This window comes from Gracilinanus agilis, chromosome 2 (assembly GCF_016433145.1).
Source record: "Gracilinanus agilis isolate LMUSP501 chromosome 2, AgileGrace, whole genome shotgun sequence".
Taxonomy (NCBI): domain Eukaryota; kingdom Metazoa; phylum Chordata; class Mammalia; order Didelphimorphia; family Didelphidae; genus Gracilinanus; species Gracilinanus agilis.
This window is the reverse complement of record NC_058131.1, coordinates 239,290,125-239,410,637: the sequence shown is the minus strand read 5'-3', so window position 1 is coordinate 239,410,637 and position 120,513 is coordinate 239,290,125. Positions and strand designations below refer to the sequence as shown.

Genomic DNA, 120,513 nt, shown 5'->3' with positions numbered 1-120,513 from the left:
CCCCCCCCCCGCCCCCAAACAACCCACCGATTATGGCAGTCTGAGGCCCAATGGAGGGGGATGGATGACTGAGGATGGTGTAGCGATGGGATACGTGCTGGCCAAAAGGCGGGATTGTGGGAGGATTGGGCTCAAGTCGGTCCTGTCTCTGACAGACAGGAAACTCGGGAAGAGGGAGGGATCCAGGTATAGGTGGGGGTGGAGACAGAGGCGGGGTTGGTGGCATTCTGGGTCAGTTTCCCCAAGGAGGGGTGAGTTGAGGGCAGGGGAGCCCAACTCCACTCCCCATCTCTGGGCCCCCCTGTGCTTCACCGCCATTGCGGGAGTAAAGTTCGGAGGAAAACAAAAGTTAACTTTAGTAGAAGTAGCAGCCTTCCTCCATCCCTAGGGCTGGGAGAAGCGAGTCCAAGTCAGTCTCCCGGATGCCCCTCTTTTCCCTGCCCCCCACCCCCCAGCCATGCACCCCAGGCACAAAGCAGGCGCCAAGCTCTTCCACTTTCGCCAACCTCCCCCCCCACCCCCCACCTCTTCCAAGGACCATTTAGAACCACTTGGAACTCCTAGCACCTACCGATTCGGCTACCGCGCTGGCGGCCAGGAGCAGGAAAGCGAAAATACCAATTGAGGGCATGGTGCCTGCCAGCCAAGCTGGCGTGCGCGAAGCTTAGGATAAGGACCTGGAGAAGTAACGAGCCTGCCGCGCGGGCTCCTCTTATAGGTGGCGTGCGCTGCTAGCCGCCCCGCCCCTCCCCGCCCCGCCCCTCCCCGCTAGGGCTTGGGAGCCACCGCCCCCGCCCGGAATTCCCCAGCAAGACTGCTCCCAGGAGCTCGGATGGCCGGGCCCCAGGCTGCCGAGGCTCACTCCCCCAAGAGGAAGGAACCGCGAACCCACGCGGGATTCCAGGAACCCCTACTCAATTCGAGAAGTCTCCTCTTCCCGTCCCGGGACACCGGCGCCTTAGTGCCCCCTCCTGCCCCAAGTTAAGCCACATCAGCTTTCCTCGCCGCCGCATCCACATTCCCTGCAGGCTCCCTCCCTCTGGTCTTCTAAGAGATGAGCCCTAAGATACTGGAATGCTGAGCGAGCTTCCCCCCACCCCGATCCCATCTTGTCGCCAATAACTATCTTTCATCTGATCACAGATCTCGATTTGGAAGGAATCTTGGGCGTCAATTAGTCCAGCTTCTCAGGTGGGGAGACGAAGGGTCACCGTAGGACTGTTGCGAAACGAGTTCGAATCCAGAGGGTTTTTTTGTTGTTTTTTTTTTTTTGTTCTATTAATGTTTGCTTAGACCTGTGATATCACTAATGTGGGGAACTCCCAGGGAGGAAACTCACCCTCCTAATGCAGATCTGGCATGTTTTGCAATTTATAAGGTCACAGACTAAGGCAACTGCCTGGGGGGGGGGGGGCTGAGAGGTTAAGTAATTTGCCCAGGTCACCACCAGAAACCCGAGTGGAGTCCGAAGTAGAATTTGAATACAGGCCCTTGGGACCAAATCTGAGACCAGCTGTCTCTCCACTAAGCCAGTCTGCCTCTCACCTACGTCATCGTTATCGTCATTATGTAGCACATGTAAACTTTAGAGCTCCATCTCCCAACTCCTACTCATGCAGGCGAGTCTGGAGCAAGACTACTGCATCTTCTTGTTGCTCATTTGTTACTGTCATGCCCAACTCTTCCTGACCCTATTTAGGGTTTTCTCTCTCTCCTCCTCCTCCTCCTCCTTCTCTTTCTTCTCTCCTTTTCTCTCCTCTCTCTCTCTCTCTCTCTCTCTCTCTCTCTCTCTCTCTCTCTCTCTCTCTCTCTCTCTCTCTTTCTCTCTCTCTTTCTCTCTTTCTCTTTCACTCTCTCTCTCTCTCTCTCTTTCACTCTCTTTCACTCTCTTTTTCTCTTTCTCTCTCTCTTTCTCTCTCTTTCTCTCTCCTCTCTCTCTGTCCCCCTCTCCCCTCTCCCTCTCTCTCTCTTCTCTCTGCCTCTCTTTCTGTCTGTCTGTCCCTCCTCTCCTTCTCTCTCCTCTGCTTCTCTCTTGTCCCCTCACCCCCTTCAAGGCCAGATTCAAACCAGGACCTCCCATCCTCCAGGTCTGGCTCTCTATCTACTGAGCCACTTAGCCAAGATACTGGAGTAGTTTGCCACTTCCTTCTCTAGCTCATGATACAAATGAGGAATTAAGGCAGAGTGAAGTGACATGCCCAGGGTCATCCACCTAGTAAGTGCCAGAGGTCATATTGAACTCAGGAAGATGAATCTTCCAGAATCCAAGCCCAGTGCTCTCTATACACTGCACAATCTAGCTGCCCAAACTGCTACATCTTGAGGAGGAGTTGGGATGATTTTATCACCAAGGGTTTCTTTTCTTTTTTTTTTTTTAAGCCGTTACTTTCTTTCTTAGAATCAGTATTAAGTATCCATTGTATTAAGGGGCTATACAATAAGGGTTAAGTGACTTGCCCAGGATCACACAGCTAGGAAGAATCTAAGGTCAAATTTGAACACAGGACCTCCTGTCTCTAGGCCTGACTCTCAATCCACTGAGCCACCTAGCTGCCTCCCGAAAAAAGGATTTCTTAACCTGGAATGTTTGTTTTAAATAGTTTATAATTGTATTTCAGTATAACTAGCCTCCTTTGCAATCTTGTGCATTTTATTTTATGCCCCTAATAATAGTAATTTTGCAAAACACTTTACATGTTATCTCATTTGATCCTCACAATAACCCTTGGAGGTGGTGCTATTATCATCCTCATTTTGCAGATGAGGAAATTGAGTCTGAGAAAGGTTAAAATGACTGTTCACACAACTATTAGGGGTGTCATGCAAGAATCAAACTCAGTTCTTTAAAGTTCAGAGTTTAAAAAACACTTCTGAAAGGGGTTCACCAAACTCTCCCAAGGATTTATGATGCAAAGAAAGGTAAAGAATCCAGGTTGTGCTTTCTCTCACGGTTATCAGTTGATATCAATTAGTCAGCCAGACAATTTGCTTTTGGAGATGAATATTTACTACAAGGGCAAAGTGAGGACAAAAAATAGATGCCATCCTCACCACCACCCCCAAAAAAAAAATCTGTGACACCTTCCCACAAGTGCAAAGAGAGGCAAGGGAAAAGTAGACTAACTTATGCTAGATGTGGCAAAGGGTAACACAGTTCTTGGAAGTCTTTTAGCTGGAATCTTCCAGATGTTCCCCTTAGGTACTGTAAAGCTTTCCTGCTGGCCTCCTTCGTAGAGATTTGGCTGTGCTTTTCCCAGTCAATACTAGACTTTTGATGCTGACCATACTGCTAGCCACCGATGCATTTCCAGGGATTCTGCTAAGACATGGAATTTTCTAGGTTCTGAAATGGTCTGATTTTTATAAAAAACCCACAGGACACAATCAAGTCTCTCAAAAGCTGTGGCACAGTGACTAGAACTCTAGACGTGCAGACACAAGACTCTAGTTCAAGTATGGCCTCAGATGCATTGGTTGTGTGACTTTGGACTAGTCACTCATCCTCACTTTCCTCAACTGTAGAATGAGGATAATAATAGCACCTACCTTTCAGGGTATACATAACAGTGTCTAGCACATAGTAAGTACTTTATAAATACTTATTCTCTCCCCTTTCTCAACCAATCTGAAAATACTTCTTGCCAAGCCTAATTGAAATATTAGAGATGCCCAAGACTTTTCGTGTCTCTGATTATTTCAATTGCTATACAGTAAAAGGGCAGGTTAGGTGGCTCATTTGATATAGTGCCAGGCCTGGAGACCAGAGGTCCTAGGTTCAAATCTTACTTCAGACACTTACTTCCTACCTGGGCAAGTCACTAAACCCCAAATGCCTAGCCATTACCACTCATGCCTTCAAATCATTACTTAGTATTGTTAACTTGGAAAAAATCACAGAATTATTTAATATTCAGAAAAACCAAGTCTTTAATCAGGATCAGGATAGGTCCAATGTTCAGCCGTGTCCAGAGCCCAATGCAAAAAAAATGTTTACAGGGTCTACACCCTGGGACTCCGGGGACGTATCCCTGGGAGGATCAACATTCAAGATGCCAGCTTAGGGAGCAGCTGGGTAGCTCAGTGGATTGAGAGCCAGGTCTAGAGACAGGAGGTCCTAGGTTCAAATCCGGCCTCAGACACTTCCCAGCTGTGTGACCCTGGGCAAGTCACTTGACCCCCATTGCCTACCCTTGCCAATCTTCCACCTATAAGTCAATACACAGAAGTTAAGGGTTTAAAATAAAATAATAATAATAAAAAAAAAAGATGCCAGCTCAGAAGAAGGACAGAACTTGGGGATCTTTCATATCCTCTGGAGAATAGGAGAACAGAAAGCATGCAAAGGCAAACTGTAAGCAGGCTGCAAAGAGGTCTGAAGCCAGTCTCAGGGCTATCAGGGAGCGGTCAACTATAACAATTACAAAGGAAAGAGTCAAACTAAGAGCTGGGCTTCTTGAGGGGGATCTTTAATACAGTGGGAAAAGCTTCTAAAATAAATAAAGGCACTCAACATTTTGATTATATTTACTAATCTCACCCAAACTAGGGCCCCCAAATGGTCCAAGGTCTATAGTTCAGCCCCAAACAGGTATGCCTGGTCCTGGGGTTTCTCAAAGGGTAGGGGTAAAATTGAGGTGTCCAGATTTCACATTGCCAGTATCAGTTCTAAGACAGGAGGTAAGAGTTGTTATATATTGACATACAGTATGTTCCCACCTGATAAAGGTTTCAGGGCCAAGTAAAGTAGGATGACTTGGACCCCTGCAATAATATTTATATAATTTTTTTTTAAACCCTTGTACTTCGGTGTATTGTCTCATAGGTGGAAGAGTGGTAAGGGTGGGCAATGGGGGTCAAGTGACTTGCCCAGGGTCACACAGCTGGGAAGTGTCTGAGGCCGGCTTTGAACCTAGGACCTCCTGTCTCTAGGCCTGGCTCTCACTCCACTTAGCTACCCAGCTGCCCCTATTTATATAATTTATAAGAGGGTGAAGCATATTGGGAAGAGGCCAAATCCTAGCCCTGCTTTTATGTGACCCTGACTTCTTGACCTCAGCTGTCTCATCTGTAAAATGGGGGAGGTTAAATGAAATTATTTCTAGGAATCCTCACAGCTCTAGCAGTATATGAATCCATGAAATTTACATGTTTAGAGCATTTTACAGTTCACAAAATACTTCCCTCAGAATAAATCTGTGAGGCTGTAGTGAAAATATTACCTTTCCCCATTTTAAAGATGGAGAAACTAGGAGGTACCTGGGTAGCTCAGTGGATTGAGATCCAGGCCTAGAGACCAGAGGTCCTAGGTTCAAATCTGGCCTCAGATACTTCCTAGCTGTGTGACCTTGGGCAAGTCACTTGACCCCCATTGCCTAGCCCTTACTACTCTTCTGCCTTGGAACCAATATACAGTATTGATTCTGAGTCAGAAGGTAAGGGTTAAAAAAAAAAGATGGAGAAACTGAGGCTCAAAGATGGGAAATTATTTGTCCAAGGTCATAGAGCTAGTGATAGTCTTATCTCTCCTGACTCCTATCTACTATTTCTTCTACAGTACCTAATGCAAAATAGTATGACTCCAAGACCGCAACCATATTTGAGGTGTCCCCTATCTTACTGTGAAATCAATGCAATACCTTACCTAATCCCTAATCAATATTAGACAATTTAAGTGACTCCACAGGGGAAGTGATTCATTCCTTTTATGTTAACAGATATTAATATACATTTACTCTGTTAAGGGTAATCAACTCATCCCAATATATAATATAATTACAAGTAATTAAGGTAGGTTAAATAGATTCTCTCTTACATTAGACTTTAAAATTTATAGAACCTTTTGCCTGCCCTTCTGTGAATTCCAAGGCATTGTGGAACCACCAATGAGATTTTGCATTTTGTGCAGCTCTACCTAATTGTCTGCGACTTAAGAGATAGAAAACTTGTACTGTGAAAAATGAAGGGATCTCAGATGGTGAATAAGGTCTGGGATTCTATTCTTTGAAGGAGACCAGGTCCCTTTAATAAAAAACCATTGGCTTAGAGCTCAGCCTCAGTGGTTTTTATCACAGATTGGGCAATTTTGGGCATGAAAACTTTTTTGACAGTCTACACATCCAACTACACATGTGTATTACCACACCTCCAAGATAATAATTTAAATTTGGAGGGTATCGGAGGGAGAGAGGACAGGATCACATTATGTCATTTGCCCTAGCCCTATCTCTACAGGACTCTAACTTAACTTGTGTGTTTTCTTGAAGAAGGGATGAGTCTTGCTAGGAGCAGTGATGGTGAACCTTTTTGAACCTTTTAGACACTATGCCCTCCCCAGACCAAGCCCCACCTCCACCTTACCATAGACAGGGGAGGGAGTAAGCACTTCCATTGGGCTGCTGGGCAGAGGGGCAGGGGAGCAGAGGGGAGAGGGGGAGGGAAGCAGCACTGTAGGGGCATGCCCACAGAAAGGTCTCTACATCACATCTTTGGCATATGTGCCATAGATTTGTCATCATGGCATTAGAGTATAGATAGTATGATCCCTAAGGAAAGGTCTACCTTTGACCTCTTATTGGGTAACACCTATATCAGACCCCCCCCCCTTTGAGTTGGCTAGAAAATAAAAATAGCTCATTTTTATATAGCCCATTAAGGTCTGTACTTTTCCTCAGAACAATGCAGTAAAGCAGGTGCTTTAACTATTATTATCCCCACTTTACAGTTGAGGAAACTGAAAGTCATGTGATTTGGCCATCCTCAAAAAACTAATAAATATTTAAGATAGGATTCAAACCCAGTTGTCCCAATTCTCATTTCAGCAATTTAGCTACCACAATACCACACCAAAAAGGAAACTGAATAGGTGCTCTTTTTTTAATAATAGTATTTTATTTTTCCCTATTGCATGTAAAAACAATTTTTAACATTCTTTATTCTTTTAAACCCTTTACCTTCCTTCTTAGAATCAATACTATATATTGGTTCTAAGGCAGAAGAGCAGTAAAGGCTAGGCAATGGGGGTTAAGTGATTTTCCCAGGGTCATTTAGCTAGGAAGTATAAGAGGCCAGATTTGAACCTAGGCTCTCCTGTCTCTAGGCCTGGCTCTCAACACACTGAGCCACCTTGCTGCCCTCTTTTTTTAAATGTTGAGTTCCAAATTTTCTCTTTCTTTCTCTCCCCTCACCCCATCCTGAGGCAGTAAGTAATTTGATACAGGTTATGCATGTGCAATCATGCAAAGTATATTTCCATATTAGTCATATTGTGAAAGAAAACACAAAAAGAAAAAAAGAAAGTGAAAAACAGTATGCTTTGATCTGCATTTAGACTCCATCAATTCTTCCTCTGGAGGGGGATAGCATTTTTCATCATAAGTCTTTTGGAATTGTCTTGGGTTACTGAGAATAGTTCAGTCATTCACAATTGATCATTGGAAGGTATTGCTGTTACTATGTACAGTGTTGTCCTGGTTCTTCTCGCTTCACTTTGTATCAGTTTTTGTTGGTCTTTTCAGGTTTTTCTGAAATCATCCTGCTTGTCATTTCTTAGGGCAATAGTATTCCATTACAACTATATACCACAACCTATTCATCCATTTCCCAATTGATGGACATCCCCTCATTTTCCAATTCTTTGCTATCACAAAAAGAGCTGCTATACATAATTTTGTACAAATAGACACTTTGACCTATTTCTGATCTCTTTGGGACACACACCCAAGTTTTGTTGGGTCAAAGAGTATGCACAGGTTTATAGTCATTTAGGCATAGGAACAGGTGTTCTTACTAGATTCAACTCTTCTACTGATCCCCAGGATGCCCAACTATGGGTGTTAATGTCACCTCTTCCTCCCCTAAACTACCTCCTTTACTTCTCTGCAGGGCTGAGTCTGGGAGAGAATTAAGGACCCCTAAATGCAATCGACACAGCATAATGGAGAGGAAACCAAGATGAAAATCATATCCCCTGATTTCCTGTCCAAGGTTTTCTCCATGGGCAAGTCATTTCCCTTTGCTGACCCTCTATAAAACTAGGGGTTTCCAGCTCTAACTCTGACACATGGTCTGCATCACTTACAAGGTTTTTAGTCACTAAATACTCTCTATTCTCTCTATGTTAATCTTGTCTTTCCAGCTTGATTCTCAACTTTCCAAGGATAGGAGCAGGGGCTTCAAACTTTGTATCCCTCTTGGTATTTAGCACAAGTTTAAACACACAATACTCAATAAATTCTTGCTAAATTGAATGTTCATTATTGTACTTAAAAGCCTTTACAATCTGTTCTAACAGCTTCCCATTTGTAGCTTTTTCCTACCCACCACTTCTTATCCCCCATATTCCCAATAACTCTCCTTTCTCCTTTACTAGATCTGATTTGGGACATAGGACAGAAGAGTGTTGAACCTTAGAAGATCAGAACCAGAAAAGATCTGTTTCTTTAGGTTTAGAGTTCACCTAGTTCAACACTTTCATTTCATAGATTAGGAAACTGAGCCCCAGAGAAAGGAAGTGACTTACCTAAGGTCACACAATTAAGTGGCACAGCAGAAACTACAACTGGAATGTCCCTGTGATCTTTTCACAGTGCCAACCACTATATTGAGGAGGCAGCAGTAAAAATCTGAGGAAGTCAAAAGAGCTCCTGTGAATTGTCCTGAGGGTTTCTAAAACACTGGTCCAACAACAATTAAATAAAAGTGGAATAGGTTGTTTCTAGAGTGAACTTCTCATCACTGAAAGTGTTAGATCCGAGGTTGAATGTTTACCTGTAGGGGATGTTAAATGTAGTTATCAGAAGAGACTACCTTTATCCCATTGACCTCATGGTTGGAGCATGGTTCTGATGTCTCCGGCAATTTACCACTCCTGGAGCCTTTGATTTGATCAGATTTTAATTACTTTAATCCCCTCACTCCTCCAAATTACTACTTAATTATATCTAGAGCCTTTGATCTAACCAAATGTTAGTCATTGTTTCTCCTTGCTGGCTCTGATCATTCTTCCCCATTGAAGTTTATTTAAACCAATTCCTTCCATTCTAGTTGGATGGGTGCTCTGACACTGTCCCATCTTGAGTGGTGACTCTGACCTGCAATTTCTCCACACTGATTAATGACCTCTGTTACTACTTTGGTATTTTATTTTCAGGTTTTTTATTTTCAGGTTGATATATCTGGTGTCAGAAGTGGGATTCAAAGAACCCTTGTCCCATTTTCAACCTTGGGGACCTGGTACCAGCAGAGCACCCCTTGCATCCAGTCCATATTCTATTCCATGGCCCAACTTAAATAAATGAGTCTCAAATTCTTGAATTATCATTTCTTTTTCCTGTTGAATTCCTGGTTCTTTAGTAGAAAGTTTTTAAAACTAATAACAATTTTAGGTCCCCTTAAAGAGATGACTGCCCAGTACATGTTTTCAGATTTTGGACTTTATACTTATAAATACTTGGATAATTGGCAGAATTTAACCAAATCTTTTTTAACCAAGCCCTAGCACTGCTGGTCATCATGGAGCAATTTCGATCCACAACAAATTATTATTATTATTATTTTGTGATTGACTCCATTCAGTTAGCTTGAGAGTTCTGAATGGGACACCTTTTTACAATGGATCCTTGAAAAAAATCAAAAGGGAATTAGAATCTCAACTTTCCTTCCTTCCAGGGAATATTCAACAATTGAGATCAGGAAAAAGGAAGGGTAAGAATGAGATCTGTGACCTTCAGGAGGAAGTTTCTAAATTAAAGGAGGGAGAAAAAAATTTAAAAATCAGATGAAAGCTTTACACAGATATATAGTGGATCTTATCCCTGAAACAGATCTCATCTTCCTCCTCTGCCTTTAGAGTTTTCCTTTCTGGGCAAGCCCCAAGACCATGGAGTGATAAGGCATGCTACTGTTGGAAGAAAAGTTGCCACAAACTGCAGCTCAAGCCCTCAGGCTCTCTTCTCTACCTCCTCTGACAAGAGGCCTCCCTTAAAAAAGGCCAATTAGTCTGGCTCATATTAATGGGACTCTGAGGATATGGAGGGAAGGGGTCTTACATTTGTGTATACTAAATTACTTTTTTTTTTTTAAACCCTTAACTTCTGTGCATTGACTTATAGCTGGAAGATTGGTAAGGGTAGGCAATGGGGGTCAAGTGACTTGCCCAGGGTCACACAGCTGGGAAGTGTCTGAGGCCGGATTTGAACCTAGGACCTCCTGTCTCTAGGCCTGGTTCTCAATCCACTGAGCTATATACTAAATTACTTTAAGAAGCTTCACCACTACTGTTTGCTATTTTTTGTCTATCTTTATGGAGTGTAATTTGTATTAAATGTGTCATGTGTTTTAAGTGTGCATTTGTGAATGCACTCAGGAGACAGAATGGCCTCTGGAGACAAACCTTAATAGTAAGGATCAAACTGAAAATAGCAACATGCTTGTGTAAAAAGCTGGTGACTGAAAAGCTTTATTAGTAATCTGAGATTTTAAATGTTGCCATTAGAGCACCCAGATTTGTGTTCAAATTAAATGTGCTTTTAAGTGAGATGATTGAGGTAAATTAAAACCTAATATCATACTGCCACTTTAAAAAGTTTTTGGATGTGGATTCATTGGAATTTCCCAATAATTTCCTATTATTCTGGTTTTTTTTCTAGTTATTTTATCTCTATATTTTATATATGCATATGTTTATATTTATTTTCCTGTTATTCTAGAATTTCTAGTTAATATCCAACTATCAGTCAGTCCCATAACATGAAATGCTTTGGATAAATGGGCCTTGTAAAAAAATTACAAATTGGAGTTCTATATGATACTAAGTGAAAAGCACATCTAGGTGTGGTTGGATTTATTCAAGCCTTATTTTTTTTTTTTTAACCCTTCCCTTCTGCCAATACACAGTATTGATTCCAAGGCAGAAGAGTGGTAAGGGCTAGGCAATGGGGGTCAAGTGACTTGCCCGGGGTCACACAGCTGGGAAGTGTCTGAGGCCAGATTTGAACCTAGGACCTCCCATCTCAAGGCCTGGCTCTCAATCCACTGAGCTACCCAGCTGCCCCTTCAAGTCTTATTTTGAGTGGAATGTGTCTCTCCTGGTGAGGTGCTCTTTTGAGTCAGAATTTGTTGTGCTTATTTTGGACAAAGTTAAAGAAAGGTTTAACAATCTGGAGATTTGTTGGCTGTTTCATTTTACTAATCTATAATGATATTTGATCATTTTTGATGAGTATTCTTTTGAGTTGTGGCCTGGATTGTCATATATATATATCAATTATTAAGAGAATGATATTAAAATGCTTAAAACTGGGGCAGCCAGGTGGACCAGTGGATACAGAGTCAGTTGTAGAGACTGGAGGACCTGGGTTAAAATCTGAGGTCAGATATTTCTTGGATGGGTGACCATAGTTAACCCCAGTTGCCTAGCTCTTACCTCTCTTCTTCCTTGGTCTGGTATTTAGTATTGATTCAAAGACAGAAGGTAAGGGTTTAAAAACATTTGAAATCGCTCATTTAGAAATGCAATAGATATTTGTAGTGATTTAATGTGAATTTGAAATAGCAAGAATTATAAGATGTTTCTATCTGTGAAAAGCAAAGTCCTAAGATTTTATCAATCTGATGACCCTTTAGATATATGGTGGTTTGATCTTAGTTAAAGACTAAAAAGTTACAGAGAGATTCTTTTAAAATTTTTAATTTAATTTTCCATATTTTTTTCATTTTTATGAGTAGTCTAATAAAATTAAAACTGCAAAACATAAACCCAAGCAAACAATTGAGAAAGGGAATGCTTTCATCTATATTTCAACAGTTCTTTCACTGGAGGTGGAGAGCATTTTTTGTCATAAATCCCTCAGAATTGTCCTGGATCCTTGTATTGCCAATAATAGCTAAGTCTGTCACATTTGATCGTTCTATAATATTGTTGTTACTGTGTACAATGTTCTCCTAGTTCTGCTTATTTCACTCTGCATCAGTTCATGTAGGTCTATCCAGTTCTTTCTGAAATCATCCTATTCATCATTCCTTACAGCATGATAGTATTCCGTCACCATCATATATCACAGTTTGTTCAGCCATTCCCCAATTGATGGACATCCTTTTAATTTCCAATTCACAAAGAGAGATTCTAATCATATCACACTGCCCTAAGATATTTTTTTTTTTGGTTGTTGTTGTCTTTTTATGCCTTAATGCCTTAGCCCCATGATGGCGAACCTATGGTACAATAGATGGCATGCAGAGACCTCTCTGTGGATGTGAGCAGGCCTCTTGCTTGGCTGGCTGAGAGCCTGGCCTCACCCCTGAACACAGTGGGTGGGGCATTCTAGCCTCTAGCCACCATTCCAAGGGTTGAGTGTGGAAGGCAAGGTAGCTGTTCCCCTCCAGCCTGAAACAGGAAGGCTGGCCCAGAGGGGTTTGGTGGACTCAGGATGGCCCTGGCTCCCAAATGCAAGGGGAAGGTATAGAGCACTGGAGACTCCCCAGGGAGCTTGACCTGCCCTATGGCCCCACCCCCCCACATGCAGGGGTGGGTGGAGCACTACAGGCTGTGGGGGGAGGCACTCAGTTGGGGGCAGGACAGGGCCCAAAATGGGGTACGGGTATACAACCTGGGAGGGGTGAGGGAGGTGTGGCACAGGTCCCTAAAAAGTTCTAAAAGGTTCACCATTGCTGGCTTAGCCTATTACAAATGAACTTAGATGAATCTCTGGTGGCACCCACCTTAATATTGAGTTTTGCCCACCTCATATATTACTCTTTTTAGCTTTTTTAGTGCTATTGGAAACAGATACAAGTTTGCATTAGCTCTGTGGTTGCTATGGTATAAGGCCTCTTGATGCCCATACAAATTAACTTAAAAATCAAGAAAGTAAGTTCCACCTACATTTATTTGGCTTTACTAAAGTTTCTCTGAATTCACCCTAGTTTATTTACATTCTTGAATGGTTCTGAAGAGGAGTTAATCTTGTTAACTATTTGTCTTTTATATGATAATTTAAAGTCTGGGTCCACAGTAAAACTAAGTGGAATGGCTTCAGAATAGAATCAAAACTTTAAGAATCTCCAGAGATATACCCCTTGGCTTAATGGCTGTGGGACCTTGGACATGTCACTTGGCCTCTTAGTGTAAATAGCAAGAAAAAAAATCTGGAAACTTGAGTTTTCCTTAATAGGCCCTAGAAACTCTTATTCTACTCAGCCTTGGTGTTGCGGTTGACTTTTTTTTTTTTTTTTAAATAGTAGCTGTTAAGTAGTTTCTAAAAGTCAACTTATCAAAATTTGTGAGGGTGAAATTTGGATTAGAGCAATAAGGAATTTTGGTGTGAGTCTATGTGACAGAGCTTTAGTTCTCCTGGCCTTTGATACTCTTGAAACATGGGTTACATATTTTACTCTTTTATGGTACATATTTGTTCTTTTCATTATAGCGGTTGTGGCTACTGTTGCTCCTTGGAACATCACTGATTCTATCAAAGTGCAGTCCCTGGGTAATAAGGAAAAATACGCAGTTGTACCAAAGCCTAGAAATTTGTGGTTGGAGTTGTTCTGATGGGGCTGTGGGAGGGCTAGGGAATACTGGGTCTGCTTAGGATTGGAAACATTTATTTTCAAGCATACTTTGAATCTCATTGAAATGAAACAAGTGACTTTGTAGCCAAATTAGTGAATAATAAATATTCTTTTAATGGTGCAGTAGCTAAAAATAAAATTTACTGTTGTCTCTTTTTTTTTGTAAGACACACCCACCAACCCACCAACCCATGTCCTTCAGACTCCAGGTCTGGCTCTCTAGCCACTGTGCCATGTAGCTGGCCCTGAAAATTCAAATATTAAAATAGCTTTGTATATTTATTTGATACTTTTTCACTGATGTTTGAGCAAGCATTTTGGTAAAATGTAATATCTTTTATTAAAAGGAAACTTCGAAAGTAATAGGTACAGAAAAGTATTACAAATCATATAGCTTGGATTCTTGAAAAGGAAGAAAAATGCATTGTAGGAAGATTGTTTTGTTTCATATGTTCAACTAGAACTCCTTTTATTACTCCTTGGTGTTTTTGTTTGAAGGCATGTTTATACTATTTTAGTCTTTTTTCTCTTATTAATAGTCTTATGTTACATTATGTTATATTATTTTGTTCCATTGCCAGGTTTATGAACTTTGGTAACCTGTGTTATGCTTTTTACTTTTGTATATTTTTTACAGCTTAGTGTCCATCTAATTCATAAATGTTGTCTTAACCATGCCACTCTTTTGCTTTTTTTAGGCAAACTACACTTTCCTACTAAGTGTGACTTATGTCAGTTCTAACCTTAATAAGTACCTTCTATCTTTATAAATTTTTTCTCTTTTTCTCTCTGCAAGGTAACTCTAAGTCTCTCACAATAGTAAAATACTTAAAAGAGGCCCCGGTAATAAATATATGCACTTAAAGAAAAAAAATTTAAATTTATTTTAAAGTATTTTTCCAAGGTTACAGGATTCATGTTTTTTCCCTCCCCTCTCCCAGAGCCGACAAGCAATTCCACTGGGTTATACATGTATTATCACTCAATACCTATTAACAAATTTTTCATTTTTGTAATATTTTAAAAACTAAAACCTCACATCCTATATCCAAATAAACAAGGAATAAATCATGTGTTTTTCTTCTGCATTTCTACTCCCACAGTTCTTTCTCTCAACGTGGATAGCTTTCTTTCTCATAAGTCCCTCAGAGTTGTCCGGAATCATTGTATTGCTATTAGTAGCAAAGTGAATTACATTTGCTCATTCCACAATGTTTCACTTTCAGTGTATGATGTTCTCCTGGTTCTGCTCATTTCGCTCTGCATCAATTTATAGAGGTCTTTCCACTTCATATAGAAATCCTCTAGTTCATCATTCCTTACAGCTCAACAGTATCTCATCACCATCATTTACCACAATTTGTTCAGCCATTCCCCAATCGAGGGACATCTGAAATTTCTGATGATTGTTGTAACATATTAATTTCTAGTAGAGAAAAGATTCTGCAATTAATTCAATCATGATGGCTAATCAGATTGACTTTTACCACATTTCTAGGCACCATACGTATAGGATTCCCCATCTTTGAGGAAAATGCTTCTTCCTTCCTAGACCTGCTTAAATGCAAATTTCCCTCCAGGTGTAATTCTTCCTGAGTTGGAGATGAAGTGGGCCAGCAAGTGTCCAGCCACAGCCTTTCCCAGAATTAGGTACTTTGTCTCTGTCTTCCTGTTACCCTAGAGACACTGTATAGATCATTTGGAAATCTATCCCCACATCACAGGTTTAAATTGCTCCCAAGCAGATGTTCTCCATCAAAAACAATATAATTCTGAAGTGTCATTGAGCACTAAGATTTTAAACTTACTACATAATCTCCTTTATTCCCTCACCAAGGCACTTTTGAATATCTTTTCCTCAAGGCAAATGGAGGATATTGTTACAGAAAGTGGGAAAGGGAGATAAGACATCCTTTGGGAGTTGTTTTTATATGTCTTATTATCTTCCCCTCCAGAGTATATCCTCCTTGAGGGTACCAACCAGGCCATTTTTCATCTTATCTCCTCTTTACAGCAGAGTAGGAATTTGATAAGCATTTATTGAATTGAACAAAATCAAATCAGTTCTCCCCTAGAGAAAGTGACTAATTATCTGAGCTATTTCCTCTTACAGTGTTCAGGATAGAATAAATAGAAAAATCTTCCACCAAGCATAGGGTCACCAGGTTTCCAATTGAGAAAAGACTTTAAGATCATCTAGTCAAATCCTGACATTTTGTAGAACAGGATACTGAGACCTAGAAAAGTGAAATGGCTTGTCTGAATGCACATAGGTAGTAGATAGTAGATCTGGCAGTCAATCTCTGGGCCTCTGATTTCAAATTGAGTGTTCTTTCCACTACATTACAATTGTTATCCCCAGAAGCACAGACCACCAAGCAGAGTATTTGTTTAAATGGAACTGGAAATGGGAATGGGGTAAAGGTTCTAGCTATTCTCTCCCTAAAAAGATCATCAGGACAAATTCCAACTGGTCTCACGCTTTCCAAAGAGCTGCCTAAGAATGGAAAAATGTTTCTGAAGGTATAACTTCTAAGACAGCTATGGCTTACTGGCTAAGAGCACTGGATGTTAGTCCAGTGGGTCAGGAAGATCCTAGGTGCAAAACAACCTCAGACACTTTCTAGCTAGCTGTGTGACAGACACCCTGGGCAACTTCTCAGCTTCTGATTGCCTGACAAAAGGATCCACTGGAGAAAGAAATGGCAAATCATTCCAGTATCCTTGCCAAGAAAAGCCCAAGGATAGCTATGGTCCATGGGGTCATGAAGAATCAGACATGACTGAACAGTAACAAAAAGCTACCTGAGCAGCAGGAACTAGGAGAAAATAGTCTGCCCCATCTCTGGAAGAATGTGGTTTTGAGTTCCTCTTTCACACTATGATGAAATCTCTGGCTGGTGCCCAGTACAGCCAGATACTTAACTCCCTAATGGATTTTCCAAATTCATGAGTACACAGTTGCATAACCTGCCCCAATAACATGCTTCCCCCAGGGAAGGTGTTTTTCCACAATGTTCCCTACACCAGGAACATGTGAAGAAGGCTGTGGGCCAACTGGAATAAGGGTAGGGATGGTAGGGGTCCTTCTATGAATGTCCATCTTTTTCCATCTGCACAGTAGAAACTATCCCTTTTCTGGGATGCTAGAAAAAAGACTCATAAAGTGCTCAACGTGGGTAGGGAACAAATGGGGTATTTTAGCACTACTTTGGTATTAGAACTGAAAATGGCATTTTAGGAGACTGTCTCCCCTCTCCCTAGGGTGGTTTGCTTTGGTTTGAGACTTCTGACACCATTCAGTTCCTGATCAAAGACAGATTTAAAGTGACTTTTGCCATAATGGTCAAGTTATCCTCTTTCTGTGAGGTTTATGGGTTCCATCCTTAGATTAGGGGTGCCCTTTGAGGACCCCAGTAGAGTCAATGCCTATTCCAGCTAGATTCCTATTATATGCTCCTAAACCAAGAGACTTAGAGAGCGTTCAGGCTAGAAGAGAACATTTAGTCAAAACTCTACATTTTAGATAGGGAAACTGAGGCCTAATCTGATAAGCAGTTGCTCAAGGTCACAGGAGGAGGAGTTAGTGACTAAATTGGGAAGGTAACCCTGATTCCCAGGGTAGTAAGTACCCTTTCCACCATAGCATGCTTTTGCCCCTGGCATTTTCCTAGATGACCCCAAAACACATGCTCTCCTCCTTCTTCTCTGGTTCCCTTTTTTTTTTTTCTGGTTCCCTTTTGATTTCCTTGGATCCCAGCTGAATATTCTAAATACCCCTCAGAGTGCTTGAAACTTCTCTCTCAGGGGCAGCTGGGTGGCTCAGTGGATACAGTCAGACCTAGAGATGGAAGGTCCTGGGTTCAAATTTGTCTTCAGACATGTCCTAGCTGTGTGACCCTGGGCAAGTCACTTGACCCCCATTGCCTAGCTCTTGCCACTCTTCTGCCTTAGAGCCAATACAAAGTATTGATTCTAAGAAGAAAGGTGAGGGTTAAAAAAAAAAAACAAGAAGAAACTTCTCTCTCTAGGTCTGGGCCAAAAGGGGCTCAAAAGACCAGCTCCGCCCCCCCCCCCCACCATGGCTATCTCTTTGCCCAGATTAACAAACTTGTCTATGTGGTTGTGTGGTACAGCAGAGAGAGCAATGAATTTGGTTATGGATTAGCTGTGTGGCTCCAAGCAAGTAACTTAAGTTCTCTAGACCTAAGTATCCTCCTCTGTAAAATGAAAATATTACATTAAAGAGCATTTAATCACCTATTAAGAAAAAGGCATTGTACTATGCACTAGAGATACAAAGACAACCCCTCCCCCCAAACAAGGAAGCAGTTCCTTCCCTTAAGGCACCCCCCCTTTTTTTTTTCCAAATAGGATACAGTGTAAAAACATGGACTGTTGTTGGAGAAAGAGAAACTGGGGATTCAGATTCTGATTTGGCTGTATAATTTGGGGGATTGCTCCACCCAAGTCCTGTTCAACTAATAACCAAAATAATAACCACTACCAAACTTCTCAAGGAAATGGCTTTGTATATTTTTTTAATCCACCTGCTTATGCTGCTGCCCACTAATAGAAAGTGAGCTCTTTGAGGGTAAGGAAGGTTTCTTTTGCTCAGTTAGTTGTATCCTTAGGCTTAGCACAATGCCTGATTCTAGATAAAAACACAATAAATAGCTTGGTGAATGGATAGATGAAGTTACTTAACTTTTCTTGGTTTCACCAGTTTCTTTTCTTTCCTTTCCTTTTCCTTTCTTCTAAACCCTAGCCTTCTGTCTTAGAATCAATACTGTGTATGGGTTCCAAGGCAGAAGAGTGGTAAGGACTAGGCAATGGGGGTTAAGTGACTTGCCCAGGGTCACACAGCTAGGGAGTGTCTGAGGCCAGATTTGAACCTATGGTCTCCCTTTTCTAGACCTGGCTCTCAATTCACCGAGCCACCCAGCTGCCCCCTTCCCATTTTCTTTACATGTAAAAAGAAGGGATTGAACTGGGTGATTTCTAAGGCATTGTTTCTCAAAGTGTGATCAAAGGATCTTTTTAGACTCTTGTAGGGTATCCATGATGTTAAAATTATTTTCGCAGTTATACCAAGTTGTTTTCCTTTCTAATATTGTAAACATCAATTAACAATCAAACAAAAAGCTCTTGGGTGAGGGGGTGGGGAGAGGGGGCCTCCATGTTATTTAAAAGTATGTGGGATGAAGATTGATTACAAGTGCCTCACTCAAAACTAAGCACAAGTGGGGCAGCTGATAGAAATAGAGAGCCAGACCTAGAGCTGGGGAAGGTCCTGGGTTCAAATTTGACCTCAGACACTTCCTAGCTGTGAGACCCTGGGCAAGTCACTTGACCCCCATTGCCTAGCCCTGACCACTCTTCTGCCTTGGTACCAAAACATAGTATCCATTCTAAGGCAGAAGGCAAGGGTTAAAAAAAAAAATGAGGACAAGTACCCCATACCAATCTGTGTGAGACACAAGTGTCCCATTCAAAATGAGCACTAGTGCCTCACTCACTCAAATAAACAAAATCAGAATCGGAAGGTAGGAGTAAAAAGAAACAGTTGTTTATTCCCCTTCTAGGGATGTGGGTACACAATGAATAAAGAGAAAAGGGGGGGAATTGAATGGGATAAAATCAGTGTCTTTCTCATAAGAAGTGCTAAGTACCTAGAGAGACTTTCCCTTCCTTTTATTTTTTTTTTATTATTATTTTTTAAACCCTTACCTTCTGACTTTTAGTCAATACTGTGTATTGGCTCCAAGGCAGAAGAGTGGTAAGGGCTAGGCAATGGGGGTCAAATGACTTGCCCCAGGTCACACAGCTAGGAAGTGTCTGAGGCCAGATTTGAACCTAGGACCTCCCATCTCTAGGCCTAGTTCTCTATACACTGAGCTACCCAGCTGCCCCCTCCCTTCCTTTTAGAACACCTCCCCCCACTCCATCTAAAACCAAAAACCTAGGTCTTTCACATTTCAAAGGCCTAGAGGGGTGGGGTAACCCACAATCCAACAAATCTTGTAATTGGGGAACATTTTCTTAAAAATTTTAAAGTGTGTCAAGGCTTGGAGACTAAAAGGTTTGAGAAGCTCCAACTCTAAAGTATCTTACAGTTCTCAGTCTCCGACTCAATATAAATTAGTGACTGATTGAGCCTAGAGAGAGATCAGAGCTCTAGGAATCCAGGGGAGGGGGAGAGTCCTAATAGCTGGAGAAGGATGTACAGGAGATGGGGCCGGGACGTGGGGGTGTGAGAGGGGGAAATGGGAATTAAATGGTTCTCTAACTTTCCTTCCATCTCTCAATCATATTATCCTACAGGGATCGTAAAGGAAGCAAGTCTCCCCAAGGTGCCAAATGGGAGAGGCAGGCGAAATCAGCTCCCAAAAGTGGAAATGGGAGAAGTGGGGCTGGTTTCCAGAGAAGGGAAACTGCAAATGAAAAGGAAAAGAGCGTTTTGTCCTGGGGTGGGGGATATGGGGAGCTGCAGGAAAGAAGGGTGCTTTCCCAGAGGTGGCAAGAGCTCACACAACTCTGGGGATTACATCAGAAACCGGCTATTCAGCTCAGGCAAGAGGCCAACCCAGCCCAGCCCAGCCCAGCTCAGCCCGCCTCTAGCCACCTCAGGAGTTCCATTTCGGGAAAAGGGGGCAGGGCCAGGACACGCCCAGTGAGGAAAAGAGGGGGATGGGCCCCAGCCCTACATCACAGAGCTGGAATGGGAATGGGGGTGGAGGACACTCCAGGAAACTGAAACCTGAATTCCAGCCCCATCCAGGGAAGATCCGGTGAAATCCTCTAATAAAAATAACCTCTCCTATTTCCATATCCAGTCATGTTTACAAAGTGAGTACATTATAATAACACCAGGAGATATGGAGGGCTTTGTTATTTCCATTTCACAGATGAGGAAAAAGGCTCTGGCCATTCCGTAGAGAACTTGCTTTTCCACCAAGTTCAATCTCTGGTACCCACTTTTTGGCTAGGATTCAGTGATTCCTAAAGTGGGTGATACCGCCCCCTGGTGGGTGCTGCAGTGATCCAGGGGAAGCAGTGATGGCCACAGGTGCATTTATCTTTCCTATTAATTGCTATTAAAATTTAAAATAAAATTAATTTCTGGGGGGCTAAGTAATATTTTTTCTGGAAAGGGGGTGGTAGGCCAAAAACGTTTGGGAACCACTGGGCTAGAAGTAACTTCACAGTTCCAGCAGCTACAGGGTCACTTTCAAATGGGGAATATTTCCATATTCCCCTTTTTTTTATTCCTACAGGAAGTTGGCTTCTTTGCTGCATTCATTCCTCTAGACTAGCAACTGATACCTCACCTCCAGGCTGATCAGCTTTTTTTTTTTTTTTTTTTAAATCAGAAACCTAGGAGGTGGAGGAAATGGCTGATTACTGGGCAAGGAGAATTATTCATAGACTCACTGGATAACTGGGCTGGAAAGTTCTCTGGAAGGTAATATGTTAAAGCTGGGAATAAATTTAGAACAGAAACTCCAAGGGAAAGGACCTTTGAAGGTCGACTAGTCTAAACCTTTTCTCTTTACGGAAGGGGAAATAACTTCCAGAGGGAGGCAGTGTCTGGCTCAAGGTGAAATAATGTTCACCAGAAAACCTGGAACTAGTACCTAGTATTCTAGATCTAGGACCTAGACCAACGCTCTTTACTAGTCTCCTTCAATCCCACTGTTCAAAGGAAAAAATTGAAGATCAGTGAGGCAGACCTGGACATTAGTCTGCTCTGGCCAGGAGGCAAAGGAAGTAATCTATTCAATCTTGTTGATTTCCTTCACCTTTAAATATCAATTCCAGAGCTATCTTCTATTACATGCTATGAGCTCTGTTCAGATCCATGCTAGAAGGAAACTTCTAAGTTTAAAAAGTATTTTGTACAACTTATCTCATTTCATGCTTCTGAGGGAAAGGGAATCTTATCTCTCTTTAGACTAACTGCTCTCACCCCCAACACACTTAGATATTTGGATAAAACTGTTATCTTGCCCACATGGCTTCTCCCTCTGAGGGGATGGTAAGATTACATCCCATTCCTGCCAACTCATCTACTACCACTCTTGGCAATGTACTCAGGCTACTGTGGGCCTTCCTCTAGATTTTTTAACTTTGCATATCAATGAAGGTTTGGGGCTATCCTTAAGTTATCTCTAACTCTGGCTCCTTGGAAAGCTACTCTTTTTTTCCCTTTTCTTTTCCAGTTACCCATTTCTCTGTCTCTGTCTCTGTCTCTGTCTCTGTCTCTGTCTCTGTCTCTGTCTCTGTCTCTGTCTCTGTCTCTGTCTCTGTCTCTCTCTCTCTGACTTTCTCTCTTTTTCAACTCACTTTTTATCTTAGAAGCAAAACTAAGTATGGTTCCAAAGGGTAAAGGCTAGGTAATTGGGATTAAGTGACTTGCCCAAGGTCACATGGCTGGGAAGTGTTTGAAGCCAGTATTTGAACCCAGGTCCACCAGAATTCCAGGTCTGGTGCTCTATCCACTGTGCCCCCAGTTATTCATCTCTCTCTCTCACCTTCCATCTTGGAATCAATACTGTGTATTGGTTCCAAGGCAGAAGAGTGGTAAGGGCTAGGCAATGGGGGTCAAGTGACTTGCCCAGGGTCACATAGCTAGGAAGTGTCTGAGGCTAGATTTGAACCTAGGATCTCCCATCTCTAGGCCTGGCTCTCTATCCACTGAGCCACCCAGCTAAACCCCAGTTACCTGTCTCTTGAATGAATGTTTTTCTCTTTTTGTTTGCTCAGTTGTGTTCAATTCTTCTGTGATCTCATTTTCTTAGCAAAGATACTGGAATCATTTGCCATTTCCTTTTTCCAGCTCATTTACAGTTGAGGAAACTAAGGTAAATGGGGGTAAGTGATCTGACCAGGGACACACGTCTAGTGTCTGAGGTCAGATTTGAACTCAGGTCATTCTGACTCAGTGTTTGGTATGCTTTCCATTTTGCCACCTAGCCATCCTACTTCTTCTCTGACACAATTTTTATTTTAGTGATAGGTTTCAATCTTTTTATGCTAGTCATGTGTCAGATATGTCTTACTTGGGTGTGTTCTTTTGGTTAGGTTTGTGCTGTCTCTTCAAGGAAGACAATTGAGTCAAATGGGAAAATGCTTTGTACCAGGAGCCAGGCTTTGTCACCAACTTGAAGTATAACCTTGGTGAACATTGTGTCACCTTGGGTAAGACATTACTTCCCTTTGGCAAGATGCTTTCCCTTTGGGCAGATGCTGCCAAAAGGCAGATTTAGGAAAAACTTCCTAACAATCAGACTTAGCCCTGAGCCAAATGAACTGTCTCTTAGGCTTCAAGTAAATTCTGACTAACCCTTTGTTAGGTACAGTAGACAGAGAATTCTTGTTCTGGTACAATTTGAATTGAGCAACTTTTTGAGGTCCCTTCTAATTTGGAGATTCCAGTGTTTCTGGGGCTCTGAAAAAGTTCATTCCATCCCTGAGCCTCAAATTTCTTCCTATGTAAATCCTTACACATCACACATAGTATTTTGATGTTCATAATTGTGATGGCAGCTAGGTATTATAGTGGATGGAATGCCAGACCTAGAGTCAGGAAGACTCATCTTCCTGAACTCTAATCTGGTCTCAGACAGTTACTAGCTGGGTGACCCTGGGAAAGTCACTTAATGTAAAAACCAGGAAGTAAAAGCAAGATAATATGTGGAGGAGGAGACTATTAACAACTAGAGAGAGGAAGGGGAATGAGAATGGGAAAGATTTCTTATGGCACCTGAGTTGATCCTAGAACTGTGATAGGCAACCTTTTGAACTTGATGTGTCAAAATTTGCCAGAAAACTGAGCATAACTCAGCTGGTGTGTCACTTCGAGAAAAAAACCATAATTTCATGATATTTATAGTTTAAATGACAAAAATGTATAATTGTCATATCTAACTGTATTTAATAAACCGAAAACTAATTATTTAACTTACCTGCTTAGTGACTTCTTTGTTGTTTTTGCCTACAGACCTCCGGCACAGAGTGTCTACACTACACTACACAAATATTTCATCCTCGGCATATGGCCCCATACTTCTCTGTATGGCAACCACATGTGGCTGCGTGTCATCGAAAATGGTTAAGTGCATCAGTGCTGACATGTGTGTCATAAGTTCACCATCAGGGTCCTAGGAGGAAGCTAAGGATTCTAAGAAGTGTTGCTGAGGAGGAATAAACTTCAGCCATGTGGAACAGCCTTTGTGAAGGCAAATGGAATGATGAATTTGGGGGATATCTTGTATGCTAGTTTAGCTAAAACATAGAGCACATGTTGGAAAATAACATGAAGCATGCCATATTCAAAGAAATATAAAAGTAGGCTGGGGGCAGGTAGGGGGAAGTGGATAAAGAGCTAGGCTGGGAGACGGAGATCCTGGGTTCAAAGAAAGAAGACTAGATCCAGATTGTGGAGGGAACTTCATGCCATGAGGAGTGTATAGCTTATCTCAGTAGCAATAGGGGACATCTGATGAAGAAGGGAGCAATGTGGTCAGCCTGGACATTTGACAAGATTAATTTAGCAAATGTGTGGAGAAGAGAATGTAGTGGTGAGGGGAGAAATAGCCAAGCAAAAAGGACAATTAGGAAGTTATTATGATAGTATATAGGTAGGCAGGTAGGTGATACAGTGGATACAGTGCCAGGCCTGAAGTAAGGAAGGCTCATCTTCATAAGTTAAAATCTGGCCTTAGATACTTCCTGGTTATGTGACCCTAGACAAGTCACTTGACCCCAATTGTGTAGCTCTTACTGTTTGGGTAAGGGTTTAAAAAAAAAAAAGATTCAAGATGACTTTGAGGTTGTGAACCTGAGAGTCTTAGAAGATGGGGATGCTCTCAAAAGAAACAAGAAAGTCTTTTAAGAGCTGTTTTAGTAAAAAAGTTAGTAGGTTCTTTTTTACATACTGAGCTTGAGATACTCACAGGATATCAAAGAAGGAGATGTCCACCCGGCAACTGATGATGTAGCCCTCAAGACCTGAATTGAGATCAAGGATGGACATAGAAATCTGGGAGTTATCTGTTTGGAGACTAGTGTTGAATTAATGGAAGAAAATGACAGACCATAAAGAGACAAGCAAAGGCAACCCAGGGCAGAGTTCTTGGGACATACATTCTAAAAGACTAGAGAAGATAATCCAGCAAAGGAAACTGAGGACAAATCAAAAAGGTAAGATTTTTAGAATAGAGTCATGAAAACCAAAGAAGTATATGTTATCAGCAGATACTTCTGGCCAATGTGGCTGCCTGAACAGAAGCTCTCCTATAGCAACTTCAGGAAAACTCTCAAAATCATGTCAGACTGAATAATGATTAAGAGATCAAGTGAGAAACAATGGTACTTTCTATTGCCCTAGAACTGTTCAAAAAGTCAACAAGAAACCCAAAGGCAGTAGGAAAGTAAGTCCACTAGGAAAGCCGGTGTCACTGAAATATAAGGTGGTAGCCTCCCAGCAAGATGGAAGACCAGTCAAAAACACTTATAGTCCCCAAGGTTGGAGAGAGCAAATGTAGGACTTCTAAAGGCTGGAGGCAACAAGAATGTAGGGCTCTCCTCAAAAAGCCTCAAGATGACTGAAAACCATGGTATCAGTCTTGGAAGCTACCAGGAATGGCTTGTGATCATTCTGGGATACTCCAAGCCAAGAGACTGCAAGGCCCATAGTACGGAGTCCTAAGATGATATAATAGGCCCTGTCCATACAATGCTTGAACCTCCACTATCCAAGGGGCTAGAATGTGCTAGTTTGAAGAGATAAAGATTAGCATAGGAATCCAAGTGACAAGTCAAGACTGAGAAGAGCCTATCACCCCACCAAAAACACAACAGGAGTTAGGGCCAGGAAGGCTCTGGCACAAAGCCCCAATTCAGGAATTAAGGTTGTGGAGATAAGTAAATACAAGAAAATACAGATCACTATAAAAAATTATAATAGAACAAATGAGATCCAAAAGACCAACCTCAAAGAAGGGAGTAACTTTGCAAGACATTCAATCAGAAAAGGAAAAAAATGGGTTTTCCACAAGGACTACATGAATGTCAAAGATGCAAAGCAAGATATTAAAAAAAAAAAAGCCCAGAAAGAAAGAATTAGAAGGAAAATATATAGCACTGAAATGGGTAAATCTTATCAAAGTACTAAAATACTAAAAAATTAAAATAGGCCAAGGAGAAAGTGATGCTTCTATGAAAAAGTAAGAACTATTAGGGGTAAAAAAATCAAGAAATTGAAAAAAAAAGAAGAAAATATAAGATATCTGCTATCCAAAATACTTGACCTCAAATAAAGATCAAGAAGAAATAATTTAATAATCATCAGACTCCTGGAAAATTATGAGAGGAAAAAAAAAGGTTAGACATTATAGTTAAGAAATCATGAATGATGGGGTAGCTCAGTGGATTGAGAGTCAGGCCTAGAGACTGGAAGTCCTAGGTTCAAATCCAGCCTCAGACACTTCCCAGCTGTGTGACCCTGGGCAAGTCACTTGACCCCCATTGCCCACCCTTACCACTCTTCCACCTATGAACCAATACACAGAAGTTATGGGTTTAAAAAAATTAAATTAAAAAAAGAAATCATGAATGAAACTGCCTAGATCTATACTCACCAAAGAGCAAAGTGAAATTGGAAAGAATTTGCCATCACCTCCTAAAAGGAACCCATCAAGTTCTTGGGAATATCATAGTCAACTTCTAGATCAAAGAAAAAACACTACAAGCAACCAGAAATGGTTCAAGAGCCAAGGAACTACAATCAAAATTAGATAAGACCTGGGAGCTTATTATTATTATTATTAAGAGGGAATTTTAAATACATACTGATCTTGAGATACTCACAGGATATCAAAGAAGAGATGTCCACCCAGCAACTAATGATGTAGCCAAAGATAGGTTACAACCAAAGCTGCAAAGCAGAATATAATCCTAGAGCTGCGGAAATGGAAGCATTTGTTATGAAAAGACTAGAACCCAGTAATAACTTAGAAATGCAAATGAGAAACTCTGGAGAAACCTAGAAAGGTTAATTTATTTGGATAATTGGAGAGGGTTGTATGAGGATGAAGGGTTTATATTATAAATGGGGAAAAAGAAATGTGTCCTTCAGAACCTTATTATCTCCAAAGGGCATCAGAGGGAGTTAATTTTCTGAGAGTATTAAGAAGAGAGGGAAAAATAGGAGGTAAAAGAAAGAATATATTCTAGTGTAGAAAAGAGAAAGAGAAAGGTAGAATTGAATATTTCTCATAATTGGGGTGAATGCAAAGAAGATAACACAAAAAAATGAAGGAAGCAAAGAGATAGGTATCAGATGAACTTTGCTGTTATTTGAATTAGACTAGGGAAGGTTGAATACACACAGTTTGATATAGAAATCTATCAAAAACTCAATAGGAATAGAAGGGAGAGGGAGTAAATAAGAAGGAGGCTAATACTAAAGAGGGAAAGTCTTAAGCAAAACAAACTTGGGGTGGGGTGGGGAGAGAAGAATTAAAACAAAAAGAAAAGAACTGTAAACTAAGAGGGGTAGTCATGAATTCAGGAATAAATGAAGAATTAGTGGTATAGGAATGTAGTGGAATATTATTATTTTATATAATAATATATAGTACATAATATATTATGTTATGAAGAAAGAGACAATTTAAGGGAATCCTGAGAAGTTGGAACTGATGTGGAGTGCAGTGAGTATAGTCAAGAGACCAACTTACACATTGACAATAAAGTTATAAAGAAAAACAACTTTGAAAATCTTCAGAACTCTGATTAAAGCAACAAGCATGTCTCCAGAGGATCTATGATGAAGTACTTTACTCACCTCCTGACAAAGGGACAATGGAGGTACAGAAGGATATAGCTTTGGACAAGATTATTGTGGGGAATAGTGAAATTTGGGAAGGGGGGGGTGTCTTAGAGTGGGTGGGGAGTTCTGTTTTAGAGCCAGGCATAGGGGAGGGGAGAAGTGTTCTGGGTTCAAATGTGGCCTCAGATACTTCCTAGCTATGTGACCCTGAGCAAGTCAGTTGCTTAGCCCTTATCACCCTTCTGCCTTGGAACCAATACTTAGTATTGATTCTAATACAGAAGGTAATGGTTTTTTTTTAAAAGAGGTGTATTAGATATCCGGTTTGATATTTTGATTTTTTTTACCAGTTATATGTAATAACACATCTCCACACAACTTTTCCTAAGTTATATGATCAAATTTATCTCCCTCCCTTCCTTCCCTTCCTCTCCCCAGTGCTGGCAGGGGATTCAATCTGGGTCATCTATGTGTTATCATGCAAAACAGATAGACATCCAGTTTGAAATGTCCAAAAGGCATTTGAAAGTTCCCTCTTAGAGGTCAATGGAGAGGTTAAAGCTGAAGAGGTAGATTTGAAAATCATCAGCATATCAATGATAGTCCATGTGAAATGATGAGATAATTTCTGTTTCAAGTTATTTTTTAATTAAAAAAACTGATGGGGTATTGAGGGAAAGGGGATACTGAGCATGCTGTCAAAAAAAGACGGATGACATTGAAACGTTTAAAAAAGTGAAATGAGCACTACAGAAGGAAATTTATTTATTTTATTTTATTATTATTATTTTTTATAAACTTACCTTCTGTATTGGTTCCAAGGCAGAAGAGTGATAAGGGCTAGGCAATGGGGGTTAAGTGACTTGCCCAGGGTCACACAGCTGGGAAGTGTCTGAGGCCACATTTGAACCTAGAACCCCCCTTTTCTAGGCCTGGCTCTCAATCCACTGAGCTACCCAGTTGCCCCCCACAAGGAAATTTAAAAGGAAGCACAGACAAGCTGGACAGTTGAAAGTTAGGAATTGGATTTATTATTATACTTTTAAAAAAGCAAACAGTATAGACTAGAGATTCATGATTTCATATACAATTCTCTTTTTGTTTTCTACTTTATGAAATATTCATTCTTTTTGTATTTGTTAAATTCAGAATAAACAATGTAAAAAAATCAAGACAAATGAGGATGGATTGATAAACAGTCTTAAATTTATCAAGAAATCAAGCAAGAATGACACCTGAGAAAGTTATTCCATTTAACATTTAAGAGGTTGTTGGTCCATTGAAGAATGCAATTTTAGTTGAGTGGTAGGATTGAAAATCAGATATGTGACAATAAGTAGCTTGAGGGAAGGGCAGGGTTAAGTATTTTAAGGATTGTAGAGATATGAGCTCATTTGTAGACTGTGGGGGAGAATTTAGTAGATAAGGACTGTTTGAAGATGGTTAAGAGGAGGCTAGATTGAAAGGGAAAGCTGTCTGAGGAGGTTGGAATAGAATTAGGAGCTGAAAGGGAGGGTGGTTGGGCTGATTTCCTTCATTTCACTGCTCCCAAGATTGTCATGATCATTCTGGAATCATCCTGGAATTTACTTATCCAGCCTTAACCTCTTTGATGACCTCCAGATTTGTATCTCCAACTGCCTTTCAAGACATCTCAAACTAGAAGTCTGGTGGACATTTTAAATTCAGGACATACAAAATGCAATACATTATATTTTCCCCTTCCAAGTTTCCTCCATTACTGTCTAAGGAACCACCATCTTTTTGGTTCTGCAGGTTCCCAACCTCGATGTTGCCACCTATCCTTAATTCTCTCTCATCTCCCCTATCCAATATTTGCCATAGCTTGTAGATTTCATCTTTGCAGCATTTTCCCAATAAAGCCCTTTCTATCCTCTGATATTGTCATCACTCTGGTGTAAGCATTCATCATTGCTTTACAACTGAACTATTGCAATAGCTTGCTGCTGACTGCCTGCCACAAGGCTCTCCTCTATAGTCTGTACTCCCTGATATTCAAGTCTTAGCATGCCAAATCCTACACACAGGCAGTACACTTAGCTCTAGTGGCTCCCTATTACCTACCTCTAGGATTAAAAAAAAAAAAAAGATCCTTTGTTTGGAGTCCAAAAATTTATTATCTTTATGACCTATTTCCTTCCCCTTTATCAGTCTTCTCTTTTTTTAAACCCTTACCTTCTGACTCAGAATCAATACTGTGTATTGAACCAATGTTCCAAGGCAGAAGAGTGGTAAGGGCTAGGCAATGGGGGTCAAGTGACTTGCCCAGGGTCACACAGCTGGGAAGTGTCTGAGGCCAGATTTGAATCCATCTCATTTGAACCACCTCCATCTCTGAGCCTGGCTTTCAGTCCACTGAGCCACCCAGCTGCCCCCTACCAGTCTTCTTCTACCAGACGCCCCTCCCTGGTCCATGTATTCTTTTTTTTTTCCCCATGGTTACATGATTCATGTTCTTGCTCCCGCCCAACCCCATAGCCGAAGTGCATTTCCACTGGTTTCTTCCTGTATCATAGATCAAGGCCTATTTCCATATTACTGATAATTCTAGGGTGGTCATTAAGAGTCTACATCCTAATCATGTCCATATCAACCCATGTGTCCAAGCAGTTGTTTTTCTTCTGTGTTTCCACTCCTGTAGTTCTTCCTCTGAATGTGTACTGATTCAGTGACACGGGTCTCTTTGCTTTTCCCCAACAACATATGCCATTTGCTGTCTGTCCCCCATATGCATTTGCTGTCTGTCCCCCATGCAAAGAATGTTCTCTCTTTTCATCTCTGTCTCCTGGCTTGCTTCTGTGGCTTCTTTCAAGACCCAGCTAAAACCCCACCTTTTCGATAAGAAGCCTTTCCTAATATCTCTTAATTCTAGTGCCTTCCCTCTGATTAGTTCCAATTTATCCAGTATATAGCTCGTTTTACATGCTATATACAGCTCATTCATACTCTGTGTTCTCTTTCCCCTATTAGTTTGGGGAGCTCCTTGAGAGCAAGGACTGTCTTTTGCCTTTTTGTATCCTCAGTGTTTAGCACAGCATCTATCTCATGGTAACCTCTTAATGCTTGTGTATTGTCATTTTTAAATTTTTTAACAAATGTCTTTTGGCTAACTGATTGAGCTTGGCAAGGAGAACCATCTCCTTCTCAAAGACTAGAGCTAAGGTAAAGAAAACAGGAATAAAGAAATGTGAAACAGAGGAGAAAAGGGGCCTTAGAGTATATAATGTTGATTATTTTAGTGAAATAAAAGATGAGATCTTCTGCTGCAATGTGGGTAAGGGTTGGCATAATTGTCTTAAGAAGGGAGGGGAAAGATTTGGAGCTCTCCCCGGGAATGGTATGACAAAGTCAGTTTGAGAAGAACACAGATATTTTTGAGGGGCAATGAGGACTCAGTAGGGGTGTGCAAAAAGGCTTTTAATCAACAGTGAAGACCTAGCTGAGATTAGATAACATAAATATGCAACAGACCCAGTCTGCAGGGTTTTGTGACTTCTTTCAATGGCATTCAGTAGCACCGGAATAGGAGCCAGCTGAGAGAGAGGATGGTAAGGTTAACTAGGGGTTAGAATTTATCTGGTAGTAGGACAAAGGGATAAGAGATTCCAAAGAAGAGGCTAGTTTTTAGTTGAACTGGTCATCATGTGATCCAGATTATGATGGGATGAAAATGAGGTCACAGGAAGATTGATGTACTAGATGTTACAAGAAGCGCAGGCTTAGGAAATAGGAAGCAAAGGGAGAAATGGAAGGATGGAAAGTAGAGATCAGCTGGGAATTTTATAAATTAGGATCAAATGAGATCATCTAAAGCACTTTGAAATATTAAAGTACACTATAATTGCAAGCTGCCATTATTACCATTATGTTGGCAGTGTTCTGTAATGGATAGAGATCTAACCTGGTAGCCATTCAGGTAGACCTGGGTTTAAGTCTCGCCTTTGATATACTGTGGGTATGTGACCCTGGGCAGATTAGTTTCTGATTTATATTGGTAGAGGGAATTTCCCATACCAATGAGATCACAAAACTAGTCCATATTTCTTTTACTATTGTCATTATTTTTTTTAAACACTTACCTTCTGTCTAGTATTGGTTCCAAGGCAAAAGAGTGGTAAGGACTAGGAAATGGGGGTTAAGTGACTTGCCCTGAGTCATACAGGTAGGAAGTGTCTGAGGCCAGATTTGAAACCAAGATCTCCATGCTTTAGGCCTGGCTCTCAATCCACTGAGCCACCCAGCTGCCCCCTTATTGTCATTATTTTTGAGGAGGCAATTATTAGGGAAAGTGAATTCTGAGATGTCATCCCCCCGTGCCTGGTTGAGATAGGATGAAAATTTAGGTTATGAAAGGTGATGAACTAGGAGATCAGATGACCCAAGTGTGAGGTATGGGTAGGGACTGACAGGAACATTGTGAACTAATCATGGGTAATAATAATAGTGAATATGTATATAATACATATCTTATATATACTACATATGGCATATGTAGAATATATATAGCTTTAAGGTTTTCAAAGTACTTTATAAATACTATCTCATTTTTTTCCTCAAGTGTTATTATTATCCTCATTTTAAAGATGAGGAAAATGAGATTAGGAAAGGTTAAGTGATTTTCCCAGAGTCGCACAGTTAAGTATTTGACTTGAAATTTGAACTAAGTCTTCCTGATTCTAGATCTATCTCTCTATCCACCGTATCACCTTCAGAAAATATAGAGAATGTCTTGGATGTCAGTAATGACAGCAGTGAGGATTTTTGAGTGACAGAAGCCAATGGAATGAACCTCAAAGGAGGTGAGGTTGCTAAGTGAAAGAAGCAAAAGAAGGATCCAAAGAAATGGCAGTGATGAAAAAGAGGTGCCTATTTTCCTCCCAGTTTACTGTATTGGGAGCATGAGGGAAATGAGCAACCAACTAAATTAGAAAAGGTAACAGTTCACTCAGAAGGGAGCCTGAGCCAGATTTCTTGGAGTGAAAACAAATAGAAAGAATATGAGACCTAAGATGTGAGTAGATGAGAGTGTCTATGATGAGAGGGAACTTGCTAAGAATGAGGTGTGGTTTCCAGAAGGAACAGTGAAAGGGGAGGTTTGAAGGAAGATAAAAACCGTGGAAGAATAGGATTTAGGTAGAAGAGTATGAGTTGAGAAGTGGTAGCAGGGGGAAAGTATTTTTCACCAATTCTGAATATCAGAGATAAGGGGTAATAGTGGTGGAGGTGGGAATTCATTAGTCTAATTTACTTATTTGATTTATTAGTCTAATAAATTAGGAAATTATTATGGGTGAAGTGACAGAAACACTGGGTCTGAAGTCAAGAAAACCTGAGTGCAAATTTAACCTCTAATACTTATTAGCTATGTCACCCTGGGCAAATCACTTAACCATTGTCCACCTGAGTTTCCTCAAATGTAAAATGAGGATAATAATATCTATCTTACTTGATCTTTGTAAAATCTCATTCTCTCTCTCTCTCTCTCTCTCTCCTTCCCCCTTCCCTCCCTCTCTCTCTCACACACATACATATGTAAAGTACATAGACATATGCATATTATATATGTATATATTCTCAAATAAGATAATCTTTGTAAAGAGTTTAGCATAATAGGGATAGCTAAATGGCACAGTGGATGGAGCACCAGGCCTGTAGTCAGGAGGACCTGGGTTCAAATCTAGCCTCAGATACTTCCTAGCCGTGTAACCCCAGACAAATCACTTAACCCTATTTGCCTAACCCTTGCCCTTCTGTCTTAGAGTTGTCACTAAGACAGAAATTATGGGTTTAAAAAAATAAGTGTATTTAGCACAATGCCTGATACATAGTAGGTGCCTAATAAATTTTTTTTTCTTCTCTTCATAGAACACAGGAACTACCTGTTGATTATGGATCCCATCTCTATTATGCTATGACAGATCATGATAAACTGGATTGCCTACCCCCCAAAGCTGGATCAGACTTCTGGGTCAGGAATTACATGGTCCTTAGGAACAACATTGAATTCATACAGTGGCAGTTCCTTTGCTTTACCTCAAGATAAAGGGAGATGATGAACATCTATAAGAAGCTACACATACAAATATGTCCTGTTTTTGATGTTATGTTTGAGGCCTTAGTCTGGTGATGCCCTAGCATGGACTATGCCTAGATACTTTCTCAAATGGTTTAATGATCCAGGGCAGAGTAGGTACAACTTCTTGTAAGGCTATAAGGCAATAGGTTCTGGGAGAGTAGTTTCTAAGACCAGGTGGCTTGCAAAGTAATTCTTTTAAAAAAAATTTTTTTTAAAACCCTTACCTTCTGTTTTGGAGTCATTATTGTATATTGGCTCCAAGGCAGAAGAGTGGTAAGAACTAGGCAGTTGGGGTTAAGTGATTTGCCCAGGGTCACACAGCTGGGAAGTATCTGAGGCTAGATTTGAACCTAGGACCTCCTGTCTCTAGGCCTAGCTCTCAATCCATTGAACTACCCAGCTGCCCCCTTGCAAAGTAATTCTTGAAAGGGGCTGAGACTTGGTAAAGCACTCTCACCAGAGGAACCACTGCAAATCTCAGAGCTTCTGACTCTAGGAATTTACTTTGTTCATTGTTGGTAATCTTCACAGCCAAAGGCTTTTCAATGTACAAAGTTGGTGCTTATTGTATTTCTTAAAAATATTGTATTTTGGGGGGCAGCTGGATAGCTCAGTGGATTTAGAGACAGGAGGTCCTGGGTTCAAATGTGGCCTCAGACACTTCCTAGCTATGTGACCCTGGACAAGTCACTTAACCCCTATTGCCTAGCCCTTACCACTCTTCTGCTTAGATAGCATTGATTCTAAAATGGAAGGTAAAGGTTTTTAAAAAATTATAATTTGAAGACTGTCCTTTATAAATCCTAAATAAAAGGGAATTAGTATTACTACTTTATTGTGAATGGAGGACAAGGTCAGTGTTATTGCCCTGTCTGAACTCATCAAAGGCCACCTTGTATACAACAGGTGCTTAAAGTTTGTGTGTATGTGTGTGAAACATCTGGGAATATTTATTTTGAATATTTTTCCATGGTTACATGATTCATGATTTTTCCCATTCCTCTTTCCTCCCCGCTCCCTGAGCTGACAAGCAGTTCTACTGGGTTATACAGTATCATTGTTCAGAACCCATTTCTATGTTATTCATATTTGCAAATATTTTAACATCAAAACCCTAATTATGTCCCCATAGAAGCATGTGGTTCTTCTGTGTTTCTGCTCCCACAGTTCTTTCTCTGGATGTGGATAGAGTTCTTTCTCACAAGTCCCTCTGGATTGTCTTGGATCATTTTGCATTGCTATTAGTAGCAAAGTCTATTACATTTGATTGTGCCACAGTGTTTCAGATTCTGTGTACAATGTTCTCTTGGTTCTGCTCCTTTGGCTCTGCTCCTTTTGTTCTGCATCAGTTCACTGAGGTTCTCCCAGTTCATATAGAATTCTTCCAGTTCATCATACCTTTCAGCACAATAGTATTCTATCACCATCATATACCACAATTTGTTCAGCCATTCCCCAATCCAGAGACATCCCCTCCTTTTCCAATTTTTCACCACCACAAAAAGTATACAAGTCTTTTTCCTTATTGCCTCTTTGGAGTACAAACCTAGCAGTGGTATGGCTGGATCAAAGGGCAGACAGTCTTTTAAAGCCTTTTGAAGGGTTTAAAATTTAAAAATTTTAATTGTTCTAGATACACAAGCAATATAGTCAGCTCTGTGTCCAAAGACAGGCTAAAAAGAAAGCAGATCCACACCAAGAACACTCTAGCCCCAGAATTTCCCAGTTTGACTTTTCCATTTTACTCACTACTCCTCCCTCCTTCCCACTTACAGCTCTTCTTCATTTTCCAACGCATTCAAATGCCCGCCAGAGGGCACGCGCGATCCACTGAGCAAAAGCCCCATTTCCGTTTTTTTCTTCCATTTACTTAATGCGCATGTGCAATAACTCCTTCCTCAGCCGTTCTCGCGTCGCTCTTCCGCCCCGCCCCATTTCCCCCGTCATTCCCAATGCGCCTGCGCAATGTTGAATGTCTCAGCTTTTTTTTTTTTTTCCTCCTCCTCCCCGCTCCCTACTGTGTCCCCGGAAGCTCTAGATCCCTTCCCCTACTGGGACTGTGACCCGGAGGAGTCGCGGCGCTCTAGGCGCCACCATCACCACCATGGTTCCAGCTGTCCATGCCGCTCGAAAGGCTACTTGGTGAGACCGGACCGAGTTACCGGCCTCACAGTCCGTAGCCGGGTGAGTGAACCTCAGACTGGTGCGGAGGTTCAAGGCCCTGTCTGACTTTATATAATGGGACAGTCTGACCTCTCAGGGTCCCCCTCCCCCCGCCGGGAATGGGCTCGTCCGTTCTACTCCTTTTCTCCCTCTCCGCCCCCATGGAGGGAGGGTGTGGTTACCATGGAAACGGGATTGTCCACACCCTCCACCTGCTCCCCGGTATTCAGGCTGTTGGAAGATGGAACGAGGGAGGGGGGGGGGTTGCCATAGAGACTGAGTATCGCCTTAGCCCTGCAGTCGGCTTGTTGCGGCCGCATTCACCCCAACTCCCCTGCTCTCCACCCTTCCCCACCAAAAATGCGTTCTCCCCCTCCCCGGGCTGGCCAAGTGTTGAGAGGAGGGTGGAGGATGGGTCCGGGATCTGGGTTGCCTCGGTTATCGAAGTTTTCCCTGCCTGCTGACTGCACCTTGGACCCCGATCCCGCAGGCCCCGCCCCAGACCTCCCCATTTCCCCTTCCCATGGCTTGGACACACGTGGAGACCGCTCGGGGAAGGAGGCAACGGCGGTGCTGAAATTGGAGGCCAGAGGTCCTGAGCCCAGGCCATGGCTGGCCAGTTCCGTAGCTATGTGTGGGATCCCATCCTGATCATCTCCCAGATCGTCCTCATGCAGAATATCTACTATGGCTCCCTTGGTCTGTGGTTGGCCTTGGTGGACAGCCTGGTGCAGAGCAGCCCCTCTCTGGACCAGATATTCAGCCCGGAGGTAAGGGCCCTTGGGGACCAGATGTTCAACTCTGAGGTGAGGGAGGGTTTCCATTCAGCATTTCCCCAACATGTTCATTCAGTCACTCCTTCACTAACAATCACTTTCATTCATTCAGTGGCTATGCTTTTGCCTAGTTATTCAGTCACCCACTCACCCACCCAGCCAGTAGAGCCACCTGGTCAGCCAGTCAGTTACAGCTAGTAATCCACTTAGTCACCCTAATTATGGGCAGTCATTCAGTCACTCATTCAGTTTCCTCATTCAGACAGCTCACCCAGTGTGCCTCCTGGGTCACTAGTCACCCACTGACTTGTTAACCATTAAGTACTTACTGTGCAGAGATTTGTGCTTATATAAAGCTACAAAGTGGAGATAAGACAAGTTCCTTGCCCTTGTGGAATTTATAATATAATATTGTAGAGCAATTTGACACATAGATGCTAATCATTATGTAACTTGTTACATGATAAATAATTAGCAAGAGTGAAACAAAGTAGTGTTTTGTTTTCTAAAGGGGAAGAGTGTTATTTAATTGGGGGAATCAGGGTAGACTTCCTGGAAATAGCCTTTGACTTGGATTTTAAAGGATGGTTAGGAATTTGACAGGTGGAAGGAGGGAAGAATGGAAGACAGAAGCTATTCTAGGCAAAGCAAAGATTGAGGCAGGAGAATTAAGGGCTCAGGCCAAGACAGTGTGGTGGTAATGGCAAGAATACTGGACTGGAGGTCAAGATACCTAAGTTGAAGCCTTAGCTCTCTGCCACTTTACTAGATGTATAATTTTGAAAAGATGAAAAATTTTGAAACCAACTTTCAAAGGTAGTTTCTTCCCTATATAAGGAAGATAATTATACTTACTTAACTCTCTGGAGAGAGTGCTGAAAGGAAACCACTTTGTAAACTATTGGTCAGTCACTGTAATAGAAATGGGAATTGTGATTCACTCAGATAAATTAAGGCCCAGTCTCTGCCTTAAAAGAGCTTTCCATTGGGGTGGGATAAGCTAAGACAAACCGATAAGCTTAATTAATATATATAAAGGGAAGAGTGTAATGAACATATAAGAAAAGTACAGTGCATGCTGTCTTCAAAGAAAGGAAGATCCAGAAAGGTGACATTTGATCTGAGCTTTCAAAAGATTCAGGTAGAGTTTGAGGGGCACATTTTCAGAGATAGGAAGATAGAGCATGTGTGGAGAGAGTGAGCACTTCATTGAGTGAATAGAGTGCTTGAGTGTGACGAGGTTGGCAGAATCCCTCACTACTTATCTCTTCTACGTCCTGCTGAGACTCTAGTGACATAGGTCAGAGGGAGAAAGACCTTTCTTGGTGGTAAAGCCTGGGCCAGGATCTACCATTAGGTTATAGATTGGCTCATGTACCTAACTAGGACTTAGTAGCCTCAGGATTTAATTTCTTACCTATATTTGAATGAAAAAGTACATGTATCCCAGCAACATCTACCCACCCAGCTTTTAACTTGGCAATGCATTCTGATTTTTTCTTTGGTAGCTGTGACTTAATAATCTTTTTGAGCCTCAGTTTCCTCACTTGAAAGATGAGTATACATGTAGTAACACTTCATTTGTTCCTCAAATAAAGTTGTGTGGGTGTGGGTATATGTATAAATAAATTAAAAATACTATATAAATCTGAGTTCTTATTAGCATAATTATCATCATCTTGCTAGGGCCTCTGAGCCAGACCTTTACAGAAAAATCATCTTCACAATCAGTATCACTCCAGTCATTTGTGATTTCTTCCTTCTCTGTTCTTTCTCAGATCCTGGGCTTCTCTACTCCTCCTGGCCGTCTTTCCATGATGGCCTTCATTCTCAATGCTCTTACCTGGTGAGTATCCCTAGCCTCACAGTCTACCTGGAGTTCCCAAGACAAAGTTTACTTTTGGCCAAATATGAGGCTATAACCCCTCATATTCTGACTTGATATGAGTACTCCTTTCTGGAGCAGCTAGATGGTATAGTGGATAGAGTTCTGGGACTGTGGTCAGGAAGAGCTGAGTTAAAAATCTAGCTGTATGACCCTGGACAAGTGACTTAACCCTATTTGCCTCAGTTTCCTCATGTATAAAATGAGCTGGAGAAGGAAATGGCAAATCACTTCAATATCTTTGCCAAGAAAACCCTAAGTGGGTTCACAACGAGTCAGGTACAACTGAAAAATGAAGGAACAACTTCTTTCAAGGAAGTGGTGAAAGAAAGTGGGCTTATTTAGGCACCTACTCCATTTCTAGTATCCATAGAAAAGCAACTGATATAACTGCAGTGTTTACATCTATATATTTTTGCCAGATATAAAACCATTGAGCTAAGACCCAAGACACATAGGTTTTTAGGTATTTACTCTGTTATAACTTCCTGCTATGACTCTGGGCAAGTCACTTCTCTCTGGTTCTCTGGGACTTCATACCTAAAATGACAAAGTTAGGTTACTTAGTATCCAAAGTTACTTCTTCCTCTGACATTCTCTGTTCTGGTGTCCTTATAGCTTCTTCAATTTTCCATGAATGTGTGACCTAACCTTTTTCTCTGGGTGGCATCCTTGATTTTATAGTCACAAAATTTTAAGTTTTTTGAATTGCTTGCCTATTTCCTGTCCTTACACCTGTTGTACTTCATTCAGGCAAATGAATGAGTGATCTTTCAGATGAATTCCCTTCAAATTACCATATGCTATGCTCAAAGTAAGGCCAACCCAATGATCTCTCCTCATTTTGTCCTCCATTACAGTGCCCTTGGTTTGTTATACTTCATCCGTCGAGGGAAACAGTGTTTGGACTTCACCGTCACAGTCCATTTCTTCCACCTCCTGGGATGCTGGATCTACAGTTCTCATTTCCCCTCATCAATGACCTGGTGGCTGGTGCATGCTGTGTGTATTGCCTTGATGGCTGTGATTGGGGAATACCTCTGTATGAGGACGGAGCTTAAGGAGATACCCCTGAACTCTACACCCAAATCTAATGTCTAGGAGATTGGCTTCTGGGGCCATACATACCCCCCAGGTCTTTTTGCTGGAACTGAGGAGCTTGGCCAATGTGAATTTTTGACATTTGTGTGAAAGAAGCAGGCTCCACCAGTCAGCTGGGAGCAGATGACTAGCATAAGCTGAGGCAGGGAAGAAATGCATCAGGAAGAGAATCTTTCCCATGGCCAAGGGCAGAATGAAAGGAGGAAGCAAAAATTGGAGACATCTCACTTTTTCCACTTTTTTTTAAAGAAAAAAAAATCAAGAAACTCTGATTGGAGCAAATCACTTGCCTGGTTATCCACCCTGCCTACTTGGGATAGCTATAACTTCTCTAATTTTGCTGGACCAAAGAAGTTTAGTTTGGGGAAATACCTGTTTCTGTGGATGGGGAGGTCATAAATGGGGTAATCAAGGTTGATGGAGGCACTGAATGCTAGTGATACCCAAAGCCTACTATCCTGAAACACATATTTTCCTTCTCTCCCCTTTGTCTATCCTATCCTTGACCCCTGGTTCCTCTGAGAGGTGGCCCTAGGGATCATAAACTGGCAGTTATTTCCTCCTTCTTACAAAGTTTCTCAGTTGTGGGACAAGCCTAGTGTTCTAGCCATCCAGGATTTATTCTTTACCAGCTAGGGGTAAGTGACTGGGAGAAGGAGGGAGATGTAGGGCTTCAATGATGAGGTGCTCTTTTGGGGAGGGATTTCCTGTTGGAGTGGCTGATAGCTCCTTGACTTCCTTTGTACATATATACATTATTTTCCAATTCTGCCTGTGCTTATTTTCTGTGTTACTCTGATAAGCTCTTGGGAAATGTCACAAAGGTACAGGTTTCTTGTTTTCCTTCTTGGGTTCTGGTGCAACCTTTCTATCATACTAGCAGAGCAGGATGGTAGAGTAGAAACGGACTGAGAACCATAGTCAGGAAAAGGTTCTGTCCTGGTTTGGACACTCACTAGCCATGTGACCATTGGCCTTTCTCTTGCCCTCTTGTAAGTCAGTGTTTCCTTATTTGTAAAACAGGGATAATACTGGCTCAACCTGACTCCCTGAGATGTTGTGATGACTGGATTTTGTAAAACCTTAAAGTGCTATGAGAGTTATTAATAAATGTGTAGAGAACCAATGCGCTTTGGTGTAGAGAGTGCTGAACTAGGCATCAGGAAACTGTGCTTCTAATCCTAGCTTTGTCAGCAGCTAACTGCGTGATTTTGAGGCAGTAACTTCCCCTTTCTGAACCTTGGTTCCTTCATCTGTAAAATGAGGTTGGTCTCAATGTCTTGAAGTTACTGTCCTGCTCTTAACATTTCAAGATTCGGATATTCCTTTCCCCTGCTATTTTTTTTTAAACCCTTCTGTCTTAGAATTGGTACTGAGTATTGTTTCCAAGGCAGAGGAGTGGTTAGGACTAGACAGTGGGAGTCAAGTGACTTGCCCAGGTCACAGCCTGGAAGTGTCTGAGACTAAATTTGAATCTAGGACCTCCTGTCTCTAGACCTGGCTCTGTCCACAGAGCCACCTAGCTGTCCCCCTTTCCTACTATTACCATAAAAGTCCATCATATTCTCTTATCCCATTCCCAATTCTCCAGGCTCTAATGGAACTACCTTAGAACCCAAGTTCAGAGATGTCCCCACCATCTGATCATCTCCTAGCCCAGTTAACAATGGTGGTAAGGTCTTTGTTCTGTTCCACATTTGCCTGGCACCTACTTTTGGTGGTGAGTTATAACAATTCTTTGTGGAGAGGAGGTGTGAACCAGGAATCTGTCCCAAAGACCAGGGCTGGTAAGGGAAAGTTGATTTGACTTTAAGAAGTCACTGGATTTCCCATGCTGCTCTGGATTTTAGCCTAGTAAAGGAAGGTTTTTTAAAGACTGACTGTTAAGAAGGCAAATTATTGGGTGGAAAGACATTGGGAAAGGGTAAAGGTTGGACTATGAGAGAAAGTCTAAATCGGAATATTTTGCCATACAAGGAGATGTAAAAGTGATTTCATTAAGGTTAAAATCTTTAAGGGAAAGAGGCATTGAGCCAGACAAAGATTTTCTGTGTCTTGGAAGGGGCCCAGCTCCCTACTTAATGCATGAATTCTCTCCACAGTTATCCTAGGGGACAAAATCCCGAAGTTTCTTGCCCTGGGTTAAGTCTCTGCATTTTATAAAAGGATCCAGTGACCCTTAGGCTAGTATGAGAAAGGAGAGCTCAGAAGGGCACCCTCTTTCCCCTTTGCTTCAGCTGATTTGAGGAATGATTCCTAGTATAGTAAAACAATAAGTAATTAACTTAGTCACAGAGGCCCCTGTAATTCCTTTCTCACAGGCCTGTCATGAGACTCACATGAAAAAAAAGTTCTTCAAAGCCTAAAGTCCTATTTACACAACTTATTTGTCATACCAGTGCTGGCTTTTAATATTGTGGATTTGAGGAGTTGGAAAGAGCACTAGTTACAGGTCCTGGGTTCTGCTGCTTACTGCACTATGTGACTTGGGCAAATTGCCCTCCTAGGGCCCATTTCTTCATCTGTAAAATGGGGGACAATACTTACACTTAGTTCAAATGACATCAGTAAGGAAAGTGACATTATTTTAAACCCTTTTGTCTTTTTTTAAACCTATAATCTCTTTCTTAGAGTTGATACTAAGTATGTAAGGCAGAAGAGTGGTTAAGAACTAGGCAATTGGGGTTATTAAATGATTTGCCCAAGGTCACACAGCTAGGAAGTGTCTAAGGCCAAATTTGAACCAGAACCTGTCAGCCAGGACTGGCTTTCTATCAGCTTGGGCAACTACTTCCTCCTACAAAAGAGCTATTTAAAAGTAAGCTAATATTATTTGGCCCTCATATAGCAGGAGTATCTTAATGAACAAACTGAGAATTCACAGAATTTCTAAAACATCAATTGATAGGTCTGCTTTCCTTTTCCTTCCAAACTGAATTTCCAAAGAAGGCTTACTGATACATAGCAAATTTCATAAAATGCAAGACTCCCACATGGTTGAAGAGACAGGAAGGTTTTTAATTGCAAAGGATATATTGAGGTTCTTTTCTCAGGATTTATTGTGGGAAGGTGGGGTGCTACCTAGGTTGGAAACCTGTGGGTGTTAGCACACTTTTGCTTGTTAGGATTAGTCATTAGATCAAGTGACCTAGGACAAGGCAATAAAGGGTCTCCTCTCCTTTGGACAGGAGGTTTGGCCCAGGGTGGCAGGTTCCATGCACTGGCCTAGGCTTGCTTAGAGCCAAACCAGGAGTAGAGCAGTGCCCAGAAGGTGCCAAGGTAGTAGGTACAAAGGGCCTGGTCCAACAGAACTTTTGGGGCTGCATAGCTCAAATAAGCTCCCAGGGAAGTGGAGATCCTTTAATTCCTTTTTTAATGTCTCCCAGATTAAGGTAGCTTCCTCTTCACAGTCCTGGAGAGTAGTCAGGGCACAGGTATGAAACTCTTCCCAGTACCTACAGTCCAAACAATAAAAAGAGGTAGTCTTTCAGGGCCTTGTATACTTTAAATCAAAAAAAAGCCTATGACAAGCATCTTCAATGTAAGAATGCTGTGCTAAGTGCTGAAAACAAAGACAAAACCAAAATCCCTGTTCTCAGTGAGCTTAAATTCTACCAGGGATAGTGCTGTTAGTGGAATCTGATATACACAAATGTGGTACAAGGTCAATTGAAGAGATTGACAATTATAGAACAAGGAATCGCCCCAGAATTTCAGCCTCTAAAGAGGCTGACTGATTTTACCAATACCCTAAAAAGAATTTCTTTGATAACATTTGCCAGCAAACTTTTTGCTTAAAAGTCTCCAGTATGAGGGAATACCCCTCCCCAACTCTGGATCCATTTTATTTTATTTTATTTTTTTAATTTTAAAACCCTTTCCTTCCCTCTTAGAATCAATACTCTGTATTGGTTCCAAAGCAGAATAGTGGTAAGGACTAGGCAATGGGAGTCAAGTAACTTGGGGAATCACAGCTAGGAAGTGTCAAGTCAGATTTGAATCCATGATCTCCCATCTGTCATCCACTGAGGCACCTAGTTTACTCACCCTCCCTCACTGCACTTTTAGAAACCTCTAATTAAGTTTCCCCTTATGGAAAAGCCTAAATTTGCCTCTTGGCAACTTCTACCCTTTGCAACTTATTCTGCCCTTGGGGCCAAAAAGAACAAGTCTAATCTCTCTTCAACATGACAGCCTTTTAAATACTTAAAGCCTTTTAAATACTTAAAATCATGTTCTGACTGAGTTTCTTCCCCAGGCTAACCATTCTCAGTTCCTTCATCATCATGGTTGCTCCCTTGTCAATTTCCAATTGATTGGTGAGGGAAGGCTTCCTTTAGGAATTGGAGCTTAGCCTTTTTAGAAGAGGTTTCTGGGTGGCAGAGATGGAGGAATGTAGGCCAGACATGGGAGATGTGCCAGTTTAGCACTAGAGATAGAATGCTGGGTACAGGGAACAGTTAGTTGTCCAGTTTGGCAAGAAAAAAAATTGGGGGGGGGTCTTGGTGGGAGCTGAGTTAGGAAGACTTTAAATGCCAGGCTAGAACAAATGGGATATCACTGAATATTCTTTAAGGAGGGGAGTGATATGGCTAGACCTGTGTTTTAGGAAGATTATTTTAGCAGTTGTTCAGAAATAATTAAAAAGGGGGGGCAGCTGGGTAGCTCAATGGGTAGCTCAGCTCAGACACTTCCTAGCTGTGTGATCCTGGGTAAGTCACTTGACCCCCATTGCCTACCCTTACCACTCTTTTGCCTTGGAGCCAATATACAGTATTGACTCCAAGAGGGAAGGTAAGGGTTTTTTAAAACAAGAAATGCCTAAAAAGGGGGAAAGACCAAAAATCAAAACTAAGTAGGAGCCTATTAAGTAGCCCAGGAGAGGTGCTAAAAGGCCTGAACTGTGGTATTAGTCCATGAGTGGAGCAAAGGGGTTGGTGGGTAGTGGATAGAGCACTAAAAGATGAGTCAGGAACACTTAAGTTCAAATCCAGCATCAGGCATAAGGTGTGTGATCTTGAGCAGGTTACTTAACCTCTGTAAAATGAAGATAATAGTATCTACCTTAGGATTCTTGTTATGATCAAATGAGATAATATTTGTAAAGTTCAGAGCACACAGTGCTATATAAAAATGTTAGCTGCTATTATTGTGATGTCTACAAGACTTGGTAAATTGGCTTTGGGGAAATAGGGTAGATGAAGGTTCAAGACTGATTCACAAGTTATAAATCTAGTTGATTGGGAAGATGACAGTATTCTCAAGAGAAATAAGGAAATTTGAAAGAGGTATAAATTAATGGTGAGAATTAGTTCTGTTTTTGGTGATGTTGTACTAGAGTACCAGGTGCTTGTAGAACATCTAAAAAGAGGCAGCTGATGGCCAGTTGGTGTTACAAAACTTAGAGGGTCAGGGACAGCCAAATCAATAGATTTGGGAATCATCTGTGTAGAGATGATAACTGAACTAGTGGGAACAGATGACAACACCAAGAAAGAGAGCCAGTGTTGAGAGAGACAAGGACATGGAACAGAGCCCTAAGTAAGGAGCCCAGAGGGGCAGAAGCTGGATGATCTAAGCAAAGGAAACTGAACAAATTGGTCAGAAGAACCAAGTGAGAGCAATGGGATAGAAATTTGTCAGTTAGGAGGGGATAATTAATATGAGCGCTATCTGCAGAAAGGTCAAGTAGAATGCTGACTGAGAAGCCACCTGATTTAGGAGTCAAGAAATTGTTAGTAATCTTGGAAAGAGCAGCCTCATTCCAGTGGTGGGGCTGGAATCTAGATTGCAAATGGCTTAAATGGGTTGTGTGGAAATGAAAGAAGCAAATGATTCTTTTTAGGAATTTGGCTATAGTTTGAGAGGATAGCAGAATCAAGTGAACGTTTTTAAAGGATGAGGCAGATGAAAATCTGTTTAACTGGGGAAAGAGCCAGTTTAGAGAAATTTTGTTAGAAAGAAATGAGAGCAGGGGCACAAGTAGAAAAGTTGTCTTAGCAAGGAGAAAGGCCACCTGTAAAGAGGTTAGGGCAAAGGAAGAGACTAGTGAACAATCTTAGAAGGGTTCTTCTGTGTTTGTGGAGTAGGGGCAAGGAAAGAGTAAAACAATCAGTAAAACAGGCGATAAGAGCATCCTGCTATAAGAGAAGAGGTCTTGAAGAGAGGGGATGATCTGGAGAACTCATTGAGAAGGAATAGGATGGTCACTTAAAGAAGAATAAGATGATTACTGGGCAGCAGTAAGGGCCTAGCTGAAATTTTTTAAAAATATGAATTCATAGTGGAAACAGTGAGATACTGGGTGGCTTCTAGTTTTAATCAGCTACAGAAGAGTGAGGATGGGAAAAAACAACAGGGAACTGAGGAAATCCAGGGATGAAAGAGAATGAATGACAAGGGGACAAGGGAGTTAAGGAGGACAGGGGAAGATGATGTATGTAGCTGCATTAGTTAATTCTAGGATTATAAAGGGAAGAAAGGGCGGCCCAAATCAAGGTGAATCATTTGGATGTCATAAAGAGAACATGGTGACTTGGTGTTCCAAGGCAGAGTTCCTTATGGTGGAAGATAAGAGTGACAGCCAGGGGACTGAAGGAGAAATCGGAATTAAAGAAGTGGTATAATATCCAAAGTAGGATTTGGTGACTTCTGGCCTTCCCTGTTTATCTGTGGCTTAACAGGAAGAGAACACCAATTGGGCTCAGGAGACAGGAGATCCCAAGCCCTTTCTCTAATACTTTTTTTGTTTTTACTGTGTGACCTTGATCTACCTCTGTTCTTCAGTCTTTTCAGTTAAGTTATAGAATTATAGAGCAGAAAGGGATGAGATCACCTAGTTCAACCACTTGATTTTTTTCAGAGTAAACTCAGGTTCCAAAGTGTTTTAAAAGTTACCCAGAGAATTAATGAGGGGTCAGGATTGGAACCCTCATTCAACAAAAATTAAGAGACAAGAGGCTAAAAGGTACCAGTTTGGATCAGAGCTGGCCACTGGCTAGTGCTTCTTGTTTACAAGACCAGGAGCTTCAAAGAAACTTAAAACCACTGGTTTTCTGAAGGTTAGCAAAGTAATTCCTTTAATGTAATGGCAGATTTCATCAGAAATATTCTTTACCCCCATCAGGAAGTCAGGCTTGCATGGGCACTGTGGGGAGCAGGTCAAGCATCTTGGCATTTCAGCAGATGATTCCGGTGGTTTCATGAAGGAACAAAATAAACTCCCCTTTCAAATACCGAGGGTAATTAATTCCCAGAGGGTGGGTGGTTGAGCAGCTGCTCATTAGTGGGAAGAAATGAGGTCATGAGTACCCTTAGGGCATCCTAGTGAAGGAGGTGAAAAGAGGGAGTGAATGGAGGTGCCACCTCTTTCCTTTTGATCTTTGTCTCCATCATTCTTCCAACCCTTCTTCCAGGCAGGACCAATGAGGGACACCAAGGCCGGGGAGGGGGACATGTGAAACAAGGGGCCCCCAGAGGGAGAAGTATGAATACTACTCACCTGCAGACTGCTCGCAGGCCCTGTGCCTCAGTCATGCTGTTTCCCAGCTGCAGTATGCAGGCAGAGAATCCGCGGTAGACTTGAATGCATTTTACTTGGGCATCTCGAGCCCTAACTGAAGTCCCTGGAGTAGAAGGTAGGGAAAGAAAAGGATGGGATGGGAGGTGATGAGCTAGCCTGGCTCCATATGGAGGCCAAGCCGCCAGCCCAACCCCACCTCCCCTAACCTCCACATAGTACATGTCTCATTCCCATATGCAAACCCTGGTTCTCCCGTTGCTCTTCCTGTACCCCAGAAAAAGCTCGCTCTTAAGCCATCACGGTTCGCGCCCATCTTTCAGCTTCTCCCTCGGCCCCCTCCTCCCATGGCCCTTCGTCCCACCTTTTCCCCTCTACCTTACCCCAGCGTGAAAGTTTACGCTTATTTTGGCCCAAGCAGTGAGAGAATACGCAAATTGGGGCTGAGCTGGGAAGAAGGGAGCCAAGAGGCTCGAGGACGGAGGGGAGGTTTCGAGGATGGAGAGCAGGAAACCTGGGGGAGTAGGAGGCAGGCAGGAGCGAGCAAGCGAGAGAGGAGGCCAAAGGCTCTTCTTAAATAAGAGGAAACGCGGTGGGTGCGGAGCCAGCCTGGGCGAAGAGGCCGGTTGAGAGCGCACACGCTCTAGAAGCGGTTGGGCAGTTTGCGCTGGGTAAGCAGAGCGCGCAGCTCAGGGACTTTCTTAACAGGCAGAGAAGGCGCCACGGCCGCAGTCCCGCTGGGAGGTCAGAGTTTGCCAAGGGAGGGAAGAGAGCGCACCTTGGGGGCTGGAGGCGGGAGGACGGACGTGGAGGACCCGGCGGAGAGCGTGTAGCAGAGGGTTGCGGTGCGTGCTTCAGCATATCTTGGGTGCCTTACCAAAGCAGGGCAGCAGCAGCAGCGCCGAGAGCAGGAGACTCAGCGCCATTGCCCCTCTCAGGGCAGTCTGCAGGGTCCCATGTGGAAAACGGGAGCAGCAGAACCCAGACTTCAGACCGCTCCCGCTAAGCTTTATCTGCGCCAACCCGTTAGCTCTCACCGCCTAGCTCCCTCCCTCCCTCCCTCCCTCTACAGCTCAGCGGGTGCAGCCTCACCGCCCCGGGCCCACACCTGTCCAGGCTCACTGGCCAAGAGCAGCTGCCACCGGGTCCCCACCCCGAGGCCTGAGACAAGCATAGAAGGAGGAACCGTTGAACCAGAGTCCTGTGAGGGAAAAAGCACAGACTTTACTACCCGTGTGATCTTGGGCAAGTCACCCACTCCCTGAATTGCTGGAAAATGAGGGGGTAGGACCAGTGGCTTCTTAGATTCTTTCCCTTTCAAAATCTGTGATCCAACGACCACCCTATATCCATAGACCCAATATTCCTGTGGAAACTGAGGCCCATAGTTAGTCAGGAATTTCTGGCTAAACTTAGAATCCAGGTCTCCTCTGGCTAAACTTAGAATCCAGGTCTCCTGGTTCTTTGCATTTTTAATCTAATATGCTCTATCTCTAACTTTTTAATGTATTACTAAAAATATCCCTTTGAGTCAAGGATAAGAACTCTGGTTTCCAAAATGGAGAATACGAGTTCGAATTCTGACTTAGACGCTTGCCAGCAGAGTGATCCTGGACAGTCCACGTCTCCATTTTGGACCTCAGTTTTCCTGTCTGTAAAATGAGGGGTGATCTCAAAGGACCCTATCTAACTCTAAATCTAGCCTCCCCAACTTGTAGGAGCTGCCAGGGGCTTGGCGTAGCCCGGGACCTTGATTTTTCCCCCGCAATGGAACATCGGCGGAGATGTAAATGTATGAATGTATCCCCTACCATACAAGGGTATGAGCGCTCCCTCCAGGTTAGCACTCTGGGAGCTGCTGGGTTCCCTCTTTCTTTGAGGTGGAGGATGGAAGGGGGAGGGTTCTGAAGCCAGAGCGAAGCAATTATGACGTCCAGATCACGATGAGCCCTACTCGCTGGCGCGACCTGGGTTAGCCCAGGATAAATTCCACTCTCCAGGAAGTCCCAGCATTCTTGGCTTCCCGTTCCAGGGCTGCCCACTTCTTCCCCCTTCCAGTCTTTTCCTCTTCCCTAAGGACAGACGGATCTTGGGCAGATGGCTCTAGCCCCGTGCTGTGTTATATGGGACATTTATTTACACAGTCGTGACTTCTCTCGCACTTCCTGCAGGAGAAGGCTGACCTCTCGCACTCACTGAGTCCGCGCCACCAGCCAGCTCAAAGACCCTGTTAAGTGGATGCACTGTCGCTAGGGGGCGCTGCTTAAGGGTAGGCTCTATAGGGAATGTGTTAGGCCACCTGTCTGGAAGGGTACCGGGATACTGTTTACTCCCTAGGGTGGGTTATTGTGGAGGGGAGAAGCTAAGCTGTGGACTGGGGTGGGATGAGGGCTGGGCTTTTCGCAGTCAGGGTTGAAGAGGCTCCGATTCAGAATTAGAGCCCTTGGTGGGGAGTCACTTAGGGACTTGCTTACAGCAAGAAGGAAAACCCTAGTAGCCTATAAAAATGTAATATGGCTGGCCTTGGAGTCAGAAGACCTGGGTTCAAGTCTCACACATACTATTTGGGTGACCCCAAATCACTTAATCTCTGTCCTCTCTTTTCTCAAGTGAGGATAATAATACTTGCACTTCCTCTCCAGAGTTGTTTGAGGAAAGCACTTTGTAATAATAACTACTTACATTTCTATAGCTCACAAAGCCCTTTCCTCATAAGCCTTGTGACCTAGGTAGTACTTTATGTATTATTCTCCCCATTTGACAGATAAGAACTAAGGCTCAAAGAGTTTAACTGACTTATTTGCCCGTGACCAGGGCCCACCAGTAAGTTCCAAAAGTAGGAATTGAAACCTGAGCCCCAAGGCTCAAGATCTTTCGGTTTCACCAGCAGTAATATTATCACTGTATTTGTATAGTTAGGAAGCCTGGGTTCCAGGCCCTCCTACTCTGCTGCCAGTTAGTTGTGAGACTGGTCAAGTCATTTCCACTCCGTCATGGGCCTTGGGTCCCAACAAGGTGAGATGATCTCTACCAAAACCTTTCAAGCTCTTTGATTTTGAACTTTGCCTCCCAACCCACTCCCACCCTTCCCCCAGCCCCCAGCCCCCAGCCAATAAACACACAGAGAGCCAGAGGCTAAGACATTTGACTAAGGCAACAGCCTGAATCATGCTTTGTAAAGGTAAGCCCTTGGCAGCTCCAAGGATGCAGAACAGAACCGGGTACAGCAGCGCTTTACCCAGCGAAGTGAAGAAGGCCGGCAGAGTGATCTGGGGGCTGGTATGTGGATGCGTTTGGGCAGGCCTTCAAACCATTTCCAAGGTTTTGTTAAGTTCTGGGAGGTTCCTTTGAGGGGGGGTTTGGGAAAGGTCTTCAAGATGATGAAGTGAGACGGCTTGGTGCCTTTGACCTTGGAGGAGCAGCAGGAAGAGGCGGAGAAGGAGCAATGACTCTTAGTTCTTGTTGCCTTCTTGGCCACTCTCTTGTTCTTCCCCATCTTTGCCTTCACCTTCTCTACCTCTTCATTCATTGTTACCAGCTCTCCAATCTCTATGGGGTCGTCTTTGTCCATTTCCATTAGTTGGGAGGAAGTACCTCTACTGGTCCTACAAGAGCAGTGGAAAGGGTGGAGATCTGGTCAGTACAGCCTAAGCCTCAGAATGGGCCAGATCCAGTTAGCCCTAGAGCTGAACTCTTCCACTCCTTTCTCCCTCCTCCTCCCCCCAATCTTAATCTAGCCTGCCTCTGGGATAGAGAGGGGGATCACAACCTCAGGCCAGACCCAAAATAGAGAATAATGTTATCTGTCTACAGAATACTCCTGTCATCAGAAGCAGACATATGCTGAGCAGAAAGAGATGGGAGAGGGGTGAAAAGGGTACTGGTGGAGAGAAGAGCATTGCACAGAGATTTAGAAGGCCTGGGGTCCAGTGCTGCCTCTAAATACTAATTTAATGTTTTTTGCTTGTTTGTAACTCCTTACCTTCTATCTTAATTTCAGTTCTAAGACAGGAGAGCAGGAAGGGCTAGACAATCAGAATGAAGTGATTTGCCTAGAGTCACACAGCAAGGCAGTGTCTGAGGCCAGATATGAACCCAGGTCCTCCCAACTCCAGGCCTGCCACTTTATCCACTGTGCTACCCAGTTGCTCCTATTAATTTAATGTTAAACCTTGGGCAGTAAAATGCAGGACCAAGTGGTTATTAATGTCTCTTCTGGTCACAATATGTCAAGTTCTAAGATTCTTTTTAGCTCCAACATTCTATGTTGAAAGCTCCCTCCTACCTCTGAATTTGTTTCCTGCTACCCAAGGGAAGAAGAGAAATGGGGACGTGAGTGGAGAGAGACATTTCTTGAAGGAAATCACTGAAACTTTTCAATCTCAGGACAATTTCTGCCAAAAAGGTGACTGAAATGGACTGCAACTAGACTCAGGTGGGGAGCAGCAGCATTTTAGCTGGCTAGTTGGGGGTTTGTCCTCTAGGAGCTGGGGAAATAAATATTTGTTCAATGAATGAATGAAAAGTGAAGAGGTACATCTGATAAGATGTGTGTAGGGGAAATGGGAAGGGTCATAGGTTCTGGAGTGAGAAAATTAGGGGTGGTTAAGTAGCAGGGTGGATAGAGTGCCAGACCTAGAGTTGGGAGGACCCGGGTTCAAATCTGGCCTCAGAGACTTACTAGCTGTGTGATCCTAGACACGTCACTTAACCTCAATTTGCCTAGTGCTTTCTGTTATTCTGTTTTAAGATTGATTCTAAGACAGAAGATAAGATAAAAAAAATACCTTAGACACTTAGAATATCCACAAGAGAGGATGTGACTTGTCCAAGGTCATAGAATCATACATTTAAAGCTGGAAAAACCTTAAAATTTAACTAGTCCAACCCCACCCCCATCCTTCCCATTTTACAGATGAAGGAGCTAAGCCCAGAGAGATTGAGTGATTTGCCCAAGATAAGTTGCAAGAGTCAGGATTCAAGGAGGAAGGATATATCAATTCGGAATTCTGAATAAAGTAGGCTATCTTCCACTTCTTTCCACACCACCCTCCTACCCTGGGACTGTCCAGGGTACTAGAGCTGCCCAGAACTGGGAATATTGGCAGTGTAGCCCTCCACAGGCAGGCAGACTTGCTCCACAGACTAAGTTCCCAGGGCACAGTGAGAATCTTGATCACCTAGAGGAAACACGAAGTATCTGGGGCACTTGAAATAGCAGTTTCCAGCAGGATTTCGCCAAACTGTGGAGACCTATTGTACGGGGATTTGACTTCTTCAACAGCTTCAGGAGTGACAGGTTCTTCATTACCTATACAGGAGGCCACAAAAGGTTAGGAGAGACAGCCATGAGCTGTCTCTGGACCTTTCCTACTTCCTGTCTTTCTCCTTTCCATCCATCCCTGATCCTTGGCCAGCTCAGCCTGGGGTTTAAAACAGTGTGAGAAGACAGCAACATCATGGTAGTGTAAACGATTCTGGATTTGGAATCAAGAGACCTGGATCCAAGTTATGTCTCTGACACTTTAAATAAGGCATTTGCCTTCTTTGGGACTCAGTTTCTCCCTCTACAAATCAAGTGAGTTGAACTAGATACCGCTAAGGTTCTTTCCAAGTTCTAGGACCTACAATATGAGATGTTCTAGAAGAGCCTGCTGGCTTGAAGCTTGGGTAAAGAAAGATGGGGTGTGTGTCTCTTACCGTCCTCAGCTGGTTCAGCTCAGCTTCCCTGCCATATCGGAACCTCTTTTTCCATTGCTCCGTATTTTGGACCTAGGAAAAGACATTTTGGGGAGATATTATAGGAAGAGGAGTTTCTATGTGTTTGGCTCTTGCTGACTTTTGGTGAGATGGGGTGATGGTTCAGAGCCCAGTTTTGGTTCAGTGGTAGGTTACATAGCAGTTCTCTACTATGTTTTCTAGGATTTAGGGCTAAAGGAAAATGAGGAGCCAGTTCCTCACTTTTCAGATTAGGGAACATTCAGCTAGAGCCATTCTTTCATTTTTCAGGTTAGAGAACAGATGGCCTTAGAGAGTTGAAATGACTTTCAGAAAATTACAAAGCTTGGAAGTTGCTCAACCAATATTCAAACCAAGGCCTCCTAACTCCAAATTGAGCACTTTCCCCACTACTTTTATGGGCACCCTTCATGGCCTTCCTCTGGCCCCTGCTGAGCTCTGATTCTTTTAGGACTGGTCGCCCCTTTGTGCCCTGCATGGTACCCAACCTTGGGAACAGGCCTGGTTTTCATTCTCCGTTTCACCGAGGGGCTACTTCTTGGTGGAGAGCAAGTAGTGTCTGATGGGGTAGGTTTGACGCCAAGATTGGCCTGCTCCCCTCTCTGTAGAGGAGGTCAATGACTTGCTGGGGTTAGTGGGTTGTGACATAGATAAGAGTGCTATGACCTCATAGAACTTTGTGATTGCCTGTGGTAGCGTCATACTTGGCAGGTGGGAAGCCCTGCCATTGGAGGCTGACAAGTTAAGCCTGGGAAGTGAAATCCAGTCTATTTCTTCTAATGAGAAAATATTATTTTGATACTTTAAAACATCTGGGCTTTCCATAGAGTGGGCGCTTCCTTTGACAGTGACTCAGATTAAGCCCATTCCAAGCCTTAGCAGATGGTTTCATGAGTTGCTGTGGCCAAAAAAAAAAAAAAAAACCACAACAAAAACCCTACTTTATCCCCTAGGGGTCCATTAATAGTAGCTCACATTTTATGGGAAAATGTTTTCTATAGTAATTATATTTTCTATAATAACGTCATAGATCAAATTTCTTTAGCTACTTAAGGTTTACAAAGTACTTCTTTACAATAATCCTATGAGGGAAGTAGTGCAAGGATTAGTATCCTTATTTTCCAGAGGAGGAACTTGAAGCTTATAGCTGGGGAATGATTCGCGTAGGGTCAGATAGCTACTAAGAACAGGGGATGAAAATTTATATTGGGATCTTAAAGTACCTCAATATCCATTATCTCGTTTGATCCTTACAAAGAAAGCTTAGAAAAAAAGCAGTGGATTTCAGTTAAAGGCCTGGGTTTCAGGTCTTGGTTCTATTCGTTACTACTTCTATGGTTTTAGGTAAGTCTTTTGACCTTTCTGAGCCTCAGTTTCTTCATCTATAAAATGAAAGAATTTGACTCTCAGATCTGACAGATTCCTTCTAGCTCTAAACCCATTGATCCTTTAAGATTCCTGTGAGGTTTGTAGTGCAAATATTCTTATCCCCGTTTTATAGATGGAGAAACTGAGGCTTGGGAAGGTAAGGTCATAAAGCTAGTAAGTGGCATGAGTGCATGTTTTTTTCCATGACACTGTGGCATCCCTAACTATACCCTACTTGCTTCACAGAATAAGAGAATTATGGAAAGTCAAAGCTAGAAGGAGGTTTAGTATAGAACATAAAATGTTAGTGTAAGGTGAGTATGGTAGGCTACATTTTTGTCCTGTGTAGATTATGTCTACAAGGTCTGCCTAATGTGGTTCTGAGAGGCCAGAACAGACATCTCTAAGGTCTCCTTCTCTCACCCTTCTCCAAAGGATACTGATTTCTGCCAGGAAGGGAAGCGCGGTGGGTTGGGGACAGAGGCTAGCCACTCTGCTCTTCTCAGAGAAAGGGGTTATATACCAGGCCAGAGTTAGAGATATCTGCTTCATTAAATATTATTAGTCTAGGAAAAGTAATTTTTAGGTTGAAACTAAACTCCTAATCTCTGTTCCTTTAATGGGGAAAGAATGCTCCAAGCTTTATATCTGAAGCTTAACCCCTTTCCCATCAGATGTCAGTTCCACAGTGAACACAGAGCAAATAGCAAAGAAGCCTATTTATCCAAGCTGAAAGCAAAACAGAAATCAGAGAAAATCAACTTAAGCATATATGCCAGACAGTACAAGTTGAATGAGCTCTCCTTTTGGGAGTGAGATAAAGCAGCTCAGGCAAGAGTTTTAGATCTCATTCTAGTAGAAATTCCCCAAAGTCTTTAAGGTAGCAAGTTGGGGATAGGCACCTGAAAGAGATTTGTCCACTTCTCTACCAGTTAGCTTTTTTCCTTAGTCTTTCTTTTTTCATGAACCTAAAGAGACGTCAGAGTCATTCATCTGCTCTGTAGAAGCCAGAAGTGCCTGGTTACCTCCTTTCTCCCAATTTCACCTCCCTCCTTTCAGGCATTAAGTGATGGATTTCTATAAGTGAGGATAGAGAGTCTCATATATAACTGCCCCTTGGAGCCAACAGTTAGATCAGAAGGGCCCTCAGAAATAATTGTGTTAGGGGCAGGGAGGCAGAGGAATGGATAAAGAGCCAAGCCTGGAGTTAGGATAACCTGGGTTCAAATCTGACCTCAGACACCTAGTAGCTGTGCGATCTTGGGCAAGTCACTTAAACTTGTTTGCCTCAGTTTCCTCATCTGTCAAATGAGCTAGAGACGGAAATGGGGAACCATTCTAGGTTCTTTGCTAAGAAAATCCCCAAATGGGGTCACAAGGAGTCAGACATGATTGAACAATAACAACAAAATGGAAAATTATAGACTTCCTCTTTCTGAGCCTAAGTTTTCTCCATCTGTAAAATGAGGATCTGATGGGTTCAAGGGTTCTTTTAGTTTTGACTCATTTTAAAGGTCGTTTAAGGTGTAATGTATATGTCTAAGTGTTTCTCCCTACTTGCTCTATGAGAACGTAAGCTCCCTGAGTACAGGGCTTGTTTATTCCTTCTATCCCTGTGAGTATGTAGCATAGATTTTTACACATAGTAGGTACTTAATATTGTTTGCTTGCTACCCTTACTATAATTATCTCCTTTCCCCACCCTGTTATTTCTCTATCCTGTTAGTCTTAAGTTACCAGCTGTATTTCTTTCTCTTGTTTCTTTCCCCTCCTGGAACTGATAGTTCAGTTATTTTTCTCATTAACAACCTTACTGGCCAAGATCTATTTCAAAATGGGAGCAGCTAGGTGGCTCAGGCCTGGAGTCAGGAAGTCCTGGGTTCAAATCTGACCTCAGACACTTTGTATCTATGTGACCATGGGCAAGTCACTTAACCCCCATTGCCTTAGCCCTTCCTGCTCTTTTGTTTAAAAACCAATACTTAGTATAAATTTTAAGATAGAAGGTAAGGGTTAAAAAAAGAAGATATATTTCAAAATGATTCTTCAGTTCAGGCCAATCTTTTAGGGAAAGAGAGTGGATCCACAATCTTTTACAACCTTCCAGATCTCAAGGAAATAGTTATTATCCTAGGCCAGTGATGGAGACAGAATGCCAGCCCCCCACTTCCCAGACTGAGTGCCCTGCCTGCCCTCCGCAGACCAAATGCTGTGCCCCTTACCCCCTTGTGTGCTCCCATTGGGCTCCTGGGCAGAGGATGGGTAATGTGAAAAAATGTTGTCAGGCACGATGGAGAGGGGGAGGGGAGCAGCTCTGTCTGAGTCCCTCTTCCTTTCTAGTAACGAACTCTTGGGGATGGGGGTTGAGGGGGGAGGGTGGAAGGGGAATGGTGGCTGAGTGCCCACAGAGAGCACTCTGCATGCCATCTTTGGCACTTGTGCCATAGGTTTGCCATCACTTCCCTAAGCACATCAGAAGGGAAATCTTTGAGGTTTTGTATAAGCAATGTATCTTCTTTCACATGATGAACATGGAAATTTTTATTGCATAATGGCACTTTATTTTTTTTCAATTTCATGTAGAAACAATTTTTGACAATTGTTTTCTGATATTTTTCAATTCAGATTCTCTCCTTCCTCCAGTCCCTGAGGCAGTAGTCTGATACTAGTGTTTTCATGCAGTACATATTTTCATATTCTCCATGTCATGACTTAAGATACATTATCACATATACAATAAAAAAAACTCATGAAGGGAATAAAGTGAAAGATAGCATGCTGTGATCTGCAATCAGTTACCGACAGTTCCTTTTAGCATTTTTTATCACGAGACCCCTTGGGGTTATCTTGGAACCTTGCTTTGCTGACGTAGTTGTTTTTTTTTTTTTTTTTGTTTTGTTTTGTTTTTTTATCCTGGGACTCCATTCTAGGAGCTTAGTCCTTCATAATTGATCACTTCAAAATATTTCTATTAATGTATGCAATGTTCTCCTGGTTCTGCTCTCTTTGCATCAGTTCATACAAGCCTTTCCAGGTTTTGCTAAACTCATCCTGTTCACCATTTCTTAAGGCACAATAGTATTCCATTATAATCACATACCACATATTGTTCAACCATTTCCCAATTGATGGATACTCCCTCAGTTTCTAATTCTTTGCCTCTCAAAAAATAGCAGCTGGGTGGCTTAGTGTATTGAGAGCCAGGCCTGGAGAGAGGGGAGGTCCTGGTTTCAAATCTGGCTTGACACTTCCTAGCTGTGTGACCCCTTTTGCCTAGCCCTTGCTGCTCTTCTGCCTTAGAACCAATACACAGTAGTGATTCTAAGACAGAAGGTAAGACTTTTTTTTAAAAATAGCTGCTAAAATTACGATAGCACTTCATAATCTATATCATACTACCTGCCTTCTTGGGAAGGGGGAAAGGGAGAGACTGTGGATCACAAAATGTTAGAAAATGATTATTAAAAATTGTGTCTACATGTAATTGGGAAAAATATAATAAAAAATTTTGAAGAGGTAGAAGCCAATGCAGATTGCAACTTATATATGAAATTTAGGTGTTAAATTCTCAGGAGCTGTTTGAGACACAGAGAGAATAAGTGGTTTGATCATGATCACAAAGCTAGTAAGTGTTACAGGTAAGTTCTGAAGCCAGGTTTTCTTGATTTCTACTGTAGCGTTCTATCTACTGTGCCAGGTTGCTTCATCATTAATAGTTGTCTTTTTTTTTGGTCTGGATTTGTGGTTTTGTAGGTGTTAGAAACTCTTCATATTTTGAGCTCTGAGAAAATGTGGGTCTTCTTGATTCCAAGACTGGGCCTTCATCCACCATGTCTACCAGTTTGTCTTATGCATATATTTGATACACATATCTTATATTTACATACATATAAATATGTATGTATAGCGCATGTTCTAGGCTTACTATCCAATCCCCCTTTTATACTAGTGGGTCAGACCTACAGAGTGCAAGTTGGCTAAGGAGCTAGGGTAATAAAGGGTAATGAGTTCTGAGGCATTTTGTAGAATTATAATTCACTAGCCTCTGCTTGTGTGCTCTCTATTATATATCACTTGATATCAATTAGCCAGCTAGATTTTATGAACATTACAAACAGATATTTCTTAAGGGGATATAGTTAGAACAGTTGATGCAGACATTCTCTTCCACTTGCTCCTAATTCAGGGCATGTTCTCCTATCTCTCAAAAGAATAAACATACAGAATCCAGGAGAAAGTGGGCTCTACCTTAAAGAACACTTATAGAAAAGGGGAAACTCATAGCTCTTGGTTTCAGGCAGTCCTTTTCTTCCTTTTTCGAGGTCCTCATGAAGTTCTCAGGGCTATACTTCTTGTAAAATCCTGAAATTGTTTCCTCATTGTGTATATTTTGTCTTCCTCTTCCAGTGGAGATACTGCTGTTAGCCATAGCTCTTTTGGAGATGCTGCTATGATATTTACAGAAGTCCAAAAATCTCATCTTTTGAAATGTACGAGATCATCCTCTGGACAAAAGGGAAGAAGAGAGAGAGAGAGAGAGAGGAAGAGGAAGAGGAAGAGAAGAGAAGAGAAGAGAAGAGAAGAGAAGAGAAAAGAAGAGAAGAGAAGAGGCAGAGAAGAGGCAGAGAGAGGCTCTCTTCTTCCACTCCCCTTCTCAAATCTCTTTCTGAGGCTTAGCTGAAACCACTTCCACCCCTAGGCTGACCTGCCATTAGAATGTCAGGTTCTGAAAGAGCTTGCTACTTTGTTCCAAACCCTATAGAGCAGTCATTCCCAAAGTGGGCGCCACTGCCCTCTAGTGGGTGCTGCAGCGATCCAGGGAGGCGGTGATGGCCACAGGTGTATTTGGGAGTGGTGAATAATTGTAAGGGGGCAGTGATAGTATGTGACGGGGTGCTAAGTAATATTTTTTCTGGAAAGGGGGCAGTAGGCCAAAAAAGTTTGGGAACCACTGCTATAGAGTAATGATGGCAAACCTATAGCATGGGTGCCAAAGATGGCACACAGAGCACTCTCTGTGGACATGCTTGCCACCCTCCCTCCCTAGTTTGTTACTAGAAAGGCAGAGGGATTCAGGCAGAACTGCTCCCCTCCCCCTCTCCACCGTGCCTGATGACATTTTTTCATTTCACCTGCCCCTCTTCCAGTAGCCCAAAGGGAGTACACATCGGGAAGATGAGTGGTTCACAGGAGGCAGAGCTGGAGGGGAGGAGAGCATTCAGGCCACTCCACTTTCCCTCTCTACACTTGCTGAGGACATTCTTCACTTTACCCACCCCTCTGCCCAGGAGTTCAATGGGAGCACTTCCTCCCTCCTCTGTGTGGGGTAAGGGGCCTGCAGGGTACCCTTAGCAGGAGATGGACTCCTTTGGCATGTATATATTATATATATCTATACATATACTCCGTGGGGGTGGGTGGGAATGGCATTTGGTCTGGGGTGGTGGGTTGGGGACCAAGCCCAGCACTCCTTCTCTAAAAGGTTTGCCATCACTTTTGTAGGGTATGACTCAGTCTCTTCAAACATTATCAATATACTTCATGTGTAGTATTTAATTTCTTCCAATTTCTCTTTCCAAATTGAATTTTTTTCTGTGTCTATTTTAATGCCTTTGCTTGATGAAAGGTATCAGAGTATAGAGCATTAGTTATTTTAGTTACTTTAAGGGTGGTGGGGTCATTGATTGATTCAACTGGGCCAACATTTACATATATACTACATTATACAAAATATGAAAGACTATATGCAGTGTGGTATTGTGGATAGAGAGTTGACATGGGAGCCAGAAAAATCTGAATTCAAGTTCTGTTCTTGACATATGTAGGCTTTGAGACTTTGGACAAGTCTCTTAACCTCTGAGTGCTCTAGAGAGAATGCTCTGAGATAAAGTTGAAGAGAAAGTACTAATAATGTATATTGGTAGAGGAAAATTCCTCATTGGAAGTTCCTTATAGCAATGAAATCACAGATCTAGTTCCTACTTCTATGTAGGCATCACACACACACACACACACACACACACACACACACACACACACACACTTTTAAGCTTNCACACACACACACACACACACACACACACACACACACACACACACACACACAATTTTAAGCTTCTAGATAACAGAGATAGTCCTTTTGCCTCTGTACTCCCAGCATAATGCCTGGCACACAGTAGGCACTCAATAAATGCATATTGACTGATAATATGTATGTTCTTGAATACAGAACATATACAAACATATATACATACATATACATATTATGTAAGTATATATAGTGTGTTGCTCTGGAAGTCTGGAAACCCAAGTTTCAGATCTGGCTCTATTACTCACTTTCAATTTCCTCAATTTCCACTATAGGTGCTATAGTGACCCAAGCACAAGATTAAGTCAAATGTCCAGATTTGTAAAAAGAGAGGCTTGGGCCAGAGGTGTCCTTTCTAGCTCTAATTTAGCTCCGCAAGGTAGTTAGTTCTATGACTACATTATCTCTGAAGTCTCAGATCTGTTATTTAGTGCAGAGTTTCTTAATTTTGTGTGTGTGTGTGTGTGTGTGTGTGTGTGTGTGTGTGTGTGTGAGAGAGAGAGAGAGAGAGAGAGAGATGGACTCCTTTGGCATGTATATATTATATATACATATATGCATATATTATATATATATGCCCATAGAGGGATCAGAATAATGTTTTCAAATAACTGGAGGGAATTATTTTTTCAGTTAGAGATTAATGAAGATAAAGATGTAATTTGTTTGCCCATCAAAGTTCACAGAGCTTCTGCAGGTCTTCTGAAGGAAGGCGAAAAGCCCTGTTAAGTCAGCAAGACTAGGTTCTTCTGCTTCTGCTGCTTCTGTGCTCTGTCACCTTGGGCAAGTGACCTTCCCTCACATAGCTTTAATTTCCTTCCATTTAAAGTGAGGGGACTGGACTAAGGGACCTTTAAAGCCCTTTCCAGCCTCAAAAGTCTTTAATTATCTGATTAGACAATCGCTAAGGTCCCAGCTGTGATCCTGGAATACTCTAAGTTTCCCATCTGCCGGCTCTAGGCCTTGCTTCCTTGGCTCTTCCATAGTGCCCTCTCTCGGTCCCTGGGTTGCAGAGCGCTCTGAGGTCAGCTGTGGGAGCTGGCTCTGGAGCGGCTCAGACACCGCCTCTCTCCCTTCCCAGGGAGCTCCGCCCTGGCTCTGGCTTCCTCCTTGCCCAGCGCACCGGCAGTGTTGGTCGGAGAGCAAAGAGCTGGAGGCTGTCAGGTGAGTCTTAGGGAGAGGGAGGCGTGACCCAGCTCCCGTGCAGAAGTGCACCTGCTCTAAATACGGTAATGTAGTAGGGGAAGGCCGGGGACAAGACTCGAAGCATGTCTTAGATATGTTTCCACCGAAGCCCCTGGGACATACAGTGAACTTCTTCCGTTCCTTCCCCTTCCCCACCCCCCACCCCTTTCTGGTGCTTTGTGCCTTCTAGGGGAACGTCAGAGTGCAAAAAGACCATGTGTAAATGCTTGTGTCTGTGTGTACAAAGAAAACCAGTGTGTGTGTCTTTGTATAAAAGACATTTGGGGTGATTGTGCATCAATGCGTCTGACGTTCTACATGGGAAATCGGGTGTTATTTCAGGACTGGATGCGTGTGGTTTTCAGTTGTTCAGTCATGTCCAACTCTCGGTGACTCTCTGAACAACAGCTATCCATTGGGTTTTCTTGGCATACTTTTTCTTGGCAATACTGTTTGCCTGTGGACACGGTCGCTATGGGTATGTGCATTCGTGTATGCTTGTTTCACTGAGTTGCCATGCGGAAAAGGCTTTGCAAACATTTTAAACAACATAGAGAAATGTAAGTTGTGATGTGAAATGTGTCTGAGTGTGCAGGAAGACCATGCGTGTATCCTTAGCTAATGTGTGTATCCTTAGCTAAAGGATGTAAGGAAGACTTGGACAACTATGCTTGTGTAACCGAAGTACTTAAGGAAGACTGTTAGGTGTGCCAGTTGCACAAATTGTGTTTGAAGGCTAGAAAAGATTACTGGGAGTCTAACATAGTGCCTATTTACCTCCTCAACTGGCATACTTCTAGTGAGTTGGATCCATTCGGGAAGCTACCGGAGGGTTCCGTTGTGAGTGTGGAGATCCCAGACACCCAGCCCAAAGGGACACTCCATCTCCCTCTAACCCCACTTCCGCTGCCCTCCTCTTCCTAGTTCACTCTCCCAGGGCTGTTCGCAGGGAGCGCTAGCCAACACCGCCGCGACGGGTGGAGCATGGGTCTCTCTGTCTTGGCCAGGGCCACACCCCGCCTGGCGGGGCGTCTTACTCTCACGCCCACGCGGCCGCCGCCCCGTCGGAACTGCTCCTACCGGGCTGGCGGGCGCACACGCGCAGTGTTCCTTCAGAGCCAGCGGGGCCCCTAGAGCGTCTCCTTCGTCTCCTCCGTCTCCTCCGTACTCAGCGTACTGAGCGGGCAGCCGAAGCAGCTTAGGGACCGGGACACGGGCTGCCAGGCAAGGTAGGAGGGAGCCCGGTTAAAGACACAGGTGCGTCCAGGCTGAGGAGAGGAGTGGACCGGGAAGACCAACTGGGTAGCTGAGGGTCAAGCAGGAAAATACCTCCCTGATCTCTCAGCTCCCCCTCCCCCTATCTCTCCGGGCTTTTTCCTTTTTTAGGGAAATTCTTTAGCTCTCGCTCATTCAAGAGCCTTTTGGGAGCCGCTATGGGTGGGGGAGGGAGGGAGAAAGAGACCTCGGGATTTCTGGATCGAGACCTCCGGATCTCATCCCCTGCCCTGTTGCTGGTGGAGCGTGTCTGGATCTCCTTTTCCTCCTGTCATGCGCTCCTCCCCCAAGACCAGTAAACAAGGCTTTCTACCTATCCCCTTCCTCCCTTCTTTTTCTTTCCCTCCTGCCCCCCCCCCCCCCAATCACTGTATCCTCATTGCTCCTGATCTGGGGTCTCCAGGGCCGGGTGAAGGGGAGGGGAGGATGGAAAATGACTTCTTAGGGAGGGGATTCCTGGGCCCGGGTTAGTCCCCTTCCCCCTCTTATTCCACCCCTAACTAGCGCCCCTGCGGGGCTCAGAGGTATTTTTAGCTCAGTGACCTGGGCGGCTGCTCTAAGAGCTTTTCCCAAGGATCCTAGTCACAGCCATTCTCCCTGTCCCCAGCCTTTCCCTGCTGCCAAATCTCCCTCTCCACCTTGACTTCCTCTACGCCCTAGCCAGCCCCATATTCTGGGGTCCCACCCTCCTTGACTGGCCTGCACCTAGATTCCTGAGACCCCCAGGTCCTGTCAATCTTATTTAGATGGGCTGGCGTCCTGTTTCTATTGATAAGTAGGTAACCTAGAAGGACATACTGCTGGGAAAGGGTGTGTCTCCATCCTAGGAATAGGAAAAATCCAAGAATAGAGCGCCAAAAGACCTCTGTTCTTATTGGGAGCCCCATGAATTCCCCTTTATTCTAGTGTTCCTCTTCAAAGATGGAAGGTACCTTCCAGCTCTGCCGTTTAATAATCTAGTCTCTTAGATATGAGAAATTGCCAAGAGAACTCTGCAGAATTGAAAAAAGCATTCATTTCCCAGACTCCTCTTCATCCTCATGCTCAGATAACCTACTCTTCCAATAGCTTCATGACACTAGGTACAACTGTATCTCAGTATCCCCCCTCTGTAAGCTCCCTTTCAGTGCTGATATGTTATGCTTATGTCTCTTCTGGCTCTAACATGCTAGATTCAGTTGTTCTGGGTGCTAATATTGGGTTCTAAGGGCTATTTTATAATTTTAACATCTTATAACAGTTCACATTTATGTAGCTCTTTATAGTATATATATGCATGTATATATATGTAAATAATGATATCTCAGATTTTCTTCATGATGGTACTTCATGTTTTCATTTAAAAAAGAAAAACAAAGCTCAGCAAACATTAAAACTGATATATTCTATAAACCTCAGCCAGCCTGTTTGCTTCCTGAGTTCTAAGTTGCAGTTTTAAAAGCTCAGACCAAATTATTCCTTCAGAGGAAACATGACCCATGTCCAGGTTCTTCATTCCTTCTTCATGTCCTGGCCTGAGCAAGGTTCTTTTTTCCCTCTGGTCCTGTTCATCCAGGCTGGCCCAATCCTTAGACTTCACTGTTCTCTAGCATTTGGCAGGGTTCCCCTGATAAGGAGCAGCCTCTTTTGTGGAACCAGCTTCCCCCCAGCAGTGCCTGGGACGGGCATCCCTTTTGTGAGAGCACAAGTCAGCTTCAGTAAGGAGGGATAGAGAGTATGTGTCTGAAGAGAGAAAGAGATAGAAGTGGATTAGGGAGAGAAGTTGAGTGAGGATAGATAGGGGATATGGGTTGAAACCAGGGATGAGACTATAGCACTATAGCTGCTATAGTAACCTAAACACAAGGCTAAGTCAAATGTCCAGTCTTTCTGTAACCCTCTCTCCACTATTTAAAATCATGGAAATTAGAATGTCAGAGCCAGAAGGAATCTTAGAGATCACCTTGTTCAGTGCCCTCATTTGATGAATAACTGATGAATAGCTGAAACTCGGGGAGTTGCCTAAAGTCATACAGGAAATGAACAGCAGAACCAGGACCAAGAACTTGGGTTACTTGGCTCCCAGTCCAGTGCTCTTTTCACTACTACGTGCTGCCTCCTTCCTTTGGAGGGTTTAACCTCCTCTCCATCCCTACAGGAGCCAGCATGGATCCCAATTCCCGTGGAGCCCTGGACCGACAGCAGCTTCGCCTTCGAGATCGACAGAAATTCTTTGAGGAAGTTTTCCAGCCAGACTCAGAATTCTTCTTCCCTCTATCTCATCTTCACCTTGAGTCCCGGAGACGTGAGCATATTTAGAGTTGGTGGATAATGGGGTGTTATTCTAGTAGAAGTTGGGGGAAACAACTACAACAATCAGAACATAGCTAAGCCCACCTTTTGCCAGTCAGCAAACATTTATTAAGCATTCATTTTGTGCCAGGCACTGTGTTGTGTACTGGTTATTCAAAGAAAGGCAAAAATATGGACCCTGCCCTCAAGAAGATGACATTCTAATGGGGGAAACAGCATGAAAACAATTATGTACAGATGAGATATGTTTATGAACAGAATAAATAGGAGGTGAGAATCTTAGAGGGAAGGAACTATGGGAAAGGGGAGAGGACCAGGGCTTTCCTCTGCAGAAGGTTAGATTTGAGTTCAGTCTCTTTCCTCCCACCCCAAACCCTTACCTTCTGTCTTAGGATCAATTAAGATCAGTCCTAAGGCAGAAGAATGGTAAGGGCTAGGCAACTGGGGTTAAGTGACTTCTCCAGGCCAACAGACTGTCATGGCTGAGCAACCTAACTTGCCTTTGAGTTCAATCTTGAAGGAAGTTAGGGAAGTCTGAAAGTGGAGGTGAGGAGAGAGGTCATTCCCAGCATGTGCATATCTATGAAAAGGGGTAGCTAGGCAGCTCATCGGATAAAGTCAAGTCTGGAGTTGGGAGATTCTGAGTTCCAATTTGGCTTCAGACACTTTGTGACCTTGGACAAGTCACTTAACTCCAATTGCCTTGCCCTTGCCACTCTTCTGTCTTAGAACTGATACTAAGGCAGAAGGTAAGGATTAAAAAAAAGGAGAAAAAAAAGGTTTGAGAAATGAGCTGTTACATTTATGTGCCATAGTATATGTAGAAGGAAATGAAATGTAAGAAGAATAGAAATGTTGAAGGGATCAGGTTTTTAAGAACTTTAAAAACCAAATGGAAGATTTTATATTTAGTCTTAGAGATAAGATTGAGCCCCCCTCTCCCTTCCCCCCCCCAATGTACTGAATAGGGGTGAATTGATTAGATCTACACTTAGGAAGATCACTTTAGTAGCTGAGTGAAATGAATTGGTTGTGGAAAGAGACTGGAGGCAGGGCCTTGGTCAACATTGAACTTGTACTGCTCATTTGGCTTCTGAAGAATCTGCTTTAGGACCTTTCTTAGCTTCTTAACCTTGGTGGCTGACTGTCTGTTAAACCTTCCCAACTAATTATAAAGGATCAGTTCATCAGCTTGGTATGGCTCTACATAGTCTGACTCCAAGATCCTAGTTCAACCTTACTTCATCATCTCTGACTTTGTGCCTTCTTTTTTTTTAAACCCTTAATATCTGTCTGTATATTATATTTAGTAAAAGTACTGTATGTTGGTTCCAAGGCAGAAGAGTGGTAAGTGCTAGGCAGTGGGGAATTAAGTGATTTGCCCAGGTCACCCAGCTAGGAAGTGTCTGAGGCCAGATTTGAAGCCAGGACCTCCCATCTTTAGGCCTGACTATCAATCCAGTGTGCTACCTTGATGGCCCCCTTTGTGCCTCTTCTAACCAAAATGAACATCTCCCTCCTTGAATTCATGCTCATGGATCCCTATGCCTACACTAAAATCTATCCAAAGCTCTGCCTGTTCAAGTTTTGTTTCTTTCTTTTTTAAAACCCTCACCTTCTGTCTTAGAATCAATACTGTGTGTTGGTTCCAAGGCAGAAGGATGGTAAGGGCTAGGCAATGGGGGTGTTAAGTGATTTACCCAGGGTTATGCTGCTAGAAAGTATCTGAGATCAGATTTGAACCCAGGTCCTCCTATCTTTAGGCATTGCTCTCAATCTACTGAGCAGCCTAGCTGCCCCCTCAAATCTTCTTTCAAGACCCAACCCACATGCCATCTCTTCTTAAAGTCTTCCCAGATTCCTCTAGCTAAAACTTATCCTTTCCTCCTCATATCTTTCAGGTTACTTACACACACACACACACACACACACACACACACACACACACACACAAACTCCTGTGTACTTAATAATTTTGTGGGAGAAGCTAGTATAGTTACTTGTGTACTTAGATCTTATAGAGTATAAGCTCCTTGAAGGCAGGGATTTTGACTTACTTCATCATTATATTCTCAGCACAGAGCAAAAGTCCTGCATCAAGCAGATACTTAACAAACCTTTGTTGAATTTGGATGGGATTGAATTGCTATCCCTAATTCTCCAGGGTCCTGGAAGGTGGATCAGTTCCAGATCCCCTCTGAGGTACTTCACTTCAACAAACATTTGTTAACATGGAGATGTTGAATGAACAGGCTAGTTATCCTTGGCATCTTTCCTGTATTCTCCTTGTCTCTCGGATCCACTCCTTGCCTGCATTTTGTTCCCTTCTGGAGCAATTCCAAAGTCCCCTTGGGATTACAAAGACAAAGGAAGGCTCCTTTCACCAGTCCTTAGGCAGCTGTCAAGGACTTACAGTGAGTGTTGCACTGTCCGAGGTGCTGGGAGAGATTCAGAGTTTACCTTAAACTCTGCCCCTACCCTCACAAAGCTTACAGTGAAGTGTGGGACAAGGTCAAACAAATACCACTAAATGCACAATCTAACGAGACTTGACCCTTGCTAGCTCAGAGGGCTTGGGCAGGCCGCTTCCCTTCAGTTTCCATATCCCCTTTTAAAAGAGAGACAGGAATATTTCCATTACCTTCCTCATGAGGTTGTGGCGAGGGCAGCAGTTGCTGAACACTATAGAAATGTGAGTTATTATTGTTATCAATACAACTCCTAATTCTTACATTTCATGATAAACACATAAAAGCTCCTATGTCTTCCAACTTTCTTTAGTGTATGAGGTTGTAATCTTTAATCAGGGAAAAATGGCTAATAGTCATTACTGATGTTTATATAGCACTTTATTGTTTGCAGAACAGTTTAAATTACCATGAATTATCTCAATTTATCTTTATAGCAACCCTGTGAGGTAGCTTGTGTTAATGCCCCTATTTTAGAGTTAGAGAGGCCCAGAGAGATGAAGTCACACAGTGAGTCAGTGGAAGAACCCAAACTAGAACCCAGGTCTTTTATATCCAAGTATGGTACATGGCACTGCAGAGCTCTCTCTGGCAAGGGACGGCTTGGTACAAGAACCTGGGGCATGAAATTGGCTCTTTTCTCCTGGGCACAGTGGAATTGGTAGGTCGTTTGGTCAATGCTGACTTGTTTGTTTCACTTTCCAGCTCCCATTGGCAGCATCTCTTCCATGGAAGTGAATGTGGATACCCTAGAGCAGGCTGAACTGATTGACTTTGGGGACCCGGATGCTTCCGATGTGTTCCTGCCCAGTGAGGAGCTCCCACCAACTCCACAGCCACCTACCATATCTGGTATGCCTTCTGCTCTCTGGGCCTGTGGCTTCCACAGTCCTCCTGTTGAGGAATCTGCAGTGTCAGGACTTGGGATGTTTAGTTTGGAAAAGCTAAGGCTTAGAGGGGTGGAGCACACATGATAGCTGGCTTCCAGGATCTTAGGGAAGATGCAACATATTGTTCTGTGTGGTCTCAGTGGGAGAAGTGGTACTAAAGGAAATGGGAATGTGGTTTATGTGGAAGCTGAGGACCTGAGTTTGAATCCTGGTTCTACTATTTCTTATCTATGGGACCTATCACTTAACTTTGCTGTTCCTCAGTTACCCACCCTCTTTAAAAGGAGAGGTTTGAACCAGTAATATGGAAATAGGTCTTAATCAATGAGACACATGTAAAACCCAGTGGAATTGTGCGTTGGCTATGGGAGGGGAAGAATATGAATCATGGAACCATGGAAAATTTTTCTTAATTAATCAATAAAATAAAAAGGAGAGATTTGAGATTTGATCTCAAAGGTCCTTTCCAGCTCTGAATCCCATGATGCTAAAAGAGCTTCCCAATTAGATGGGCTAGTAAGTTCTCTAGAGGCAATGAGGTGGTTAGAGAGCTGGACCTGAAGTCAAGAAAACTTGAGTTCAAAGTGAGACTCACTCACTCCCTAACTGTGACCCTAGGTAAGTCACTTGACTTCTGTCTCCCCCCCCCCGCCTTTTTTTTTTTTTTTAACATTTTTAAACCCTTAACTTCTGTGTATTGGCTCCTAGGTGGAAGAGTGGTAAGGGTGGGCAATGGGAGTCAAGTGACTTGCCCAGGGTCACACAGCTGGGAAGTGTCTGAGGTCAAATTTGAACCTAGGACCTCCCATCTCTAGGCCTGACTCTCAGTCCACTGAGCTACCCAGGTGCCCCACTTTCCTCTTTTTTTTTTTATCTAGGAATAATAATATCACCTCCCTCCTACAATCATTGTGAAGATAAAGTCATTCCAAGTGTTAATCATTATTATTAGCTATTATTCCCTATCACTGGAAAGGTTCAGGCAAGCAGGAACCTTCCTAACCCTGGAGAACTTCAGGTGGGGGCTGGATGGTCATTTGTTGGGAGTCAGGGGGAAGGTTTCCTGTTTGAGGACCATTTGAACTCACTGCACTCTGAGATTCCTCCCAGCTTTGAGTGTGTGCTACTCTAAGCCCAGTTATCCTGGTGCCCAGGTAGTGACTTCTCTATCTCCCCAACTAGGCTGTATACTAAGCTGGGGGAAGGAGTAGGCCTGGAGACAACTGGAGTCAGGGAGGTGGTGGCAGCATTGCTAAAATTTTGGTTTTTCCTTTGCCAAATTTTCAGGAAAAGGCCCCTTTGCCCTTTGTTAATTGTAAAATAAACAGATGGCCAGCCCTCCTTCCACCCTTCCTCCAGCCCAGCTAATTACAGAGCCAGATTGGGCATTATAGAGAAAAGGAAGCAGCTGGCAGGGACTGTGCATGTGTCTTCTTGGCTGCAGCTCTGTTTGCTGTCCACTGTCCTTTGTACCTTTTCATGGACAATAAGGCTACGTTGTGGAAGGAACCCCTAACAACCTGAGTAATGGTTTTCCTACAGATCTAAAGGACTGAACTAAAGTGTGTTAGAGCCGAGAAGGGCCTTAGAGATCAACTCCCTCATTTTATTTGGAGAGAAAGAAATGACTTTTTCAAGGTCATACAGAGAGTAAGTGGCTGTCTGGCCTAGGACTCCAGAGGTCCTGACTCCACCTCAGCCTCCTCAGGATGACCTCAGGGAGAGGAACCCAAGAACGATGTTCTAATCTGAGTTTCGAGGGGCCTGGCACCTGAGTGGGGGAGGTTTTTTTTGGCAACCATCTTTTCCTGGCAGTGGCAGGATGGTTATGGAACCACCCCTACCCCCTGTGAGTCTCCACCTACTGTAGAAAGCAGGCAGCTGGCTCTGTGACTCAGACCTGGTGGTGGAGGAGGAGGAGGAGGAGGACGGAGGAGAGAGGAGGAAGCAGGATACAATTAGCAAATACAATTAGTAACATGGCTAAGATTCCCAGTCTTCTCCTCCCATTGTCACCCTGGCAACAATCTCCTCTTCTCCTTTTTGCTCTTGGAGTTCTGTTTAACCTACTTTCCTGGAATTCCAAAATATCAGGGCTAGAAGGAAAAGACTTCATGAAGAATATGAAACAGAGTGTGAGACTTAAAAAGATAGGCTCTAGTTCAACCTCCTTATTTTACAGTCACCCTACTGAGATGGGGAGAGATTCCACAAAGGTCACAGAGGTAGGTAGCTCATGGTGGAGCTCAGATTCAGGGCTACCAACACCTCCTTCGTGACTTTTCTCTCTAAACCAATAGGTAAACTTGTGGGGGGGTGAACCTTTGAATAACGGGTACAATCCTGTTCTAAGGGCAGGAGTTCTTTTTTTTCTTATTTAAAGATATTTTATTTCCCCAATTACATGTAATAATAAATTTCAACATATTCTTCTGAAATTATAAGATCCAGATTGTTTCCTTCCTTTCCTCCCCTCTCTGGGAGTTGGTCAGCAATTTGATCTGGGTTATATGTGTATTATCATTTAAAACATACTTCCATGTTGGTCACTGTTGTAAGAGAATACTCGGGGCAGCTGGGTGGCTCAGTGGATTGAGAGCCAGGCCTAGAGATGGGAGGTCCTGTGTTCAAATTTGGCCTCAGATACTTCCTAGCTGTGTGACCCTGGGCAAACCACTTAAACCCCATTGCCTAGGTCTTACCACTCTTCTGCCTTAGAACCAATATATACAGTATTGTTTCTAAGATGGAAGGTAAGGGTTTAAAAAAAAGAGAATACTCATATAAAATCAAAACCAAGGACAGAAATTCATAACCTGAGGTTCTTGATATTTTGGTAACTGGATTTTAGGATAATTGGTTTCTCATGTACCTGATTTCATGCATTTAAAAACATCATTCTGCAAAGGGATCCATAGACTTTACCAGACTGCCAAAGGGGTCCACAATGCAAAAAAGGTCAAGAATCTTTGTTCTAGGGGGCGACGGTCATGGATTGTGTGATTTATGCTGGTCCCCATGGGAAGGGAGGACTGCCCTTTAAACCGCACCATGAGGAGACCAAATACCCCTTAGGTCAGGCTCATTCTGCCTGGCTACTGACCAGCACTTCTCTTTGACCAGGTATAAGTGACCCCCCAGAAGAGCTGAACCTGCAGATGCCCCCATCAGACAGGACCATGTCAAGGACCTCCTCTTCTTCTTCTTCCACTGAACTTAATAGCCCAGACCTGCTTGGAGATGGAGTGGACACACCTTTGGCACAGTCTGATGAGGAAGATGGTGGTGCAGAGCCTGCAGCCTGCAGCTAGCAGTGGGTGCTTCCTTTTGGACTGAACTACGTGGGGCCTGGTCACTTCCTAATTTAGGACTCCAGCCCCTGCTTGGAGCCTTTGGAGAGAAGGCCAGTCCCTTCCCGAGCAGTTGGCACTAGAGGGAGAAGACAAGGATGACAAACCCTTCCAGAAATTAACTCTCTCCTGCTTTTCTGCTAATGCTTGCCAGCCTCCACTGCATATATCCAACTCCTGACGTATGTAGGCAGCACTTGAATTAGGGGGATGTGGGAAAAGGTGGAAGGTAAGGTGGGGCACCTCCATACCATATTTCAGAGGGGTCATCAAAACCACCCTGATCTCTTTTTAGTGGACTTGGCCAAGAGGACTTGAGGATGTAAATATGCCACCCCACTTCCTTCCTTCTCTCAGTGAAATGCTCCAAACCATCTCTCTCCTTTATTCTCCTACTGAAATGATAAATCAACCATCCTGCTTTCTGATTTCTCTGACTTATGCTTCACTAAGCTTCCCACCATATTGAAAAGCCATCCTAAACCATCCCTGCTTGACTTTTTGTGTCTCTTTAAGCACAGCCGGTGGGGTCCAGGATGGTCACTTCCTAGTCTTAGCTACAGACCTGCTCTTACCCTGAAGAGACAGAACCTTTCCAGCTCAGTGTGAGGTCAATAGCCGCCATATGGCCAACAGCCGCTCACCGTCTATGGAAGGGTGGCGTGTTTGGACAAAGCTTAGCAGCCCCTCTTGGCTCCGGGAAGGTTGGGACCTGGATCCTTTGTCCCCAGCCGGCAAACCTTGGTGCTGAGACCATCTACTGTGCAGCCAGTGGGGCAGTGGCCGTCCCCTCTATCAGCAGGGTCCGCACTTATGTTTCTCTTGGGCCTAGATCTCCCTTCAGGGGGCGCTTTTAAAGGCAGTCTCTCCTCTCAAACTGACCACTCATTGTTTCATCACCCACTCATAGCAGGGCCAGCGCCTGTGGTCTGACTAGGACCATATAATTAATTATAGGATCTAGAACTAAAAGGCACTTTAGGTCACATAGTCCAACTCCTTTATTTTACAGATAGAGAAACTGAAGCCCAGAGCCATTAAAGTGACTTGTTCAAGGCTACTCGGGTAGTAAGTAGTAGGGGTGTACCTCTTCCCAGGCAGGTGTCAGCGAGCTCGGTGCCCAGTGCCTCGCAGCTTCTGCTCCACAGCTCAGCTTTGGTGCCTCCCTCTGCTGCCATTTGCCATGGGGTTCTCCTTGTGGATTGCTGGAGACCAGCATGTGTGGGCTGCTGCCACGGCAGACATGAGGTTAATAAATCTTTTGATTCTGGCAGGCACGTGCTATCATTAACTCTGAGGGAGGGAGGGAGGGAATGAGTGTGTGTCTGGGTAGAGGCATCTTGGTCCCTCCCTAGTGGTAGGGGAATGTTGATGGGTTTATGGGGTCTTTTTCAGTGCTTGAGTTCAAGTCTAGCTTCTAGTACAAAGGGAGGTAACCTTCCTGCTGTCCTCTGCCTTGATCAGAACCCACTTGGAATATTGTGTCCAATTTAGGAGGTCCCATTTTGGAAGGATGTTAACAAGGAAGCATGGCACAAAGGATAGAAGACCACTTTGGCTTTAAGAGATTTGGGTTCCATAGGGCAGCCAGGCAGCACAGTGGATAGAGCACCGGGTCTGGAGGCAGGAGGACCTGGCCTTAGATACTTCCTAGCTGTGTGACTTTGGGCAAGTCACTTAACCCAGATTGCCTAGCCCATTCCATCCTTCTGCCTTGGAACTGATTTTTATCGTCTGTCCTGAGTCAGAAAGTAAGGGTTTAAATAAAGAAAAAAGACTGAAATCAAATCCAACCTTCAGAGAACTTTCTTCTAACACAGAAAGCAAAGCTTTAAAAAAAAAAGTTACGAGTTCCAGTTCTGCTTCTGGGAGATATTCTCACATGCAAGTTAATTAACTTCTCCAGGTAAATCTCTAAGAACTTAAATTACAGACAAGTTACTGGTTTGCATTAATGGAAGGAATATCTATATTAATTAGTAAGCAGTTAGGTGGCACAAATAGTGTACGGGGTGCTGGGCCTGGAGTCAGGAAGACCTGAGTTCAGATGTGATCTCAGACGCTTCCTAACTCTTCGACCTTGTAAGTAATTTTAACTTCTGTCAGTTTGCTTAACTATAAAATGGGGATAATAATGGCACCTATCTCCTAGGGCAGTTGTGAGGATCAAATGAGATGATACTTGTAAAAAAGTGCTTAATGTAGCTTGGCACATAGTAGATGCTGTTGTAAATGTTAGTGAGGATGATGATGATGATGATGATGATGATGTCGATGAAGAAATCACAGATCTAGATTAAAAAAAAAAAAGCTAAAGCATGCCCAGAAGCTTTTAACCTGGTGAAAGATTGGATATAGGGAGGAAATAGTTGATTACTGCTTTGTAATTAGTAATTGGTTCCAAATTTTAGAAGTTAGGTAGATTTTTGCTTCTAAATCAGAAAAAAATTTAATAATTGGAGCTGTCAGAGAAGTTCAAGAAGCTAGGAGAGAGTGAGTTCCCCGTTGTCGGAGGAGTTTCAATGTTTTGGGAAGGGATTGGCTTAAATCAGAGACTTATAATGTTAGAGCTAGAAAGGACCTTAGAAATTTCCTAGTTCAATTAAAAAATGATTCAGTTCAATCTAGTTGGAAACTAGAAACTGGGGCCTTAGAGCAAGTTGACTTGTCCAGTATCAAACAACTAGTAAGTCTAAGAACTGGAACATAAACCTAGATTTTCTGGCTTCAAATTCCATGTTTGTTTTTTTTCCCCCCACTTCTACCGCATTTTGCCTTCTAGATTCATACTTCCAGGTTTCCTTCTAGCTTTAAGTTCCTATGAGGAATTAAATTCCTATGAGAAGCTCTTTGGTGGTGCCAAAGGGCATCTCTAATGCTGAGCTGATCGTGTAGCCCCTGGTAACCAGAGAGATTCTGGGCTTAACTGGGACCAGACCACAGGGTAGCTGAAACTGTCACCCACTTCCTGGCCAGGGACAATGGGCTAATCCTGTGCCAAACCACAAGGGATTGGCATGCCATCAAGAGCCTGTGCCCAGACTGGCCTGGGTTTCTGGACCACATAATGCTCTCCCAGGGACAGGATGGTTTGGAATGATTTCATGGGACACAGAGCTGCTCAGGCCCTACCCAGCTCCTGTCACCTCAATGGCTGCTCTATTGTATTTTTTCACAGTTTTGTAAGGGTTGGATGACAACTCTTCCCAAGTTCCTGGCACCCAATGAGGGGCAGGAGCTTGCTGATCCTCACAGTGTTTCTTGGGTCTGGAGGAAGGAGGATGAGTCACCACTTGGAGGAAAATCTCTTAAGAGAGAAGGCTTATATCTGACAGGGTAAAGAAATGAATATGACAGGAGAAAAGCAGCTACCTCGGATTTTTACCCTCATACTGATCTCTCAGGGTCAGGGCAATAGAGGCAGTTCATGTTCCTTTGGGTTGGGATTCAGTGTTTTATAAGACAACCCATGCGTTAGTGAGTGAGGGGTTATACTCAGTTTCCAGTGTTCTGCTTTTCATCATTTAAGCAATTTATAGGATCATAGCATTAAGAGCTACCTGGAAGGGACTCCCACTTAGGGATTCTTAACTTGGAGTCCATATACCTACCTCCAAGGGGTTCATGGAGAGTTTCAGGAAATCTATGAACTTGGATAAGTAAAAAAATTACATCTTTATTTTCACTAACTGCTAACTGAAATGTAGCATGTCCTTAAATTATTTTGAGACATTATTCTGAGAAGGGGACTGTCAGGGATCACCAGAGTACCCAAGGTGGGGTCGGTCTGGGACATGAAAAAAGTTAAGAATTGTTGCATATTTTCTCTTTTATAAACAATTCATGGATATATTTTGTTTTGACTAAATAGAATTCCCCCCCCCAAACTCAAAGAAACTATCTTACAAATTAAATTCCCTGAAATATTTTATCAATTGTTAATTGAAAGGATCCTAACTTTGACAGTAGGATCTACTGTTGATCATTTAAAATGTATTTCACCAAAGTTCTGCTCACTTCATTTGGTTTAGCCATTGTGTATATAACTTTTTTGACCCTTCTTTCTTCACTTTGTATTACTTATAAAAGTCTTCCTATGTTTCTCCAAATTCTTCAAATTTGTCATTTCTTTTTTAAAATTTTTTTATTTTTTCAAAAGATAATTTATTTTCCCAACTACATATAATAACAATTTCCCACATACGTTTTCCAAAGTTCTAAGATCCAAATTGTCTCTCTTCCTCCTTTCTGTCTTCCCTCCCGGAGATATGGCAAGCAATTTGAAAATTTATCACTTCTTATGGTACGGTCTTCAGAAATCATCATTTATTCAGTCATTTCCAAATTATTGGGCACTTATTTGCTTTCCAGTTTTTTGTTATCACAAATAATGTTGCTCCAAACATTTTTGTACTTGTGAATATATTCTTTCTGTCAATTATACATTTGGAATATATAGCCCCAGAAATAGACTCTCTGGGTCAGAAGATATGAATGACTTCTTTTTTCTTGCAGAAGCCCAAATTGTTTTCCAGATGAGTTGAACCACTTTATAAGTCCACCATCGATGAATTCATATGGCTATCTTTCTGTGGCGCTTCCAAGGAGTTTCCCCATTTTTACCTCTTTACTGGCTCTATGGGTATGAGGAGACGATTCAAAATTGTCTTTAATTTTTCCAATTGTTTTTGATTGTTAATCCTTTTGAACTTCTCAATTTCTCAATAGATGATTATTAATCATTTGTATCTCTTTTTGAAAACCATTCTTTTGACTGCTTTCTCATCGGGGAATGGCTCTAACCCTCTCACTTTAAGCTCTTGATTATTACCCTCCATTCCTAATAGATTGTAAGCTCCTAAGGAGCAGGGATCCTTCTTCAATACTTCCCCACACTTCATCAGAAGGTGTATTCTTTCTTCTTGTATAGATTGCAACTCCTCTCTGTTTTTTCGTCCTTTGTGATCCCTGACTTTGGCTTTCTTTAAAATCTCCATAGCAGGGGGCAGCTGGGTAGCTCAGTGGATTGAGAGCCAGGCCTTGAGATGGGAGGTCCTAGGTTCAAATCTGGCCTCAGACACTTCCTAGCTGTGTGACCCTGGGCAAGTCACTTGACACCCATTGCCTACCCTTACCACTCTTCTACCTTGGGGCCAATACACAGTATTGACTCTAAGACAGAAGGTAAGGGTTTTAGAAAAAAATATTTAAAAAAAAATTTCCATAGCAGATCTGGTTTCTGGTTCCTTTAATATTTCCTGAGTCCCAATGCAGAATTTAGACTGGCCATCCCTTCACTCTCATCCTTGCAACATGACTGACCTGCCTGACTTTTTAGTTATACGTGTACATATACAAATTTAGCCATATCCCATTTGAACTTAGAACTTGAAGGTTTACTAGAGAGCTTTCCTCACCACCACCTTAAGAGATAGCTTCTGCAATTTTTTTCTTTTATCCCCATTCCACAGATGATGGACCTAAGAGTGATTTGCTCAAGTTGACACAGCTAGGACATATAAGAGTTAGAATTCCAGTCTCTTTCAACCTCATCCACTAGATTGCAGCTAGGTGGCGCAGTGGAGAGAGTTATAGGAAATGGGCATTTCTACTAGAGGCAACTAGATGAGGAAGACCTGAGTCTAAATCTATTCCCAAACTCTTAATAGTGGGTGACCCAGGATAAGTCACCTAACTTTTGTCTGCCTCAGTTTCCTTACCTGTTAAATGGGGATAATAATAGCACCTACCTCGAAGGATTTTTGTGACGATTGAATGAGTACAATGCTTAGTATAGTGCCTGGCACATAGTAGGCTAGGCACTTAGTGCTTTTTTTCCTTCCTATATCATGCAGTTCCTCATATGCACTATTTTGTGTGTAGGCGGGTCCTTTTTGGTAACATTGCAACATATTTACATCTACTATGTATCTTTTTTTTTTTTAACTTTCTGTTTTAGAATTGATACAAATTATCAGTTCCAAGGCAGAAGAGTGATAAGGCTTGGGCAACTGGGATGGAGTGACTTGCCCAGGGTCACACAGCTTGGAAGTCCACCATGTATCTTTCCTTCATCCTTTGAGCTCTCTATATAATTTTGAATTTTTCATATATAACAATTTCCCATGACATACAACTACAGAACATCACCAGAAGAATAATTGTCCTGAAAAAGATAAATTTTGCCCATTTTTAGTCTTCTGAGAGGGCAGGGATTATGTCTTACTTTATCTTGTATCCTCAGGTCTAAGCATAGGAATCTGGGCAGAGATTGTGGTAATTGGGTTTTCTGCTTGTATCCTCTCTAGCACTGAGTACAGAGCTTTTAAGTGAATTTTGATCTTAGTGTATTTTGGTTTTTGTGTTCTCATGATTGATCTTTGGGGTCAATTAATCAATAGTAAGCACCTACTATGTGCCAGGCCCTGGAGATAGAAGAAGACATGGGAGATAGTCCCTGCCCTCCAGGAGCCCACAGTCTAGTGGGGGAAACGACGTGCAAACAAATACACACAAGCAATATGCAGGATAGATGGGAAATAAGAGAAAGCACCAGAATTAAGAGGGGTTGGAAAAGGATTGTTATAAAAGATCGGGTTTTGGCTGGGACTTGAAGGAAGCCCGGGAAGTCAATAGGTGAAACTGAGGAAAGAGTGTTGCACACACAGGGGACAGCCAGAGAAAATGCCTGAAGCTGAGAGATTGGAGTTTATATATGGAAGATCAAGAAGGCCAGTATCACTGGATGGAAGAGTAAGTGTTGGGAAGTAAAGGTGTGAGAAGACTGGAAAGGTAGGAGCGGGCTAGATTATAATGGCTTTGGATGACAGAGCATTTTGTGTTTGATCACAGAGGAAATAGGGAGCCACTGGAATTTATTGAGGGGAGAGGGCAACATGATCAGACCTGTGCTTTAGGAAAATTCCTTTATTGGCTGAATGGAGGATGGATTGGAGTGGGGAAAGACAGAGGCACCCGGACTTATCACCAGGCTATTGCAGTAATCCAGGCACGAGGTGATGAGGGCCTGCCCCAGAGTGGTGGCACTGTGGGAGAAGAGAAGGGGACCTATTGGAGAGAAGTTGCAGAGGTGAAATGGACACGTCTTGCAACAGTTTGGATATGGGCAGTGAGAGGAAGTGAGGAATCCGGAATAACTCCTAGGCTGCAAACCTGGGAGATTGGGAAGGATGATCCTGTTCTCTGTAGTAATAGGGAAGGTGGTGGAGAGGAGGGCAGGATTGAGGAGGAAAGGAATGAGTTCTATTTTGGACTTGTTGTTGAGTTTAAAATATCGATTAAGACATCGTTTGAGATATCTGGGAGGCAGTTGGAGATGGGAGCCTGAAGGTCAGAAGAAAGGTGGGGGCAGGAGAGAGGATGCTGAGAATCATCAGCATAGAGATGATAATTAAAGCCATGGGAGTTGATGAAATGGCCAACTGAAATAGTATAGAAGAAGACTTGGGACAGAACCCTAAGTGAACAAATGCAATTCAGAAATCTATCAGAAGCTTGGGATGCTTCATAGATGCCGTTATGCCATTTGTCTTTAAGCGATCTGTAGATAGGATGTATACTTGGAAAATTCTGATTGTACACACAAGGAAACTAAGGCATAGGGAGTTACAAAGAGCATTATCTCTTAAGGGACACAAATTCATAGAACAAGGGAGCCTAGATCTCCAGTCTGCTGGCTCCCATCTGAAGGGATGAGGATGACTGGGCTCATGGTTTCATGTTGTTCTGCAGGAATGGATAGCTCTCTCTAGGAAAACTCTTGAGGGGGTACAATAAGAGCTACTTCTTTCCAGAAAGAGAGGCCACAGGCCAGGAGAGGAATAGCAGGCCAGTTCCTACAAGGTACGGGGCACATGGCTGAGAGGAAGGATAATTCGAGCTTTCATCTTGCATTCAGGATCCAAGGTGAGCAAGGTCCTGGAGAGGAGGGGAACATAAGGGTAAGCTTCCTAGACTCAGGGGTCTTAGAATATCAGACTACAACCCAGAAAGTCTGGGTCAGAGAGGATCTTAGAACACTGAATATCAGAGCTAGTGGGCACCTTAGAATTAGGCATCGAATGTCAAAGGCAGAGGGATCTCAGCCAGAGCCAGAGAAGACTTTGAGTACATTGGATGACAGAAATGGAAGACACAAACATAAAACATCAAGACAGAGAACTTAGAACGTAGAGACCAAGCAAGGCAGGGGAGGCGTTCCCATACTGTTAGCCAGCAGGTAGCTTAGAACATAGAATGTCTGGACTGGAAGCACTCTTAGAACACAAGACTGTAGGGGTAGCTAGGTGGCTTGTTTAGAGAGAGAGCCAGGTCTGAAAACAGAATTCCCGGGTTCAAATGTGACCTCAGACACTTCCTAGCTGTATGTCCCTGGGCAAAGTCACTTAACCCACAACTGCCTAACTCTTACTGCTCTTCTGTCTTGGAACCAATTCTTGGTATCAATTTTGAAATAGAAAGTAAGGATAAAAAAAAAACCAAACCAAGACTATTAGAGCTGAAGGGGAATGTAGAATTGTGCTTCCCATCCTGTGATCCCTTACAGATGCTTGAATCCATATATGAATCAATAAGCACACATGATTTCTGTAGATTGTATCTAGCAATATATGTATTACTATTTTTCAAATGTATGCCAATGCAAACATGACTAATAAAATATAAATTTATTTTAAAGGCATTACTGAAAACTTCATGATATTTAGTCATTATATACTGTCTTGGTCAATGTATAATCAAATAATTCTATTATAAATAAATACTAAGTGCCCACGTAGGGCAGCTAGGTGGCAGAATGCTGAGCTGGAGCCAGGAAGATTCATCTTTCTGGGTTCAAATCTGGTCCCAGACACTTTTTAGCTGTGTGACCCTCGACAAGTCACTTAATCCTATTTGCCTCAGTTTCCTCATCTGTAAAAATAAGCTGGAAAAGAAATGGCAAACAAGAAAACACCAAATGGGGTCACAGAGAGTCAGACACAACTGAAACAAGTGAACAACAACAATAAAGTGCCCACTAGGTCACATGTTCTTGCCATTGTGCTAGCTCTAAGGATAGAAAGGCACAAAGGAAACTACTGTGATTCAAAGAACCAACATTTCATTAAAGGGAACATGCACACATAAGAATATATACAGAATATATACAAATTAAATGCAAGTACTTTGGGGAGACTGCGTACTGACATCTGGGGATGATGAGGAAAAACTTCATAAAGAAAGTAGTGCTTCATGTGAAATCTGTGTCAGATTGCTTACTCTCTCAGCAGAAGGAGGAGGAAAGGGATGGAGGGAGAGAATTTGTGACTCAAAATTCATTAAGAAGTGATGGCAACTTTTTACATGTGATTAGAGAAGAATTAATTTAAAAGAGAAAGTGGTACTTCAACTGAGTCTAGAAGTAAGGGATGCTAAGAGACAGGATGAGGAGATAGAGGAACAAGGGAGCAGAAGGCCAGAGGGAGAAGAGGAGGAGGACTCTATTCAAAGAACAGCAAGGCCAGTTTGACTGGGCCATTGAGTTCTAGTAGAAGAAGAATACAGAATGAAGTTGGTGGGCATTGAGCCAGCTTAGTCAAGGGCAGCATTATCAGACATCACCCAGGCTGGAAACTTTGGTGTCATTCTTGGCTTCTCCACTTTACTCATCCCAATGATCCAATCATTTGTCAAATGTTGTCGTTTCTCCCTTTACAACATTTCGTGTTTGTCCACTGAATTAGCAGCAATCCTAGATCAGGCCTCTCTTACTTCTCAACTGAACTTACTGCATTATTAAATAACCTGAAAATAATAAGGAAATTCCATCACCCTCCCCACGGAAAACCTCCTGCAATTCTGAGGATTTTAAAATGACCATGTTTAACTGTAATGGAACATCACACTACATTCAAATGTGCCCAAGTTGTTAAACTTTAAGGTCTAAAAACAAATTCTTAGTTTATATTTCACACATTCAGAGCCTCTTTATAAAGCTAGAGGATACACAAGGGGGATAGGCAATAGCTCAAGGGATTAATAGCTCAAGGGATTGGGAGAAATTTTCTTTGTTTCTGTTTGTTTTCAGCTCTAGGTTTGAACTTTGAAAAATCATTTAATCTCAGTTAAAACTACTTGACCAAACTCCTAAGGGAACCTGCTGATAAAAATCGAACTCTCTGGACAGAAAGGAATTTGTAGATAGGAATTCTTTTAAAATTTGTGCCTAGTAAGGTACTACTCAGTAGGGTCTCAGTAAATGCCCACTCTTTCTTTCAAAAAAAAAGTTTATTGGGAGCAGCTGGGTGACTGAGTGGATTGAGAGCCAGGCCCAGAGAGAGAGGTCCTAGATTCAAATCTGACCTCAGACACTTCCTAGCTGTGAGATCCTGGGCAAGTCACTTAACCCTCCATTGCCTAGCCCTTACTGCTCTTCTGTCTTGGAACCAATACACAGTAATGATTCTAGGACGGAAGGTAAGGGTTATTAAATTTTTTTTTATTCCTTTATGCATCACCTGTCATCTTGAACTTTTGCCTTGCCACTGTACATCAGTGTCTCTGGGAACAAGGCCCTGTACTTTGTGCAACTCTGCCTTACTTAAATCCAATTTATGCTCAAGTCAAAAAACATCATTAATGGGGGCAGCTGGGTAGCTCAGTGGAGTGAGAGTCAGGCCTAGAGACAGGAGGTCCTAGGTTCAAACCCGGCCTCAGCCACTTCCCAGCTGTGTGACCCTGGGCAAGTCACTTGACCCCCATTGCCCACCCTTACCAATCTTCCACCTATGAGACAATACACCGAAGTACAAGGGTTAAAAAAAAAAAAACATCATTAGTGATGTCGTTTTGGTCCTCTTCAACTATGAACAACAGCCAACTGACCAACCAACCAACTCCTTGCCTGGAATGCTTTCTGCTCCTGGCCTTAGTTTCTCTTTCTTTATTCAAATGCCATCTTCTACAGAAAACCTGGCCCTAGATGTTGTGCCTCATTCTCAGAGATTATCTTTCAGCAATTCTCTAGCTACCTTGTATGTACTTATTTACATGTTGTTTTCCCCATAGAATGGGAGCTCTTTGAGGACAGGGATTATTTTTTCCTTACTTTGTGTACCTAGTGTTGAGCACAGTGCCTGGTGCTTAGTAGAGGCTTAATCAATTTTTGTTGGCTGACTGGGTGCTAAAAAGAGGGCCTACCTGAAGAGCTATACCTGAGGGGTGAGGTCAGGGACTCAGAAATCAGAGAAAACTCTTGATTCTCTTAAGAGATTACAGAATTTCACCTAGGGCCCCCCCAAAAGTAGGGGTACTAGGAACATTTATTCAATTTACTCACCAAATATTTATTAGACTTCTATTGTTTGTATCAGAAGGCCGTTTTAAAATTTTTATTTTTTTCAATTATCAAACATTTATTCCCCCCCCCATTCATACTCCACTACTGTAGAAAAAAAGAAGAGAAAACCCCATTATAATAAATATGACTAGCCAAACAAAAACAAATTCCTACAGGGTCCAGGCCCAAAAATGTAGGTCTAATTCTGCATTTTACATCCATCACTCCTCTGACAGGAGATAGGTAGCACACTTCATTGATCCTTTGGAATTCCAGTTGACCATTGGAAGGCTACTTTTTAAATAATTATTTTATAATTTATATCATATTACTTGCCCTCTCAGTGGGTGTAGGAGGGGCAGCAGGGATTGGAACTGGAACCCAAATAATTTTTTAAAGAATATTAAAAAATAATACTTAAAAAAATTAAGATAGTAGAGTATTTTGGGTATTATCAATGAAAAGGTAACTGGGACAATGCGTACTCTACTGTTTTCTGCCTGCAAATAAATAAGAAAACAAATACTCATTTTAAGGAAACTTTAAAAAATATATTGCAGTGGCTTCCCATTATTTCCCTATTGTAGCTTTCTCCCTTGTAACAAAGTAGTACAGTTAAGCAAAGTAAAACGACCCACAGAAATGTCTGATGGCATATGTCTGATGCTGCAGTTACTCCTATTTCCTCACCCAGAGGAGGGAGCTATGTTTCATCAATTTTCAAAAATCAGCATAGGTCATTGCATTGATCTGCATTCTGATGTCTTTTAATGCTGTTTTCCTTGATATCATTGTTGTCATTATGATATGGCCACGAATCCACTCTGGGTCAGTTCATGCAAATCTCCCCAAATTTCTCCACATTCTTTAGAAGTACCATTTCTTACACTCCTACAGCACCTCTGATTCAGCTACCTCCCTCCCTTCCCCATCAACAAATATAGCCTTTGTTTCTGGTCTTCCTCATTCATTTATTTATCCAACCATCTATCTTTTTAAAAAATTTTATTTGATTAAGAATATTTTTCCATGGTTACATGATTCACGTTCTTTCTCTCCCCTCCTCCCGCCCCCTCCCATTGCTAATGAGCAATTCCACTGGGTTTTACATGTGTCATTGATCAAGACCTATTTCCATATTATTGATATTTGTACTAGGGTGCATCCCCAATCATTGACCCATGTGATCAAGCAGTTGTTTTTCTTCTGTGTTTCTGCTCTCACAGTTCTTTCTCTGGATATGGATAGTGTTCTTTCTCGTAAGTCCCTCAGAGATGTCCTGGATCATTTCATTGTTGCTAGAAATCCATTATATTCCATTGTACCACAGTGTATCAGTCTCTGTGTAAAGTTCTCCTGGTTCTGCTCCTTTCGTTCTGCATCAATTCCTGGAGGTCTTCCCAGTTCACATGAAATTCCTCCAGTTCATTATTCCTTTGAGCACAATAGGATGCCATCACCAGCAGATACCATAATTTGTTCAGCCATTCCCTAATCAATGGACACCCCCTCATTTTCCAATTTTTGCCACCACAAAGAGTGCGGCTTTAAATATTTTTGTACAAGTCTTTTCCCTTATTATCTCTTTGGGGTATAAACTCTTGGATTGTGGCCCCAAAGGTTGGGGTTCTGAATCAGGTAAAGACCCTAAGTGGGAAAGTGAGAACATGATCTCCAATGGAAAGACAGCTTATTCTAGGGAATGCTCTGTCTTTCCGCGTGCCCTTTGAAGTTCTCACTCTGATGCAGCTAGCAGGGGGGAAGGACCTCTGCCAAGAAGGCTAGTCATTGAAGAGCTGATTGTAAGGTCTGGTTTCCTCCCAAGACTGTTCTTCCACAAGTTTCTCCCTGTTCTTTTCTTCTCGCCAACCCTGGTTAATCGTGGGAATTGAGTGAACTACACTGACTCCATCTTGTGACTCAATTCTGGAGCTAGCTTAGTTTCTATTCACTTAGGGACCTAGTCCAAATTCTGTCTTGTGAGAAAACCATTCAATTGTGGGAATTGGGAGAAAATTTTTTTGCATTGTTTGAACCTAGTCCTGCATGGCTGGGAAACTGGACCATATACATGCTCCTGCTGTTTAGAGACCCTTAACTAAGGATGTAGGTTATGCTGACCAGAAACTCAGTCAGATCCAAAGACTGATACAGTTTTCTCACAATTGTGCATCTTAAGCAATCTTTGTGTCTTATCTGAAAACTGGCCCTGTACTGTTCTTGTTTCTATGCCCCTTTGATTGTTTATAGACACTTGGGGAGAGTGGGACACCTTATTCTGAATTCAGGAAACTGTACTTGTTCACTCTTCTTGGAAGATCGAACCTTTGTTTCCTCAGCCATTGAGAGTCTATGTCTTTTAAATCTCAATTCAAGCAACTAGACAGTTTTGGCCCAGAGAAGATTCAGGTGGGATGTAGGATCTGTCTTCAAGTATGTGAAGGGCTGTCATGTGGAAGAAGGATGAGACTAGTCCTGTTTTATATAGGGAAAAAAAACAAACCAGAAGAGCACAGAGAAGCAAAGACGATGCTATTTTTATCATTGGATTTTGTGGCTGTTATTTGCATTTGTGACTACTGGCCCAGCTGGGGGGCCGTGCCCAAGAGTCCTTCCAGCACATAGGGCAACTCATTCATTTCACCGATATGGATCTTTGACGCTACAGAGAACACTCAATTTCTCTAATACCACAGGGCATTCTAAATGGAGGTCTAAATTCAGCTAATGATAAGACAAGTCAGTTATCACAAAAAAGACATAAAACCAACTTAGATGAGACCCAAACATGAATGTAGCTTCACAAAAGGGATTAAAATTTAGGAAGGTTGGAACGAAGTCTTCAAGTGTTGGATGACCCCCACGACCCCCACCCTAGGTGTCACCTCTTGCCGACAAGGTTTCCACTCCTATCACAGGTCTCTCTGACTCTCTTGTCCTTGTCTCTATTTCTCTCTGTCTCTTTCTTTGTCTTTGTCTGTTTCTGTCTGTCAGTCTCTACTTCCCCCCACACTGTCTGTTTCTTTCTGTCTCTCTATTTCTGTCTCTCTTTTGTCTTTGTCTCTCTCTTTGTCCCTGTCTGTTTCTGTCTGTCTCTGCCTCCCCTCCACTGCCTGTCTCTCTTTCTGTTTCTTTCTCTTTTTCTCTCTCTGTCCTTGCCTTTGTTTCTCTGTCTCTGTCTGTGTGTCTCTGCTTCCCCCCCACTGTCTCTTTCTGTGTCTCTATTTCTCTCTTTTGTCTTTGCCCCTCCCTCCCACTGTCTCTTTCTTTCTCTCTCTCTTTTGTCTGTCTGTCTCTTTGTCCGTGTCTCTTTTTCTCCCTGGCTTTTTCTCCCTTCTCTCCTGCTCTGTCCTTGGGGATTCTCTGACTCTTAGGCATAGCTGGCAGTGCATTCCTGGCAGTTGCCTTGCAGAAGCATCAGATAAACACACTGGAGATCTGTGGGAGCAAATGTGAGACAACACCAGGTTGTATTTGCTGGGGCACATAGCTGAAGTATCCAGTGACAGGTTCACCTAGCTGGCAATAATAATAATAATCATAGCTATATTTATTTAGTGCTTTAAGGTTTGCAAAGTGCTTTACATATGTTGTCTCATTTGACAACCTTGTGAGGATATTAATATTCCCATTTTACAGATGAAGAAGCTGAAACCAAAGGATGTTAAGTTACTTGTTCAGTTTCACTCAACTATTAAGGGTCTGAGGCAGCATATGAACTCTGGTTCTCTTGACTTCAAATCCAACTGTGCTGCCTCTGGATGGTTTTCTATAAGGAATTGAAAGCAGTTAGGAGTGCTAGAAATAAACAACTTTTTTATAAGCAAGCAATCCTTTTGGATCACATGAACTCTCACTGTGACAGGAACAAATATATGCCAAATAAATTGTGAATTACTTGTAGAAATATATTAATAACTTCAGACTAGACCAAATCAAAGGCACTGAGAGGTAAAAGGCTGGTCCTATCCATTTAGGAACCACCAAGGGAGGAGGAAACACTCAGGATTTAGAACAGTGAAGTCCTACCTGCACCTGCACAGAAAGAAGTCTGACCAACTTGAGTTTTGAGCGCCATCTGGGGGTTTTGTACATCTTGGAGCAATCTGGAAAAGGGAAGAAAAAGGAGGAAGAAAAAAATATTCTAAGGAAGAGGTGAGGAGGAATTTGGGCTTATTTGAGGCACATGAGAAGAAAAGGCACATGGCAGAGGTGGGCCCCTTATGAACTTCACTCATGTGAATGAGACAAAGGAGGAGAGTGAAACCCAAAGAAGACCATGAGTTTGGTTTCAAAATACATTAAAAAAAAAAACCAAACAAGCCATAAAATAAAGGGAAGGGGTTTAAAAAAAGTGGGGATTAAAAGGGAGGATACAGTTGGGGAAATAATAGTCACTAGGAAAATAAATTTCTTTTTCAAGTGTTAAGCATAAAGGGGACATTTAAAAGAGAAAAAGGATAAGATCCAAAGATCAGAGTCTGGGCAGGATGAAGAGAGAAATAAGAAGTGACCAATTAAATTATAGATTCCAAGTATTGATCAGATTCCTTCTCTTTCTCTTTCTCTGACTTCCTTTTGCAAAGAAAAGAGAAGAAAAAGTATGAGGGGTGAAATACATAATATACAATCTTTGTTGTAACGAGAATGAGATAAATTCAATTACACAATGGAGGATAACAGATTGCATTAAAAAGTAGAATCCAAGGATAGGTTTTTTTTTAAACCCTTACCTTCCATCTTGGAATCAATAATCTGTATTGTTTCCAAGGCAGAAGAGTGGTAAGGGCTAGGCAATGGGGATCAAGTGACTTGCCCAGGGTCACACAGCTGGGAAGTGTCTGAGGTCAGATTTGAACCTAGGACCTCCTGTCTCTAGGCCTCGCTCAATCCACTGAGCTACCCAGCTGCCTCCCAACAATAGGTTGTTAATAAAAAACACACTTGAAATAGAAAGATTCATAGAGAACTAAGATGAGGGTCTGGAGCAAAACTTACTGTTTCAAGTGAATTTAAAAAAAGGAGGGGTAACATTCATGATTTCAGATATGGAAATAGCAAAAATAGATTTGGATAAAAGAGATAAACAGGAAAGTTATATTTTGTTTAAAAGCACAATAGACTGGTATTTAATATACGTATCCCAAACCCAGCACCTAAATATTTAAGGGAAAAGTTAATTAAGTTATAATGGCAAAACCATACTAGTTGGAGATTTTGATGTCCCCCTTTCAAAACTAGACAGATCTAACCAAAACATAAACAAGAAAGAAATTAATCACTTGAATAGAATTCGTGAAAGTTAAATGTGAGAGATCATTGGCAATTGCTTAATGGAAATAGACATGAATATATATACTTCTTGGGTATGAATGATACCTTCACACCACTCTTCTGCCTTAGAAGCAATACCCAGTATTGATTCAAAGATGGAAAGTAAGGGTTAAAAAAAAAGAAAATTCAGATTTTTAAATGCATTTATCAACAAAAAAGAAGAACAAATGGATGAATTGGACATTGCAACTTAAAAACAGAAAAGAGACAAGTCAATCCCAAACTAAACAACAAAATGGGAATTATGAACATTAAAGAAGAAATTAACAAAAATGGAACAAAAACTCCATTGAACTGAATATTAAAACTAGGACCTGTTTTAAAACAAAACAAAACTAATAAAATGACAGGAAAACTGATTTGCTACTGTCAGAAATGTAAAAGGACAATTCACGGCAAATGAAGGAAATTATTAGAAACTATTTTCTTCAATTATATGCCAACAGCATGATAAATGAAATGTACAAATATTTGTAAAAACACAAAATGGCCAGATTAGCAGGATAAGAAATATGGAATTCAGTTCAGATAAAAAAAATGAAATGTCATGAATGAACTCCAGAAGAATATAACCTCAGGACCAGATAGTTTTACTAGTGAATTCTATCAAATATTTAAAGAACAATTAATTGCAATATTGTATAAATTAACAATAAGTGATCTTGTCAGATTCTTTCTATGATACAAATATCTTTTTTTTTCTGTTTAAAATGCCAGTTTCTTAAATGCAAATTATGCAGTTTTTCTTTCATATATCATTTATAAATAGCTAAGATTTCAATCTGTTGCCAAGTTCTGTCATCTCTACCTCTGAAGTATCTCTCCTATATATCCTCTTTTCTCCTCTGACATAGCTTCTAAAAGTGGTACATCATCACCTCATAGCTGAATGGTCAGAATAGCCTTCTGGTTGATCTCCTTTCCTCAAAAGTCTTCTAACTCTAATTCTTCTTCCATTCAGCTGTCAAAATGATCTCCCTAAAATTGGAAAACAATATGGGAGAGATTAGGTTTAGATCAACATCTCACACCCTACACCAAGACAAATTCAGAATGGGTGAATGACTTGAATATAAAGAAGGAAACTAAGTAAATTAAGTGAACACAGAATAGTATACTTGTCAGATCTCTGGAAAGGAAAGATTTAAAAACCAAGCAAGAGTTAGAAAAAATTACAAAATGTAAAATAAATAATTTTGATTATATTAAATTAAAAAGTTTTTGTACAAATAAAAATAATGCAATCAAAATCAGAAGGGAAACAACAAACTGGGAAAAAAATCTATAACAAAAAACTCTGACAGAGGTCTAATCGCTCAAATATTCAAGGAGATAAATCAATTGTACAAAAAATCAAGCCATTCCCCAATCGATAAATGGGCAAGGGACATGAATAGGCAATTTTCAGATAAAGAAATCAAAACTATCAATAAACACATGAGAAAGTGTTCTAAATCTCAAATAATTAGAGAAATGCAAATCAAAACAACTCTGGGGTATCACCTCACACCTAGCAGGTTGGCTAAAATGACAGCAGGGGAGAGTAATGAATGTTGGAGGGGATTTGGCAAAATTGGGACATTAATGCACTGCTGGTGGAATTGTGAACTGATCCAACCATTCTGCATGGCAATTTGGAACTATGCCCAAAGAGCGCTAAAAGATCGCCTGCCCTTTGATCCAGCCATACCATTGCTGGGTTTGTACCCCCCAAAGAGATCATAGGGAAAAAGATATGTGCAAAAATATTTATAGCTGAGCTTTTTGTGGTGGCAAAAAACTGGAAAATGAGGGTATGCCCTTCAATTGGGGAATGGCTGACCAAATTGTGGTACCTGTTGGTGATGGAAAACTTTTGTGCTCAAAGGAATAATAAACTGGAGGAATTCCATGTGAACTGGAAAGACCTCCAGGAATTGATGCAGAGTGAAAGGAGCAGAGCCAGGAGAACATTACACACAGAGACTGATACACTATGGTAAATGGACTTCTGTACTAGCAACAATGCAATGACCCAGGACAATTCTGAGGGATTTATGGAAAAGAACGATACCCACATTCAAAGGAAGAACTATAGGAGTGGAAACACAGAAGAAAAACAACTGCTTGAACACATGGGTTGATGTGGACATGATTGGGGATGTAGACTCGAAACTACCTCACCAATACAACTATCAATAATATGGAGATAGGTCTTGATAGATGACACATGTTAAAATCAGTGGAAATGTACATCAGCTATGGGGGTGGGGGTGTTTTAGGGGGGTGAAGGGGAAAGTAAGAACATGAATCATGTAACCATGGAAAATTTTTCTAAAAAATAAAAACAAAAAAAAACCAAAAAATAAACAAATAAACAAATAAAATATTTAAAAAAAATCATCTTCCTAAAGCAGTGGTTTGACCATATTATTCCTCTCTTCCCCACTACTTAATAAACTCTAGTGGTATCCCTTTCATCTGTATGACTTTTAAATAAATGACCATTTCCCAGCCTGGCCCCTTTTGGTCTTTTTATGTTTTACTGCCCTCCACATCCTCTAGAGTTACCAGACTTACTCATGTATCTTGAACATGGCACTCCATATCCCAACTCCCTGCCTCTATTGGCTGTCCTCATTCCAGAAACATTCTCCTTCCCTTGTTTTTTCCTTGCCTTCCTTCAAGACTTAGCTCAAATCCAAATGTTTTCAAAAACATTTCTAATTTCTCTACTTCACCCCATCTCCAACTGCTAATGGCTTCCTTCTGAGATGATGTCCAATTTCTATATTTCCTCTTTCTATATATTCTATGTACATAGCTGTTAATGTGGTCTCCCCCATTAGAATGCGATTTTTTGAGAGCAGAGACTAATTTTGCTTTTCTTTGTATCCTGTGGAACTTAGCTCAATATCTAGCACATGGTAGGCATTTAATAAATGCTTGACTTGCCTGGACTTCATCTGATATAAATCAATGATTTCACATTTTTAGATGTAAAAATATACCAAACTATACAGACACACACACACACACACACACACACACACACACTGAGGGAACTGAGTGGATTAGGACAACAAGAAGTTAATTGTGGGATCTGAGTGAACCACACTGATTCCATTTTGTGACTCAATTTTGGACCTAGATTAGTTCCCTTTCTATTAATTATGGATCTAGTCCAAATTCTGTCTCTTGAGAAAAGTTTATTCAGTTGTGGGTATTGGGAGAAAACCTAATTGCATTGTTTGAACCTAGTCCTGCGTGACTGGGAAACTGAGCCACCTGTACCTCTGTTTAGGGACACTTAACCAAGGACCTAGGTTGTGCTGACCAGAAACACAGTCAGATCTGAAGACTGATGCAAGGACTTTTCTCACATTGGTACATCTCAAGTAACCCTATCTGAAAACTGGCCCCATGTTGATCAATCCGTTGTTGTTTCCATGTTCCTTTGGTTGTTTATAGACACTTGGGAGGAGTGGGATACTACTTTTTCTGAATTCAGGGAATTGTACTTGTTCACTCCCCACTCTATCAACTTGGAAAATCCCTAATCTTTCATCCAATAAGAAATCAGATGATCTAAAATTATTTCCTTTTCATCAATTTGCCTTATTTGATTAATAGGTTAAAAAAAAAACAACCTTTACCTTCTATCTTAGAATCAATACTGAATTGAATATAAGGCAGAAGAGTAGTAAAAGGTAGGCAGTTGGAGTTAGATGGATTGCTGGAGTTAAGTGGATTATCCAGGGTCACACAGCTAGGATGTGTCTGAGGTCAAATTTGAACCCAGGACCTCTCATCTTTAGGCTTGGCTCTTTATCCACTGAGTTACCTAGCTTCCCCTGTGATTGTTTCTAAAGTATAAAAATCTGTCTCCCCGCTTGAGGCCCAAGCCTAAACTTGAGAAAGTCTGGTCCTGGTTTGTTGGGCAATTGGCATGCATTATTTAATAAATTATTATCCTCGGAAGATTGAACCTTTGTTTCCTCAGTCATTTCATCTTTCATTCATTACAACACACGCATTTTAGCTAAAAATTAGTAATTATCCACTAAGATAACTGGAAAATTGTTAATGGAAGAAATTTAGGTATACATATATATTTATATACATACAGGTGTGTGTATATACATACATATAAAGTATTCTCAATGATAACTTTGCTAAGATTTTATCTTCCAAGTTTTTTTCACTAAATATATATTTTTTCTTCATCATCATTCAATCTTTAATCCTTAAGTTATTACAGTTAAAACACTTAGGCAGCATTGTGTGCATTGTCTTCTTGCCTTGCTAGTCACACAATATTGACCAAGTTATCTGTCCCTGTCTGCAGTTGACATCAACTTATTTCCAATTCTACCATAATGCTGCCACTGTTTGTTACCAACATTTCTCAGAACAGAAATGTGGTCTTCGGAAGTTTTTTGTGTTTCTATATATTTGGGGAAATGTCTTACCATTGTAGGTGGCCCACAGATAAAAAACAAAGCACCCTTTGGATTTTTGCCTCTATCCTTTTCAGGCATTCTTCCCTTAGGTATACATGGAGGGGCTCTGAGCTCCCTTATTTTTTTGGCCTTTTGTATAACATGGAAACTATACATATTTTTTTTCTAGGAAATGTGTTTGTTAAATTGAAGATGTTTTTCTTTAAAAATCCATTGATATTAAAAAAAATAGAATATAGTTTTCTTTTTCCCATCCCAAGGTCACTTTTAATTGCCTAATTTCTAGGAAAATCTGCTACAGGCAGCAGTATAGAATTGAGATGGTTCATCTTGTCTTCCTCACCCATTAACCCTATGTTTCCTGAAAAGTCTGAAGGCTGATGGATCAAAGAAGAGACTTCTACCAACTTGCAGGACCACTTTAGAATCAAGAATGTATGTACTTGGTGTGAACCCAGAGAGAGAGAGAATTGTTTTAAGATTTTGCCACAAAAACAGATCTAAGAGTTTAATGTTTTGAGCAAATCAAAAAATCCACCAACCACAGGAAACTCTGGAGTAAAGAAAGCACTGACCAGCTTTTAACACAGATTCTCTGTCTGTGACAAGCAGACAGCAAATGAAGCCTTTTAATAGTGTCATACTTAATGATAAGCCCACATACTTTGACAACCTCCTGTCAAGAAACATTTGCTATTCTCTCCAAGTGACCGATTTTCCTTTGAGCTTTCATTATGGGATGCCTGGTGAAATAACACAGTTGTGGGCTTCAGCTGTGACAATGCATCCTGAGAACAGGGCATTCCAGCAGAGCCTCTCAATAACTGTGGTATCACAAAAACATGGGCATGGCACTTCCTGGCAAAGATTATAAAATGCCCATGGTCACACAGCTATGCAGGGTGTTCCAAGAGTCTTGTGAAATTTTAAGCTTTAAAGCCATGCCAAACTTCCAAAGGATTTATAGAGCTAGAAAGACAATAAAATTTATCTGTAGGAAGAAAAGATCAAGAAGCTTGAGGGAAATAATGAAAACAAAGAAGGAAGGGGTTTAGCAGAACTAGATATTAAACTACAGTATAAAGCAGTAATCATCAAAACTCTTTGGTACTGAACCAAGATATCTTGGGCTTAGGGTAGCCTAAAATCATATCATAAACAAATTAGAGGACCAAGTGTTATGAGGAAAATTAAGAGTTTAACCATTTAGTGAAATTAGCACCAGGCTGTCAGATAAGACCTAAAGGTTCCACTGATGGAATGGTGGCAAGGAAGGAAGTGATTCCTGAGAGACTCTGTTATGGCTAAGAGCACTTGGATGCTGGTGAACTACCTCTAGTGGACATCATTTAGCCTTAGATAAGCTTAAAGAAGCTATTTTACCTGCATTTGAATTAGGAATCCCAGACTATGAGAAACCTTTTCAGCTGTTTGTTAATGAAACAAAAGGTGTAACTTCTGGTGTACTTACATAGACTCAAGGACAAAGTTATTGCCCAATTAGATACTATAGTTGTCAATTAGATCCAATAGCTGCAGGTACAGTACCTTGTCTAAGGGGGAGTAGCAGCAGTAGCTATGATAGTCCATAAGTCAACTGATTTAGTTTTGGGATGTCCTTTAAAAGTCTATTGTTGGGGCAGCTGGGTAGCTCAGTGGAGTGAGAGTCAGGCCTAGAGACAGGAGGTCCTAGGTTCAAACCCGGCCTCAGCCACTTCCCAGCTGTGTGACCCTGGGCAAGTCACTTGACCCCCATTGCCCACCCTTACCAATCTTCCACCTATGAGACAATACACCGAAATTCAAGGGTTAAAAAAAAAGTCTATTGTTTACATCAAATAGAAGCACTAATGAGGAAATTTCGTACTCAAGCATATTCAGACCAACAAATATCTAAGTATGAAATTATTCTCTTAGGTAGTGAGACTATCCATTTGAAGAGATGTAGTGTATTAAATACAGCTACTCTTCTTCCTGATTTGCCTAAGAACAATGAACCATTGCATGAATGTGTTGAGATAGCAGATCTTGTGGATATGCCTAGGATGGATTTAAAAGACACTCCACTCAAAAATCCAGACTTGGTATTATTCACAGATGGATCATCATATTTGTGTAATGGAATCAGATGTACTGGAGCTGCAGTTTTCACAGAATTTGAGACAGTGTGGTATGGCTTATTACCTAGTAATCTTAATGACCAGGGTGCAGAATTAGTGGCATTGAAGCAAGTCTGTCTTCTAGCTGAAGGTAAAAGTGCAAATATTTACACTGACTCTTGATATGTGTTCTCTGTCTGCCATGCAACAGGAAAGATCTGGAAACAATGAGGTTTTATTACTGCATTAGGAAAACCAACAGTTCATGCAAGAATAACTGAGTTGTTAGTGTTATCTATACAGCCTGATGTTATCAGGAGCTGAAGCTGAGTGTGTGTAGGTAATACCTAAGTGTAACACTTAAGTTGTGATAGTGAAACACAAAGGGCCCACAAAATGTTGGTAATGAATCTGCTAAACTCAACTTCAGAATAACAGTGTCCCAGACTGGTCAGCTAAAATGAAGAATCTGTGGTTGGAATTATACAGACAATCTGGCCCAGTAAGGGATAACGCTAGAGTTTGACTGTGGATTTGATCTTGTTTGACTGGTATTACTCTCCTTTCCCTCCAATGTCCCAAGGATATGCTCAATAAGCCTTAAGATAAAGCTGACACAAGTTTAGGTAAGTTTCAAAGATTTAATGCTACTAGGCTTAGGAGGGGAGCAGGGTATTAATTGAGGAAAGAGGGAAAGAGGAGATTCCAAATTTAAGTTAATGATGAAAGATGGTACTTGAAGGAGTGATCAGGCTTGTCAATAATCAATTACTGGCATCCAGCTGCCAGCCTGACAGGGCCAGATAGTGTTCAACCAAAATCAGATTGTTCAGTTGAGAGATGTTGTTGTCTTTTATCTTTCCTTGCTCTTGGAGTATGAATCAGGAACAAGTTGTTTCATATAAAGGTATCACAGGATCTGAGACTATAAGTTGGTTAGTGCAGGTTGCTGGCAATTCAAGTTGACCTAAGGCTTACCCAAACCAAACCAACCTCTTACTCCCAAACCCAATCTCTAGATTGAGATCAAATTTCCAGTTCAAATCCTCCTTATATACCTGTACATCAACTGAATTGGCACCTGACAATCCCTGCCTTGCTCGGTTCATTCCATGTTCTAAACAGCTAACTTTCCATCATTTTGCTTTCCATATTGCTTTGAAAAATGTCATTGCATTAGAAGCAATCCAAAAGCCAAAACAACTGGCAGTAATCCATTTCAGAAGTCATACTTGTGGTAGAGATTCAGTCTCTAAAAAAAATCACAGAGCTGACATCACTGCAAAGTATTCTGCCCAGAAAGCTCCAATTTATGTCATGAATTTAACTTCTATTGATTCTGATGATCTAGAAAAAGCTTATGTAGACTCAGATATCCAGAAATGGAAAGATAAATTTGGAACTAGGAACATGGGATATGGATTACTGATACAGGAAGATCATTGTTACCAAAAGACTTGTATACCTATGTGTGTGTCAGGCTATTCACACAAAAGATCATTTTGGTACACAAACTATTGTAGATTCCATCAAGAGACAATGGGGTTGCACCAGGGATAAGTACTGTTGCAAATAAGATCTGTAATAGTTGCTCTATCTGCCAAAAGCTTAATCAAAGTGCATTCAGAAAGAAAGGTTTGGGTGGTAGACCTTTAGCATATTGTCCATTGGAGAGTTTGCAGATTGATTATATCTGTATGCCTAAAGCTGGAAGATACAAGTTTTGTCTTGTAATTATTAATAGATTAACTAAGTGGCCTGAAGCTTTCCCATCAAATACCAATACAGTAAGCTTTGTGGTGAAAGTGTTACTCAAAGAAATAGTTCCTAGGTTTGGTGTACCATTAACCATAGATTCAGATAAGGGATCTCATTTTACTCAGGATATCCTTAGAAGAAACTATGAGAATCTAGGAATAACACCTAAATGTCATGTTCCTTATCATCCACAAAGTTCAGGTCAGGTGGAGCATATGAATAGGGAACTCAAGACTATGGTTGGGAAACTCTGTGCTGAAACTCATCTCAAATGGCCAGATGTTCTTCCCATAGCTTTGTTTTACCTACATATGAGACCAAGAGAGAATCTGCGTATATCATTGTATGAGATGCTCTTTGGACCATGCTCCACTACAAGCAAAGACTTGTAAGGCTATTTATGCTTCACTCTTAGGAGGTGATTGCCGAAATGCTTCATATTTAAGAGCTTTACAGCAGAGGCTAAGAGAATTACAAGATATGGAAGTATTAATTCAATCTGGTCCATTGGATTATTCTCTTCATAATTTTCAACCAGGCAATGCAGTCTATGTGAAGAATTTTGCTAAGACATTGGCAATTGGACAAAGTTGTGTAGGCCCTTAAACAATTGTGTTAGTTTCACCATCTTCAATAAAGGTTTTAGGTAGAGATTTGTGGTATCATTGTTCTCATATTAAATTAGCACATGGTATAGATAGATACATAAAATGTAGAAATTGTTAATAATGAAGAAGATGAAGAAGAAGAAATTGTGTAAATTGAGAACTTCAGTCAGTTAGAGTCTGCAGTCAGAAAGTTCAGTAAAGAGAGGACCAATCCAGTGGAGGAGGACATTCAGATGGAAGAGGACATGGACGAAGAGGATTCGGGATTAATGGACATTGTACTCAGACTGATGAACTTATAAATTGAACTGATAAAGACTTTGTTTCGAAGTAATTTCCAAAGAAGAGGATTAATCATGGACAATTTGAACTAATGATTTGAAAGGATTTTGGGTAATGTAAATAGTATCACTATATGCTCATATACATCCATTATTGCACATGTTACCTTCAAGAATTTCAATGGAAAAAAGGAGAAGGGGAGAAAACAGAAAAAAGAGATTTCCTTCAATAATGGAACATCATAAGGAGAAAGGAGATCTGAAGGAGACCTGAAGTTTTGGTAGGTATCATACATCCAACAGTAACATGTTACAACACAATATAGCAAAGTAACAATATATCAAAACAGATACATAAAACACAAACATGTTAGGATACATTGTATTCCTTATGGAATAAAACAATGTATAAATACTAATAAAATTAGAATTAGCTATAGGATAAGTAAGTACTTGCCGGAAGCCATCAAAGCTGTGACATTTAGCACAGCTAGTCACCAGCTCTGACAATCCAGCACAGCAGGTTGTCAGGAGAATGGAAATTCCACATTCAGTTTACCTTATGTGATTCTTTTTACAGTGACATTCACTTGCATTGAAATTATTGCAATCGGTATCCTTATTCAGCCCCAAGGGATACACAGAAAAACAATACAGGTTCGTGGCAAGAACAACCACAATCACAGACTACCCACTATCCCAAAATAAACCACCATACAAACCTCCAGAGTATAGAAACTTTCCCTAGAATCAGCCCAGCAAAAAACCAGCAGCTAGTGAGTTAATGCAAGTTTCTAAATTCCCCAGCAAGAAAGTACCTGGCCTGGGTTTGTTCCCAAACTCCCACAGATCAAGGAAACAGTGAAACACAAGGAAAACAGGGGAATGACAAATTAGCACAGAATCACCCTTCCAGAACTGCATTCTTATTAACTCTATAGCAGAAAGAACAGCAAACATACTTTTAAAAAACTAGTGAAGGGGGCAGCTGGGTAGCTCAGTGGAGTGAGAGTCAGGCCTAGAGACAGGAGGTCCTAGGTTCAAACCCGGCCTCAGCCACTTCCCAGCTGTGTGACCCTGGGCAAGTCACTTGACCCCCATTGCCCACCCTTACCAATCTTCCACCTATGAGACAATACACCAAAGTACAAGGGTTAAAAAAAAAATAAAAAAAAAAACTAGTGAAAATTTTGAAAGAACAAAATGGGAACAAAATTTGGACTAGACTAGACTCAGTAGTAGTTTGAGAACTCACAAGAATTTTCTCAATGACCCAGGGAAGGGAGAAGTCTGTTCTGATAGGTTTAGAACCTTCAGCTCTCAGCCAACCACTGAGGAGCTCAAATAGAATTTTGACCTCCAAGCTGTTTCCAGTGTGCTCTAGTCACCTAAGAGGCAACTTCCTCCTTCCTTCTCAACCAGAGCACTGAGGGTGCCAAATGTATTTCTTGTTATTTCCTCTCTACATATCTCTATGTCCTACCTTATATTTGCGTACAACAAGACCAAGAAGTGGTATTGCTAGATCAAAGGGTATGCATGATTTTGTGGCCTCCTGTATCTTTTAAAAATTAAATTCTTCAATGCTGTTTTTTAAAATGACTAAAATGAGCTCCCCTTCCCTCTCAAATCCCTTCTTTAACTTTTAAAAATTCATTCCTTGTTACAAATAATCATAATTTAGCAAGAAAAACCCACACATTGACCATATCTGAAAATCTCTATCTTATCCTATAACTATTTTATCACCTCTCTGTTAGGGAGTGGTTAACATCCCTTATTATCAGTCCAAAAGAGACTTGGCTGGTCACTGCATTGATCAGAATTCTTAATTAAGTTGTTTTTATTCATAATACTATAGTCATTGTATAAATTGTTCTTGTTTTGCTCATGCTCTGCCTCAATTCATATATGTCTTTCCAGGTTTCTCTGAATCCATCCATTTAGTAATTTCTTAGGGTGAAACAATACTTTATTTCCATACCATGGCCTTGCTCAACCACTCTCCAAATGATATATACTCACTATTTCTAGTTCTTTCTCATTTTTGAATACATGAGTCCTTCCCTACTTTCTGTAATCTTTTTGGGATACAAGTCTAGATGTGATAATTGCTAAATGAAAATGCTGTACATCAAAGGTGTCAAGCAGGTGGCCAGCAGGATGAATGTGATCTGCAACACTCTTGTGTTTTAATATGGCCCAAACCAGATTAAAATGTATTTAGGAAATTTAATAAAATTAATAAAAATATAATAAAACATATATTTTAAAAACTAAGTCAATAGGCAGCCCGCAGAGTTCCTCATGTAAAGTTTAGTGGCTTCTCATTTCTATTTGAGTTTGACACCACTAGTTTTCACAGATTAATGACTTTAAAGGTATCATTCCAAATGGTTGGCTTTCCAGAATTTTTGGACCACTTCATAGCTTTACCAAGAGTAACTCATTAACATGTCTGTTCTTTCACAATCCCTCCAACAACTGTCATCTTTCTCGCCCCCACTATCTTTGCCAATCTGACTGGATAAGGTAGATCTATGAGTTGTTTTAGTTTGAATTTCTTATTAATGATTAGAAGCTATTTTTCATAATGTATTGATAATTTGCCTTCCTTCCTTTGAGAACGGACTATTCATATCCTTTGTCTATGGGTGAATGTCCTTTAAAGGTCTATTGTTCACATCAAATAGATGCACTAATGAGGAAATTTCATACTCAAGCATATTCTGACCAACAAATATCTAAGTATGAAATTATTCTCCTGGGTAGTGAGAACATCCAGTTGAAGAGATATAGTGTATTTCCTTGACCTGACCCAGACATCCTGTTATTCCCTGCATCTCCCCCTTGGGCCCTGGGAGGAGGGAATTTGGTGGGAGGAGAACGTGGGAATTAGTTTACTTAGGCAGGCAGGGATACCCCTAAACCAAGCCATTACCCTCATTTGTTAACCTGCTAGACCACCCTACATCAGAGCAGTGAAATTTATCCCTGGCTGAGGGGCTGGTTCTCTCAGTCTAACCTACCTTCTGAGATCCTCTACCAGGACTGGCCTTCACCCTTAGCAACAGTCTCCCAGATGTTAACCCTCTTCCCTCAGCTTACCCTTGCCTTTAATAAACCCCTTGGCCTTTATTCAAAGAGCTTCTGTTGATTCATTTATACCATCAATTAGGGCCAAGGCTGAAGAGGGAAAGATAGCTTTCCCTTGTTTCCTGAGGGGCTAAACCAAGCATCCATCTTGCTCAGGAAGTGAACAAAGTTCACTTCCTGTTGGCTTTCAGTTTCCATCAGGAGGGGAGGGGTATCTCACTCCTTACCTCAAGGAGCTTAGAGACAACAGGGAGACTGACTAAAACATTTCATCTCAGGCTGACACAAGCCTGGCTGACCCAAATCAACCTATACTGGAAGTTATAATTTCCCTACCTAGAAGACTCAACTGGTACCACCCTGCCCTCTAATATAAGCCTCAATTAGCCCTATTGTTTATTTATTACATATTCACAGATGGATCATCATATTTGTGTAATGGATGTACTGTAATAAGGTGTACTGGAGCTGCAGTTTTCACAGAATTTGAGACACTATGGTATGGCTCATTACCTAGTAATCTTAAGTGCCCAAGGTGCAGAATTAGTGGCATTGAAGCAAGCCTGTCTTCTAGCTTAAGGTAAAAGTGCAAATATATACACTGACTCTTGATATGTGGTCTCTATTTGCCATGCAACAGGAAAAATCTGGAAACAATGAGGTTTTATTACTGCACTGGGAAAACCAATAATGCATGCAGAATATAATAACTGAGTTGTTGGAAACAATCCAAAAGCCTAAACAACTGGCAGTAATCCATTGCAGAAGTCATACTTGTGGTAGAGATTCAGTCTCTAAAGGTAATCATAGAGCTGATATCCCTGCAAAGTATGCTGCCCAGAAAGCTCCAATTTATGTCATGAATTTAACTTCTATTGATTCTGATGATCTAGAAAAAGCTTATGTAGACACAGATATCCAGAAATGGAAGGATAAATTTGGAACTAGGAACATGGGATATGGATTACTGATACAGGAAGATCATTGTTACCAAAAGACTTGTATACCTATGTGTGTGTCAGGCTATTCACACAAAAGATCATTTTGGTACACAAACTATTGTAGATTCCATCAAGAGACAATGGGGTTGCACCAGGGATAAGTACTGTTGCAAATAAGATCTGTAATAGTTGCTCTATCTGCCAAAAGCTTAATCAAAGTGCATTCAGAAAGAAAGGTTTGGGTGGTAGACCTTTAGCATATTGTCCATTGGAGAGTTTGCAGATTGATTATATCTGTATGCCTAAAGCTGGAAGATACAAGTTTTGTCTTGTAATTATTAATAGATTAACTAAGTGGCCTGAAGCTTTCCCATCAAATACCAACACAGTAAGCTTTGTGGTGAAAGTGTTACTCAAAGAAATAGTTCCTAGGTTTAGTGTACCATTAACCATAGATTCAGATAAGGGATCTCATTTTACTCAGGATATCCTTAGAAGAGTCTATGAGAATCTAGGAATAACACATAAATATCATGTTTCTTATCATCCACAAAGTTCAGGTCAGGTGGAGCATATGAATAGGGAACTCAAGACTATGGTTGGGAAACTCTGTGCTGAAACTCATCTCAAATGGCCAGATGTTCTTCCCATAGCTTTGTTTTACCTACATATGAGTCCAAGAGAGAATCTGCGTATATCATTGTTTGAGATGCTCTTTGGACATGCTCCACTAATGGTATCATACATTCAACAGTAACATATTGCAATACAATATAGCAAAATAACATGACAAAACAGATACATAAAACACAACATGTTAGAATACATTGTCTTCCTTATGGAACAAAACAATGTACAAATACTAACAAAATTAGGATTAGCTATAGGATAAGTAAGTACTAACAAAGGATAGTTAGTTACTAAGAAAAATAGCTAGTTATTTAGTATTTAACTAGACTAATATACTAATAACATAGGGATAGTTTAGAATGGTTTAGTGAAATAGGAAATAGTATATAGATTAGATTAGAGAATATAAGTGGTAAAAAGGGTTTTTTTGGTTGAATATATTAAGGTTTGGTCGCCAGTGAATTGAATAATTATCAATTCTCAATTAAAGAATAACCTCAAATCAAAATGACTTTTGTGGAAGTTTATTTACAAATGAGAAGAGAGAGAGAAAGTAAGAAATTTAGAGAGGATAAGATAATTAACCTGACAGACTAAATAATTCACTTAGGTCCCTGGTTTAACTCAAGCAGATATAACTAGTCCTCAATTGGAAAAGGCCAAGCCTTGAGCCAAGGGCTATGGCCTGAAGACCCTGGAGGTGTATGAAGCAAAAGCTTCAGTCACTGAGTCTCTTTGAAAAGGAAGTTCCTTAAGAGAAGTACAGGAAGATTCAGTCTTTCCACTCACCACGTGGAATTCCAAAGGAAAGATTTAAGAACAGTCTCACCAGCTCCAGAGCTCCTCTAAGTTGTGGTCACGAACTAGAAGAGCTCCTTCAGGTCCCATTCACAAACCAGAAGAGAGCAACTGAGCTCATTGAGCTCTCTTTTGAAGGTGCTTCTTTTGCGTCACTTCCTGTGCCTTCCTCTTAGTTTACATTTCCAATCACAACAGATGCTTTTCTTAGGACTGCCCAGGAGGCAGTCAGTAAATTTTGATTTGTCACTCACTCTAGCACACATAGGTCACAGATCACCCAACTTGTGAGTTAAGTGGAGATGTTTTCACCTTTGGTGATTAAATCTAAAGATGGGCAGGGTAGATTTAATCTAATCACCACAATAATAAGATAAGGTACTAAAGTACATTGCAGTACAATACAACAAACATTAACAAATTGCATTACATGAAGAATATATAACATACTACAGATCATATATCACAAAATAATGTAAATAGATTGTAAATAAGTGTAAATAGTGTGTATATTATAAATTATATTATAATGTAATTATTATATACACGTAAAGGATATAAATATGTTTATTTGACATGTATATATTGTATGCACATATATGTACATCATATATGCATATCGTATATATGCATCATATGTATATATAGGTATATATGTAAATTCTGTAAATAATTTGATACTGAGTTACATTTAAATGTAATTTGCATAAGTGAGTTTGATGTTTTGTTGTAATTTTGATGTAAAAACTTATGCAATGTTGTGTTAAATGTATATTTTCCAAAACTTTTTGCATTTATTAGTTAGTAGAATGTTTCATTAGTATAGGAGTTGTATTTAATGATTTTGCTTGAATTTTGTGTTGTTTCAAATTTGTTGATTTTGTTACTTTTGCTGAAAATTTTCTTTTGTTACTTGTTATTCTGCACTTTGAACTATGTAACTGTTCAATGTATTTTTTTCCCTTTATATTTCCATGTTAAAATCCCTAGAGTAGGGTAAAGTAGTGTTAGATAGGATGAGATAGAATTAGTGTAGACTGTTATTTTTGGTTAGAATTTTAATTTAGTCTGTAGTGCACAAATACCAAAATATTGTGTGGAACACTATTTTGGCTTTGTGCAAAGGGTGGGGGTTATTGTAGGCAAATATAAATTAGGACATAGAGATAGGTAGAGAGGAAATAGCAGTGCACAGACAGCAGGACATGAGCTTTGCTGGAAGTGATGGACATTCTAGATAGAATGCAGGAGAAGTTGTTATTGTTGGGACTCTGAACTGCCAGGAGCAAGGAGCAATGTGTGTGGCATCTTGGATCCAGCTAGCAGTTTGGATCCTGTCTTTAGAGATCTTGGGGAAACATCTGACAAGCATCAAGACTGAGGGGAGGGCATGTCTCTGTGATTGGGTGGACTAATCACAGAATGTCCCTAATGTAGTCTTTGGACTATTGGCTGACAAGAATTTATTCATCTTCCTGTACATCGTGGCCTCAGTTTGATACATCATTTCCAGGAGCATGAGAATTTCCCCTTTGACTTCAAAACCCACAGTATTCACTTCTGATTCCCAGCTAGGCTGCCTGCCTGCCTGCCTGCTTATGCTTTCAGTCTGGGAAGCCAGCACATTCTATTGACCATTGGCTTATCCTTTATTTAGCTTAGACAAACCTGACCCCACCTTCCTTCCCAAGACTCTATTAAAGTGTTTCATAACTTACAGACTACTTTCCTTCTCTACAACCAGTCAAGGACTAACTGATTTGTTTAGTCCCTGGCTTAATTAAGGAAGACAGTTGGGTTTAACTGCCATTCCTAACCCTGTAATCACTCACTCCCAACTGTGTCCTGTGTTTGTGGGAGTGGGTGTGATTCCCCATTTGTATTTGTGTGAGGCAGTCATCCCTCTTCAACCCAATCATTTCCCATTCATCCCTTTCACTTACTACTACCCGTGTGTTTACTTACCCACTACAGTCTGAACACCAAAGAGAAGTTGAAGATAAGGGAAAAGGACCTAACTGTACCAAAATATTTTTAGCAGTTCTATAATATCAAAGAATTGGAAACTGAGGAATTGCCCATTACCTGGGAAATGGCTAAACAAATTGTGGTAGACGGTTGTAATGGAATACTATTGTGCCATAAAGGAATGATGAACAGGATGAGATTAGAAAAGTCTGGAAAGACATATGAAGTGATGCAAAGTGAGCAGAACAAGAACAATATATACAGCAGTAGAAATATTATATGATGATCAGCTGTGAAGGACTAAACCATTATTAGCAAAGCAAGTTTTCAAGACTCACGATGAAAATGCTATCCATAGCCAAAGGAAGAGCTGTTGGGAATCTGAGTGCAGATCAAAACATGCCATCTTCCACTTTATTTCCTTCATGAGATTTTTATTGTATGTGTGATATGTTCTTTCTCACAACAATATGGAAATATGTATTGCATGAAAATATGAGTATAACCTATATCAGACTATTTACCACTTGGGTGGGGAAGGTAGGAAAGGAGAAAATCTGAATTCTAAAATGTCAAAAGTTCTGAGGGAGAGAAAGAAGGCAGTTTCGAAACTATGTTAATGAAATACTTTTATTTTTTAAAAACCCTTACCTTTGGTCTTGGAGTCAATACTGTGTATTGGCTCCAAGGCAGAAGAGTAGTGAGGGGTAGGTAATGAGGTTCAAGTGACTTGCCCAGAGTCACACAGCTGGGAAGTGTCTGAGGCCAGATTTGAACCTCCCATCTCTAGGTCTGGCTTTCAATCCACTGAGCTACCCAGCTGCCCCCTTAATGAAATACTTTTAAAAAATGGCACGAGATTTCTGATTTTATATATGCTTAACTCCATTTCCACCCAAATCTATTCTAGGGGATAGCCCTGTGATGCTATATTTATAAAGGGATTATTTTGTTAATGTTAAATATGCTACCAGGACTATAAGGGAGGTAACAGAGGAGTTTGAAATAGATATGGCTCAGACTTTCAGTTTATACAGATAATTTGTTATAAGCCCCTGGAGAAGCACCTCCCCTTTCCACTCCCTCCACTTGTACCCAGACACATTGCTTGATTTTCACTGCCTCCATGATATAGACTGCTAAGAGCAAACATCCTGGTGAGATAATTCTCTTTAACTGAGCTTTTTCTCTCTTCTTAAACGAAGACTTCATTTATATGAAATTTTTTTTTTGGTGGGGAGAGATTTTTTTCTAATCTATATGTCTTCTCTGATTACTATTTACTGCTTATTTTGAGAAAGAGGTTTGCTGGTCTTGAGTGTAACTAGCATTTGGTGAGGAGCTAAGATGATGATAGTAAGGCGTTATCCTCCTTTACAAAGCCATTAAGCCAAGTGCCTTTTATTCTGAGCTTAATGCAGTCCTAGTCTACAGATAGCTGATGTGGGGTAGATACAGATTGTTCCAAAAGTCTTTAAGTTTTAAGCTTTAGTAGTTTAAAATGGCTTAAAACTGTACCAAGACTTTTGGAACACCCTATAAAATTCTAGCCTGATACTCTCTTTGGAGAGATGAAGACTTGCTTTCCCTGCCACAGTAGGCTGCTAGCAGGTTTGTCAAAATGTTGTTTCCATTCTCTGTAAAAGGAGAAGCTGCATGTTTATTTGGTTATATGTTTTGGGGTTTTGATTTATAAGATTATTCACTCATAAATATAAACAATATGGAAATGTTTTGCATGACAATACATGTATAACCCAGAGTGAATTGCTTGCCAGCTCCAAGAAGGGGGTGGGAAGGAGGAAAGGAGAAAATTTGGATCACATAATTTTTAAAAACTTATGTGGAAATTTTTTATTTCATGTAATTGGTTAAAAAAAAGTTGCAGCCATTTTTGGAGAAGCAGGGGGCCATATCCTATATCCCATATCTTTATATGCCACACTTGGGCCAGATGTATATTATGTAGCCACCACACATTCATTTTACATATATACTCCTCTTATTTAAAAAAAAGTATTTCTTTGTATAACCTTGAGATAACTGGTTGGCTGAGGCAATAGGTTAAGGCAATTGACCCTCTTTTCAGTACTGGCCATTGCCATTTATGGACCAGGTTCATTTCTAGGGAAGTCTTTTTCTAATTAGGGATATTTGGCTCTTTTTTCTTATATTCATTTTTACTTATGGCTCACAAGCCTAGGACTTCCCACAAAAGAGGAAAAATGAAAGAGGTGCTCTGTATAATATGAATCAAATATGGAACAGGCATTTTATTTCTACACACAAAGAGGAATGCTAAACATAAAGAACTTGTGTGCCTTAACAGAATTAGTAGGGTTTAGTAACATTTTATAATTATGGTTACAATGGGATGTGAGATTTAACATTTAAGTCTTATCACAACATAAAGTAGTCTTGTAAAGTTTTCAATAATTTAAGATAGGTCCCAGTTATTGTCAATAATGAATCCCCTAGTCTCATGATCTAAATCCATACCATATATAATTATATGTAAAATATATTAATTGGTTCCAGACCCATGGAAATATGCAATGAAAATATTTAAAAAAATTTTTTTTGATCTATTTGTTAATGTAATGTAAAAGCAAAGGATAAGAAAAATGTATTTATGATTCAAGCTTATTACAAAGTAATAGTTATGGAAAACAAAATTTAAAACATGAAAAAATAAAAATATTACTGAATATCATACCTAGATAAGCCTATATTGACAATATGATGAAAACATTATTAAAAGATTTACTGTTGTTTAAAATATTTGAGCAGTCTAGATCAAACTGTCCTCTATCTTTAAATCTTCACATACACACAGGAAGATGCAATAATCTTTATCCACACTTTGGGAAATTTGTATGCTCACCTTCTCGCACAACAAACTAGGTGTAATTGGACAACTCTGAGCAGTATCTAAAATCAATAATGCTTTAAATATGAAATTCTTATCCTTATAATATCTTTCAACAAATGGGCTAAAATAACCTGCAAACTAGTCTTTGAAAGCAGCTTTGGACACCCAGGCTTTCTTATTAGACAACCAGAGAATTAGAAGCATTCAATGGCTGTAGTTTCTCAAAGCATGCAGATTTTGAGACTGATAATTAAGCATTGGTTATAATTTAAATTCTCCTTCTGCAAAAGATCCCAATAAAAATGTTAGGTGATCCATTTGTACTTCAAATCCATGTTTTTCTGTTAGAAATCTAAGTTCTAGAAGGCAATTTTCCCCAGAATAAATGTGTTTTATCCACACTAAAAATTTAATCGGTATATCTGCCATTGATAACTTTCTTTAAAACATCAAAATATTTAATTTGCATATCCTGATCTGTACTGGCCACTTCTCCAATAATTTTAATGTTATGCAACTAAACTCAATTTTTAAAGCAGTCAAACCAACCAGTGCTTGCAGCAAGAGGTTTCTCACTATTCATTTCATTTCCAGTTCCTTTCACTGCCTTAAATAAACTTGAAGCTTTTATTTGAATGGATGCTCTTTGCTTGTTGTCTTCAATCTCTACAGCTAAAAGATACTCCATTTCTACTGATATAAAGTTCTGTTCCTTGTAGCTGTTTGCAAACCACAAAAAGCTGATGCAGCTTTGCCTTTTTCTTTTCTTTCTTTCTTTTATTCCTGCCTGTGTGTTTTACAATGTTCCCCACTATAGATTCAGGCATCCAGATATCTTGCCCTATTTTAAAGTTACTATGATCATGTTCATGTTCAATTACATCAAAATTTTGTTCTAATGTAATAGCGAGCCTTTTCCTTTTTGGGCTGGTGTTGTTTCCATCTGAAACATTCTTCCTTTTGTCCTTTTTGTTAAGGTAGTTTTAAAAATTAACACAACTGTTGGTAATATGGTACACAGTAGCACATTACATCTATACGCAATGATAGGAAAGTGCAAACTAGCTCACACTTGTCATAGTAATTGAATTTTGGTTTTCATTAAATGAGACCTGGTACAATTTTACCATTTGCATTAATCTTGGACTTAGCTATTTATATTCACCTCAGCTTGGGCCTGTGGGTGGCAGGCTTCCCCAATGCAGAAGCTTTCCCTATGGAGGTGGGGGTGGGGAGGTCAACGCTACAGCTAACTCCCAGACCTGTAGAACTTTCAAATTTGCAAAGTCCTCAGGGTGCATCTGTCCCATTTATCTCTGGAACTCAACATTAGGAAGAAAAAAACATCAAAGAGGCAATGCATCCAGAGATGGGGGGGGGGAGGGGATTGCTTGCAGTAAAAGGTTCTTCATTATCCACTTCATTTCCAGTTTCTTTCACTGCCTTAAATAAACTTGAAGCTTTTGTCTGAATGGCTGCTCTTCGCTTGTGGTCTTCAATCTCTCCATCTCAAGGAAACCAAACTCTTTACTAGAAGTTTCATACAGAATAAACAGCAACCAGACAGCCAAGAAGGAATTGAGGAAATGAAGATACTTTACAAAGGGGATATTTTCTTCAAAGATGTAATAAGAACAAATGTAAAAACATTTCTCCCAACATCTTGGGTCATAATCTCCATTACATTTCAGTGGAGTGGGAACGGGCAAGAAAAGAAATGGAAATTAGGCTCAAAACTGAGCTCAGTCCCTACATAGCATTGATCTCACCAAGTTCCCATTCAAAGGAGGCATCATTGCCAGATGAGTACTTTTGCTGGGCTGAAATCATGAAGGTTGCTCTTTGCTTGTGCGGCCACTGCTGCTGACCTGGCTGCAAGTCAGCATGGATTCCTACTCTCAGACTCCCTGTGACTTGCTCTCCTGGAGTTTGAAGCTCTTGAGGTTGTAGACTCCATTTCCTGAAACTAGAATGGAAAAAAAATGAATGAAAAGTTTTATAAGGCCCCATTTTGGGAGGGCCATGTAGTCTGAGAAAGGGAAGGAGGCCCTAAGGCCTTCCTTCTTAGTATATGGTCTCACTGGATGCCAAGTGAAGGAAACACATCATTCCCCAGATTCAATTGTAGCCAAAAGACATCTGTATCTGATCAAGATTCATTTTAAGATGCTGACAATTCTGGCTATGCAGTCAATAGAAAAAGGCCACTCCTAACCACATGGCAGGACAACCAGAACCAATTACAGAATGTTCATACATCCTCCAGTCAATCCAAGGCATTTCTCTCAGATGTCATCACAGTGTTCCCAGAAACTTCTCTCTTGTCTCCTCCACTCCAGGACATCTTAGCAGGCTGATGAAGTCTACGTATGTACTGCATTACATAAAATAATTATTTTAAAACGAGATCATCACTGACTTTGAAGAGAGCTTTTTTCTTTCCATGGATTTTACTATCATCTTTGTACACATGATTTGTGAAATAGCTATGGGATGTAGTGCAATGAGTTCTGGACTTAGAATCAGGAAGACTTGAGTCTTCACAGTCTCTTCCTTGAGCTTCAGTCTGCATCACCAATTGCCTGTTGGACATTTCAAACTGTATGTCCCAGATATAACTTAAACACAGTATGTCCAAAACTCAGCTCATTATCAATCCTCAAAACTTCCCCTCTTCAAGTCTATCATGTTCATATCCTTGGTTTTATCTTTTCACTCTTCCTTACCCTGCGTATAATCATCTCTTCTATCCAACCTATATTCTCTACTCACACATCTACCAACTTACTAAGAGGCAGCTAAAGTGTTGCTATGAATAGAGGACTGGACTTGGAATTAGGGAGATGTGAATTATAATTATGCCTCAGATACTTAGCTTTATGACCCTGGGTAAGCCATAGCCTCTGTTTACCCATTTGTAATTTCATAGGGCTGTTGTGATAAAATTTGTAAAGTGTTTTGCAACCCTTAAAAATACTATATAAATGCTACCCTTTCAAGTCCTCATCACTTTTACCTAGGTTACAGGTTCCTAATTGGTTTTCTGTCCTCAAGTCTCTTCCTACTTCCTGTCAGATCACATATACTACTGCCATGTTTTGTTTTGTTTTGTAAACCCATACCTTCTTCTGTCTTAGCATCAATTCTAAGACAGAAGTGTAGCAAGGGATAGGCAAATGGGATTAAGTGACTCGCCCAGGGTTGCACACCTAAGAAGTATCTGAGGCCAAATCTGAACCCAGGTCCTTCAGACTCCAGGCCTGGCTCTCTATCCACTGAGCCACCCAGCTGCCCCAATGCCAAAATGATTTAATTTAAGAGGATTTGACCTCACTGCTACCCCACTTAATCCACCTGGGCAAGCTTCCTATTGTCTGTAGGTTAAACTATAAACTCTCCTGTTTAGCTTTTAAAGCCCTACATAAACTAATCCCAATTCACCTTTCCAGCTCAACTGGATATTAATCCCCTGAGTGATCTACTCAAGCTCCTCACACATGAAACTCTCATTTTCAGGCCTTTACACTAAATAGTTGCCACCCATGCCTTGAACTCATTCCCTCAACTCCACTCAAGTCCCATTCTTCCTTGCAGCTACTAGAACAACTATGCATTAAACCTTTCCTGATTCCCCCAAACTTGCAGTGCTATCTTCCTACCTTGTATTTAACTACTTGTCTATAGTTTTATTCATTTTATATTTATACTGCATATAACTATATATATACTCACATATATTAGCACATATGTATAAGTATATATGCATGTTGTACACATCTGTGCAAATATATGCACATATATGTGCTGCTTGTCTTCCTTGTTAGAATGTCCGCTCTCCTCCAGTAGGTATCATTTTTTCATTCCTCATTCTTCTATTACCAGCACCCATTTCAGTGCCTGGCATATAGTGGGCAATTAAAAAAAAAAACGCTCGTTGGTGTCGGTTGATGGGTTGATGGACTGGATGATGAGGTCATTAGTCTAATTGTGTGAGGCTGGTTAAAGGAAGAGAAGAGGAAGTCGAGTCACAAACGTAGGAGGCTTTTTAGAGGAACTGTTCCCTGAAAAGGTGGATTCAAGGAAAGTTTGTAGGCATGGCTATTAATATTCTCCGAAAGGAAAGGGAGGAAATTTTTGTTGAAAAGAGAGGTCTTCGTATTCTAGAAAAATAAATAAATGAGAACGTTGGGTCTCAATTTGTAGAAAAGAAAACTGGGACCCGGAGAAACGGGGTAGCAGAGGCCAAAAGAGAAAGGCCTCACATTCCTCTCAGTTTTCTTTCTCCCGGCAACCTCCGCGACTTAAATAGTGCCCCACCTCTTGCCGGGCCGTTGCCTTGGTAACCCAATCCGGGTCCCGGAGTCTTTCCCGGAAGTCGCCACCATTCATTCTCTTTATTGGACATGGGGCTTTGGGGGCGGGATTTGAGGGGCAGGCACGGCAGAGGGTGCCGCGGCCATGGCCATGGCGGCGCCGCTTGCGCTGCACCTGCTGCTGGCTCTGCTCTTGGGGTCTGGTGGCCTGAGCAGAGCAGAGCCGGAGAGGGACAGCCTGCGGGAGGAATTGGTCCTTACTCCGCTCCCCTCCGGGGACGTGTCGGCTACCTTCCAGTTTCGCACGCGTTGGGACTCGGAGCTGCAGCATGAAGGAGGTGAGGGAGAAGGCTGGCAAGTGCGACTGGCGGCTTCGCTTCTGGTTTATTGTGGGGGCGGGGCTTGTGGGGGCTCGGTCTCCGTTGGGAATGGCGTAGGGGCGGGGCCTCAGGGCTTTTGGGGCCCCGGGCCTCTGAGTGTTTCTTGGAGAACTGGGAACCTCAGCCCCAGAAGGTGTAGGAGACTGGGGGCTAGAGTAAGGGGAACACTTGGCATAGGATATGTGGCTTCATCTTGATGGGGGAAGAAGAGAAGGAAGAAGTAGGGAGGCGGTAAAGAGAATAGCACGTCATCTCAGGATAGAAAGTGGAGGGGGGGACCAGGTGAGATTTGGGGGACAGTATTTGAGACAATAGGAAGGATTCTCCTTGGGGTGGGTTTTGAATAAGACCTTAGCACTGGGCCAGCTTTTGTTTGAGGTGATGGGGTTGGTGTGTGTTCACAGATCACTAGTCATAAATGGGGAGTGAGGGTCAGAAGGAAGGGGGTATGTTCTTGACCTACCTTTTCCCCTGAATGACAGCCCTCTCTTGTGGGCCCAAGCCCTCTTTTTGAAGAGTGACTTGGGAGCATAGGAGAGGAGGCTGAGTCAGTCCTGTCTTCCTCCAGGGCCTCACCACTCATCTCTTTCCCTCCCAGTTTCTCATTACAGGCTTTTCCCCAAGTCTTTGGGGCAGCTGATCTCCAAGTACTCTGTGCAGGAGCTACACCTGTCACTCACACAGGGCTTTTGGAGGACTCGTTTCTGGGGCCAGCCCTTTCTGCAAGCCCCAGCTGGGGCTGAGCTTTGGGTTTGGTTCCAAGATTCAGTTGTGGAGTAAGTGCCTGTCTTTTACTAGCTGTTAGGTATGAAGGAAGGGAGACAGTATAAGATTCCTTGATGTACCTTCACCCTGCTTTGTAAGGAATTGTGTCTGGTGCCTATGGGGGCCAACAGAGATAGGTCAGGTTGTCCAGCCCAGCTGGCAGGTATGCAATTTTAGAAGATGAGCCTCAGACTCATATGGCCTCAGATTGAGATCTAGTCAATGAAAATCAGTCTTGTCTAGTTTTATTCTCTCAAAATATTCCATGGAGAGTTGGGACTCCTCTTGGAAGGGTTTGGAGTAGCATTTTGTCAGCTATCAGAAAGATTACTCTCTTGGGATTAATTAATCTTCATTGTCATACTCTAGAGCAGGGGTCAGCAACGTATGGCTCTTGAGCTATATCTGGCTCTTTTGAGGGCCAGATATGGCTCTTTCTGCAGGAGTCATAAAGTCAATTTTTTTTTCAGGCGCTGTTACAGGATCGTGCACTGTGAGCACTGTACAGCTCTCACGAAATTACATTTTAAAAAATGTGGCGTTTATGGCTCTCACGGCCAAAAGAGTTGCCGACCCCTGCTCTAGAGAATGATTGTACCTATTCTTTAAGTCAGAAGTGTTAAAATGGGCCCAAGCAGTTCATAAAACTTGTAAGTGCCCTGGAACCAGATTCAAATGTAATTGGAAAATATTTGACAAAATAAATAAAAATGTAACACAAGGTAGATAGTTAATATGTGGTTTTCTAAGTCCTTTTCTATTTGATCTAATACCACTGCTTCAAGAGTTTAGGGATAGAGACAGGGGAAAAGCTATGAATAGTAAACATTTCCTAGGATGGTAGATAACATGGTAAAACTGAAGCCCAAAGCATATGAATAGAAAGCTTGAACTTCTAACTCTAACCTCAAAATCTACTGAATCTTGCTTTCTCTGGCTGTCTTTCTCTCCCTACTTCTAACTCTTATTATTTTCTCTCTCCAGGTTTCTTTTTTCCACTCTTTTCTGCCTTTTGCCTTAAACTTAACTAGCCTTTCTAAATTATCTCCATTCTATAGTTTCTTCATCTGTAAAGTACAAGAGATAGACCAGATGCTCTCTAAGGTCCCTTCCAGCTCTATATCCTTGGATCCTAAATCATTTAGGCTCTGGGATTCTTAACTTCTTCCTCTATAAAATAAAGATATCATACTTGTAGCACACATCTCACGGAGTTATTGTGAAGAAAATCCTTTATAAATGAAAATAAATGCCATTTAAATTCAAGTTGTTATTCTTGGCAATAATAATGTATGACTTTCTGATGTTCAAGGAATGCAAAGAGCCTGGCCTGGTGGGGAGGAAGGAGGCTTTTGAGAATGGGTGGGAATTATAGGGGAAATGGGAAGAATAGAGAGATTGGGTTGTGGGACACTGTTTTCTTTTTGACTTGGTGACAAGACTTATTTTTGGGGGGATTGGTTTTTTTATGTTGCCACATTCTTCCCTAATTTCACTCTGGGAGTCAGGTCTGTGTGTAAGACATACAGAAGTAGTCCCAGCACTAAATTAGAGTATTTCCTCCTTTTCTGTCCAGTGTTGATAAATCCTGGAAGGAACTCAGTAACATCCTCTCGGGAATCTTCTGCGCCTCTCTCAACTTCATTGACTCCACCAATACTGTCATTCCTACTGCTTCCTTCAAACCCTTGGGACTGGCCAATGGTGAGATAGTCCCAGATTCCCTGGTTGTGATATTGTAGAAAGCACTGGATTTGGAGTCAGAGGATGTGATTTCAAATCTAATTCAGTTATTTGACTTCCCTTTGTCCTTGGACAAGTTACTGTTTCTCTCAAGATCACAGTTTCCTCATCTGTAAAATGAGAGTGTCATACTAGGTGACTTTATGAAGTCTCTTCCAACTCCAAATTTTGGAACTGGAAGGAACCTTAAAGTTCGGGGGCAACTGGGTGGTTCAGTGGACTGAGAGCCAGATGTAGAGATGGGAGGTCCTGGGTTCAAATATGACCTCAGATACTTCCTAGCTATGTGACCCTAGGCAAGTCACTTATCCCTCATTGCCTATCCCTTACCACTCTTCTGCTTTAGAACTAATACACAGTATTGATTCTAAGATGGAAGCTAAGGGTTTAAAACAAAACAAAACAAAACAAAAAGAGTATCTAGTTCAACTTTGTATTGAAACTGTGATCCAGAGAGAAAATAACTGTCCATTGATCATCACAGTAGTTAAGTGGCAAAGTCAACACTCTCAGGAGTGGATTGGAGAGTGCTAGATTTTGTCTTTGGAGACCTGGGCTCATATTTGGTCTCATGTTTACTGTGTAAATGTGGGCAAGTCATTTAGCCTCTTTTGCCTTCAGTTTGCTCATCTGTAAAAACGAGGATAACCTGTAGTACTTACTCTTAGGATTGTTGTGACTAACTAGATACGCTAAGTGTAAAGTGCTTATCTGCACACACACACACACACACACACACACACACACACACACAAACATAAAAGCACACATATACACACTTAAGGATATACGTGTATATGTATTATATTTATGCATATGCATGTACATGTATATATATACACACATATAAGTTTTTATTCCCCTCATGGAAGGGACAAAATAGCAGTTCAGAGAGCGAATAACAAAGGTTTCTGGTTCCACTATTGGAGTTTGAACCCCAGAGGATGGAGGAAAGAGAATATATTCTTCCCTTCTAGAACCAGGATGATTTTCTGGTTCCTAGTATTACCTGACAAGGACTGTAAGAGGAAGAGTTAAGTCACCATTGTCTTCCTCCTGTGATTTGAAATGTGGCCTAATGGAAATTCTACAGTGATAAGACTTCACATAACTCTTTATTTTGTACCTTTCAAATACATTTATAATGTTATGTATTATAGTTATCTGTGTTGATGACTTATCCCATACAGAACTATAAACTCCCTTGAAGGAAAGGATATATCTTTTCTAAAGCTTTGTTTTTTCCCTAATGCTGAGTATAGTGCTGTGCACACAGTAGGCAATTAATATTTGAGATGATGAAAAGCAGTGGGAGCAGTACATGGGTGGAGAGGTAAGCCCCATCATCTAAGGTTTGACTAGGGTGGTTTTGGGGTAAGTAATAGAGACTGGCAGACCCTGTGCTCTGATTCTCCCTCTTGTAGGTACCAACCATCATTTCCTTCGCTATGCTGTCCTTCCCCGAGAGGTGGTATGCACTGAGAACCTCACTCCGTGGAAGAAGCTCTTGCCTTGTAGTTCCAAGGTAAGATTAGCAACTTGGAATGAACTCTTTGGTTTCATTTTCCAACTCTCGCCTCTACCAAGGGTCTGGGGAAAGTGAGGAGCACTGCTTCATTCTGGGATGGTAGCAAACTTGTGGAGAGACACTTTCCAAATCACCAGGTTGCACCTGATGGTGTTCTCCTTGTGAATGCTAAGCCTTCTCTTTTTTGCTCCCCAGGCAGGTCTCTCTGTGCTTCTAAAGGCTGAACGCTTGTTCCATACCAGCTATCATTCCCAGGCAGTACACATCCGCCCTGTGTGCCGGGTAAGACACCAGTGGTGGAATAAGCCCTGCTGTGCACTGCTAACGTGAAATGGTTTAGGTACTGGTCACTTCTCTTAATGAAGTCTGAGCCAGAAAGGTAGAGAGATTAGAATGCTGGATTTGGAATGAGAGCCTTAGATTCAAATCCTGCTTCAGACACTTTGACCATGCACAGATCAATCTCTGGGCTTCAATTTTCATATCTTTAAAATGAGGGGATTGGATTTGAAGACCTCTAAGATCCCTTTCACCTCTAAAACTATAATCTTATGATTTGGCAGAGACCTAGAAACAGATTGGGTAGGGATAGGAAATGCTAGTTACTGCTGCCAGTCTTACATCTGCCCCTGCTCCTAGGTTCCTTGCAGCTCTAATATTCTGTGATTTTAGGATTCCCACTGTACCAGTGTCTCCTGGGAGCTGAGGCAGACCCTCACAGTTGTGTTCGATGCCTATACCACAGGCCAGGGGAAGAAAGGTAATTGCCCTCAACTTCTGTCCTGTCCCTCTTGCATGGCTCCATCCAAGGGTACTCAGCTTACCTTTCTTCTCTACTTGTTTCTGCAGACTGGTCTCTGTTCCGGATGTTTTCCCGAACCATCACTGAGGCTTGTCCTTTGGCCTCACAAAGTCATGTCTATGTTGATATCTCCAAAAATAGTCAGGTAATAGCTCAAGCTCACATCTCCGTAATTCTTTAAGAATATTTTCTTTATAACAATCATTTGAAATAGGAAGTAGATATGGAGTTACTGTTGGTTTGCCTGCCTTTGTTTTTTGTCCCTAGGAGAATGTGACTCTTGAGGTGAGCCCACCCCCGACATCCACATACCAGGCAGTTGTCCTGGGGGACCGGAGGACCTATGCTGTCTATGACCTGCTTAACCCTGCCACATTCAGTGGCTCCCGAAGCCTCAACTTGCAGCTCAGGTGGAAGCAGCAACAAGATAGTGGTGAGGGGCCTGGAGACTCTTACTCATGGAAATTTGGGAAAGACATAGAGACCTCTGAAGCTGGTAGGAAGGGATGATAATAACTCATTTTTAAAATTGAGACTTAAGCCACATCATTCTGATAATGTAGACTTTGTAAGTAGTTCACATCTCTTAATGAAGCCTGGAAGCTTAAGTGACTAAGAGTAAGAGATGACATTTCAACCCTTCTCTTGACATTGCCCATCTAGTCAGGGCTCCTTTTTTTATGTCATTTTCTTTTATTTTTATGTCTCATCTCAATGATCAAAAACAAAGAGAAAAATCTTATTTTTGTGTCTATTGTCAGCTTCTTTCCAGGACCAAGACCTCCTAGGGTAGGCAGGGCATGGGTTATTGTTCCTGTTTGTAGGTCCCCAGAAAGGTTAAGTAACCAACTAAGCAGGAGATGAGGCCAAGGCTAAAATCTAAAACCTCATGGTAGGAAGATACCTCAGAAATCATCCACTCAAACTTCTTCATTTTTTAAAAACCCCAACCTTCTCTCTTAAAATCTCTAAGTATTGATTCTGAGGCAGAAGAGCTGTTAGGGCTAGGTATTTGGGGTTAAGTGACTTGCCCAGTGTCACACACCTAGGAAATGTCAGAGGCTATCTGTTTCTGTCTGCTGAGCCATCTAGCTGCCCTTCAACTCCCTTATTTTACAGATGAAGAAACTGTACCCCAGGCCAGGAAAATGATTTGCCCATGGCCATAGAGCAAGGATTAGAATCCAGGTCTTGTGATCCTGACTTTTGAATTCGTTGCACTGCAATCAGTCTTCGGTGAATGTTGATTTAGAAAATGTGAGAAGTGAGGCAGCTAGGTGGCTTAATGGATATAAAGCCAGAGACAGAAGGTCCTAAGTTCAAATCTGGCTTCAGATACTTCATAGCTGTATGGCACTGGACAAGTCACTTAGCCCCACCTATCTAGTCCTTACTGCTCTTTTGCCTTAGAACAAATACACAGTATTGATTCTAAGATGGAAGGTAAAGTTTAAAAAAAATGTGAGAAGCAGTGATTTTCCCCATTTTGACATAGCCTTGCTTGATCAGCTGTTCACTATGACCCTATTGCTTCTCCATTCTTCCCACAGGGGGTCATCTGGTTCCATTTCTGCATGCCCAGCGGTATGTGAGTGGCTATGGGCTGCAGACAGGGGAACTGAGCACCATACTGCACAATACACACCCATACCGAGCTTTTCCTGTTTTGCTACTGGAGACTGTGCCCTGGTACTTGAGGCTCTACATTCACACTCTGACCATCACCACGAAGGGCAAGGAGAACAAGCCAAGTAAGGACCCTGGCTAGCCCTGACTGCCCTTTTTGCCTAACAATAACTCTGCCACTCTTGGCTCCTTACAACCCTCTCTTTTCACCAGTCCTTTCATGGAACCTCAAAGCTTTGAGGGGCTTTAGCTAATTTAACCTCTCCCATGGGAGAGTCATTTTGGTAGTGGCCCTAAGAAGAATCCAACTTTTGCTGGAATGCTTCCAAGGATAAAGAATTCACTTTCAGGAAGCTTCCCTTTCCACTCTTGGAAAGTTTTAATTCCATAAAAATAACCTTCCTAATCTCTGAAAATATTGTTCTATCTGCCCAAACTGCTTAAGTCTCTGGCCCTACTCCCTAAAAACATGACCCTAAGACAAGAGATGAGGATGACCACTACAGAGGTTGTTATAGGCCCCCAGTTCAAGGTGAGGGAAGTTGATTTTCTCTTGCTCTAGGTTATATCCACTACCAGCCTGCACAGGACCGGTTACGCCCCCATCTGTTGGAGATGCTTATTCAGCTGCCCGCCAATTCTGTTACCAAGGTCTCCATCCAGTTTGAACGTGCTTTGCTTAAGTGGACTGAGTACACACCTGACCCAAATCATGGTTTCTATGTTAGGTATGTTGGGAAACCGTTTGTTTTCTTTTTTTTTTTAAACATTTATTAATATTCATTTTTAACATGGTTACATGATTCATGCTCCTCCTTTCCCCTTCGCCCCCCGCACTCCCCCCACCCATGGCCGATGCACATTTCCACTAGTTTTGTCATGTGTCCTTGATCAAGACCAGTTTCCAAATTGTTGGTAGTTGCATTGGTGTGGTAGTTTCGAGTCCACACCCTCAATCATGTCCACCCCGACCCATGCGTTCAAGCAGTTGTTTTTCTTATATGTCTCCTCTCCTGCAGTCCTTCCTCTGAATGTAGGTAGCGTCTTTACCATAAATCCCTCAGAATTGTCCTGGGTCATTGTATTGCTGCTGGTACAGAGGTCCATTACATTCAATTTTACCACAGCATATCAGTCTCTGTGTATAGAGTTCTTCTGGCTCTGCTCCTTTCGCTCTGCATCAGTTCCCGGAGGTCTCTCCAGTTCGCCTGGAACTTCTCCAGTTTATTATTCCTTTTAGCAAAATAGTATTCCATCACCAGCATATACCACAGTTTGTTCAGCCATTCCCCAATTGAAGGACATACCCTCATTTTCCAATTTGTTGCCACCACAAAAAGCGCAGCTATGAATATTTTCATACAAGTCTGTTTATCTATGATCTCTTTGGGGTACAAACCCAGCAATGGTATGGCTGGATCAAAGGGCAGGCATTCTTTTATAGCCCTTTGAGCATGATTCCAAATTGCCAGCCAGAATGGCTGGATCAGTTCACAGCTCCACCAGCAATGCATTAATGTCCCAATTTTTCCACATCCCCTCCAACATTCATTACTCTCCCCTTCTTTCATTTTAGCCAATCTGCTAGGTGT

General features: G+C 41.6%; 5 protein-coding genes across 9 annotated transcripts in view; 3 read left to right on the top strand and 2 right to left on the bottom strand.

The window, feature by feature from the left end:
* Positions 1-35,573: 35,573 nt before the first annotated feature.
* On the top strand, positions 35,574-39,697 carry SYS1 (SYS1 golgi trafficking protein). 2 transcript variants are annotated; one of them, XM_044661068.1, is made up of 4 exons: positions 35,574-35,684; positions 36,154-36,433; positions 38,218-38,285; positions 39,185-39,697. In XM_044661068.1, the coding sequence occupies exons 2-4, from the start codon at positions 36,272-36,274 to the stop codon at positions 39,423-39,425; spliced, it is 471 nt and encodes a 156-aa protein (XP_044517003.1). In that variant the 5' UTR covers positions 35,574-35,684; positions 36,154-36,271; the 3' UTR covers positions 39,426-39,697. The 2 variants fall into 2 exon arrangements, with proteins under 2 accessions (XP_044517003.1, XP_044517004.1); XM_044661069.1 differs by lacking the exon at positions 35,574-35,684 and having other exon boundaries at positions 35,718-36,433.
* Positions 39,698-42,444: 2,747 nt separating this feature from the next.
* LOC123235034 (neuritin-like) lies at positions 42,445-48,957 on the bottom strand. The gene is made up of 5 exons (XM_044661066.1): positions 48,899-48,957; positions 48,067-48,145; positions 47,822-47,888; positions 46,927-47,050; positions 42,445-42,880 (listed from the first exon to the last, which is right to left on the bottom strand). The coding sequence occupies exons 1-5, from the start codon at positions 48,955-48,957 to the stop codon at positions 42,661-42,663; spliced, it is 549 nt and encodes a 182-aa protein (XP_044517001.1). The 3' UTR covers positions 42,445-42,660.
* Positions 48,958-50,110: 1,153 nt separating this feature from the next.
* TP53TG5 (TP53 target 5) lies at positions 50,111-53,195 on the bottom strand. Its single transcript, XM_044661065.1, has 4 exons — positions 53,172-53,195; positions 52,645-52,716; positions 52,125-52,255; positions 50,111-50,549 (listed from the first exon to the last, which is right to left on the bottom strand). Exons 1-4 carry the CDS (start codon positions 53,193-53,195, stop codon positions 50,111-50,113), a joined length of 666 nt encoding a protein of 221 aa, XP_044517000.1.
* A 9,328-nt stretch (positions 53,196-62,523) lies between these two features.
* On the top strand, positions 62,524-72,871 carry DBNDD2 (dysbindin domain containing 2). Its single transcript, XM_044661064.1, has 4 exons — positions 62,524-62,553; positions 64,737-64,883; positions 68,065-68,211; positions 71,373-72,871. The coding sequence occupies exons 2-4, from the start codon at positions 64,745-64,747 to the stop codon at positions 71,558-71,560; spliced, it is 474 nt and encodes a 157-aa protein (XP_044516999.1). The 5' UTR covers positions 62,524-62,553; positions 64,737-64,744; the 3' UTR covers positions 71,561-72,871.
* Positions 72,872-112,222: 39,351 nt separating this feature from the next.
* PIGT (phosphatidylinositol glycan anchor biosynthesis class T) overlaps positions 112,223-120,513 on the top strand; it is an 18,649-nt gene continuing 10,358 nt past the window's right edge. Inside the window, exons 1-10 of one of the 4 annotated variants that reach the window (XM_044661060.1) lie at positions 112,223-112,415; positions 113,056-113,233; positions 114,799-114,926; positions 116,390-116,490; positions 116,689-116,775; positions 117,166-117,253; positions 117,343-117,440; positions 117,563-117,728; positions 118,846-119,046; positions 119,484-119,649. In XM_044661060.1, coding sequence (XP_044516995.1) covers positions 112,223-112,415; positions 113,056-113,233; positions 114,799-114,926; positions 116,390-116,490; positions 116,689-116,775; positions 117,166-117,253; positions 117,343-117,440; positions 117,563-117,728; positions 118,846-119,046; positions 119,484-119,649 — 1,406 coding nt within the window. Of the gene's footprint in view, positions 112,416-113,055; positions 113,234-114,726; positions 114,731-114,798; positions 114,927-116,389; positions 116,491-116,688; positions 116,776-117,165; positions 117,254-117,342; positions 117,441-117,562; positions 117,729-118,845; positions 119,047-119,483; positions 119,650-120,513 lie in introns of all 4 variants that reach the window. The other 3 variants (XM_044661061.1, XM_044661062.1, XM_044661063.1) reach the window with 3 other exon arrangements.

Bases quoted from the DNA above. Each gene is read 5' to 3' on its own strand.
- TP53TG5 (XM_044661065.1), bottom strand. From the start codon at position 53,195: ATGAAAACCAGGCCTGTTCCCAAG. The intron at 52,256-52,644 runs GTAAGAGACACA...CCTCCTGTATAG, and splicing joins AGCTGAACCAGCTGAGGACG to GTAATGAAGAACCTGTCACT. The intron at 50,550-52,124 runs GTGATCAAGATT...CTGCTCTTGTAG, and splicing joins ATACTTCGTGTTTCCTCTAG to GACCAGTAGAGGTACTTCCT.
- SYS1 (XM_044661068.1), top strand. From the start codon at position 36,272: ATGGCTGGCCAGTTCCGTAGCTATGTGTGGGATCCCATCCTGATCATC. The intron at 36,434-38,217 runs GTAAGGGCCCTT...GTTCTTTCTCAG, and splicing joins ACCAGATATTCAGCCCGGAG to ATCCTGGGCTTCTCTACTCC. The intron at 38,286-39,184 runs GTGAGTATCCCT...CCTCCATTACAG, and splicing joins ATTCTCAATGCTCTTACCTG to TGCCCTTGGTTTGTTATACT.
- LOC123235034 (XM_044661066.1), bottom strand. From the start codon at position 48,957: ATGCTGGGACTTCCTGGAGAGTGGAATTTATCCTGGGCTAACCCAGGT. The intron at 48,146-48,898 runs GTAGGGCTCATC...TTTCCCTCACAG, and splicing joins AACCCAGGTCGCGCCAGCGA to GACTCTGGTTCAACGGTTCC. The intron at 47,889-48,066 runs GTGAGCCTGGAC...GGGACCCTGCAG, and splicing joins GTGGCAGCTGCTCTTGGCCA to ACTGCCCTGAGAGGGGCAAT.
- DBNDD2 (XM_044661064.1), top strand. From the start codon at position 64,745: ATGGATCCCAATTCCCGTGGAGCCCTGGACCGACAGCAGCTTCGCCTT. The intron at 64,884-68,064 runs GTGAGCATATTT...TTCACTTTCCAG, and splicing joins TCACCTTGAGTCCCGGAGAC to CTCCCATTGGCAGCATCTCT. The intron at 68,212-71,372 runs GTATGCCTTCTG...CTCTTTGACCAG, and splicing joins ACAGCCACCTACCATATCTG to GTATAAGTGACCCCCCAGAA.